This window comes from Acomys russatus, chromosome 24 (genome assembly GCF_903995435.1).
Source record: "Acomys russatus chromosome 24, mAcoRus1.1, whole genome shotgun sequence".
NCBI lineage: Eukaryota > Metazoa > Chordata > Mammalia > Rodentia > Muridae > Acomys > Acomys russatus.
Window position 1 is genome coordinate 43,997,870 of NC_067160.1, and position 144,179 is coordinate 44,142,048.

The window sequence follows — 144,179 nt, forward strand, 5'->3', positions numbered from 1 at the left end:
ATTTTCATCTTTTAACAGTGTGCTTGAGTTCTTGGATGTTTTGTGACACAATTTTTTTTGTTTTTTTAAATTATATTTTAATTAAACAGTTTTTATTTTTACATATACATTTATATTATTATACATATATACAATAGACTACCTATAGCAAGAAGAACCATGACACAATCAGAAATTGTATAAATGTTACAGTCTTTGTGATTTGGCTATCTGTACTTGACAGCCTTGAAGAAAACATCTTTCCTATCTTGGTGTGTCTAAAAATCTAAATCTTGGTGAGTCTAAATTTCTGAATGTAAATTAATCTCCATCACATCTCGTTATTATCAACTTAAAACATCTATCTAGACCTAAAAACATCTTAAACTCTAAACAACTAAGCTTCATTATAAAATTAAGCCACCTGGTCTTCAACCCCATAAGAGACTTGAGAAGGATTTGACTTGATTTCCTGAGTATGCTGGGAGTTCAGCTTAAGAGCTTCCCAAATGAGAAGATGACAGAGACAGTTTGCTACATGAATAGTCACCCAAAATTCTCTATAACATTGGATCATCTTCTTCAGCCTTCTGGCCCAATATATCTGACAGATATATTTGTGAAGCAGGAAATATTGAAGACTTATTTACGCTGTCTTGATAGAGTTTGACCATTAACTCTGCCTGAATCCAAGCTTACCCATTTTTATGCAGGGTTCTGTTTGTGGTAGAAATGAGGACATTTTTCTCAGTGGCTCTTTTGCCACATTTGAAGCCATTTCCATAAGAAGGTTCTTTGATGTTCATCATCCTCTTTGAGATAGGCTGGGTGTTGCCAGAACTTAACCTGTCTCATTGGCAGTGAATCTTTAAAATAATAAAAACATTTTAAATGCCATATTCTGTATGTACCTGGGGTTTTTGCAGACCTTATCTAACTATTTTACTTTATATTTCTATAAAAATCCTATCTATCTGTTGCAACTAGGATGTATATTCATGTGATAAAAGTAGACTAATAATTGATAGGACCATAATTTGATCAACTAACAAGTAACTTGTATAACTTATTTATTCTAAACAGCTTGCAATAGCACTTTTAAAATATTGAAAGTAAACCTTGTATTATAATTGAGTTATATGGGTACAATACCTCATATTAGAGTAGAAACACAGTGTGTGTGTGTGTGTGTGTGTGTGTGTGTGTGTGTGTGTGTGTGTGAAGAAGAATCCTACATTTGAATTCTATACCACTGTATCTAAAATTAAACTTATTTTGCATCTATATACAAAATTCTATGCCAGTCAATTAAAAAGAACCTTGTGATTAACATTTGAGGAATAAAGTTGAGGAGTAGATCCACTAATGTACTTTCTGTTCTATCTTCCCTATGTATTTCTATATTCCACCTTCTTTCTTTTCAACCCTTATCTCCAAACCTGAGTGTAACATAAAAGAAAAGAGAGACATCTCTTAGTCTAACCTTGTTTTTTCTCTAAATAAGACTAATAACTAGTAACCAACTCCCATTGATAGTAACCCTCTATTGCCCAAGAGAGCAACCAGAAACCTCTCTGTCTGCCCCTTAAAAGAAATGAGGGTTCAGTCATTCTCTTAAGTTTTCTTCTGCCTGATTTGGGATGAATAATACCTTAGGGGTCCAAATAAAATTGGAGAAATGGTTAAACAAGCTAGGAATAGCATTTGTAGTCCACTTTCTAAATGTTGAGAAATTGAAGGCTGAAGTAGAGTCCTATGTGGAACAGTCTGAAATGCTGGACTAATTGGGACTGGAAACTTTTTTTTTAAGTGTCCTGGGAGCTGTCTCGTTCTGATGAGGAACAACAATGAAATCACTTGGTGCTGGAACATCAAGGATATAGGATGTCAATGTTCACCATACTGAGAGGAATGAATCCTGTCGGATCTGATACAATAGTTGTGTCTGGTTCTTTTGTTCTAAAAGCATATAATTTCTCACAACCATTATAAAGTCCTAAAATTATAAGTTTATAAGGTGTGCATGATGCACAGAACAACTAAGGCTGTTTTTCTGCTCTTTGTATTAGGACACTGCTTCTGACTAGCAGGGAAACCAGGACTGCACAGCAACCTAAAGACCAAACTGAGAGCTAAAAAACACTGGTGCTACTGATTACCATTTGAGAGGGATCCACATTGTGTGGAGCATGGGTGGGTCCAACCCCTGGACACCCAGCTAACTCACAGAAAAATCCCAGAGGACAGGCCTCATTAGCCGCCATCTTGGGAAGGCCTGTGGGATGATATCCGTGGAGCTCCAGACTCTCACCACCTGTCTACTGCTTGTCATGTCAAAAATTTTAAAATATCTTCTTGAGAGATCTTTTAATTTTGCTCAATTGTAGCCTCTTACCCCCTGGATTCTCCCCTCTGGTGATACTTACCTCTATGATTCCTGATCTCTTCTCTAAATTTTCCATTCCATTTCCAGGGTTTTCTTGGTTTGTGCAGCTTGTATGTTGACATCTGTAGACACCAGCAAGGCTCCAGAAAGTGTGTGCTTAGAGGAAGGTGCAGCTCCTTAGGCTGAAATCACATTCACTAACTCCAGACACTGATAGATAAATGTGGCTGTTGTTTTGAACAGTCAGCATCTTAATACCTTATACAGAAAGAAGCAAAAGTTCAGAAATAATCTGTGTCCCTTTTCTCTGGTGAGAAGAGTATAGAAATTGGGACAGTTGGATATTGTCATTTGGGAATATACTGGGCCAGTGATACACAGAGGCAAAGAAAACTTTAAAATTTATGTCTGTTGGTAGAGGTAGAGGCACTTGCAGCTGTATAAACATTCTGCCCTAGGAATACAATACAGTCTTCTGGCCAGAGTCTGCCACATTACGTGAGAGTGATACTTCTTGACTGACAGGTTTATTGGATGACCTGTTTTTTAACATCTGACACATTCATCTTGAATTAATTATTCATAATAAATTTATTTATGAATATGTTCATTAATACTGACTTCTTTTTTCATGATTACTTACCCTCAGCATGTGATATACTCCAATTTTAAGCCTCTATACTTGATAAAAGCCCTAATTAACTTATGCTCTTGAGTATGAAGGGAGTTGCTTTTGAGCACATAGTGTGCATGGGTTGAAGATGTGGCACCATGTAATTAAAGTACAAAGAGAGGCCATGGCACAGTGGAGCTCGCTTTTTTTTTTTTGATGCTAGCATGAAGGAGCCTAAAATATGCAGATATCTATAAGTTTAGGGCCAGCTTGCTATACACACAAAGTTCTTGAACCGCTACAGCTACAAATTGCAACTCAAAAATAAAAAATAGTTCAAACACAGCTTTCGTGAAGAGTGAGAGTGTCCACCGTGGGATTTTCAGTGTCCCTCACACGCTAATGCATTTGCAAGGTATATCAGCAAAGAACTTTATTGGTAGGCGTAGGTCAATGACATTACTGGACGTTTTCCTGATTTTTTTCACCAAGATTGATGTATTGTAGTGGGATGTTGGAAACAATTTTGGAGGATTTAACACTGGCAGTAGGTTACCAGAATGGCAGGGCTAACCCCACCGAGGATAAAGGCCTAAAGAGATTTTTCCTCTTGTATTTAAGGATCTGGTACCTCTTCAAATTCTTAGTGGTATGTACTACCTTCTAGTGTAATATTATTGTTCTTTATGTTATGAAATATTCAATCTCCATCAGTCATCTCTAGATTAATGAGATATACATAAAATGGCATGTGCTATATTTGTGTGCTGGTCATTAGTAAGAACGGAAGACATTCTAGAATCTGAGGTTTGATACTTGTCTGAGTTGTCTGGTAGCATTTCTGTGATCTTCTGTAGGAGTTCTAGTTCTGTACTACAGTGTAAGGCAATTCAGACATTTTGTGTACAGCCTGGTGAGGCGAACCATTTTTGAGTTGTCTCTTCCTATCCCTTGCTGTTAGTGGTTGACAATATGTAGTCAGTAGTGCCTGTTTAATCTATAGCGCAGACAATATATTTCTACGCCAAATCATGGTAGTTAGGTGCTACACAGTTACCCGGATCCAAGAAAAGACTTGCTCCTTTGCATTTCATTTATATAGGAAGTAATCAACTACTAAGGCCATTGAGAGGTTTCGTTAAGCTAAGGCTTCAATGAAATTAGTGTGCAAAGCCTCTGCTGCTCTATTTTCTGTGGAGAGAGAGAGAGAGAGAGAGAGAGAGAGAGAGAGAGAGAGAGAGAGAGAGAGAGAGAGAGAGTGTGTTCTCCACCTGTGTGTGAGCATTTTCCTTGTTTCTATGAGGAGAGAAGAGAGCAAATATATTTCTCTCATGTTTGTTCTGCACGCCGAAGACAAAGTGGGCATAGTAGACCTCTGTGGAAAAATGAGTTTTGAAAACAAGTCTGAATCTCTGGATCTCATAAGGCAGTTGAGATATCGTGGAGAAATAGGGTGACTGAATGATCAGTTAAAGTTAATGACAGGAAGTACAGGAGCAAGTTGGACAGCATCCTCGTATGTTTGTGGATCTCGGGGTGCCAATGTGGCTGGGGAGGAACAAGTATGGTAGACAAGTGTAAGAACTGAGAAGCAGCTCGTGAGAAGAACAGATATGCCCTGTGAAGGCTATAAATGTGTCAGTCACATTTAAAGTCTAATAAGTAATGACACATAAATAAGAATAAAATTATTATGGTTGTGGAAATAGCAGTTGAAAAATTCCCAAATGAGAATGCAAAGGTTAGATTAGACATTGAAATTGCCTTCTTAGATTTGTAGACTAAGAAGTGTGGCTGTATACATTTATCTAAAAAATACGTATGTGAATAACATAACCATACTCCCGCACTTTCTCCTTGGGTGCATTTAAAGCAGGGAAACCAGCACCACACTGAGCAGTAAATAGAAATGAATCAACACAAAGAAAACCACTGAATTGAGGCATTTCTTAAGGTCACATTCAATATTATTTCTGAATATAAAATGCCCTTTAAAACTGTCTTTTTAATCCAAAGAAAACAAAAGTAAATATTTGAGTTTGTATTTTTAGTGGGCATTAACCTTCAAGGGACAGAATGAGGGCAGGCTGCAGAGATGCAGTTTATATGAAATTAAACTGATTTAGCCCGTTTTAAATTCCTCTTCTTCTTTAGAATACAGTCCAATATACCTTAAAATAATCTAGTAGAAAAACTTAGTGAATGTAGCGAGTGTATGTGTCCGACAGAATCATAAAATGATTATGAATTTGCTTCCTAAATATATGTTCTCCCCCCTCCAAGTTGGATTAATGAAAACACTCAAAGCTGCACAAATCATATAAAATCAATAACCTTGGCCTTGGCTGGTATCATCTAAAGTGATGTCAAACTTAGAGCTTCAAGAGAAATGCCCTCTCTAATTAAGTGTCTCATAGAGAAATGACTGCTTGCATCGGATATATTGTGCCTTTTCCAAGTTAGAAATGTGTTAAATGTCAATCCTATATAATGTAGCCTTTCTTTATAATCTACAGTTTCTATTGGCAGAATTTCTCCCAAGAACGTTGATATTTTTCCAAATGCTGAAAATGTGAGGATGGGAGCCAATGTGATGCTGCCCCTTTGCAACTGGTCCACTGCCTGTCAGCACTCCCTAAATATTAGACAGTGGGGTCACCTAAGAAATCCCATTTCAAAGTTCCTACATACAGCAACTAAGGAAAAATGGCAGGTATTGTACAGCGCTTCTCTACCAAGAAACAATTTTTTTTAAGGATTTAATATAAAAAAGGAATAGCCGGAGGTGGGCAATAACTTCCCGAGAAGGCAACCTGGGACTACTGTGTCCTCAATACCATGTTGTGTAACAATGATATATAACAATGCCGAAGCTTCTTTTACATAATTGTTGCTATAATGGGAGCATTGTTTTTTTGGGGGGGGAGAGGACATTGTTTTTTGGGGTGCATCGTTTAATAGATGAAAAACACTTGCATCTTTCCTTCCGTAGATTTATGTAGACAAAAGCCGTCCTAGGTCCTTTAGTCAGAAGAAGCCTGTTGAAATAAAAACCAAAATATCATAAAAAATTTTACCCAAAATGGAATCCTTTAAGGGAGTGGTCAGCCTCACATCTGGAAGGATTTTCAGTAATTTGAGAACAGAATCTATTGGTTTAGCATGAGAGCCTAGGAAAATACTTTGAAAATTCTTCTATAAAATTTATATGACCAAAGATACTATAAGTTTACTAAGTGAAAACTTTGTAATTGCATATATTTGTGTGTTTGTATGCCAGAATGCACATGGATGTGACCCTGCATGGGACGGAGCACATGTAGGGGTAAGAAGTCAACATGTGGGAATTGGTTCTTTTCTTCCACCGTGATTGTCTTGGGAATTGAACTCAGATCACTAGGCTTGAACAAAGGCACCTTTGTTCTCTGAGCCATTTTGTTGGCCCTACAAATTTCTTCTTTGATAATTTTCTGAGAATTATTACTTCAATTATAATATATAGAAATTTCAATGTTTCTTATGAAAAACAATCCTTTCTAGTGTCTGTGCAATTAACCAACTTCATATATCATCTCCCAGCATCTCAGACCTGAATACTGTTTCTTCCCACTTCAGTACTACTGTGTCTAGGTAGATCCCACATGCAAACATTATGCTTATTCTTATGCTAAAATGATCCTGATTTTGTTTTCCCAGGAGAAAAAAATCATTAAAATGGCAGCTGTCTGGTATCACAGATACATTCAAAGTCAACCACATAGAAATTTGATTTTTAATTTTTTTTCAAATCAGAAGTGCAATTCTCAACTGCATAAAAATGTTAAATATTACCACAAATTATAGCCTTATTTTATTATCACATTGCCTGAGTGCAGTTATGCATATAAAAGAAAGTCTGCAATTATTATAATTGCTTGTCATTGTCAGATGCTTTATAATCATTAGATGCTATGTGAATTACAAACATGTTGATGGACAGAATAGTCACCATTAATACTATGGTCAAGTTTCTCAGAGCAAATGATATTTGAAGAAAGGAAATTCAAAAATTCTTTAAATAACTTGCTTTTTATTGGCCTCTTAAATGTCTTATGAATTATGTTATTAGCCTAATGATAGCATTAGGCTGAAATAGGCAGTCTGAGCTCTGTCCACTTTAATCAGTTACCTGGGTGGCAGCACCTAATGACAGCTTGTAAAATGGTCTCTGCAGAAAATATTTTCTATGATTACATTGGTTTTCTTCAGTTCAACAGTACAGAAGAGGGAAAAATCACTCTGCTGTGAAATGAGCAAAATTGTTTGTAATTCTTCTCACAGTGATCCCATGCTGCCATACATGTTCTGTGATAAGCATAAAGCCAAGTGCAAATAGTCAGTAAAACCCTTACGAGGACGATTGTACCCTAAAGCCGCTAGTAGAGGACAGTTGCACTACTACACGCTAGGAACAACAGTAGACTGCTCGGCTGTGTACAAAAAGAAGATATCATATCCACTAGGAAGTGGAGGTGGGGTGTTATCTCTAACATAGACTCTGTTACATGCTTTTATTTATTTTTACTTTTTATTATTTTTATTTTTTAAATACATTTTGTTAATTTATTCATATTACATCTCAATTCTTATCCCATCCTTTGTATCCTCCCATTCCTCCCTCCCTCCCATTTTCCCCTTATTCCCTTCCCCTATGACTGTGACTGAGGGGGGCCTCCTCCCCCTGGATATGCTCATAGGGTATCAAGTCTCTTCTTGGTAGCTTGCTATCCTTCCTCTGAGTACCACCAGGCCTCCCTATCCAGGGGACATGGTCAAATATGTGGCACCAGAGTTTGTGTGAAAGTCAGACCCCACTCTCCACTCAGCTGTGAAGAATGTCCTGTCCATTGGGTAGATCTGGGTAGGGTTCGAAGTTTACTGCATGTATTGTCCTTGGCTGGTGCCATAGTTTGAGCAGGACCCCTGGGCCCACTTATATCTGGACACTAGCCCAAGAGATATGTCCCATGAATGTCTTCACTTACTAGGGAAGTGGTACAGAGTGGAGGACATCCTATTGGGACTCTAGGTGAGAGAAGAATGGAGGAATAGGGAAATATTTTTATTTTTTTGGAAAAAATTATGTTTCTTTTTTAACATATACATTTATATTATATCACATAAGTAAAATAAGCTACATACAGCAGGAAGAACCATGAGATAATCAGGAATTATATAAATGTTACATTCATAGTGATTTGACCATTTGTATTTGGCAACCTTAAAGTAAACATCTTTCTTATCTTCTTGGGTCTAAATTTCTGAATGGAGATTAATATCTATCATATCTCATCTCTATTAACTTAAAACATCTATTTTAATCTAAAAACATCTTAACCCCTAACCTACTAAGGTTAATTTAAAGACTAAACTATCTGGTCTTCAAACCTGCCTTTCAATCACTTTCCCTTGGTGAGGTTGCCTTGACAGGCTGAGGGAAGAAGCCTGTCTTCATGCTACTTGATGAGCTGGGGTTGGGTGGGTGGTTCTCTTTTCTAAGGAATAGGAGAAGGGAGATAGGAAAGGTAAGGTTGGACTGGGAGCAGAGGAGGGAGATACTATGACAGAGATGTAAAGTGAATAAATAAATACATTTTCTGAGAAAGCACCCGATTGATTTCTAAAGCGGTTGTACAAAAGGATTGCTATTCAGCTGTCAAAAGCAAGGAAATCTTGAAATCTGAAGGCAAATGGATGCAGCTAGAAAAGGTCATGCTGAGTTAGGTAACCTAGACCCAGAAAGACACACGTAGTCTATACTCACTTACAAGTGGATATTAGCCCAACATAGAAGTCCTCTGAGAAACTCCACTAGGCACTATGGGGGATTTTGGACAGATACTGGGACTTTCATCTAGACCTTGGGAGGAGAGCTGAGAGTTGGATGAAAGAGTTGTGAGGGGTGGGGGTGGGGGTGGGTGGGGAATGGAAGGACCCAGAGGGGTCAGGAGCTCTACAGGAAGACCACCAGGTCCAGTGGATCTGGATCCAGGGGACCTGCACAGACTTACACACCAACCAAGAACAAAGCACACAGGGTACCTGGACCCCCCTGTAGAGATGTAACTGATAGGCAGCTCACGCTCCATGTGTATGAGGAGGCGGGGAGAGAGGGACTGCCTCTGACATGAACTCGGATGCCTGCAATTTGATCACTTCCCCTTGCCAGGGTGGCATTAGGGGCACCTGAGTGAAGGGGATGCAGACAGACTACCCTGATGGAACCTGATAGACTGTGACCAAACAGTGGGGAAGGAGACTCGCCCATAGTGAGTCTGTGTGCAGGGGTTGGGGGAGGTGGGCAGATGGAAGAGGGACAGAGGATGAGAACTGGGGGATAAGAGCCAGGAAATAATAACTGGGGTGTAATGTGAATAAACTTTAATAACAAATTAAAGAAACCAATAAGAAAAGGAAAGAAAGAAGAGACAGTGAAGAACAGAAGACAACAGACTAAAGGGAAACACTAGTGTCTGAAGCCAGATGCCTTACTGGAACGCTGGGCAGCTGCTTGTTGGCAGCACTCACTTAAACATATCGCTTACTGACTATTTGTATGTTTCTTTTTTCTCTTTTCTTTTCTTTTTTTTTTTTTTTTTTTTTTTTTTTTTTTTTTTGGTTTTTTGAGACAAGGCTTCTCTGTGTGTCCTTGGCTGTTCTGGATTCACTTTGTAAACCAGGCTTGGCTTCGAACTCACTGTGATCTACCTGCCTCTGTCTCCCAAGTGCTGGGATTAAAAGCATGTGCCACCATGTCTGTCTATATTTATGTTTCTTAATCTGTAAAAAAAAAATATATAATTTACATCTATGCCTCATAGCTTAATAAATGTCGCATTTCTTGAGAGAAACCATGCATCCTCCAATTGTTTGTTTATATTTCCTGGATTTCTTTTAGGAGTTTATTCAGTTCCTCTTTAAGGGCCTCTATCAAGGTCATAAAATTGATTTCAAGGTCACTAATGATTATTTCCTTAATCGTACTTATTGGCTCAACCAACCTACTCGGCCTCCTCCCCCACACATTCACACCAACTACCCAACTTTCCATAAACCTTAGCATAGCCATCCCTCTGTGAGCAGGAGCAGTAATCATAGGCTTCTGCCACAAACTAAAAGACTCATTAGCCCATTTTTTACCCCAAGGTACCCCCATCACTCCCATCCCCATACTAATTATTATTGAAACAATTAGTCTTTTTATTCAACCCATAGCCCTAGCAGTTTGACTTACAGCCAACATTACTGCTGGACACCTACTCATGCATCTAATTGGAGGGGCTACATTAGTACTCATAAGCATCAGGCCCCCGACTGCCATAATTACATTCATTGTCCTCCTACTCTTGACCGTACTAGAGTTTGCTGTAGCTCTAATCCAAGCCTATGTATTTACCCTACTAGTAAGCCTCTACTTACACAACAACACATAATGAACCACCAAACCCACGCCTTCCACATAGTCAACTCTAGCCCATGGCCACTAACAGGAGCCCTATCAGCTCTTCTCCTCACATCCGGCATAGTAATATGGTTCCACTATGGTTCTACAGCGATACTGCTAACGGGCCTTACTAGTAAATCTATTAACAACATTCCAATGATGACGAGACGTAATTCGTCAAGGAACCTTTCAAGGCCATCACACCCCTATCGTACAAAAAGGCTTACGCTATGGAATAGTCTTATTTATTTATTGTATCAGAAATCTTCTTTTTCACCGGATTTTTCTGAGCCTTCTACCACTCAAGCCTAGTCCCAACACACGACCTAGGAGGATTCTGACCACCCGCAGGAATCTCACCCCTAAACCCCTTAGAAGTACCCCTCCTTAATACATCTGTCCTATTAGCCTCGGGAGTATCAATCACATGGGCCCACCATAGTCTAATAGAAAGAAAACGAGTACACATAAACCAGGCCCTATTTATTACAATTGCACTAGGACTTTACTTTACCATCCTACAGGCTTCCGAATACTTTGAAACCCCCTTTTCTATCTCAGATGGAATCTGTGGATCAACATTCTTTATAGCAACAGGTTTTCACGGACTCCATGTAATTATTGGCACAACCTTCTTAATTATCTGTCTGCTACGACAAATGAAATTTCACTTCACATCAAAGCACCGCTTTGGCTTTGAAGCCGCAGCATGATACTGACACTTCGTAGACGTAGTTTGATTATTCCTATACGTATCAATTTACTGATGAGGCTCATGCTTTCTTAGCATAATAAGTACAACTGACTTCCAATTAGTTAGATCTAGAATAAACTAGAAGAAAGTAATTAACATACTTGTAGCCATCACTGTCAACATCACCCTGTCACTCCTCCTAATTACAGTAGCCTTCTGAATCCCCCTAACTAATGTGTACACAGAAAAGGCAAACCCCTACGAATGCGGCTTTGACCCAATAGATTCAGCCTGCCTCCCATTTTCCATCACATTTCTTCTATTTGACCTAGAAATCGCACTATTATTACCCATCCCCTGAGCCATACAAACACCTAACGTCTACCACATAATACTATATGCATTCCTTCTAGTTTCAATCCTCTCTCTAGGCTTAGCCTACGAATGAGTACACAAAGGCCTAGAATGAACAGAATAAGTGGTAATTAGTTTAACTAAAATTAATAATTTCGACTCATTAGATTGTGGCCCCCACCATAATTACCAAGTGTCTCCTATCTATATTAACCTAACCCTAGCTTTCTCCCTATCACTCCTAGGCACTCTAATATTCCGATCACACCTCATATCTACACTACTATGCCTAGAAGGGATAATACTCTCCCTATTCATAATAGTATCCGTCTCCTCCCTAAATATCAACTCAATAGCCTTCTTCCCAATCCCCATTATTATTCTAGTATTTGCAACATGCGAAGCAGCCGTCGGACTAGCTCTACTAGTAAAAGTCTCAAATACATACGGAACAGAAAATCTGAATGCCCTACAATGCTAAAAATTATTATAGCTTCACCTATACTCCTCCCCTAACCTGACTATCAAAAAATAAATTTATGAATTAACGTAACATCACACAGCTTCATAATTAGCCTACTAAGCCTTACCCTCTTATGACAAAACGATAACTATTCAACCTTCTCTACCTCCCTATCCTCCGATTACATCTCCACCCCCCTAATCATCCTAACAACCTGACTCCTACCCCTAATACTTCTGGCTAGTCAAAACCACATAAAAGAAGAAAAACCAGAATACAAAAAACTATATATCTCTATACTTACCCTACTACAAATCCTAATCATTACATTCTCTGCAACCGAAATAATCAAATTTTACATTATATTTGAAGCCACCTTAATCCCCACACTTATTATCATTACACGATGGGGGAATCAAACGGAACGACTAAACGCAGGGTTATACTTTCTTTTCCACAACCTAGTAGGCTCTATTCCACTCCTCGTCGCCCTAATTATAACTCAAAATTCAATCGGAACCCTAAAATTCATTATCTTAACGCTCAGCAGTCAAACAATTCATATTACTTGATCAAATAACATTTTATGACTAGCATGTATATTAGCATTTCTAATTAAAATACCACTATACGGAGTCCATCTTTGACTCCCCAAAGCCCACGTAGAGGCCCCTATTGCAGGATCTATGGTACTAACAGCCATCCTACTAAAACTAGGAGGATACGGCATAATACGAATCTCCGTTACACCGGAACCCATTACAAAATCCATATCATACCCGTTCATTATTTTATCATTATGAGGAATAATCATAACTAGCTCAATCTGCCTACGACAAACAGACTTAAAATCCCTAATCGCTTACCCCTCAGTTAGCCACATAGCACTAGTTATTGCATCAATTATAATCCAAACACCATGAAGCTTTATAGGAGCAATAGCCCTAATAACTGCCCACGGGTTAACCTCATCACTTATATTCTGCTTAGCAAACTCAAACCACGAGCGAACCCGGAGTCGAACAATAATCTTAGCTCGCAGCCTCCAAACAATTTTTCCGCTTATAGCAGTTTGATGAATTCTAGCAAGTCTAGCAAACCTAGCCCTACCCCCCTCAATTAATCTCATCGGAGAACTACTAATCACCATATCACTACTCTCCTGATCCAATCTATCAAATAACCTTATAGGAACGAATATTATTGTCACAGCCCTATACTCACTTTATATAATTATCATAACCCAACGAGGAAAACTTAATTACCACATCAACAACCTACAACCCTCACACACTCGAGAACTTACTCTTACATCACTGCACAGCATACCACTAATTCTCCTAACTATAAAACCCGGACTAACTTTAGGGAACATGTGTAGATATAGTTTTTACAAACCTTAGACTGTGAATCTGACAATAGACGACCTAAACCCTTCTTACCTACCAAGAAAGAAGACAAGACTGCTAATTCATGCAACCATATCTAAACATATGGCTTTCTTACTTTTATAGGATAGTGGAAAGCCATTGGTCTTAGGAACCAAAAACTTGGTGCAACTCCAAATAAAAGTAATAAATTTTATTACACCCCTAGTTCTTCTAACCCTATTAACTCTTATATTGCCTACTTTATTATCCCTGACACACCTCACAAAATACATCAACTCCCCTGACTATGTAACTTCATCCATTAAACATGCTTTCTTGATTAGCCTAATACCCCTAACCATCCTACTTCACTATAATATTGAATCAATAATCTCCAGCTGACACTGAATGACCATCAATACAATCAATTTATCAATTAACTTTAAAATTGATTTCTTCTCTATCCTGTTTATATCAGTGGCCCTCTTTGTAACATGATCTATTACAGAATTCTCCTCCTGATACATGCACTCAGACCCCCATCTAAACTGCTTCATCAAATACCTCCTTCTATTCTTAATCACAATAATTATCCTAACCTCCGCTAACAACTTATTCCAACTATTCATTGGCTGAGAAGGTGTAGGTATCATATCATTTCTGCTTATTGGCTGATGATACAGCCGAACAGACGCAAACACTGCAGCACTACAAGCCATCTTATATAACCGTATTGGCGATATCGGGTTCATCGTGGCTATAACGTGATTCTGTCTTAATTCTAACTCATGAGACATTCAACAAATCTCTATACATGACAACTACAGCATTGTCCCACTTCTAGGCCTCCTACTAGCAGCAACTGGAAAATCAGCCCAATTTGGACTCCACCCATGACTCCCCTCAGCCATAGAAGGACCAACCCCCGTATCAGCCCTACTCCACTCAAGCACTATAGTAGTAGCAGGAATCTTCTTAATAATCCGATTCTTTCCCCTTACCTCAAACAACAATACTATCTTAACCCTCATACCATGTCTGGAGTCCATTACTACCCTATTTACAGCAATCTGCGCACTAACCCAAAACTACATTAAAAAAATTGTAGCATTCGCTACATCCAGCCAACTGGGCCTAATAATAGTCACCCTAGGTATTAATCAACCATACCTAGCTTTCCTTCATATTTGTATACACGCCTTCTTCAAAGCCATGCTATTCATATGCCCTGGCTCCATTATCCACAACCTAAATGACGAACAAGACATCCGAAAAATGGGAAATACAACCCCCACTCTCCCATTCACCACATCCTGCTTAACTATTGGTAGCCTAGCCTTAACTGGCGTATCATTCCTCACAGGGTTCTACTCCAAAGACCTTATCATCGAATCTATTAACACGTCGAATACCAACGCCTGAGCCCTTCTAATTACACTAATTGCAACCTCCCTAACAGCCGCCTACAGTATGTGAATCATTTACTTTGTCACAATAACAAAACCACGATACCCCCCTCTAATTACAATAAATGAAAACAACCCCAAACTCATAAACCCTATCAAACGTCTGGCACTAGGCAGCATCATCTCACACAACATTCCACCAATTAACACTCAAATTATAACTATACCCTGACAACTAAAGATAGAAGCTCTATTCGTCACAATTATGAGACTTTTAGTGTCCCTGGAATTAAATAACTTTACTTCAAACCTAACTCCCAACAAAACTTCTCCCTACTCCACATTCTCAACCCTACTGGGATACTTCCCCCTTATCACCCACCGACTCATCCCTATAAAAGTACTGAACTCAAGTATAAAAATCCCTATAAGCACCCTAGACCAGACCTGATTAGAAGCTACTATCCCTAAATCCACATCAAGTTTCCATATCCTTATATCCAAGCTAGTATCCAACCAAAAAGGTCTAATCAAAATCTACTTTCTCTCATTCCTAGTGTCACTAACCCTGACGCTACTATTATTCATACCTAGTTATCTCGGGTGATTTCAATAATAATAAACCCTCCAATAAACAAAGACCACCCAGCCACAATCATCAACCAACTAGCACAACTATAAATAGCTGCAATTACCAAGTGTCTCCTATCTGTATTAACCTACCCCTAGCTTTCTCCCTATCACTCCTAGGCACTCTAATATTCCGATCACACCTCATATCTACACTACTGTGCCTAGAAGGGATAATACTCTCCCTATTCATAATGGTATCTGTCTCCTCCCTAAATATCAACTCAATAGCCTTCTTCCCAATCCCCATTATTATTCTAGTATTTGCAACATGCGAAGCAGCCGTCGGACTAGCTCTACTAGTAAAAGTCTCAAATACATACGGAACAGAAAATCTGAATGCCCTACAATGCTAAAAATTATTATAGCTTCACCTATACTCCTCCCCTAACCTGACTATCAAAAAATAAATTTATGAATTAACGTAACATCACACAGCTTCATAATTAGCCTACTAAGCCTTACCCTCTTATGACAAAACGATAACTATTCAACCTTCTCTACCTCCCTATCCTCCGATTACATCTCCCACCCCCCTAATCATCCTAACAACCTGACTCCTACCCCTAATACTTCTGGCTAGTCAAAACCACATAAAAGAAGAAAAACCAGAATACAAATACTTTCTATTCGCCTATGCTATCTACGATCCATCCCCAACAAACTTGGGGGTGTATTAGCCCTAGTATTTTCTATTCTTATTCTGGCCTTATTACCCCTCACACACACTTCAAAACAGCAAAGCCTTATCTTCCGCCCAATTAGTCAAATCATGTTTTGAGTTCTAACAGCCAACCTCCTAATCCGAACTTGAGTTGGAGGACAACCAGTAGAACACCCTTTATTATCATTGGCCAAACAGCCTCAATTAGCTGCTTCTCTATTATTCTCATCCTCATACCAATCTCAGGGTTAATCGAAAATAAAATACTAAAATTAAAATGCCCCAATAGTATAACACATTACACATTGGCCTTGTAAACCAGAAATGAAGAATTAATCTCCTTGGGGCATCAAGAGAAGACCCTGTCTCCACCATCAACTCCCAAAGCTGATGTTCTACTTAAACTACCTCTTGAATTTTATTGTACATAATTTTATATTCCACCCACAACATTATATGTATATTTTACATTAAATTATTTTCCCCTAGCATATAAGCAAGTAAATAATATCAATGTTATATAGACTATAAAGATAAATCGACAATAAATATTAACCCCATGAATATTCACATTAACTATACATTAATGCTCAATTACACATCTCTGTGTTATTAGACATAAGCTATTGAGTCATAATGATTAAAGTCTCCACACTTGAGTAGAGAGTGGGATATGACTTTCTCACCTACCATGGTGCCTCACCTTTGACCATGTCCCCTGGAGGGGGAGACCTGGTGGCACCCAGAGGAAGGACAGCAGATTACCAAGAAGAGACTTGATACCCTATGAGCATATAGAGGGGGAGGTAATCCCCCTCAGGAACAGTCATAGGGGAGGGGAATAAGGGGAAAAGAGGAGGGAGAGAAGAATCGGAGGACACAAGGGATGGGATAACCATTGAGATGTAACAAGAATAAATTAATAATAAAAGATTTAAAAAACATTGTATGATATTGCTATTTTAAATGTTGAAAATATTGCTTAGTGTATTAAAATATTTAACACTAAACTATTATAAATATTTTAATCATACAGAAAATTACATAATTATATGTGAATCACTGATGTGCCTATCATCCTGGAATTCAAAACCTTACCATTTTGTTATACACTTTTTAGATGAAATCACTAAAAAAATAAATGTGGCACCGTTATGTGGGTGCCATATACTGTCACCTTTATAAAAGAAGTTGCCAACAAAATTTTTGTTGTCCCCTCTCCAGTACTCAGCCACATCACCTTAGCTTTTTTGAAGCTCTTCTAAGTATATTTGGAAAAAACATTCAAATTATTCCTCTCAGGTTTCCATTTACTATTTTCTCATTTTAATTATTTTTTATATTGAAGATCAGGTTGAAAGTAAGAGACAAAATAAAATATTAGTAATAACTAAAACTATTTTTAGGATTCAAACTTCTAATTTCTTAAAAATTTACTTATCCTTTCCTCATGTAGCTTTGAGTTATCATTCTGGAACCATAATAACTGGAGAGGTATTGATTCTGTTTATCTTTATACATCTGCAGGGCATTTCATGCTTAATCCATATCCCAGTGCTAGAAATGATTCAGGAATTATTACTTGCAGGAAAATCAAACTTCTCTGTACTTCAAAATCAAGTTGAATTAGGGATAAATGACACTAGTGTTGCATGTTCCAAATCTGTTTGTCACTGCTGCTCTTTTTTTTTTTTTTTAATTAGTGTAAAATATTCTCTACTGAGTGCCGCCATGCCTGGATTACATTGGGAGCCTCTAAAGTGAGGATAGCTTGAACATGTTTAGTAACCAGAACATTTGTTTAAGGAAATATATAAAAGATATTATATTAGCAATGAAATACTTTCTACCTTCCTAAAATCTCCTAGAGTCTTAGGAACAAGAATATGTACATCAACTTATGATGACATGAGTGGTAATTAGAAATTATAAAATATGAATAATTGTTGGAAACAAGAAATTTAGGGTTTACACTACTTTTAAAGTTTGCATTAAGATTAGCGTTTTTGTAGATACTTGGAAAGAAAAAAAAGAATCATACATTGTTGTATCTTACCTGTAAGGTTTAAAACAGGAGAAGAATGAGAAGAGCGAGCTCAAGAAGAGTAAACCCCGTAACTTCAGCAAACACAGGACACCAGAAACCAAGCAAAACTTCCATTTCTATTCATTTTGCAAGCACACACACACACGTATACACACATACACACACACACCACATACACACACACACACAACACCACACACCACACACATACATATGCACACACAATGTGCATGTGTGCATATACATACAAACACATGCAAACATGTATGCACATACATACACTCACACACTAATCTGTTGATGATATTGAAATCTTGAAAATACAACATGCCCTCACCCATGACTCCTGAACAACACCTATAATTTTCCCTTGGTTAATAAATATTCTTAGCACTCAATTTGTAGTTTTCATAAATAAATATTTATTCAGTGCCAAGAGGCCTGGGAAGATATGTGCTATTGAAAAAACAGTAACTTAACACATTAATCTATTCTAAGCCTTGTAAATTATAGGTCAGAAAAACACAGAAAAAAGTGGAGACATGATGAAATATTTTCCATCCAGTTTAAAACTAAGAAAGATCTTTATCCTCGCATATCATCTTGTAGGTAGGGTAAATTTTGAGTTCAAGTTTTTGTGGGTAGACTGGTGCTCCCCTTCCTCTACTAGGAGACTTGTCTAGTTAGAGGCTGCCCCCTTCAGTCTCTATGGGTCATGCTATTAGGACTTTCTCCTAGAGTACCTCTCATATCCCCCTGGGAGCCCAGACTGACTTTGGTCTCCAGCTTGTTACAGAGATGCCACTGCCCACAGTTTCTCTTTTTGCCAGAGGCCTTTTGCCCTCCAGGTCTAATATTCCCTTTCATGTCCCTCTGTGTTTCCTCTCCTACTTTGTTCCTTCTCTTCAACACTATCTCAGTCTATTCTATTCCCCTTTATGTAAGTGGTGCTTCACAAGAAGAACAAAAGAGCCAACTAACCAGGGCCCAGAAGAGCCTAATGAGACTGAAGCACCAACGAAGGACCTTGCATGGACTGGACCTAGGCCCCCTACAAAGACGTAGCTCGATGGGTACCTGGGGATTCACATGGATCCCCTAGTAAGGGAACTGAGACTCTCTCTGACATGGACTCTTTTGCCAGTTTTTCAATGACTTCACCACTAGCAGGCCACAGGAAAGATGGACTAAAGGACTAAACACCTTAGTCCTGATATGACTTGATGAGATGGGGTCTATGGAAAGAGGGGCTCCCCTCCTCTGAGTAATATGGTAGGGAGAGGGGGGACAGGGAGAGAGGGCTGAACTTAAAGGTGAAGATAGATGGGGCTAAACAAAAATATAAAGTAAATAAATAAATTTAAAATAAATAAATAAAACTAATAGAAGTTCATATTTGTAGCATATGGGAAGCCACTGTAGCATAGTGACATTAAATATAGTGACCCAGGGACGAGTTGATTTCTGGTAACTTGCTGCTAACACCACAGAATATACCCTTTGTGGTTCTAATAAGAGTTTTTAAAAGTTAGTAAGTGCAAGCAATAGAGGATAGAGAAATCACTCATAAAGGAACAAAACGGATTTTTTCCCTCTGTTTATGCATACGAACTAGCACAGGAATTTTTATCTCTATCAGGGGATTATAATTTTAGAAAAGCAACTATTAAGAACTCAAGAGGGTCCCTGAGCAAACACAGATGAAGGAACACAATAAATGAGTATAGAACAGTGAAGGACAGAGTTGTACCCAAGAGTGCACCATCAAGTTTGACTTCCTCAGTTAAAGCTGCCATCCATTTAGAGCTTGTACTTGCCTTGAGAGTAGAGCAACCCAACGTTACATATCACCACTGACTCCTCAGGGGCTGTGCTAAAAAGTTTGGAGATGCGCTATACGTGGAAAATTCCTTTACAACAATATTTACTATAGTCAAAGACGAGAACACTTTGGTCAGAAGAAACTTAAAAATGCAAATCAAGTCCATTTTTAATTTGAATATTTACAAAGTATCACTTTTCTCTTCTTATTTTATTTTTAATTTGTTGACTTTACATGCCTACTGTAGCCCCATCCACTATCACCTCCCAGTTTCATCCTCCGTCCCTCACGCCCTCCTCCTCAGAGACGGGAAGCCCTCCTCCCATATCACCTGACTTCAGCCTCCCAGGACTGCCTATATCCCCTTCCTCTGTGTATTACCAAGGCCACCTTGCCAGGAAAAAGTGATCAACAAGTGGGCACCAGAACCCATGACAGAAGGAGCCCCTACTCCCCATATTTTGGGACCCACAAGGAAATTGTTCTGCCTATCTACTACATCTGAGCATAAGGTCTAGGTACTTGGTTGGTGAATCGGTGTCTTCAGCACACCCTCCCAACCCTGCCCCCTGGCATGAATCTGTTGGGTCCATTGGTCTTTTGTGGGGTTCCTGTCTCCTCCTGGTCCTTTTATACCTTAATCCTTCCATTACACTCCCTGTGTTCAACCCTGAAGTTTGGTTGTGAGTCTCAGCCTTGGCTCCTGAATGGAGAATTTCAGAGGACCTTTACAGTAGGCTCCTGTCCTGTTCCTCTCTTCAACTGCTTCTGGGGTCTATTCTAGTAGCCCTTCTGGAGGAGAGTTAAGCATTATATCTAGGGTCCTTTTTGTTATTTAGCTTCTTTAGGTGTGTGTATTACAGTGTAGTTATGCTATATTATGTGGCTAATATTCCCTTCTAAGAGATTATGTCTTTCTGGATCTGGGTTACCTCATTCAATATGATCGTTTCTAGTTCCATCCATTTGCTTGCAAATTTCAAGATTTACTTGTTTTTAATAGCTGAGGAGTATTCCGTTGTGTAAATCTGCCATAGTTTCTTTATCCATTCTTCAGTTGAGGGACATATAGGTTATTTCCAGATTCTAGCTATTATGAGTCATGCAGCTGTGAGCATAGTTGAGAAAATGCCCTTGTTGTATGGTAGAACATCTTTAAGATATATTCCCAGGAGTTGTATCACTGGGTCTTGAGAGAGAGCTATTAGCAATTCTCTGAAAAAGCATCAGCTTAGTTTCCAAAGTGGTTGTACATATTTAAACTCCCATCAGCAATGAAAGATTATTCCCTTGTCTCCACATCCTTACCACCATGTGCTGTCACTTGAGTTTTTGCTCTTAGTCATTAAGATAGATGTAAGATGGAATATCTGAATTCTTTTGATTTACATTTCCTGATGACTAGGGACATTGTGCATTTCTTTAAGTGTTTCTGGGTCAGCTGTATTCCTTTGTACAGAGTTTTCTGTTTAGTTCTGTACATCATATTTAAATTGGATTATTTCATTTGGTGGTATTTAATTTCTTGAGTTCTTTATATATTTTGGATATTTGCCCTTTGTCAGATACAGGAGTGATGAAGATCTTTTCCCAGTCTGAAAGCTGTTGTTTTGTTCTGTTGACAGTGTCCTTTACCTTACAGAAGCTTTTCAGTTTCATGAGATCTCATTTATTGATTGTTCATCTTAGGACCTCAACTGTTGGCTTTCTACTATGCCAAGGAGCTCAAGACTCTTTTCAACTTTTTCTCCTAAGAGATTTAGTGTACCTGATTTTATGCTGAGATCTTTAATTCACTTGGGCTTCAGTTTGGTGCAGACCAATAAATAAGGGTATATTTGCCTTTTTTATTTTATCTGTAGACATCCAGTTAGACCAGAACCACTTGTTAGAGATGCTATCTTTTTTCCATTGTATGATTTTGACTTGTCAAAATTCAAATGTCCATAGTGGTGTGGCTTATTTTTCTGGGTCTTCAATTTGATTACATTGATCAAACAGCCTGTTTCTATGCCAATGCCATACTGTTTTTACTACTATTATGCCATAGTACAGCTTGAAGTCAGGCATGGAGATTGCTTTGGAAGATATTTTATTGTATAGGATTACCTTAGCTATTTAGGATGTTTGTATTTCCATATGAAGCTGATAATTATTTTTTCAAGTTCTTTAAAAAGTTGTGCTGGCATTTTGATGGGAATTGCATTGAATATATAGATTGCTTTTGGTAAGATGGCATCTTTACTATGTTAATCCTACTGATCCACGAACATAGGAGAACTTTCCATCTTCTGATATTTTCTTCAGTTACTTTCTTCTAAGGTTTTAACTTTTTTTTTTTCATACAAGTATTTCCCTTTCTTGGTTAGAGTTACACTAAGATACTTTATGGCTTTGTGGCTATTGTGAAGTGTGTTGGTTCCTTAATTTCTTTCTCATCCTTTTGTCTTTTGTATAAAGGAGGGCTACTGATTATTTTTTTAGTTGATTTTTTATCCATCCACCTTGCTGCAGGTGTTTATCAGCTGTAGGAGTTACTTGATAGAATTTTGGGAGACAAACACACACACACACATATGTGTGTGTGTGTATGTGTGTGTGTGTGTGTATATATATATGTATATATATATATACATATATATAATGTCATCATCTGCAAATAGTGATACTTTGACCTCTTCCTTTTCGATTTGTATTATTTGATTTCCTTTTGGTTTCTTGCTGCTGTAGCTAGGACTTCAAGTTCTGTATTTAAGAACTGTGGAGAGAGTGGACAGCCTTGTCCTGTCCCTGATTTTAGTGGAATTCATTTGTGTTTCTCTCCATTTAGGTTGATGATGACTATAGGTTTGCTGTATATTGCTGTATATATCCCTGATCTCTCTAAGACATTTAAAATGAATGGGTGTTGAATTTTGTCAAATGCTTTTTGGCACCTAAGGAGATGATGATGTGTTTTTTTTTCCTTTAAGTTTGTTTATGTGATGCATTACATTGATAGATTTCCATACACTGAGCCAACCCTGTATTCCTTGGATGAAGTATGTTTGGTCATGATGAATGATATTTTTGATGTCTTCTTGGATTTGGTTTGTGAATAATTTATTGAATAATTTTCCATCAATGTTTATAAGGGAAAGTGGTCTTCAATTCTCTTTCTTTGTTGAGTCTTTGTGTGGTTTAGGAATGAAAGGTGAACAATGAGTTTGGAAATTTTCCTTCTGTTTGTATTTTGTGTAATAGTTTGAAGAAAATTGGTGTCAGCTCCTCTTTGAAAGTCTGGTTGAATTCTGCACTGAAACCATCTGGCATGGAGATCTTTTTGGTTTGGAGACTTTTGATGAATGCTTCTAATTTCTTAGAGGATATAGGGTTATTTAATTTGTTTCCAGGATATTGATTCAATTTTGGTAATTTGTAACTGTCAAGAATATTGCCCATTTTATTTAGAATTTCTAATTTTGTGTCATATAGGCTTTTGAAGTAAGACCTAATGATTCTTTGGATTTCCTTGGTATCTGTCATTATGTCTTGCTTTTCTTTTCTGATTTTGTTAATTTTAATAATCTCCCTCTGTCTTTTAGTTAGTTTGGCTAAGGGTTTGTCTATCTTGTTGATTCTCTCAAAGAACCAGATCTTGGTTTCGTTGATATTTTGAATTGTTCTCTTAGTTTCAAGTTTATTGATTTCAGCCCTAAGCTTCATTACTTACTGCTTTTTATTTCTCTTGAGTTTGTCTGCTTCTTTTTCTTCTTGAGCTTTCAGGTGTGCTGTTGTTAAGTTGCTAGTATGGGATCTCTCAGTTTCTTTATGAATGTGCTTAGTGCTTTGAACTTTCCTCCTTGCGCTGCTTTCAGTGTGTCCCCAAACTTGGATATTTTGTACCTTCAGTTTCATTGAATTCTAGGAAGTCTTTAATTTATTTTTTTATTTTGTACCTGTACCAGAAGTAATTGAGTCGGGAGTGGTTCAGTTTCCATGTCTTTGTAGGTTTTCTGTTGTTTCTGTTGTTGAGTTCCAGCTTTAACTCGAAGTGGTCTGATAACATGCAAGGGATTATTTAATTCTTGTATCTGTTGAGATTTGCTTTGTCACCAAGTATATCTTCATTTTTGAGAAGGATTCGTGAGGTGCTAAGAAGGTGTATTCTCAAGTGTTTGCATGAAATGTTCTGTAGCTCTCTTTTAGGTACTTTGATTATTGAGGTCTGTTAGCTTCATAATTTCTCCATTTAGTTTCAGTCTTGATGATCAGTCTACTGGTAAGAGTGAGGTGTTGAAGTTTCCCACCATTAATATGTGGTATTCAGTGTGTGATTTAAGTGTTAGTATTGTTTATTTTATGAATGTGGGTGCTCCTGCACTTGGGGCATAGGAGTTCAGAATTGAGAAGTCATCTTGGTGCATTTTCCCTTTGTTGAATATGAAGAGTATGCCCTGATCTCTTTTAATTAATTTTGGTTGAAAGTTTCTTTTATTCGATACTAGAATGTATAGTCCAGCTTGATTTTTTGGGTCTGCTTGCTTGGAATACCTTTCCACAGCCCTTTATTCTGAAGTAATGTGTAACTTTATTGCTGAGGTATGTTTCTTGTAAGCAATAGAGTGATGGGTCCTGTTTTTGCACCCATTCTGTCAACCTGTGCATTTTTATTGGAGAGTTGAGGACACTGATGTTGAGAGGTTTTATTGACCAATGGTTGTTAATTCTTGTTTTGTTTATGTTGTTGGTAGTAGAGTGATGTGTTTCTTTTCTTTTAGTTTTGTGGATGTGGATTTCTTTATTTCCTGTGTATTCCTGGATGTAGTTATGCTCTTTGGGTGGGAGTTTCCTTCTAGTGTCTTCTGTAGGGCTGGATTTGTGGCTAGGAACTGTTTAAACTTGGTTTTGTCATGGAAAATCTTGTTTTCTCAATTTTTGATGATTGAGAGTTTTTCTGGGTATAGTAGTCTGGGCTGACATCTGTGGTCTCTTAGTATCTGCATGATATCTGTCCAGGCCCTTCTGAGCTTCATAGTCTCTGTTGAGAAGTTAGGTGTAATTCTGATGGGTTTGTCTTTATATATGACTTGGCCTTTTTCTCTTACAGCTTTTAATATTATTTCTTTGTTCTGTACATTTACTGTTTTGATTATTATGTGATGTGAGAATTTTTTTTTCTGGTCTAATCTATTTGGGGTTCTGTAGGCTTCTTGTATGTTTATTGGCATTTCACTCTTTAGGATGGAAGTTTTCTTTTATGATTTTGTTGAAGTTTTTTTTTCTGTACAATGGAACTTGGAGTCTTCTCCTTCTTCTAGTCCTGTCATTCTTAGATTTGGTCTTTATATAGTGTCCAAGATTTCTTATATGTTTTTGTCAGAGAATTTTTAGTTTTAACATTTCCTTTGACTGATATGTTAATTTCTTCAACCATATCTTCTATACTTGAGATTCTATCTGTCATCTCTTGTATTCTGTTTGTGTTACATGTATCTGCAAATTCCTGTTCTCTTCCCAAGGTTTTCCAACTCCAGGATTAATTGTTTCATGGTGTGTTTTCTTTGTAGCTTCTAGTTCCCTTTTTAGGTATTAAAACTTTTCATTTATTTCATTTTTTTCTCCAATTTGAGGATATTTTCCTGTAGTTCTTTATAGGATTTATTCAATTTCTTCATCTGTTTGAATGTATTTTCCTGTGGTTTTTTTCTTCTTCTTTAAGGCTTCTATCATTTTCCTTACATTAGATTTAAAATCTTTTTGCACTTCAGGTGTTTTAATATCTCCATATTTTTCTGTGGCAAGAGCTCTGGTTTCTGGTGGTGCCATATGGCTCTGAGTTTTGTTGCTTGTGTTCTTGTGCTGGCCTCTAGCTATCTGGTTGTCTCTGATGCTAGCAGGCCTAGAGATGCTAGATGGGCCCGGCAGGTCAGAGATAGGCAAAGAGATCTCCAAGCTGATAGCTGCTTGTTAAGGCTCTCCAGAGACTTCCTCTGGATAGAAGACAATGGGTATTGGAGCCTGCACCCAGCTCAGATTCACTTCACTGACTGTCTTGTCCTAGTTTGGTCAGGCAGGAGAAGAGCAAGCTGAAAGAACTCTAAGACGAAAGCTGCTCAGGGCCCCCCAGACCTTCTTGGCATGCTGGACAATGTGGTTTATGGCCAGTGCTAACTCACCTCTACTGGTTCGATGTCTGTAACCCACATGGGCCAGGCCATTGAGGAGTAGGTGGAAAGATATCCAAAATCAAAGCTGCTTGGGTTTTCCACAGGCATCCTCTGCTTGTTTGCTGGATGTGTCCTGGATGTGTCAGTCTGGTGATGGCAGGAAGAGAGAGAGATACAATCACAAAGCTGCTCAGTTGTCCCACAGGCCTCTTCTGAATATAATTCATGTCTTCTGGTTTGTTCTCTATGTCCCAAATGGGCCAGGCCAGAGAGTAGTGTGGGGAGAAAGAGAGAGAGAGAGAGAGAGAGAGAGAGAGAGAGAGAGAGAGAGAGAGAGAGAGAGAGAGAGAGAGAGAGAGAGACATAGACAGAGACAGAGACAGAGACAGAGACAGAGAGACAGAGAGAGAGACAGAGAGAGAGAGAGAGGGAGGGAGGGAGGGAAGGAGGGAGGGAGGGAGATCCAAGGCCAAGCCCAAAGCTGCACGGGTGTCCCAAGGGCCTCCTTTCCTGTTTCCTTGGCTGTGTCCCAGATGGACTAGGCTGAAGGGGAATAAGTGGAGAGAGTTCAATTCCCAAAGCTGCTAGGGTATCCCACAGTCCTTCTGGGGATGGCAGGTAATGTTTTGTGGTCTGTGCCCAACTCACCTTCACTGGCTCATTCTCTGTGCCCCAGATGGACCAAACCAGAGAGAAGCATGCAGAGAGATGTCCAATCCCAAAGCTGCTCAGGTTGAAGGACCTCTTCTGCTATTTCTTTTCCTGTGTCCCAAATGGGTCAGGCAGATGGGGCATGGACAGACAGAGATACAAGCCCAAAGCTGCTCCAGTGTCCCCTCCCCCCAAGTAGTTCTCATTGTAGAACATTGCTATGGGATTAGAAAGATTCATGGGGAAAAACTATCTTTGTCTTATATATTGTTTGTGGTTTTTCTATGCGACACAGATATATGAACTTCTTTTATCAATTGTATATTGTGAAACTATCGTCTGGCTCTCTTGAGTAAAATTTTGTGGGGATTTCTTTTTGGTTGCTGTTCATACTTAACTGTATTTAGAACAGTTATGACATGTTGGTAGTTCCATCTTTTATAAATAAGTATTTATTATTTTTTATTTATTTATTTTGAGATTATGATTTAATTATAACATTTCTCCTTCCCTTTCCTCACTCTAAACACTCCCATATGTTACTCCCTGGTCTTCTTCAAAATTATGACATTTTCATTAATTATTATTGCATGCATACATGTATAAACATATATATTCCTAAATACAATATGCCCCATTAATAGAAGTTAACTCTATTTATGTTTTCAGAGCTAAAGTATTGACTCTGGAACACAATGGGTGTGTTCATTCCTTAGAGAAGACCATCTCTCCTACAGTCTTCTCAGATTTCCTCAGTTGGCTATAGGTCTTTGTCTAGGGTTCAGGTTTAGTGGGCTTTTTTCCGCCCTGTTTTTTCATGTTCATAGTGTCACCCTTCTTCAGCTCGTGTTTGAACCCTATATATCAAACCATAATATTACTTAACAACTATCTGTGTAGATAATTTTATACCCACAAATAAGTGTAGTCTTCACCCATCATCAAGGAAATTTCCTTTTGTAATAGACAGAGAAAACTACCAATCAAAATTCAGATCCAAGTAATAATGAATACATCTATAAAATGTTTCTGTACCTAAGGCTCAAAGAACATTGCAGAAAAGGTATGCGTAGAATATAAGATCCAAATGAATAGGGAGTTTGCTGTAAGACTGTATCTCCTAATAATACCATAAATTATATACAAAACGTCTTATCATTTATCTTTTATTTCAGATATATAGGTTGTTCCAATTCAATGGTAACAAAGAAAGCATCAGATATGTTAATTTTATCTGCATCTCCTTTTGCTGGTAAAGAAGCTGTGCTACCTCTTCTGTGCCTAAAAATGTGGATGATGTGCTAAGACAAATATTAGTCACTTAGCCTAATGGGCTATTGTACATATTACGTGTTCCAAGTTATGCTTTTAAGTATGGATTGATTCAGAGGGGCATGTATCTGTGTTATTCATGAGGTTGGCCTGGTAGACAAACTAAATTTCCCTAGGGTATTCCTGAGAACATGGGGACATTATGGAAGGGAGAGTTTCTGAGGAACACACAAGCAGGGCCTAGAAGTGTAACTGAGCCATGAGCTAAGAATGGTTAGGAATTAACAGAGTGAAATCAGGGTGAAAAAATGAGATGAATGAAAAGGCAGTGCCTAAGAGTATCTGAAAATAGTGGAAATGGAACACAGAAGACAAACATTGAAAACAATAGATATAAAAAAAGAAAACAATAGATAATATTTATTGAATAATATAGTAGTTATTTTTTCTGTTACTAGGACAAAAATACATTATATAGGCAACTTGAGGAGGAAGGGGTTATTTTTGTTTGTTTGTTTGTTTGTTTGTTTAGTTTTTTGAGACAGGGGTTCTTTGTGTAATCTTGGCTGTCCTGGACTCGCTTTGTAGACCAGGCTGGCCTTGAACTCACAGCGATCCGCCTGCCTCTGCCTCCCGAGTGGAGGAAGGGGTTATTTTGGCTCATTATTTGAAGGTATAGTCTACCTTGGCATAGAAGGCAGAAGGAATATGAGGCACCTGTTCCCATGGCATTACTATCATTGAAGAGAAGGAGAGATGCATGATGCTGTTCAGTTTGCCTTTTTCTTAATTTTTTTTTCTTCAGTTGACAAACTAAGTCCATGTATTGGTACTATGTACATTCACTGGGAACTCTTCTAAATTAAAATAGCCTGAAAATACCCGTAAAAAATACAACCATTGTAATTGTATCTTCTAGATAATTCTACAGCTAGATACATTAAAAACAAAGAAGAACCATGACATTTAGTGAAACGATAATTTGCATCACCTATTGAGCTAAGTATCTTTATGTTTTCATTTCTTTAATGGCACAGAACTAAACATTTATAGTCATAATACCTCCTGTACATGTAGTAGTAATAAATACATCTATCAGAAATTGAGAGGTTTGCCCATAGTTTTATTGAATGGAGAATTCAAAATTAGAAACTACTGATAATAGTTTAAGAACAAAACTCAATTATGTGTAATTTATTTCTAGTATTAACACTTTCATTTGGTGACATAAGATGTCCAGGTGGTGCTATGTCTCCCCCTGTTGATTTCATTTAGATTTCCTTTATATATACATGGATTTAGGAAGATTCTACTCTATTACGTTTCCATAATAACCATCAAATGCTCCTTAATTGTAGCCATTTCTTCTCTATTCCCTTTTTCATTCCACTCTTTCTTCCCCATCTCCACTTGATCCCCCCATTTCCTACCTGTTATATTTTCATTTCCTCAACAGATCAATCTGCCTACTCATCATACCTCTGGTCCCTTGCTAAACTCTTGGGTTCTACATATTATACCTTGGTTATCACCAACTTAGCAGTTTATTTCCAGATATAGATAAATACATATACCTATCTTTCTGGGCCTGAGTTATCTCACTCTGGATGATTTTTTTTTTCTAGTGCCATCTATCTCCCTTTGCATCCAGAGATTTTTTAATGAATGAACAATATTCTATTCTTTATTCATTCAAATGTTGAAGGACATTTAGATTCTTTCCAAATTCTGATTGTGAATAGAGTAGGAATGGTTTCAACATAAGCTAAGAAAAGTGCTATTTAAAGTTTGTTCAGAAATGATTAGTTTAATTAAATTATTCCCACAAGTTAAAAAAAAAAAAAAAAAAAACGTGATTCGAACAGAACACTGGTTTTAGACAAGTTAAGTATCATGGAATTTTCCATTTGCAATGCAATGTTTGTTTCCTGTAGAAAGAAAAGAATAAAAATTCCAAAGTTGGTAAGGAATTATGGGAGGTTATAAAAAATCATGGTATGTTGCATTTTATGTGTTTATATCAGAAAGTAGATATTCAGCTTCATCCTGTATTTTGATTCTTATAAATGGTGAAATTTGAATGGTGAAATATAAAGTAATTGTAGCACATAAACTATGCATACCCAGGCTTCCCACAGTCCTGTCAAAGAGAAATGGGTGGTATGGTCAGAAACATAGCAAGCATCATTTCAATGGAGTTTTAAATGCTTATTTGAAAATCTTGCTCCTAAGGATTTGATGATTGGAAGAAATACTGTTGACATTTTACACACTAAATTGTACACATTTGCACTGATCCTTCTTTTATGAAATGGCAACTTCCTTAAGGCTGACTAATACCTAAAGCAGAAGTCAGAGAGGCCATACGAATCCAACAGGCTACAAGTATTCACTTCAGATTCTTTTTTTTTTTTTTCAACATAGTGAGGTCTGAGCCCCACGCCCACATGTTGCCTAGATTATGGACTTACTGAGAGAAAAATTTGTCTCAAGATATCTAGTTTGTCTTGAAAAATTAAGATTTCCTTTTTAAGCTTGTGTTTCATAACACAACATGCCTAAGAAATTGGGCACAGTAAACTTCACAGATAAGCATTATGTTTCATTGTAGGAGTGATTGATAAAGCATCTTCTTCATCCCCAAGAAGTTCATCAATGAGAGAAAAGAGAGGCACATGAGTGAATTCTGAAATTTTAACAGGCGACATGCCTTGATAACTGCTGCAACAATATAGTCAACATTGATAGTTGATGTGACAAGCCTCAGTTCTAAAAGTTTATTCTGCATTTTTTTTATTGTGTGTGTGTCTAGTGTACATGTGCACCATGGCTCAAGAGTGAAAGTCACAGGACAACTTGGAGTAAGAAGCTCTTTCTTTCCTCCATGTGCATTCTGGTGATTGAATTCAGTGTGTCAGGCTTGGCAGCAGCCACCTTTGTCACTGAATTTTCTTACTGGTTTACTGAAAGCCTAAATGCTTTCAGGCTTCTGCCATACAGGGGTGCCTTGACTGCCAGCAGTAATGTATTAGTACCACAAAATACTGGTAGGACTTCCTGGTACACAATTTTTAATTTGTGTCATCCTTTCTTCTCATGGATGCTCAAGAGTAGCAGAAACAGCAAGCATTCCTCATGAAACCTGCTCTACCTGGCATCAGTCACTGAAACAGTGAATACATTAAACACATTGTTCACATTAGACTTTCTTATTTTAATATATATATATCAAGAGATATTATGCAACTTCAGTTATTTTGCCATGAAATTAAGACAATATTAACTGGTTTTGCCTCATTGAAATTCCAAGATTCTCAACAAAGAAAACCTGCATTGCTCCAGGTAAACAGCTAGTCAAAGACTGAGATAAGAAAAATATTGTAGGGTTGGAGAGACGACTCAGTGGTTAAGAGCACTGTCTGCTCTTCCAGCAAACCCAGATTTAATTTCCAGCAACCACATGGCAGATTAAAACTGTCTGTAACTCCAGTTCCATGGGATATAATACCTTCACACAGATGCACATGCAGGCAAAATTCCAATTAGTGCACATTAAATAAAAATTATATTTTAGGAAGAAACTATTGTACAGCTCACTTCTTTCAGGAATGAGGATATTTTGCTATCTGTCTTCCATTGCCACAGGGGAAAAAAGAAAAAAAGCTGCCCTTTACTTAAATTTATGTGATATTTAAAATATACACCATCCAGGGATGATTGCATATTTTGAACACAGCTGTCTGTTTGTTTGTTTACCTGTTTTTTTTTTTTTTTTTTTTTTTTTTTTTTTTTTTTTTTACTGAGTATCCCAAATACCCCAACAGTAGTACATTTATACCTAAGATTCAATAACTGAAAATACATTTCTGTCCATAGAGAGTATATTCAATTGGTTGCAGAGGGGTTTCTTGAAGAAAACATAATAGTTCAATATTCTGAATCAACAGAAAGGAAACAAAGCAGCTATCATGTATCCCTCTGATGGCTATTGTTAAATGGTGTGGCACATATCACAGTTCTCTAAGATTGCTTTAGTAATTTTCTTCACTTGTGAATACAAAATATCAGTTTAGAGTTATACCAACTTTATATATGTGTGTTTTAATTAGTGAAATAAAAAAAAATTTTTATGCAATGGAGGTCACCTTCAGAAAGCAGAGAGCAAGTTACCAAACATTTGTGATGAACTTGATATTTCAGTGGAGTTAAGGAGGGGTTACATCACTTACATCCGTTCTTAATTCACTAAAGAAATATAAACACTGTATTGTGCACACAAAAGCCACAAGAAAGTGAACTGCAATTTCAGTGAGTAGTGCTACTTCAGAGATGGTCCGTCTCTGTGGTGTTGGACCAACTGAAGCAGAAGCATCTCTGAAGGGAGACCTTGTTGCTGTTTATCTCTGTTATAGCCTCAGCACAGTGCCAACCTAGGGCTTAGAGAAACGGAGAGAAGGAAAGAAGAACTGAGAGAGGGAAAGACACAGAGAGATTACCTTACTGTTGTGCTGGCTTTATTCCTATTCCTTGATGGTCGTGGGGGCTCAAGGATTTGTGGTCCCTAAAACTCATTTTATGAGACACTGAGGCAAAGATCTGGACAATGCATCAAAACATCATCATAAAACTCAATTTGTGAGCTGAGTAATTTGCTCTGTGTGTAATGTGTCTTCTATATATGCATGAAAACCTGAGTTCATATCCCCAGTACCCCTATAAGAGCTGGATGTGGTGATAAATATCTACTCCCAGCATGGGAGGACAAAGATTGACAGATCTCCAGGGATCACCTACCAAACACATTAACTGAAATGGTGAGTTATAGGTTTTGTATAGTTAGTTAGAATAAACCATTGAAAGCTTTCTCAGTGGAATTTATATGTTCTTTAAGAAACAAAACCTCGTGAAACTTAAAAGCTTCTGTAAAGTAAAGGATGCCATCAACAGGACAAAATGGCAGCTGAGAGAATGGGAAAATCCTTTCACTGAGTCCAAATATAACAGAGTGATAATATCCAAAATCTATAAACAACTCAAGAAACCAAACATCAAGAAACTAAATAATCTAATTTTTAAAATGGGGCTCAGATCGAAACAGAGGAATCTCAAATGGCCAAGAAGCAATGAAATGTTCAACATCCTTAGCCATCACCGAAATGTAAATCAAAAAGGCTTTGACATTCCCTTTTACACATGTTAAAATGACTGTGATCAAAAACACAAATGGCAGATCATTCTGGCAAGGATGTGTAGTGAAGGGAAGACTTTTCCACTGCTGATGGGAGTGCAAACTTGTGTAGCTACTTCAGAAATCCGCACGGTGGTTTCCCAGAAAAGTAGAAATCTACCTCAAGACCCAGTTCTATAACTCCTGGGAATATTCCCTATTGAAGTGACTTTTATTCACCTGATGTAATTGTCATCTTAGGGGCTTACAGCCTCTGTCTGGTAACCTAGGCTTACTTCCGGAAGCTTCTAGCTTCCATATAATCTAACCTAGACCTAGATTGTTTTCAACCTCTGAGACTAGACTTACTGCTGAATAAGATAACCATTTATAGTTATTTCTGAATTCTTGTTGGCTGGTTCATCTCAGATGCTCTGGCTCAAACTGTAGCTGACAGATTCAATCTGGCTTCTTTCTCCAGCCTTTGACTGAATTGCTCTGCTTGGCCTCATACTAATGTTAGCAATATCTTCTGGCTCCTTCCCATTCTCTAGATCATTCTGTCTTCACCAGTGTCTAGCTTGTTCTCTCTCTACAGTTGTCTATGTACAACTGTCCCAGTAAAACCACCTCCTCTCTCTCTCTCTCTCTCTCTCTCTCTCTCTCTCTCTCTCTCTCTCTCTCTCTCTCTCTCTCTTTGTGCTGCTTTCTCCTAAGCAGCTTCTCTCTCCTCTCTGTCAGAGTTGGGCCTCTCTTATTCTGTCTCATTGTGTCAAATCTTTCTCTAATGTGTCATTTTGTCTGCCCATCTTCATCCTGGTGAAGTAACTCAGACCCAGAAAGAAAATAATGATATTTTCACATCATGCTATTATACATAGGCCCAGCGAAGCTAAGTAAAAAGAAAGGTTTAAGGGGGGAGACAAGGATCTCCCTTGGTAAGTGAAAACTAGAATGTATTTCACAGGTGAACTGGGGGGGGCAGGTATTGGGAACAGGGGAGCATTAAATAGGAGAAAATGGCAGAGAAACAACTGCAATTCAGGGGCATTTTCAAGTCTAGGTAGAAACTAGTACAATGGAAATGCCACAGAATCTATAAAACTAACTCTAGCAAAGAGTCCTAGTAATGTGGGACACAAAGCAATAAATGGCCATCTTCTGTAACCAGGCAAGTCCTTAAGTGGAACAATTCAGACACTAACCCAGCCACAAAACTTTTCAAACTATAGTTTGTCCTGCCTGCAGAGCGTGCTGGAACTGGATCTTAGCACAATTATCAGTAAAGAGACTTAATCCAGAAACTGTTGGTAGTAAATACAGAGTACCACAACCAAACATTAGGCAGCCTCAGGGAGATGCGCAGGGGAGGGTGATGAAGGGTTAGAAGAATCAGAAGGGTCAGGGACATACCAGAACATGACCCACAGAATCAACTGACTAGGACTCATGGGAACTTGCAGAGATCAAGAAGCCTGTAATTGTCTGATCTACATCCTCTGCATATATGTTATGTCTTGATTTCCCTTGAAGAAATCATAACAGTGGATATGGGGGCTGTCCCTGAATCTTTTGCCTACTTGAAGGAGCCTTTTCCATTCTTGGGTTGCCTTCTCAGCCTTGATGTGACAGTGTATGCTGAGTCTTATTGTAGCTTGTTACATTGTGTTTGGTTGCTGCTCCTGTGAGGCCTGCTTTTTTCTGAGGGAAACTGCCACCATCAAAACAGTGGATCTGGGGGAGAGGAGGTAGAGTTGGGAAGGGAGGGATGGCTGTGCTTGGTATGTAATATATGAGAGAAGAATAAAAGGAAAAAAGAATATAGCATAGTCTCATTGATGTTTCCTAACAAATGACGTTACATATGCCAAGAAGGGAAGTCAGAGAGAAGTAGCAAAACAAAACAAAACAAAACAAAACAAACAAACAAAAACACTTCAGATTATGGATGGTAGGATTTAAATGAAAGTATATTATTTGCAACAACATTTTAAAGTTCTAATTCTTTGGTCTAAATATGTTAATTCAGACTCCCTGATTGTCTACTTGTACTGGTAACTCCCATTTATAAGCTGTATGGCTTTGGGGGACTCCAGTGGGGATGTTTTAATTTGTAGAAAAGTTACTCACCATTTTTTACTAAGTTTATTTTCCTCTGACATCATTTTCTGCTTACATTTTCTAGCCTTCTTCACTCCTGCCACATGAGCTCCCTGAGTGTGCAGGTGTCTGGTGTTGTCTGATATCTTTTGGTGAACCCAATTTCAATGCTGCTACATGGAATTATCTTCATTTCAGTAACATGGTCAGCTCACTTCTCTTGTGTGATGTGTTCCCATTCAAACATTATTACTCTCCTGAGTACTTGTTCACCAACTAACACATGCTATGAATTCATTATCTTACTCCCTTTTATATTTGAATATAAACTTTATGAGGTCAGAGATTTACTTTTTAATTACTTTTATTTACTGTCATACTTCCAGTTGCTAGAATATTGTCTACTCACAGTTAGGACTTAATAAATGTTTATTTTAATGAATATAGATGAACAAAAATGTACTTGCTAGATGCGTTCAGCATAATAATCACACCATAAATGGTAGCTATTATTACGAAGGTAATTTTTTCTACAAAAGCCAGATTGTAAATAAAACCAGGGATTCTTTGTAATATAGAGGCTCTACTTTATATGGTAGAATCAAAATTATATCTGAATTATTTTAATAGAACTTGGACAAGTTATTTCATTTCACTGAACATAAGTTTTACAAAGTAAAACTGTCATCAGCACGTAAGTGATTTTGTTCCCCAAGAAGTGAATGAAATGACAAGTTTAAAATGTCTATTTTAGTGTTTGGTCTGATTCAATACAACTTTATTTTCTGCCTGTTTCTTACCCATCATAGCTTAGTGTCCACTGGGACATATTCTGGATGTCTACCATGTGCCAATCACCATTATTGCCATTAAAAATCAAATGTAAGATTTAGTTCTTTCCATTCTTGAACTAGCAATCATTCTCTGCAGAGAATTATCAGCTACACATCAATAAAACAAGTCTAGAAATCAACACAAAAGAAGTTAAAATAACAGAACTACATAAAAATAGCTAAAGGAAGAATTTGTGGGAAGTGACAAGATGCTTCCTAAATTAGATTCTAAAAGGCTGACAATCACATGACCTCAGACATAAAATATTCTTTTCCTGGAGAGATTAGTGTAAGCCTGAACTCATGAGGGAACTCATGAGAAACACTGCATATAGTATGTAACGTAAAACTAGGAGTCACAAGAGATGAGAAAAGAGCATCTGGAAACCATGAGTAAATGGTGAACATGTTATACCCTGGATCTCAGATTCTTCTAATAGGAAGTATTGTGTGAGCAAAATTAAAAATGTAGCATAGTTTCATCTGTGATTTACAATGAATGACATCATGTATGCAAAAAAAAAAAAAAAAAAGGAAATCAATGAGAGGTAGTGAAACATAGGCGCTGTATTTTGGAAAGTGGGATTTGGATGAAAGGCTACTATTTCCAACAATCCCATTCTCCTATCTCTATTGATGTATTAATTCAGATCCCTGATTTTTCAGTTCTACTGGAAACTCAAATTTATATAGGCTGAATGGCTCTGGGGGATTCATTTATACATTTCAGCTTTCTTATCATCTGTGATATAGTTAAAACTTGTATTTTTTTCCACCAACTTGCAATTTTATTAAAGCAAGTACACATTGTAAATATATGTAACTTAATGTTTTCATTGAAATGTTTTATATTAATAAGAAATATAGGTCAATTATACAATGATTTTTTTTTTATTCTTTTAAGGCTAATAAAAGTGGGAATTTAGCAAGATGTTCTTGTTCTTCATCAGTGTCAGTGGAAGCATTGATGGTGGAAATATGTTCAGAAAGAATCATAAGCTACATTGAGATAGAGTGAAAGCAATAGTTAGAAAAATATGGAGGGAAAGAGAGAAAGCCTGCTGTACTCTATTCATTATCTGAAATAGATATTTTTAAGTTTACATTTAGCTGTAAACTGATAGTATCCAAAATTAGCTACTTCAGGCTTCATCTTGGTTTTTGATACAAAGTTAGTAATGAGCATAGAAGAATTGTAAATGCCTAGAATTTTTTTTTTTTTTTATCCAATAGGACTCCTAAGAAGAATATTGCACTCTAATTAGGTCCCTGGAAGAAAAATGGCACTTCTGTCTGAGATTCTTCTCATCTTTTCCGGTACTTCTATTATCCTCCATAAACAGTATCTTACAACAACCCATATCCTTTCTAATTCTGAGTAACCATCATTTGCATTGGGAACCAGAAAGTAGATACTAATTTTCATCAGTTACCATGCAAGCATATTCTACAGCATCTATCACGCTGTTTCAGAGGGAGAATAAGTGTGTGTGTGTGTGTGTGTGTGTGTGTGTGTGTGTATGTCTGTGTGTGTGTGTGTGTGTGTATGTCTGTGTGTGTGTGTGTGTGTATGTCTGTGTGTGTGTGTGTGTATGTCTGTGTGTGTGTGTGTGTGTATGTCTGTGTGTGTGTGTGTGTATGTCTGTGTGTGTGTGTGTGTGTGTGTATGTCTGTGTGCCCTTAAACTACAATGTTATTAAGAGAAAGGTGCAAGGTGTGTTTATTTTTGTAACCAAGGTGCATTACATAATGAATGGTATACTTCAAGTACCCAGTAGTGGCTCAATCTAATAAAATCATATAAGAGCCAGCCACTTCCACGGCCTTTGATTATCATTGGCTTTTAGAAGCCACTGCTTTATAGCGTTTTCATTGGCTATTATGACCCTTATTTTTCCTTCGTTTTTTTTCTGAAATGCTAGCTTTTCTGTGTGTTGTTCTAACTCTTCACATAAAGTTAGATAAAAGTCAGACTTCAGTGATCATGACATTAATTTCTGTTAAAAATTTATAACCTTAGGATCAAATGAGTTGCAATCTCAAAATTGAGATGGTCTTATAGAAAAAAAAAAAAAATAGGAATTGTCTTCTGGGAATCCTCCTTTAACTACATTGCTTTCTGAAAGGTTAACCCAAATGTTAATGACATAAAGCACTGCTCTATCATCTGACTGTTTCTATGCCTCAGGAATCAGGGTACAATTTTCCTAGTCCCTGAACCCCAGAGTGTTTGCAGGCAGTCTTTGAGGTATTGTCAGAAATTGTCATCATGCAAATCTCTTCTGTTTGAGACAACACTTTCAAAATCAGGCACATGATGGCTACCAGTATTCAGCATTGTCTGCATTGTTGGGTCAAGAAGAGCTCAGTTCCCAACTGGCTAGACCAAAAAATATCAAGAAAAAGCAGAAAACTTTCTAAGGCAGGATGTAAGAAAATCGAGGAAAAAAAGTATGTGAGCACAATAAAATCTATGGTCTTTCCTGCCTCATATTAGACTTGATAGCCTTTGTGCAATGTTCTACTCAGTCTTGCTCAAGTGAAGTGGGTTATAAAATATGTAGATGCCAGGATTTGGACTTCACGGAGGATCTACCAAATTCAACAAACATCCTGATTTTGTTCTTTCAACCTTTTAATGACAATATGCTTTTAAAATATATTCATTTGATTATGTATTTTACGTATATGGGCACTTTGTTTGCATATACATCTGTACACCAGGAGAAAGTATCAGATCCCATTAGAGATGTTGTATTTCACCATGTGGTGGCTGGATTTGAACTTGGAACCTGTTGAACATCAGTCCATCTTCTTATCCACTGAGACATCTCTCCATTCCCTGACAATCTATTTTTTATTAACCCACAATCTTTTTTTCTAGTATCAGCCTTTGTGCAGGCACATATCAAATCTGTAACAAATGTTTTCCTTTCTTGTTCTGTTTGCTACAGAGTTATTCTACTTCTGGTCTTTTTTTTTCCCCCTTCTGCATTCATACTATCCTGTAATATTGCTAATAATACCTTTATCAATCTAATGTTTATTTAAGTACCTACCATGTATCTAAAATTGTACTGGTGTTTTCAATCCATAAAATGAATAAGGCCACAAAGGCAGCCTTTAATCTTTAGCAATTTCACTGCAGATTCAATTATGTTCATTTTATAGTAGAAACACTGTTTTAAATCTTAATCCTACAATAATGATCTTATAAAAATTAATATTTTTATAGTGTATATTTTAAGAATCATGATATTTACTAGTCATGTGTTGGAGTTTTTAGAACATGTCAAAATAAAATAGCTTCTTGGAAATGCATTGCTTCTAATTTTGTTGTCCCTATTAATTTTTTGTTTATATCATAAAACTGGCTGCAATGATTTAGCTCCCCGTTTATAATAATGGGCGAATCTAGACATTTATAGTAGCCACATTAAAATCAACTAGATTAGTATATAGCCAACCAATGCATCTCCTCTCTCTTTCAATATTCCTGATATATTGTGTTAAATGCAAGTGTGTATTAAATATAATGGTGTAGTCCTTTTGAAAATTATTTTTCCTTTACTGTCAAATACGTTACAAATTAATTTTAAGACTAGTAGACACAGAGCAATAGATGCAAACCAACTGCTTTAACACAGACCAAACTTTACATGAGGTTCCTACTTATCTACCAATTTGAACTCTGCTACTTAGCCTAGGGCACTTGACACAGTTACTACTAATTAGCAGAAAAAGCATGATGTTATCAATCAAGATGTCAACCTTATATTTTTCAGATTATAGGTCAAAACTGGGTTACTATTTTAATATTAAAAATAATTTAAAATGGACTACATTAGAGAAATTATCTCCTGTCTTCTAGCATATGCAAAATTGTTACTTTGTTTTAGTGTGGATTAGAGACTGTCAAAATTTTTTAAAATGTCTGAAGACATTATTTGCCGCTGCACCTAGAGAGGTGTTTCTACCATTTAGAGTGAATGCTTTATTGCATTTTGAGATGGTTGTGAGCCTATGGGCTTGGAGGCAAAGTGGTACAATTGAATATGAAATGACACCCACAGGCTCATATATTTTAACATTTAGTCCCCTGATTGTAGCAGTGTCTGGGGAGGTTGTGGAAGTTTTAAGAGGCAAGACCTGGCTAGTAGCAGTAACTAGTTAGACATCCATGGCTACAGTTGTGACCGTGGTTCAGGCAGGAGCCTCCCTTTGTTTCCACAGATATTTAACAATACACACCTTGATCTATCTTTGCCATGCCAGAAGCCCCTGTTAATGTATCTCCATAGCTATGAAAGTGCAAAGTGAAATAAACTGATTGTCCCCCAAGTTTTTCTCCTTGGGTGTTTGTTCCAGAGATGATTTCTATTTGGGTAAAGAGGAGGGATGCTATTAAACTCTTTTGGTCAATTGCATTGAACAGGCCAAACAACCAGAAGTGTTAAGGGTGGCATAATGAAGTACCTGCTTCCTAGACACTGAAGGAATTGTAGACCGTGGATTGGAACCAAGGCCGAGAGGACAGCCTATAAAGACTCAATATGAAAAGAGGGTAATCCTGTCTCAGATGAGTGCAAAAGTTCTGACTCTACGTGGAGAGCTTAGGAGGACCATAGTACACACCAAGTTTGGTACAAGGTCCATACAAAGGCACAGGCTTTAATTGAGCAGTTATTTGAGAAATATACAGAGGAAATGAATAGATCCTTTCAAGAATTACATCAAAAAACAAACAAACAAATAGAGGCTATCAAGGACAAATAGGAAATCACAAACAGACAAGTGAAATGATTAAAGCTATTCAGTACATAAAAAATGGAATTGGAATCAATTAAGAAAACACAAACTGAGACACCCCCAAGATAAGTAGACAGTGGAAATAATCAAACTCAGAGCTGAAATCAATAAATCAGAAACAAAGAAAACAATTCAAAGAATCAAAAAATCAAGAGCTGGCTCTTTGAGAAGATAAATAAGATAGACAAACTCTTAGCCAAACTAATTATAATGCAAATGGAGAGTACCTAAATTAACAAAATCAGAAATGAAAAGGGAGACATAATGACAGATACTGAGGAAATCCAAAGAATCATTAGGCATTACTTCAAAAGCCTGTATGCTATAAAATTTGAAAATCTAAATGACATGGACAATTTTCTTTATAAGTTCCACTTACAAAATTGAATCAAGATCAGACAAACAAAGAGTCCTATATCTCTTAAGAAAATTTCTGACCACGTCCCCTGGATGGGGAGGCCTGGTGACACTCAGAGGAAGGATAGCAGGTTACCAAGAAGAGGCTTGATACCCTAAGAGCATATATAGGGGGAGGAGACCCCCCTCAGTCACAGACATAGGGGAGAGGAGTAGGGGGGAAGCAGGAGGGAGGGAGGAATAGGATACAAAGGTTGGGCTAACAATTGAGATGTAATATGAATAAATTAATAAAAAAAAGAAAATAGAAGCAGTCATCAAAAGTATCCCAACCACAAAAAGCCCAGAGCCAGACGGATTTAATGCAGAATTCTACCAGATCTTCAAAGTAGAGCTAATACAAATACTTTTCAAACTATTCCACAAAATAGAAATGGATGGCACAATTCCAAATTCATTCTATGCAGCTACAGTCACCTTGACACCTAAACCACAGAAAGATTCAACAAAGAAAGAACATTTTAGCTAATTACTCATATGAATAGTGTTGCAAAAAATACTCAGTAAAGTAGTCACAAACCAAGTCCAAGGACACATAAAAGATGGGCTTCATGCTAGGCATGGAGGAATGGTTTAATAAATGCTAATCCATCAATATAATCCACCAGTAAACAAATTGAAAAAAAAAACTCACATGATCATCTGCTTAGATGATGGAAAAGCATTTGACTAAATCCAACACCAATTCATATTTAAAGTCTTGGAGAGATCAGGGATACAAGGCACATGCCTAAACATAATAAAGGCCATATATAGAAAATCAGTAGCCAATATAAAATTAAATGGAGAGATCCCAAAAATACTCCACTAAAATCAGGGACCAGACAAGGCTGCCCACTCTCTCCAAAGCTCTTCAATATAGTACTTAAAGTTCTAGCTAAAGCAATAAGACAAAAAATGGAGATCAAGGGGATCCACACTGGAAAAGAGTAAGTCAAAGTATAGCTATTTCCACATGATATGATAGAGTACATAAGTGACTTCCAAAATTCCACCAGAGAATTTGTACATCTGATAAACACCATTTAAAAAGTGGTTGCATACAAAATCCACTAAAAATCAGTAGTCCTCCTGTATAAAAATAAATACGCTGAAAAAGAAATTATGGAAACTACACCCTTCACAATAGCCACAAATACAATGTATTTTGGTTTAAGTCTAACCAAGCAAGTGAAAGGTTTATATGAGAAAACTTAAAGTCTCTGAAGAAAGAAATTGAAGAAGATATCAGAATATGGAAAGATATCCCATGCTCATGGATCAAGAGAATCAATGGAGTAAAAAACAACATTTTCCCAAAAGCAAACTACAGATTCAATGCAATCCATATAAAAACACCTACAAAATTCTTTACAGACATTGGTAAGTCAATTTTCAAATTCATATAGAAAAAAAAAACCAGAATAGCTAAAACAATCTTCTACAATAAAAAGATCTTCTGGGGAAATCTCTAGACCTGATTTCAAGTTGTAGTTTTATTACTGATCCAACAGTAATGTTTGGTCAACAGAATAAAATTGAAGACCCAGAAATAAAGCCACATGCCTATGGACACTTGATTTTTTGACAAAGCAAACAAAATCAAATAATAGAAAAAAGATAGTCTTCAAGAAATAGTGCTGGCAACTAGATGTTTACATGTAGGAAGAGTGCAAAAGGTCCATAATTATCACTCTGCACAAAACTAAAGTCCAAGTGAATTAAAGACCTCAACATAAATCTAAACACACTAAAAATTGTTAGAAGAAAAAGTGGGGAAGATCTTAGAACACACTGGCACAGGAGACAACTTCCTGAACAGCACACTGACAGCTCAGGCTCTGAGATCAACAATTAATAAACGGGACCTCATGAAACTGAAAAGCTTCTATAAGGCAAAGGATACTGTCAAGAGAACAAAACAACAGCCTACAGACTGAGAAAAGATCTTCACCAACCCTACATCCAACAAGGAGCTAGTATCCAAAATATAAAGTACTCAAGAAATTAAACACCATCAAACCAAATAATTCAATTAAAAATAAAGCACGGGGCCAAACAGAGATTTCTCAACAGAGGCACATCAAATGGCAGAAGTAGAGTTAAAGAGATGCCCAAAGTATCTACTTATCTGGGAAGTACAAGTTAAAAGGTCTCTGAGAATCCATCTTACACTTACCAGAATGGCTAAGATTAAAAATACAAGTGACAGCACATGCAGAAGACAAAAGGGAACACTCCTCCATCACTGATGGGAGTGCAAACTTGTATAACCACATTGGAAATCAACCTGGTACTTTCTCAGAAAATTGCAAATAGTGCTACCACAATACCCAGCTATACCACTCCTGGGCATATACACAAAAGATGTTCCATCACACAATAAGGGTATTTGCTCAACTATGTTCATAGCAACTTTATTCATAATAGCCAGAATCTGGAAGCAACCTAGGTGTCCCTCAACCAAAAAGTGAATAAAGAATCTTTGGTTCATCTACACAATGGAATACTATTCAGCTATTAACAACAAGGAAATCCTGAAATTTGCAAACAAATAGTTGGAACTAGAAAAGGCCATCCTGAAGAGGTATCCAGACCCCGAAAAACACACATGGTATATATTCACTTATAAGTGGATATTAGCCCAACATAGATGTCCTTTGAGAGTCCCCACCCAGGGCAGGAATGGGAGAGTTGCTGGGACTAGCAGCTGGACTCTGGGTGGAGTCCTTAGAGTGATATAGAAGAGTATGGGGATGGAAGTGCCCAGAAAGACCAACAGTCCCACAAGTAGACCATCAAGGCTGGTGTACCTGGACCCAAAGGGGCCTGCACAAACCTTTGCATCAATATAAGACAGTGCATGCAGTGAACATAGTCCCAGTGTTCAGATGTAGCCAATGGACAGCTCATCTCCACAGTTGTGGTGACTGCAGGGACTGCCTCTGTTTGGTTTTGTTTTTGCTTTTTGAGACAGGGTTTCTCTGTGTAGCTTTGGATGTCCTGTACTCACTTTATAGATCAATCTGGCCTCAAACTCAGAGAGATTTGCTTGCTCTTGCATCTATGAGTGTTGAGATGTGTGCCACCATGTTCCACTTCTCTTAATGTTTCTTAACATGGCTTTTATATTAATAGAATTGTTTGAGTCATGTACATTTACATGGAAATATGTTAAACTATCCTTTATTTACCTGCCTAATTTTCATCTTGGAAGCTTACTGCTTTCATCTACTAATCTAGGCCTAGAATGTTTTCAGCCTCTGTGTCTTACTGATGAATAAGCTCACCCTTTATAGCTATTTCTGAACTCTCATGGATGGTTCAATTCAGCTGTTCTGTCTCAAATTGCTCTCCAAGCTGACTGATTCAAACTGGCTTCTCTCAGCTTCTGACTGAACTGCTCTGAATGGCCTTCAACTATCTCTATTCTAATATTCTGGCTCCTTCTCATTCTCTGGCTTGTCTGTCTTCACTTGTGTTTAGCTTGTTCTCTCTCCAACTTCTCTCCGTAAAATGTTCCCAGTAAAACTGCCTCCTCCTGTCACTCCTTAAATCCCATCTCATTCTTCTCTCTCCTCTGGAGAGTTGGGTGTATCCTATCTCTGACTACCAAATAATTCCCTAATATGTCACTTTGTCTACCTCTCAATTATACATCACTTTCAATATTAGGTGTGTGCTTATAAAAACTAACTTTAACTTCATTGTTTGTCATTGCACATGTGTATTAAGGGCATGTCTGTGTTCCAGCCAGAAGAAACAAAGCTGTGCACTAAGGATATGTATGTATTCCAGCCAGAGTTAAATTCCTCTACAGAAATATCTGGAGAAAGAACTGTTTCTTTCTCCTAAATGATTGGTAAACCTCAGGTCTCCATGGGTGCTGAGTTATCTATCTAAAAGTCTCATTTCTCTACTTACAAAAGGAGAAGATACTTGTGACACTAATGATAAAGGCAATATAAACCCTTAAATCCTCCGCAATTTAGGATTATTGAAAAAAACTTACCCAGTACTTACAATTTTTTCTGGAACATGCTTTACTTCTGCCTCAATAGGTTGCTATATTCATAATGTAAAATATTAGAATCAAAATGTCAAATAGAAAAGAAAATATTATTTCTTCAGAAAGGAGACCACATGAGGGGATATAAATATCACACACATAGTTCTCATTTTAATAGGTTGATGAGACGTGATATGTATCCCCAACTGCAAACATATGTCCATATGTATCTCCCCAAAACGTCCAACCTAAACCCACACACACACATCTAAATTGCATAAATGTATACCAATATGCCCCACAAACAGTATTACACATCTGAGGCTGTTCTGCATTGGTAAAGTATATATAAGAAGCAAATAGATTAGAGCATACAAATTTGCATAAATGTTTATATAGACAAATATGTGTGTGTATGCAAAAACAGAGAGATAGAAGAAAATAAAGAGAAAGAAACAAAGACAGAAAAAAGGAAGGCACAATGAAAGACAAAGGAATGATTGATGTTAATAATCTTTGTCTCCTTACTTTTCCTTACAATTTACTTCCATTGTTCAGGTGACAAATAAACATTGCAAATAACATACCTGAGTTCATTATTTGACTTAAACAAGTAAAAATAATTTACACCTTCTGGTTTGAAAATATAGTTCACTACTTTTGTTTTTCTTGGTGTATTAGAATCAGATTCCAGATTTCTTTTGGTTTGGACTATAAATGTTGTTGTCTCTACATGTTACTTAAGAAGAGTGCTACAGTAAAAATAAAAGCTGGCAACTTGACACATCTGATCATAAAGTTAGAATAATGCACTCAATAGTCAGTAGTAACCTAATTATTTATGGGTTTTGAGATCTTCCAAAGGCCTAGAAGCAGCAACTGCTACAAACTGATTGTCATTTCTGTAGAACTCTGGACATTAGAGATAAGACAGAGAGAAGCCCAGTCTTGATGAAAAAAAAATCTCTAGGCTGTGAGTCTCATCATCTGCTTTGATTTCTGCTGGGAGGAGTCATTCAGGTGGCATCTACTGTAGGCTCCCATCCTGTTCCCTCTCTTTAATAGCTTCTGGAGTCTATTCTATTTGCCCTTCTGAATGAGGGAATTAAGCATTCTCCTTATAGGCCTCCTTGTTACTTGGGTTCTTTAGGTCTATGAATTGTAGCATGGTTGTTCTGTATTATAGAGGTCAGGGTGTCTTATGAAGAATTGGGGGAATAGAAGGGCCCAGAGGGGACAGTAGCTTCACAAGAAGATGAAGAGGGCCAACAAATCTGGGTCCGGATGGGCCTGTAGAGACTGATGCACCAACAAAAGACTGTGCAGGGAGAGAACCGAGGATCCCTGCCCAGATGTAGCCAATGGATGACTCAGTTTTCATGTATGATACCTAGTAAGGGGACCAAGGCCTATCTCTGCCATGGATTCTGTTGCCTGCTCTTTGATCACTTCCTCCTGGCAGGACAGCCTTCCCAGGCAACAGAAGATGCTTGATAGATTGACATCAGCTGGTAAGGGAAGAGGGCTCTCCTTTATGAGGACCAGGAGAGGAGGATAGGGGCAAGAGGGAAGGAGAGTGGGACCAGGAACAGATGAGGGAAAGGCACTACAATTGGGATGTAAGTAATAATAAAATATTTTTAAAATATAAAAGACAAGACAGGAGCCTATCAGAGTTGTCCTTTGAGATGCTCCATCCAGCAGTAGTTTGAAACAGATGCTAAGACTCACAATCAAACATTGGATGAAGCATACTGAGTCCAGTGGGAAAGTGGAGGGAAGCATAAAAGGACCTGGAAGGGACAAGAGCTCCACAAGATTAACAGAGCCAATTAATTAGAGCCCAGAGTGGCCTATGGAGTCTGAAGCACCAACCAAGGACCATGCACGGACTGGACCTAGGTCTTCTATATAGATGTAGCCAATGGACTGTACAGGCTTCTCATGGGTCCACTAGTGAGGGGGGAATGGGGCCAGTTTGACATGGACTTTGTTTCCTTCTTTTCTATCACTTCCGGCTGATGGGACTGTCTTTCCAGGTTACAGGGGAAATGAATAAACTCAGTCTTGATGCAACTTGATGAGCTGGGGTGAGTGGGTAAGGGGATGCCTGTCTCCAAGGAGTAGCAGAGTAGGAAGAAGAAAGCAACACTGAGAATGGAAGGAGAGGAAGGAGAGCTACAACCGGGATGTAAAATAAACTAATAAATTAATTAATTAATTAAACAAAATCTCTGTGCCTTCATCGTTATAATCCTTCAAAGATAGACTCATAGCACCTTTCTTTTCCTGTATTCCAAGATCACAGAGGCTTCCGTTCAGTCTTTCTCTGCCAACTGAATACATTAGTATGTTAATCTTGATGACTTTCTCCATGTACCTCCTGGTCTCCTCCCACAGTAAGGCAGCTGGCAATTCAAAATCCACACAACAACAACAACAAAAACAACAAACAACAACAGCAACAGCAACAGCAGCAGCAGCAAAAGAGAGACATATCAGTGCTTATATTTGACTAGCTTTCCCCTGGTGTTCTGTGTGGGACTCCAGCTGGTGGAATATTTGTTTTGAGTCTTCTAACTTCACTGGCCTCAGGCTGAGAACTCACAGGAAGAGGCTGAGGGAGTTGTCTCCTAGGTGATTTCAGACAATGTACAGCTTGACAACCAAAATTAACCACTGCATTATCACTTCTCTCTGCAACTTTCCATTCCCTCCAAAGGGCACACGCTTCTTTTCTTTTTCTTTTAAATTTTATTGAAAAAAAAAATTCTTCTCTCATACAATACATACCAAACACAAGTACCTCCACTTCTCCAAGCTTCTCCACATCTCCAGTCTCCCCCACATCCACTACCCTGCACCTTGTCCTCGGCACAGTTTTCAAATCATTAAAGCCATGTAAATAAACCTTGCTGAATTGGGAGGGAGCAGTTTCTAATGGCAGAGGAAGACCTGGAGTTTTATTAAGAATGCAAAGCCAACAACATCTCACCAGCTTCAAACTCCTGACAGTACAGCTTCTAGCCACTCCTGCTTCGTGCTTTCTGTGCCGGGAGGACTGTACCCTCAAACTGTAAACCAACATGAGACTTTTCTCGCTTAAGTTGATGATTGCCGAGTACTTGATCACAGCGATGAAAAAGTGATTAACACAGTAGACTGACAATGGACAGTAGAGTCATTGTTAACACACATCTGAACATGAGCTTCATGACCTTTAGAATTAGTGTGTGGGAAGGAAAATTAAAGTGTTTGGAGACAGAGGATAGAGAAGCCCTAGATTACTATAACTTAATTTATAATTCTTGTAGAGGGGTGAAGACTATAATGGAAATGCAAACATTGAAGACTGTCCATGGATTTTTGTGGCATAACAAGAGGACTTTTGGGATTTGGACTACAGGGCATTGGTACTATGTTTTACCCAAGAATCTGGCTGTATTTAGACCATGTACTGAATTTTGAGTGAAGCCGAATTAAAAATAATTGGGCCAATTCATTTGTTGGTAGACTCTCAAGATGTCATAAAAGATAGATTATAAGATATTTATTGCTCGTTGCATCTATCCAGATTCACAATGAGACAAATTGGAAAATAAAGCAGAAAGATATGAATATGAAGTTTAGCAAACATGAAATTTGAACAAAGTTGAAGGTGAAAAGTGGCTGAGACTAACATTAGTGATAAGGGTGATTGCACAATAGGAAATGGGCCATGATGGCCAGACTCTACTCACTGAGAGCTTCAGAATGGAAAAAAATGAATACTAAATGAAGAAAAAAAAGTATCAAATAAAAGATTTTAATCCTCATTGAAAGATTCTAATTTTTGGAAGTGTGTTTCCAGGCTCAACCTTGAGTTTCTACAAGGAACCCTAGCTCTGGTTCAAACACATAAGCCTATGTCTATTCCAATTGCCATTGGAATGTGATGGCAATATCTACATAGTGCTGAAAGGGTAGGCATATAATATTCAGATTTCAGAATGTCAGGGAAACTTGCACTAAGGAAGCTTTTTAGGTTAACCAATGTATACTAGGTTCAATGAATACACAACATAACACACACACACACATACATATATATTTTAACAAAATAGATGCCAAAACAGAAACCGTCCTTCTACTGAATCTATAAAATATACCTTACCATCAAAGATAGCCATTTCATCAGGTTAAGAGTTGGAAAAAGATATTTTAAGACAACAGACCTAAGAAGCAAGCTGTTAGTGTAACAATTTTAGTCTCTGAGAAAATAGACTTCAAACTTAAAATAATCATAAGGAATAAGGAAAGACACTACATGCTCATCAAAGGAAAACTTGATGAAGATGACATTTCAATTATTAACAATCCTGCCATAAACACAAGGACATCCTAAGCAGAGAAGGAAACTGTGTAATACAGATCTCTGAGTGGAATGTCTCCATGAAGTGCCTCACTTCAGACCTCAGAGAATCCCACATTAGAAGAGACAGAAAGATTGTAAGAGTCAGAAGGATAGAAGACACCGGGAAAGCAAGGCGCTCTAAATCAACTAAACAAAAGTCACATGAAATCACAAAGTCTGGAGGAGCAGTAACATTCCCACCACAAATCTAGACCAGGTCCTCTGCATATTATAGATCTCAGTTTAGTATTTATATGTAATTCCTGAATGAGGAAAGTAGCGAGTCTCTGGCTCTTGTGCCTTCCCTTTGGGCTCTTTTCCTTCTGTTGGTACTCCTTGTCCAACTTCTATTTGATGTTTTTCTTTTATCATATTCTATGCTATTCTTAGTTGTTCTGTTTAGTTGTTTTTAAAAGCAACATGATAAAATTTTAGACAAATGGGTAGAAACAGAAAAAAAAACATCATGATTGAAGTAATCCAAACATAGGAAGATAAATGTGGTATGTATTTGCTTGTATATGAATATTAGCCACTAAGTAAATGACAAACAAGCTACAATCCATAGACCCAGAGAGGTTAGGTACAGAGAATGGGACTCGAGGGGACAGATGGGTCTCAATGAGAGGAGGGAATATTATATGATATTTTTCCCCTCAGAGGAAGGGATGAGATGAGAGTCACACATAAACTTTACTAAAACATGGCTTGGGATGAACCTAGAGTGTTTCTATCTTTGTTCTAACTATCCTTATGCCTAAGCCTGCAAGTTTCTAGGCTCTGGAAAGTGATCTGTAAACCCAGACTGAAGGCTTCACTCTCCAACTTCCATTTCCTAAACTAGGCCTAGAATGTTTTCAGCATTCTTAGACTTACTTCTGAATAAGCTACTCTTTCTGAACTCTGGGTGGCTGGTGTAAACTCAGCTGTTCTGGCTCAAACTCTGACTGATTCACTTTTGCTTCTCAAAGCTTCTAACTGAATTGCTCTGCTATTAAAAACTGTCTCTGAATTATACGAACTGAATAGCACAGACTGCATGAAATGAGTGGAACTGAGTGGAACTCCATAAACTTGACTTAAGTCAACTGCATTCAACTTAACATCGCCAAACTCAATTCTTAACTTTCTCCCTCCACTGCTCATTAGTAGACTCTACTTCCTGTTTGTACTTGTGAGAGTCGGGTGTATCCTATCTCTGAATCATTCTGTCAAATCTTTCTCTGATTCATCATTTTGTCTGCCTCTCAATTAGACATCATGTTTGGGGATTAAAATTCTATACTGTGTGTGTATATAGTGCAGCCTGAGAAACTGAAGATATGTGACATATCTGCATTCCACTCTGATCACAGAGCCTCATAAGATCTTTGGATATGATCACTTTCCAGAACAACCAGGTTGCTGGATTTAAATTCCTCTACAGATATAGGTTTTATGGGTGGACTTGGGCAGGAGTAAAGAGAACAGGTGGATTAGTTTGGGAGGTGGAGAGGAAATGGAGTTAAGTGGAGGAATCTGGGGTGAGTCAGATAGAATCGAAGGATATTTGAGGGGTGGTATAGAAACCAAGTACAGTGGACACTATTAAAATATATTAAGGTGTCACTAATGAATTCTCTAAATAATGGGGGGGAGATGGAACCCCAACTAGCATTCACTTGACACATAACAAAGCATCCTGAACTTGGTCTAGGTTGTTGGTTAAAAGGGCCCCATATAAATTCAACAACCCAGACTATAGCTTTCTTTCTACAAACTCACCAAAATGACCCATTGTTGAAGGAATATGCACAGAACACATTGAAAATGAAGAGGTCAAGCTGGTACCTATATAGAACCTCACCCCTACATTAGTGTCTTTGGTATGGGAAGACATTATGCGTGCTATAAAAGAGAAATGTAAATACCAACACATAAACAAACTTTTTGATCTAGAATGTGTTTCTTCCTGCAAATTATTCTAAGGCAATGGTGTCACAAAGCTTGTGGGAGTAACTAACCAATATGTAAGGTCTCTTCTACTAGATGGAGCCCATACCTAATGCTGCTTATGTAACAAAGAATCTGAGAATAGATAGCCCAGAGACCTAGGGGAAAACAAAATACTACTGTTACAAATATTTTTAATATAATAATAAAATGAGTATTAATGATGATGTACTATGCTCATACATTAACCATCATCAGAAAATGTTCTTCCTGCATCAGATGAGAACAGATCCAAAGATCTGAGAGAGGGTGTTGCAAAGTGCTTTACTGCTTTTTACCCAGAGGGAATTTTTTGGGTTTTTTTTTTTTTTTTTTTTTGGTCTTTTTAATGTATAACTTTTTTTAAAAAAGATTGGAAGAGACACTGATAAGATATGAAAACTGAAAAGGCCAGTAAAGTCTATTGTTCTGGAAAGGATTTCAGAGTTGACAATACAACTAGAGAATTTGAGGCTAGAGGTTGAAACAATTGTTTAAAAAAAAAAAAAAGGCACCACTGATAAAGAAAAAAAAAAAAAAAACATGGTAACCGAGAGCCAGTGTTTCCCACAATTGCTGCCTTGCCCTGCCCCATGGGCCAGGTGGTCAGAGCACAAGTGTGTGGAAGGTAAAAGAGAAAAACAGGAAGTGGGAGAGGCTGCAAAGAAACTAAAGGAACAGGAGAGCAGACAAAGGGTCTTTGCAGAAAAGTGTTCCAATAGAGGAATCATCCAAAGTCACACACACACAGTAACCATCAGCTTTTCCAGTTTTGATAAGTCATGTGCCTGCTCAAAATGGTGTTGAGAGTTATGATGAAATGGCATGGAGTCCAATAAATATATTAGATTTTAAATGTTTTAAAGAATCTATTATCAGGTATGAAATACATTTGACCTTCATCAAACAAATGTTAAATAACTGGGCTATGCAGCACAGACCTGTTCCCCAAGATCAGAAAAGTTTGGTTTCAGCAGTGCTAGAAGCAGCAAACCAATTAGAATGCTTATCATGGTGGCAATGTAAGGCAGAGAGAATAGAAGAAAATAGGAGAGGGGAAATAGATCTTGGTAAAGATAATTGCTTGGTGAACGGTGATATAATAACTTAAGAAAAGTCCCATGTGATGACACAAGTCCAGTATGATGATACAGTGATTGAACAATGTTGTGTTGCAGCTTTAAGAGCTTGGGACATGGTGGAGGAACCTGGTAAGATAACTGTTCCCTTTACTAAGATATTTCAAGGACCTGAGGAATCATTCACAGAATTTTTGCGGAGATTGTGATCAGCACTAGATAGAGCAATATCACATTCTGACACCAAACAGGAACCAAAACTGACCATGGCATATGAGAATGCTAACAGTGAACTTAAGAGGGCAATTAGACCCTTAAAGGAAAGAGGAGCTCCATTAGATGAATGGGTGAGAGAAACAGTTAATATTAGCTCTCCAGAACTTCAAAACAATATTGTAGGACAAGCTATACCCAGAGGTCCCAGATATCATAACACCCAGTGCTTTAATTGTGGCAGAATTGGTCATGTACAAAGCAATTGTAATGGTAAAAGTTACAGACAACAAAATAACAGGTGCACTCACTTTGGAGTAAATGGTACTCATAGGACATAGCAAGGAGTTTCTGGTCATGATGGTTATGAGGTGGCTACACTTCCAGGGTACTGTAGCCACTGTGAGAAAGGAAAACATCAGTCTAGGGGTCGCCAATCTGAAAGAGATATACAAGGTAATATCTTGCTGTTGGGAAACATTAGGAGGGGCCCTTCAGCTTGAGGCCCCACCAACAATATGAGCCAGATTTCTCTGGCCAGTCCAGAAATAATGGACTCACAGGAAAATGGAAATTAGGTATTGGTGACCTAATGCATGTACTGAAGGCAGTGCAGCCTTAGATCTGGCCTCAGATATATCTATTACATTATCTACACAGCTTGAATGTATAAATTATGTATTGGTGCTCATGGCTCTTTGGCTTCAGAGACAGTGGGAATATTTCTGGGAAGAAGTGGATTGACTTTTCAAGCTCATATTGTACATCCTGGTATTATAGATGGGGATTATAAAGGAGTAATCAAAATTATGGGATGTGTAAAGAAAGAGATGGAAATTAATGCAGGGGATAGAATTGCTCAGCTGTTATTGTTTCCTTGCATTGAGAGCAAATCTGCTCCAGTAGAAAGAACAAGTACATTCGGAAGTATAGGGAAATGTGTGTTCTGGCAAACAATGGATAATGATAAGAGACCCAAATTAATAATACAAATGAATGATGCTTAATTACAAGGTCTGGTCAATACTGATGCAGACATCACAGTTATTTCAAACAAGTATTGGAATCCAAATTGGCCGCTTCAGAAGGTTTATACAGAAGTTATAAGAATTGGTAAATTATCTCAAATAAAACAAAGCGTACGGTGGTTTAAGTATGTGGGACGAGAAGGGCATACAGGAAAGCTGAGACTCCACCTGACTGACATACTCATAAATCTACAGGGAAGGGATACTGCAATTACAGAGATAAACAGTGAGGAATCTAGGTGTGTAATGGTACATGCTTCTGGGGAAGATATTAAAGTAAATGATTAACAGTGACTGAAAGCTATGCCCATTGTCCAAACTCAGACAACTTTTGAGTTTCCAAATTTATAAGAGTGGCCATAGCTGGTGCACCAACAGCCTTGCCCCTAAAATAGATATCAAACAACCCTGTGTGGGCAGAGCAGTGGCCCATAACAAGAAAAATGCAGGCATTTCACCATTTAGTACAAGAGCAGTGGGAAGTTCAGCATATAGAAGAGTCTACCAGCCCTTGGAATTCCCCAGTGTTTGTTGTAAAAAAGAAGCCAGGCAGCTGGAGGATAATAACAAATTTGAGAGCAGTGAATAAAGTAATCCAACCAATAGGTCACTTACAGCCTGGAATTCCTTTACCTTCCTTGTTACCTAAGTCATGACCTATAATAGTAATTGATTTAAGATTTTTTTTTGCAATACCTTTGCATGAGAAGGATAGGGAAATGTTGGCTTTCTTAATACCTAGTCTGAACAGTAGTGGTCCAAGGAAGTGATACCATTAGAAGGCACTTCCACAGGGAATGCTGAATAGCCCCACATTATGCCAAAATTTTGTTCAACAACCATTAGAGATAATTTGTAGGCAGTTTCCTCAATTTATTATTTATCATTACATAGATGGTATTCTGTTGGCTGGTTCTGATTTGGAGACTTTAGAAAAAATGTTTAAAGAAACACAAAGAATTCTGCCATCCTGGAAATTACAGATTGCTGTAGAAAAAAATGCAAAGAGGAGATTCAATTGCCTATTTAGGCTATAAAATAACTGAAAAAAATCGACCACAAAAGATACAGATCTGTAGAGATCAGTTGAAAACTCTAAATTACTTTCAAAAATTAATGGGTCATATTAACTGGTTAAGGCCTACAATTGGACTAGCTACCTATGAGTTAAGTAACTTGTTTCAAATGTTACAAGTGGGTTTAGATTTAAACAGTTCAAGGTGTCTAACAGCTGAAGCAGAAAAGCAGTTAATTCCGGTAGAGTAAAAACTACAAAGGGCATGTGTGGATAGAATTGATCCTAAACTTAGTTATTTTGCCTTTAAAACGTTCTCCTACTGGGCTCCTTATGCAAAGGGAAGATAGAATCATGGAATGGATTTCTTAGCAGATAAATAAAGTAAAAAATTGAAGACATATGTAGAAAATTTTCTGAATTGATTACAAAGGGAAGAATAAGATTCTGTCAACTGTCTGGGAGAGTCCTGGGAGAAATTGTAGTGTCTCTTACCAATTCTGAGATTATGTCACTATGGGCAATTAACAAATATTGGAAGAGGGCTTGTAGTAACTATTTGGGAGAAATTAATAACAAATATCTGGAAAGCAAACATATACAGTTTATAAAAAAAAAAAAACTAACTGAATCCTTCCAAATATTGTGAGGAGGACACCAATACCAGGGGTATCCACCTTCTATACTGAGGTATATAAAATTGTCTTTAGGGTACTATCTGAAAAATTCATGGGTTCTCTTAGCAGACATGTCCCTACATTGTTTATGCAAGCCAAGGGGTCATTAAAATGCATGTCACAGAAATCTTCTCAATGGAAGCTGCTCTCCTAAATTTGTCTCTGCTGTAAATGAATCATGCTATTCACAATTATTTCCACAAAGATGTCATTTTAAGATGCTAGCAGCATAGGAAACTTAGCCTACTCTACCCTAATGAGAAGCAATGAAGCCAAACTACAAAGAGGAAGAGAAGGATGGTGTTAGAAAGAGTTAGATACCTCAGTGTTACATGAGAAGCCTTTTGCTGTCATTTTTGTTGTTGTTGTTGTTATTCATGGTAATAGAAGTTTTCTAAGGGTATGTAAAGATGGGACATGAAATTAATAATATTATAATGTATTTCTAAACTTAAAGGTAAGGACAATTTAACAGTGAAAGTATTCTCCCAAGGCCAAATCGTAATACATTTGGCAAATGCGAAGGTCCACTCCTTTGTGCTCTGTTATTTTTAAAATCAGTCTTTCCTGGGCTGCCAGAATGCCGGAGGAGTTGCCAAAATGGAGATGACTCAAATTCAGGTTAAGAGCTATTCTAAGAGAGTGAATTGGATATATACTTAATTAGAAAGGCAAACCACAACACCCTCCAAACATTAGTGCATGCAATTAACTCTTACATTTCATAATTCAATGAACAGACAGGAAGGGGAGGGGAAGGAAAGGAACAGAAGAAAAATAGCAGGACAGGGTTAAGGAGGGAGAGTAAATGACGGGCTGACACCAATTAACTGATATCTGATAATAAGCAGTTAGAATTCATATTTTCCATATTAAACTCGACAAACCTTTATCATCTTTAAATAACTCATACCAGGAATCGTGGGGCAAACAAAGCTGCATGAAGAAAGATGAGACTCAGGACAGAGTGTCCAAGGGGCCTGGTGGCAGGAATTGGCTTAAATATCAAGACCACTGGAAATGAGACTGCAAATCCAATGTCACTTTTGCATTACCGTTTGTCCTTAGTTAACTACTGTGAAACTTGCAGCCAAGCAAATCCGAACGGGTTTGGACTGAGATGAAATGTCTCCTGTAATTCTTCCACAAAAACAGTAAAGAAAAACCAGAGAAGTTCCTTTCCACATGAGACACAGAGGAAATATAACCCCATGTACAGATTCAAGGTGAAAATGAGTGTTTTCCTGGCTGTTGTTTCTTGCTATCATGTCTATAGAGTATAGGGACTCAAGCACATTATTCATGACAGAAAATCTCACTGTTGTGCAACATAAAATTGTTAATTATAGCTTTTATTCTTGTAAAATTTGCAAAGTAGAGCTGAGATGATTGCTATAGTTTAGTGTTGATAAGAACTGGACTATAATACAAAGGAAATGCAGTGGGGAGCTGAGCAAGGACATCTGAAAATGCTGTCACAGACATGATTTTGTTACGTATTTTTTTGTTTGAAGAGCATATTCAGGGGGAGGTTATCCCCCTCAGCAACAGTCATAGGGGAGGGGAATAAGGGGAAAATGGGGGGAGGGAAGAATGGGAGGATACAAGGAATGGGATAAACATTGAGATGTAACAAGTATAAATTAATAATAAAATAGAAATGGAAAAAAATTATAGTAGTCTGCAAGCAGTCACAGACGAAAGAGCAGATAAAATAGGTGGACTGAATAGTGAAGATGAGGAACAAAAAATATCTATTTAGAGTTAAAAACGGGCCGAGTGTTTTCTTTTGCAGCAAGAAGAGAAACAGACCATGGAAGGCAACAGATGGACAGGAGCACTGTCAGCAGCACTTGCTCTTCCAGCAGGTCGCACTTCCTCTACAGCTGATATCTATGGTCTCGCTGTGGGGGTTCTTTCACAGGGGTCTTTCAGAGGATGTCTACAGCTAATGTGAGGAACGCCTTTTCCATGTTTATATTTGATTTTGCACTAGTCACAAGACAAAAACAAACAAACAAACAAAAACAAAGAACAACAACAACAAAGAAACCTAATACCTTCCTCTCTTGCAATCTGTTCTCCTCTCCCTTTAGGTACAACTCTCGTATCAGACATCACTTCATTCCCGGTAACACTCTTTCTGCATCCTCACTGGCATACTTAGCTATGTTTGTAAGCCACTTGCTGATGTTTTTAAAACTTTTAGCACTGGTGATGCCATACACTAACATGATCCCCGCTGTATCTCAGCAGTAGGAGGTTGTGATGGTGTAAAATCGTTCCTGGCCTGCTGTGTCCCGTATCTGTAGCTTGATCCTCTTTCCTTGTAGTGTAACGGGTTTGATCTTAAAGTCGGCTTCTATCGTGGATATAAAGGTGGTATTGAAGGTATCTTTGGAAAAACGAAAAAGGACACGAATCTTGCCCATTCCGGAGTCCCTGATGAAGGGAGCTTCAAAAAAGCTCATAGGACTTCTTTGCCATTGGAAGGAGAAGCTCTGGCGCTCCTCCCCGGTGGCTTGAAGGTTTCAGTCTTGCTCACTATGGTCAACTCCTCACCATGGATTTCTGGGGTCGAAGACTCAGGGAAGTGTGTGCAAGGAACAAAGCAGCTCTCAAAGACAGAGCAGGAGACCCTGCAAAAAACCTTAGTGAGTAAGCCCAGACAGTGGACCTCCTAGAGGCCAGAGTCTCTGCAATCCTAGCCACACAGCCTGGATCCTGGTACTTGATCGGGATCATCTTCCAATCAAAATTTAAATCTAGTATTATATTCACTCAATTCTATATTTATTCTCCTTTAGTCTTCTATTATTATTCTTCAACTTAAGTGAATAAGAACTGGAATATAAGATTAATATTACACTCCACAGGTAAAGAGAGTGTATGGCTCTTGCAGAGGACCTCAGTTCAGATCCCAACTTGCACATTAAGCAGTCACGATCATTTATAACTCCAGCTCCAACTCCAGGGGATCTGTTGTTCTTATGTCACTTCCTCTCAACATGTACACACAAACACACACACACACACACACACACACACACACACACACACGGATATTTCAGTTTTCTCACAAATCCTTCCTTAGAATTGTGTATCTAGAGTTGTACCTGGTTACACCCGGTTGATTTCTAAATTAACCATAAAAGAAGATCACTGGTCAGAATAGTGTATCCTAGCAAATGCTGGTGTTGTTGGATTGGTATATGTTTTAGTGTCTATATTCTTGTTGGTATTTATTTAATTGATTATATTAGCTTTAAGTTTTACTAAAATTAGACCTCAAAGGGTGAAGTAAATATGTCAAGGATGTAATATGTGGAAAGACCCCATTCAGATTCCCAGCTGAAGAAGTTTACTGATATTTCCAGTGCACTGAACAGAAAAGCTGGAGCATAGTTGTAATTTGCCACGAGCATTGGAACTGTTAGTTCTCTTAAATGACTGAACCTAAAAAACAAATTAAGTGAAATTATTATCTTCTTCCCTAGTTGTCAAGAGCGCCCAAGTGTTCATTTCCAATGACACTTAGTGGAATGTCATTCCACCCTTTTCAAAATAAAGTCCAAATTCTATTGAAATGCTAATAAAACTAATTAAGTTGTATCTTTTTTGAGCTTCTATGTTTTTGTCTTTAAGTTCTTTGTATTTGAGGTGCTGATAACATTTTATTTATTTATTTTTAACTTTATAGATCCCTTTTCCTGAGGGATGAAAATAATGATGAGCAAGGAGAAAAATAAAAAGACAAAAGAGAAATTATTTCAGTTCCTATCATTTAAAAAATAATGAATCTTTTTTAAATGTTCATTCCACATGGATGGTATAATTTTGTGTGCATTAAAATGTGAAGAACTGAATAACAAAAGGAATATAAGAGGATTATCAGTTCAAAGCTAGACAAGTAGATTCCACGTCCTACAGATTCTGGGAAAACAGTGAAATCTTGCTTATAATTAGGCACTAAACCTCACAAGTAACCAGAATGGAGCCTTGGATGAAGGACAACTTTCTGGTTTCATGGGATCTTGCTCACTTCATTCCTCAATTATTTTCCTTAATTCATTTTAATACAGAGGTAGTATCTACATATGAGAGTAAGATCGTCGAGTATCCTCAGTATATGAACTATGTCAAAAACTTTAATTAACATTTTGCAATCATAAATTTTTATCAAACTCAGAGCTGGAATTCAGGATATGTCCCAAAGCTAAAGTCTGAGCAGTGACTCTAGTAGGCAGAAATCAGAGTCAAGCACAGTAACTGACGTTAGGTAAGGAATGGTCACACCCTGGTATACATTTCTAAAATAACAAAGTGCTTTATGGGTACTCCAAGAAAAGTGCTAAGAGTGCAAACAAAGAGAAATAGGAACCAATCTTTCAAAAATGGATGTCTAGAAAAAAACTAACTGCATGGTTCCATGAGTTTTTATTTTCAACACTGGAAATTCTATATAAAATGTATTCTTTCAAAAGACATGTGGCTATCATATTGTTCTACTTGTAGATTTCTAGGACCCTCTGTATCCTTTTATTTTGCTGTTCTCCCATGCGTCTCTCATTTAGAGTCCCAATAGGATGCCTTTCCCTCTGTCCCAGTTTCCTGGTAAGTGAAGGTTTTCGTGGGACATGCCCCTTGGGCTAGTATGCAGATATAAGTGAGTATATACCATTTGGTCCCACTCAAACTAAGGCACCAGCCAAGGACAATACAGGAGGTAAACTTTAAACCCCTTCCCAGATCTAGCCAATGGTCAGAATATTCTCCACAGTTGAGTGGAGAGTGTGATATGACTTTCTCACATACTCTGGTGCCTCACATTTGACCATGTCCCCTGGAGGGGGAGACCTGGTGGCACTCAGAGGAAGGACAGCAGGTAGCCAAGAAGAGACTTGATACCCTATGAGAATATACAGGGGGAGGTAATCCCCCCCAGGAACAGTCATAGGGGAGGGGAATAATGGGAAAATGGGGGGGGGGGAGGAATGGGAGGATGCAAGGGATGGGATAAACATTGAGATGTAACAAGAATAAATAAATTAAAAAAAAAAAAAAAAGACATGTGGCTTATGAAGAGAGGGATGTTGAACAGCTGTGCCTGTCCAGAATGCTAAACCCTACACACCTCTCCCTCAACAAACCAACAATCCCTAGGTTCAGTTTTCTATTGTCAACAGATAAATTGCAGCTCATCTTTGGGTTCTAAGTCTAATTAAGAAACGAATTTAAAAGCCGGGCATGGTGGTACATGCCTGTAATCCCAGCACTCAGGAGGCAGAGGCAGGTGGATTGCTGTGAGTTCAAAGCCAGCCTGGTCTACAAAGTAAGTCCAGGACAGCCAAGATAACATAGAGAAAGCCTGTCTCGAATACCCTGCCCCAACCCCCCAAAAAAAGAAATAAATTTAACAACAAGCGCATAAAGTTCAAAAACAATTTTAGCAACATTTAAGAGGAAAACATCAGGACAGACAAGTTGTAAAAATAGTTAACTGCCAGAAGGAGAGAGAAAAGAAGAGAGAATGTCTTGAATCGGGCATTAAGGTTAGCAATAAAATTCAGACAAGCAGCCATAAATTCAGAGGAAGAGTAAGACAGCCAGATCAGATTAAAAGGGATAAAATTGGGTGGTTTGGAAGTGTCCAGAGAAAGAGAGTAAGGGAAGGGAGGGGCTGGGGAGTAGGCGGGTTGGGGGTCCTTTTCTGAGGTAAGACTCAGAAAAGAAAGTAGAACAGAGAGGCAGAGATTCCGAGAAGAAAAAAAGTCCATTATCACATTTAAGGGATATTTACTCTTATCTCTTTAGCTTAACTTTTGGTGAATCAGTCTTCCTGGAGTTTGCTCTCCTTGGCCAGGTGATTGACAGCTCTTGCTGTGATTTTGTGTAAGTTGGAACACTAGTTCTTAACCCAGAGCTGGACACCAAATCATCCTTGAAGAGCCTCAACATGATCCAGATACCTACAACTATTCATACCATAATTTAAATTCTAATGAGTGGATAATATTTTCATTTCTACTGTTGCTTGGGAAACAAGATTTGTGGGACAAAGACAAAATAGGCTACTGCGACACTGCCCTATGAATTCCACTGTATCAATTAAGGGGGGCAAATTTGAGTTCCATTTTGTCACCGGATTTCCTTGCTGATTAAACACAATAGAACATATACATTTTTGGATTCTGGGATGATGGTGGGGCAGTCAGACTTTTCTCAGCACTCTGGTGTATTAGTTACTTTTCTTATTGTTGTTATTTAATATTGGTTAGAAACAATGACCTAAGGAAATAAGAATTACTCTGGCTAAAGATTTAATAACAAATGAAGTCCATCATGACAAGCAGAAATGGCAATGAGGGCACTGAGAACATAAGGCAAGTGATCATATTATGTCTACAGTCTGAAAGCAAGAGGAAATGAGCATTAGTGGTCAGTTGACTTTCTCTCTTTTCTCTTTATTTGGTTTGGACTTCAGTACATGTAAAGATTTCACTCACAGTCATGGTGTGTCCTTCCTACTCAGTTGAACCTCTCTAGAAACCCCCTTGTCTCAAAGATGGTTTCAAATCAAGCCAGATTAGTAATTATGGTTAAAAGCTGCATATGACTATTCACCTATATTCAATGCACACTGCTTGCGTTTTTTTATTAATTTATTCTTGTTACATCTCAATGTTTATCCCATCCCTTGTATCCTCCCATTCTTCCCTCCCCCCCTCCATTTTCCCATTATTCCCCTCCCCTATGACTGTTCCTGAGGGGGATTACCTCCCCCTGTATATGCTCATAGGGTATCAAGTCTCTTCTTGGCAACTTGCTGTCCTTTTTATTTTATGTTAGTTTAATATGTTTCCTACAATATATTTAAATCATATTCTTCCCTTTTCTGCAGCTTACACCAGATACTTCCCAGTTTTTTTCAACTAGAACTTTATGTTTTTTTCTCAGAAAAAAAGAAAAGAAAAGAAGCAATTAAACTCCAAAATAAAAGCAATTAAACAAACAAACAAAAAAAACAGAATACAAAATAAAATACAAAACACAATCACACACACACACACACAAGAGACAGACAGACACACACACACACACACACACACACACACAGAAACATGGAGTCCATCTTGTACTGCACATTGCCCAGCTGTGCATCTCAGTTATATCTATTCTCTATTGTAAGAGGAAGATTCTTTGATAAGGACTGAGCTATGCACTGACCCATGGGTATTACAATATGTCATTGAGAGTCATTCTATTGTTATGCTCATTTAGAAAAATAAAGGTAGTAGGTTTTCCCCTAAGGCCTATGACCTCTGTGGTCTCAGGTTCATGGACTTATTAAGAGGGTCAGAACAGGTTCTTGTGAACAAGTTCCAGCAGCAAACAAATGTTCCTCTTTTCCCATATTCATTCCAACATTTGTCATTATCTGATCTTTGAATCACAGCCATTTGACTGGGGTAAGATGAAATAATTTGCTTTGCATTTCCCTGATATCTAAGGATGCTGGTTTGCTCTTGTAAATAAAAGTATAATATATCTCACTTTAAAAATCATGCTCTGTGATATATGAATTTTAATTCATCCAGTTCTCTGGGAGAACCATAAACACAGGCTTAACACACCTTGGATGCCTGTATAAAATTTTAAACTAAGGTCATTAAACCAAGAAAATCTGTGTAGGAGGTCTAGGACCAGTCCAAATAAAGCCATGGTTGATGCTTCAGACACTGCAAGCCCTTATGGACTGTGGTTATTTGGCTCTATTTGTCTTCTTATGGAGCTCCAGTCACCTGCAGGGCCTTCTATTCTTCCCCTCACTTTTCCACAAGACTCCTTATAATTCACCCAAAGTTTGGCTGTGAATCTCAGCATCTATTTCAATCTGATGCTGGGTGGAGCCTCTCAGAAGACATCTACGCAAGGCTCCCATCTGCAAGCATAGCAGATTATCATTAATAGTGTCAGGGGTTGACTCTCTTCCAAGCGGTGAGGTCCAGCTTAGGCCAGGTTCCCTCAATCTCTGCTCTTTCTTTATCCCTGCACATCTTATAGGCAGGGTAAATTTTGGCTCAAAGCTTTTGTGGGTGGGTTGGTGTACCAATGGGCAGCTCAGGCTTCATGTGAGTCCTCTAGTAAGGGGACCTAGGGGGCTGTCTCTGAGATGGACTTTGTTGTCTGTCTTTTGATCATTTTCCCCTGGCAGGGCTGCCTAGCCAGGCCACAGGGGAAGAGGATGCACTCATCCTGCCCTGATGTAACTTGATGTGTTGGGATGGGTTGTTTGGGGGAGGCTCCCATTTTCTGAGGAGTAGGGGGAGGGCCATATGGGAAAGAAGGAGAAAAGAGAAGGAATGGGGATAAATCAGGTTGTAAAGTGAATAAATAAATAAATAAATGAATGTATAAAAAATACAAGAAAAACTATCATTTCCAGAGATGCCCCAATATTCTTATATCATTTCAGTAAAAAATTGGAACAATGAACCTTTAATTTTCTATTTTCATTTTATCTATTTAAATATTTTTGAGTCATGTTATGCATATTTCTATGAAGGGAAGAAGTGAATAAAAATAGCTAGTTACCACAAAAAGATGTCTACTTGAGAAAGTTTTTAAATGCTATTTTTTGCTCTCAAGATCTAGTGTATAGAATACCTAACACACTGTATTATTTAATGAAACTACTAAAAAATAGACTAATGTTTATCATTCAGAAACAACAAAAATAGACTTTGCTAACCATTCCCTCTCCTGGATTGCTCAAGAAAAAGTTGTGTTATTTTCCAAGTTTGAGTATTATCACAACAATGAAATAACAATTATTAAGTGGCAGTGAGCCACTATTGCTGATGTCTAAATACCTTTATCTTTACCATATTTCTGTAGTTTCCTGATACCTTATTATGCTCAATGGCAAAAATCAATGCTTTTGAAGGTATTGTTTGCTTTATTTGTTTTTATCACCTGAACTTCCTGGCTTCTTTGGATACTTGGGGCTATACACTCATTTTTTAATAAAAATGCCCCACATAGCACATGTATTTCTATACTTGGTCCTTGGCTGGTACTGCTGTTTAGTGAGAAATGTGGAGGTAAGGGTCTTGTTCAAGGAATTATGTAAGTGGGGGCAAGGTTCGAGATATCAAGGCCTAACACTAGTTTCTGTATGTTCTCTCTGCTTGATTCTAGCTGTTGAGGTGAGAGTTCTCAGCTCTCAACTGCTGTTCTTGTTGCCATGTTTTCTTTCTTCTTCTTTGTCTACACAATCTGAACATTAACCCTCTAGAACTGTAAGTCAAAATAACTTCTAGCTTATGTAAGTTTCCTTAGATGTGATGTTCTCTTATAGTGACAGAAAAACAACTAGGGCAATATTCAAATCTAAAGATTCAGAACTAGCATCCAAACATAAACAAATAAGCAACATTTGTGTTACTGGCTTAGAGTTACTTCACTCAGTATAAAATTTCTCACTTTCATCCATTTATCTGCAAACTACATCAACCTCCCATTTTTAGGGCCATATAGAATTTGTATATATGTACCATATTGTTATTCTCCATTAATCAGTTGAAAAGCATGTAGATTGTTAGCTTTTTATGGCTAATGGGAATAGGTAGCAAAATATGTGGTAGAAAAACAATCTCTGAAATTGTAAAATTTGGGTAACTCCCAAGGAGTTATAGCTGAGTCTTATATTAAAAAGGTAGGAGTAAAGCTTCTAGTTGAGGACCACCTTATTTTCTCCATGCTGGATGCCATAAACAAGTTGTGTCTTCAGCAATGGAGCTTTACAGTCATATGCTGGAGAACAATTAATAACCTTGGTGAAAGCCAAGATTTTATTAGCCCAGTGAGGAACACTTTTAAGTCTTTACTTAGAAGACAACCAGAGCTGGGAGTGGTGGCTCACGCCTTTAATCCCAGCACTCGGGAGGCAGGTGGATCGACCTGAGTTCGAGGCCAGCCTGGTCTACAAAGGGAGTCCAGGATAGCCAAATCTACACAGAGAAACCCTGTCGTCTCAAAAAACAAACAAACAAAAAAAGACAACCAGAAGAAATTTAAAATCTTGAGCTTGTGACTGTGATAATAGTAGTCAGTGCTTACCAAAGCTAGATTAATAGCTTATTAGAACTCCATCGCTTAATGTTAAAGCTCTAAATTTTTGAAGTATTAATATAACCGTAGCAGAGAAAGAGAGAAAGAAATCTGAGACATTTTTCATATATATATATACATATATATGAAATAGGATATATATATATCCTAAATTATTTTCTTCTACTTTTACAAATGGCATTTATACACCTTATGACACTTTATTAGACCTTTATAACTTGCATTTACATATCTTAAATCATGTTCTTAAACCTTTATAACTTAAGCTGTTGTATCCTTAGACCTTACATAAATTTTACACATTTTTCTATCCAATCATTTGCCATGAGACACAGGTCCTTCACTGATTACTGAGACTAGTCCTTGTAAAGTGAGTTCCTTTAAATAAGAGAATAGTAAAAAATTGTACTAAAAATGTTTTGTGAGTTCATTTTTTTAGAGTCTGGTAGCATGACAACATGTGTCTAGACCTAGTAGTACCTCTAGGAGAGTGAGCCCTGAAGCCCTACTTTTACATAGGAAGAGAATTGAGAAAGCATAGAAAGCCTTTGTTACTGCTGTTAAACTGACAAATCTATCACTAACCTTTTCATCAACACTATCAGAGATCAGAGAAGGATAAATTTACTGGAGTAAGCAGGAAGTACAGACTAAGCACCTTCCTAATCTATTAAAAGTTACAGAGACTTATCTGCAACTTGGATAATTACCCCAGGTTCATTTATGGTGAACGGGGTCAGAGGTTCAAGCACAGTGTCAATCTTTGGTTTCCAAGGCCAGAAGACCTGTCAGACTTTCCTGTGATGTAGAAATTTGGGCAACTGGCCTACTATATCTGGGCAAAGCAGTGCAGTCAACTCTCCAGAGTCCTGCTCCTGCACAGTTTGCACAGGGTCCTGGCAGTGGATGAGGTGAAGGACAGTTTTACATTTAGTGGCCAGTCCTGCAATACTTAAAGAAAGTTCCAGGTGGCATTTTTCTGTGCCTCATCATCCTTTCAGGAGATTTTAGGCATGTGTCCAGGAGCTTGCACTTCTCTATCATGAAACGTTTTTTTCACTAAACATTTTAAATGCCGTATTCAGCAGATTTCTGAAGAGTTTGTAGACAATTTATCTATTAAGTGTAGCTTGTTTCTATTTAATTGTTTTATGATTAACTTTGAAAACATATACTGGAGGCTTAATAAAACTTATTTCTGTAATTTGTTACATTAGTTTTTAGTAAAGACACAAGTACAGTTATAAACACATTAAAGAACTTGATCATTTATAAGGTAACTATTATCTTGCATGTCTTAATCATCTTTAACAGTTCACAATAAATTAATCACATTTATAAGATTAGGGTAAATAAATCATAGATGCAGTTTATAAGGAGACTGGCAGGTTTACTGATTCTTTTATAGAACACCATTATAGAATATTGCTGTTTTTTTTAATATGGCTTAGTTTATTCAGATAGGTAAAGCTTAAAGTGAGTAAAGACAAAGAGGCTAGACAAATATTACTATGAAGCCGAGTAGGCCACAGAAATTTCCTGATTATGAAATATACCTTATTTATCAACCATATATTGTTACTTATCTAAATTTCCTATTAGCTATATGTTAAACAGTTAGCAAAGACCTAACTTGTTAGATGTAAATCTTAAATCACATTTTGTAAATCTGAGTATACTTTTATAACCTTAAAATTTTATCATCATATACAGTATATTTTAATCCAGAGTTGAACCACATGTATAGTGTGTTGTAGAAAAAGTGAGCTTATATTTTTATCATCATACAAAAATCCATACCAATCCAAAATAATCTGGAGACTTCTTGTTGCTTCCATAGTCTAAAAAGAAATACAATGAGAGAGAGCTCATTAGGACTAAAAAAATTTACAATTGTTCTATGACACATTGTCTTCTGAAGATGGTGGTTAAATCACATGGCATGTACACATTAACCTTAGTAAAGATGGCTGCAAGATTTGTTGCTGCTTGTATCTTTATGAGATCATCTGCCAAAATGGAGGAGAGACACATGGTTATTACTTAAAAGCCTCTGTTTTCCTAGTAGATCTATTTCTTTAAATGAATGAGAGTTGAATCCAAGTTACACAAACAAATACACACACACACCCTACCTATTAATTACATGTACATATAATATACAATTATATAACACATATGAATATATATTATTTATGTGAATATATATTTTATATAATTATATAGTTAAATAAATACATAATACATATTATCTATGCTATAATATATAACACATAACTATTATATACTATGATTATATTTATTGTATATTGTTATAATTTTTATATTTCAATATTTAATAACATGATTATTTACATATAATTTTATATGTATAGTTTACAGGACAGTCTTAGATTATTTTGAGGAGTAGAAGATAGAGAAATAGTAGTAGAAATCAAAGATTGTTAAGATTAGAAAGTAGAGAAAGTTTAGATGTAAGATGTTTGGGGATCATTTGGGCAGTAGCAGTTATTATGATTTGTAAGAGATCTGGAAATCAAGTTTGCTAATTTGTGGGACTTTGGTCTGTACTGATGCCAAGCTGTTGTTATAAAATCTGAGTCCATGAAGGACAAGAGGAGTTGCAAAACAAAATTCCACTAGAGGGAAGTCCTTTTTTTTTTTTTTTTTTTTAATTTGGAGGGAAGTTCTATATGTTATTCAGGGACAACTGAATGAGAGGCAAGGAAACTCAAAACATAAAGGCCAAGGAAGGCCAAAAGAAAGAGCAGGTAGCACAGTGTGGGAGGGAAAAAGGATATGTCCACTTGAGTGTGGTAGGCCAGAGGCATAGCTGGCGGAGTAGCCAGAGAAAGGTGCCACATGGAGGGCATAGCAGGTAGATAGAAGCAGTGCCTGAAGAACTGGACTCTAAAAGTTAGGTCAAATAAATGACCAGAAATAAATGATCCTTACATTTCTTAGGAGAGTTGAATCAGTAGCTTGGGTTGGAGCAGACATTGCAGGCAAGATTTGTATGTGCTAGGTTCTGTGCAGCCTGCAGCCTGATTATTCCTTTGCTTCCTGTTAGGTCCTGCTATAGGTAGCACTTTACAAGAAACTTACACATCCACCAGTGGTAACTTAAATACAATGTAAGGGTGACTAGAAAAACAAACAGAGCTTGGTACAGAGAAAGAAAAATGAAATGGAGGGTCTCTTTTTCCCTCCCCCTAGATCACTTACAGTATTTGTAAATGTCCCAGATAATAATGGGATCTAGTGTGCTGTTTTGGATTGATTATCTACAGAATAATGAGGCTTGATTTGGTTGCAAAAGAAAATAAAGTTGGAGCCCTTCAGGATGGGTGGCAAATGGAGAGACTGGGGGTTTTCAAAGGATGATGCCTTTCCCATGGGTGAAGAGGAGAAGAATGTTTTAAGACTGAAATCCAAAGCATTACCAGGATTCAGGCAGAATTGAACTGGAAGACACAAGCTAGTCCAGTTGATCACTGAATGGGGTTCAAGGGCTAGAACCCTGCAGAGAATTGGTGCCTAGTTCCAGGGCTTCTGAGCTTTTGAGGGGGGCCAAAAGGCAGCAATAACAAACAAAAAAACAAAGTCTCCAATAAAATAAAAACAAACAAATAAAACTCAAGCTCAAAACTGAAAAAAATGAAGCATCACAGAAAGGAAAGGATCAGTGTGGTTACATCCTCTGCCTCCAAGAGTAACAGAGACTCATGGAAGTATCTATAGCAGCTAAGAAGGATCACTTATCAATTGCTGGTGATGGATAGAGGACTAAGTGATAAATGGATCAGAAGGTGGATTTGATATGGATGGAGCGAAAGGATAGCATCCTAGTGCAATTTAGATCCCTGAGACTGGAGCACAGGCACCAGGACATCCTACCGTGTCTAGGCACCAATCTTAGGGTTTCCTGGCAGAAGAGCACTCTGGAAGCTCAGGTAAGGCCAAAGAATGCTGCAAAGATCTCATTGCAAAACAGACTTCATGCAAGAGATTCATTTGGCAGTGGTGGGGGGGGAATCTGGAGGGAAAGAGGGGAAGAAAGACAAAGGAGGGGGGTGTGAGCTGTGAATCTACTCCTTAACCTAATGTCACTTAACCTAATTGTCACTCACAGGGTTATTTTAATTCACTGGTATTGAAATTTATATAGACACAAAATAAGTCTAATTTTAGAGACAGTGGTATAGAATTCAAATTTAAGATTATTCTTCACACACATTATGTATTATATATATATATATACAACCACTCTAATATGTGGTATTATACCCATATCACTCATTTATAACACAAGGTTTACTTCCAATACTTCAAAAGTGTTATTGCAGGCTGTTTAGGATAAATAAGTTATACAGGTTAATTGTTAGTTGATCAAATAATCGTTATATCAATTACTGGTCTATTTTTATTACAAGGATATACATCTTAGGTGCAACAGATAGATATGGTTCTATAGAAATATAAAATCTCAGAGACATACAGAATATGGCATTTAAAATGTTTTTATTATTTTCAAGACTCACTGACAATGGGATAGGTTAACTCCTGGCAACGCCCAGCCTACCTCAAGGAGGATGATGAGCATCAAAGAACCTCCTTATGGAAATGGCTCCCTGGACTCCTTGGGCAGTGTCAGTCATGGGTTCCATCTTGTGAAGTGGACCTTAAATCCAACCAGAGAATGGGTGTTTATTTCCACAGTGTTTGTTCTGCTATTGCACCAGCATACCCTACAGGCAGGGCACTGCGATAGACTGTAGGGTTTGTAGCTGCTTTGATGGCTACCCTTCTCCACTAGTAGCATGCTGGATATTTTATAGTGCTATGAACACTAGTCAACAGAGGAGAAAGATCTAGTTAAACACTATCTTGGCTTATCTATGTTCAATGAGATATTTAGGTATTTTCTTCAGCAAGAGGAACTTACCACCAGTTTGTTGAAAGAAACCAAGAGCTTTGTCAATAACCTCAGATATTTGGAGGTTTCCACATGGCTTGTCTCTCTAGCCTACAACCGAACTAGATGTAACTCATTCAAAGAACTGCAAATATCATTTGGTCGCAAAAGATGTCTGTTGGAGCACCATCTCCCCCATTATTTAGTGATATGATTAAATTATCTATTTAAATTTTTTTATATTATATATTTTAATCATATTCTTCCTCTTCCTTGAGGTCTACTCAGATCTTCTCCACCTCTTTATCCACCCAACCTCATTCTTTTCTATCAAAAGAAAGAGAGGAGAAAGAAAAAAGAAAGAAAGAAAGGAGGAAGGAAACTCAGTGGTGGTTTTAATGAGAATGTGCTCCATAGCCTCATATATTTTAATGCTTAGTCCCCAGTTGATTAATGGTTTGGGAAGGATTAGGAGACATCACCTTATTGTTATTTTTACCGTGTCATATATTATACTATCTATCTTGTATATATCATCCACCCTGCACCATTCCCTTGACTGCAATCCCCCCAGGACCCTGCATCACATATTCTTTCCAATATAATTTCCTCCGTGTGTGTGTGTGTGTGTGTGTGTGTGTGTGTGTGTGTGTGTGTGTGTGTGTGTGTGCGCGCGCGCGCGCATGTGTGCATGTGCGCATGGGAATGTGTATATATGTATTTATGTACGTATGTATGTGTGTAACTCAGTGAGTCTAATTAGTGCTGCCTATATGTGCATAAGCATGGGATCATCATTGGGATTTAGAGAACCTACCAGTGTATATACTCCTAAAGGAAACTGAATTTCCCTCTCCAACAACCATGATTTACCGGTAGCTCCCCAACTAGGGTTGAAACCTGAGAAAACCATTTCCAGTTTGTGCTATCATTTTTAACTGCTCTGATTTTATGCACATATTCTGTGGGTAACCAATGCCACTCTGGGTTTACTTCTTAACAGCCATGTCTTGTACAGATGACAGAAATTCACAGCACTCTTTCACTTTCTTTCTAACATATTTTCTAACCCCTCCTCTGAAATGTTTCCTAGGCCTTGAGGCAGTTGACAGATGTCTGATCATACATGAGCGCTGAAATTGATTTATTTTGGATTTGTCATTATTCAAATTTGACTCTAATGAATTTGTCATCATTTCTTTAATAAACTGCTACATCTAAAATAAATCACACAGGTCAGAGCCAATCCATGTTGGATATCTCATTGTTAATACTTTTGAATATCAATTCCTTTGTAAGTAAATTTCAGCTCTCAATTTTGTCTTTAGGTTTGTTTTAATGATGTTTCTATGTTGTTGTTTTGTTCTTTGTTTAGAAAATAATAGAAATGACCACCTACTTGAGTTTGAGTTGGTTTACAAAAAATTGAGCTCAATCAACTTTACTTTTAAAATTACTCATAAAATAGGAGCCTCCAGGTTTATCCATTCAATCAATCTAAACACTTTTAATGGAATTGTATTTTGGATAAAAATAAATGGAAATAATTGTGTAAATTTAAGAAGTCACAGTCAAAAATACAAATACCTCATTTTCTTCTATATAAAAAACATTAATTTATAATTTTATACGTGTGTGTGTGTGTGTGTGTGTGTGAAGCCTTAAAACACTAAAGAGCTATAAAACAGGGAGAAAAAAGAGAAGGTAATGTTTTTGCAGGATATTTGATCCTATTGTAAATTGTAAAACAAAAAACAAACAACAACAACAAGAAAACAACAACAACAACAACAACAAAACACACCTCTTTCTTGCTTGGTGTGGCTCAGTCCTAACACATCCCTTTGATCCAAGAACTTTCTGATTAATGTAAACAAATGATTACGGTGTGGCTCAAATCTATCACACACCTTTATTTTAAGAGCTTTCTGTACACATGATTTAATAAACTTTAACCCTAGGTCAATCGAGAGGTGGACCAAGAAACCAATGCACAGAGATTAAGTGGACTAGAGGGACTTTTAGAGAAGGCTACGTAAGAGAGTGTGGAGGAGAAGAAGAAGCCCCTTAGTTCTTTAGCTTTTAGCTTCTTACATTTTCTTCCTGTGCTGTAACACAATCTATCAGGGTTTTTCCTCCTTGGCTGTCAGCTGAGCTAGCTAGCCTTTGGCCTTGGACTTTGGGATTTTTGACTTTTTTTTTTTTTAAATCAAGTTGTGAGGTGAGTAGAAAGGTCTTCTGGATGCTTTCTTGGGCTCTCTGAGCTAGTAGGTTTTCACTCCAGCATCTGGCCTCCTGATTCTTCATTTATAAAGTATAACATAGGGATGAGATAAGATAGATATTAATCTCTGTTCGGAAATTTAGACCCAAAAAGATAGGAAAGATGTTTACTTCAAGTTTGCCAATACAAATAGCCAAATCACTATGAATGTAACATTTATATAACTCCTGAATGTCTGGTGGTTCTTTCTGCTGTATGTAGTTTATTTTACTCATGTGTAATAATATTAATGTATATATTTAAAAGAAACATAATAAAAATATTAAAAAATAAAGTCTAACAGTTTAGGATTTTCTTTCCTTATAACAGTATAATGTGGTTTACATGACATGAATTTTGAGGGATATTTGACATGGGAAAAAAAGAATAAGCAGAAAGAGGGCAGAGAGTACTTAGGAAGACAGGAATACAGATAACAACCATGTATAATAACATACATGTACAAAATGTCACAGTTAATCAATTTATTTTGAATACTGACTTAAAAACTAATTTTTTTAAAATAGAGAAAGTATTTTTCTTTTATTAAGATACTGAATTTAATGGAATATTTGACATTAAAGCATTATCAGCAGCTATGAGATAGACTTCTTAATCATGAATACTCAGCTTTTCTCCAACTTATTTAAAATGTTTTTTCTCACATAATATGTCCTGATAATGGTTTCCACTTCCTCTATTTATACCAGTTCTTCACCCCTTGCTCTTCCATCCAGATCATATCTGCTTCTGTCTCTGTTTAGAAAACGAAAGGCTTTTAAGTGATTAATACAATATAATAGTATATATTGTAACAAGGTAAAAGTGCTGGCATAATGTTCTTGCTGACTATGTACAGTCTACCCTTGTTTATTCAAATGCTGATTTCTCTACCTTGCTATGTGGATTCACTCAGCACATTGCATGGTGATATTTATTCTAGGTATCTCCTGTCTCAAGTTTGTGCAAATATGTCACCATTTCTTCTCTGTATTGCTAATAAAAACCAACTATCCAGTGCTGAGCAATAACAGAGACTAGGGTGGGGCATCCTGGTGAGTGAGGAGAGGAGAAAGAGCAAGAAGGAGAGGAGGGATGCAAGAGGAGACGACCGCAAAGCACCGAGGAGACTAAGCCAGGTCTAGGACATGAGTAAAATGCAAGTATAATATAGGAAATCTGAATGGGAGGAAACTATACTTGTTTGGAGGTTTAGGATGAAATAATTATTGCTCAATATTGTGCTCTAGGATAATTAAATATATCTTAGTTTCTCTGTTTTTTTTTTTTTTTTTTTTGGGTAAAAAGCTGTTTAAAGTGTCACCACTGATTATATTAAAATTATAAATCAATACTAAATATTAATAACCATTTCAACAAAGCTATAATATTAGAATTTGACAAAAAAAAATAGCAGAAGGAAAAGAGCCCAAAGTGGGGGCAAAAGCATCAGAGAACCCATCATTCAGGTGTTACAACACCCTATAAAAATCTAAAATGGAAACCACAATATTATACTCAAAGGACCTGGCACTGGTATGGGTGTATACTAATAGAGGCTCTGTGCATGCTGTCTCAGTATCTGTGAGGTCATATGTTTTTATCTTCATAATGATTTAGAGGGCCTTGTTTTCTTTGTGTCCTCCAGTCCCTTTGGATTCTTCTACTTTTTCCATCTTCAGGGTTCCCCGAGCCCTAAGGGAAGGATTTTGACAGAGAGCTCACATTGAGTGCTAAATGTCACAAGGTCACTTACTCTTTGTGTAATGTCTGGCTAGCAGTCTCTGTATTTGTTACTGTCCGCTACAGGAGGAAGTATTTTATGAAGGGTTAGGAAAGCATTAATCTATTAGTATAATATAATGTCATTATCAGTCATTTTTTTGCTACTGTGTTTGGTTTTGCTTGTTTCTTTAGAACAGTAGTATTTGGTCTCATCCTAAGTTAAGGGGCCTATCTATTCTTAGGTTCCTGGTCAATCACACCATGCTTGTGTATGGGGTCCATCTCATAGAATGGGTCCATAGTCAAATTAGATCTAGCTTTGTTCCCTGATTAAATTAGCATATCTTTCAGGTAGGACTCCCTTGACTAGCTGAGGTTTCAGCTGGCTTGATGTTTATGTTTCCTTTTGGGTAGCATAAAGAGTACCTTCCTGTAATGAAGATGCTAGAATGTAGGGGTGAAGGTTCCATATAGGCAACATATTGACTTCTCCATAATCAGTGAGTTGTGTGGGTATTACCTTCATCAGTGGGACCTTGCTGTCAGTTTATACAGAGCAATGTATAGTCTTGGCAACAAACTGTTTTCTTTGGGGAAGCCCATGGAACCCTTTTGGCCAATTAGATGTAACTTAACCATATCATTCTAAGCTTCATTTGGTAACAAGAGATTTCCAGTTGGGATTCTATATCTCCCAGTATATGACAATTTCTGACATATCATATTCATATATTCATATATAAAGACGTTTTTACTGAATTAGGTTTCCACACTACCCCTAAAATTTCCCTTAATATTAACAATCTCTTACCATATTCTGTCTCTCATCCTCCTCTTCCATGACCATCTCCACCTGATCATTCCAGGCCCCCTCCAAACATCTATCCATTAATATCTATTCTATTTCTTTTTTCTAACAATATCTACCTGTAATCTGCCTGCACTAGTCTCTTAACCATATACCAAACTTCTGTGGTTGTATAAATTATAGCATAGATATCATTGATGTAAAACCTAATATCCACATATAACTGAGTATATACCATATTTGTGTTTCTGGGTCTGGGAGACCTCACTCTGGATGATTTTTTTTCCTAGTTGCCTCTACTTACCTGTGAATTTCATGATGTTATTTTTATAATGCCTCAGTAATACTCAACTGTGAAAAATATACCACATCTTCTCTATCCAGTGTTAATTGAGAGACATGCTAGTTGTTTCCAGTTACAGCTATTATGAATACAGGAGCAACGAACATGATTGAGCAAGTGTCTCTCTCATAGTATGAAGCCTGCTTTAGTCAGATGCCCAAGAGTGATACAGGCAGATTATGAAATAGATCAATTCAATCTTCCTGAGCAACTATCACACTGATTTCTATAGTGACTCTATGTATGTCAACTCTCACTAATAATGAATGAGTGTTATGGTCGTACACATTCTTTACATTCTTAACAGGGTGAATTTCCACTTATTTATATTGTTCTCAGCCATTTTAATGGTTGTGAGATGAATTCTCAAGGAGTTTTGATTTGCATGACCCTTGATGTATGCGAGAACGTTGAAGATTTATTCAAGTGTTTCTCAGTCATTTGAGTTTCCTCTTTAGATAATTGTGTTTAGATCATTACCTCATTTTAATTGGTTTTTGTTATGATATTTAGGGTTCTTTAGTTATATGTTTTGGATATTACTCCTCTATCATATATGTATCAAGTAAAAATCATTTCCAATTATATTGTCTGGATGATGATGTCCTTTGCCATACAAAAATCTTTTAGTTTCACGGAGTCTCATTTCTTTATTTTGATTTTCATGCCTGCTAAAGGTATTCTGTCCTTTCCTCTGCCAGTGAATTCAATGCTACTCCCACTTTCTCTTCTTTAAGGCTGAATATATCTAGTTTTATGTTGAGCTCTTTGATCCATTTCAAGATGTGTTGTGTAGAGTAATAAATACACATCTTATTTTGGGGGTCTTCAATTCAATTCCTTTGATCAATGTGTCTGCATTTATGTCAACACCATGTTGCTTTTATTACTATAGTCCTGTAGTACCATTTGAAAATGAAGATGACAATACCTCAAGAAAATTTTTATATGATTGTTTTAGTTGTCCTGGTTATTTTGTCTTTCTATGTGAAGCAGAAAATCGTCAAGATCTGAGTAGAATTGTACTGGAATCTTTATGGGGATGGCATGGTATCTGTAGATTGGTGTGGTAGAATGATGATTTTTACCATATTAATTTTACCAGTTTAGGAGCATGGGATATCTTTTCACCTTCTGATATTAACTTAAAATTTTCTTCAACTACTTGAAGTCTTTATCAAACATAATTTACTTCCTTGGTTAGAGATTTCCCAAGATAATTTATATTATTTGTGACCTTTGAGAAAGGTGTTGTTCCCCTAAAGTTTTTCTCAGTTCATACTAATTTTTATAAATTAAATTTTTTCCAGTAATTTTGCTAAAAGTGCTTATGTGCTGTACTACTTTCCCCATGGAATTTTTAGGGTCACTTAAGTCTATGGGCATAACTTTTTAAAGTAAAGATATATTGTCTTCTTCCTTCACAATCTGTATCCTCTTGGTCTACTTGGATTGTTTTATATTCTAGCTAAGAATTCAAGTACTATATTGGCTAGTATTTCTGAGAGATCAGAAAATTGTCTTGTTACTGACATTAGTTAGCTTTTCTCCATTAAGTTGGTGTTTACTCTGGGTTTATTGTAAACTGCCTTTATTATGTTGATGTATGTCCATTTTTTCCCATAATTTCTCAATATGTTTATCAAAGATATTTTCTTCATCATATGGTTATTTCTTTTAGGATTTTCAAATGGTGAATTACATTTACAAATCTATGTTTATTGGAGCATTCTTGTATCTCTGAGATAAAGCCTACTTGATCATGGTGAATAATTTTTCATGAGTTCCTGAATTAGGTTTGCAAGTGCTTTATTGACAATTTTTGCATCTATGTTCATGAGGAAAATTGCTCTGTAAATGTCTTTAGTTGTTGGGTCTTTATGTGGTTTGGTATCACAATAGCTGTGGCCCCACAAAATGATTTGGGGAATGTTTCTCTGTTTCTAATTCATAGAATAATATAAGGAGTACTAGCATTAATTTTTCTTTGAAAGTCTGATACTATGCTGTGATAACACAAATCATCTGGCCCTGGGCTTATTTTGTTGTGAAGAGTTTTAATGACAGCTTCTAGTTTATGGCATTTATGTATCTATATGGACTATGTGATCCTCACTTAACTCTGGTAAATTCTATGTATTGAGGATATTAGCCATGTCTTTTAGATTTTCCAATTTGGTAGAATACAAGTTTTGAAAATATGTTTTTACCTTCATTCCAACCAACTTCAACGAACTCTTCATTTCATTGATTATTTGTAACTTTTTCTATTTCTATTTTATTGATTTCAGATCTTATTTAGTTATTTCTTGCTGTCTATTCCATTTAGGTGTAATTTTATTTTCTTCTAGAGCTTTCAGTTGTGTTGTTGAGTTACTAATAGAATCTCAGCTCTGTGTGCATGTGTGTGTGTTTGAGTGTGTGTGTGTGTATGAGTGTGTGTGTGAGTGTGTGTATGTGTGTGTAGACACTTAGTGCTGTGAGCTTGCCTTAGAACTCTCTTTATTCTTCCCTATTAGTTTTAGAATGTTATATATTCGTTTAATTCAATTATCGTGTCTTTCATTCATTTTTAACTTCTCTTTTGACCCACTTTTCATTCAGTAGAAAAAAATTCAGTTTCCGTAGTTTGTTATCTTTCTGTTGTTTTTGTCTTTTTCCTAATATTCAATGATAGAGGGGATTCAGGTTCTAATTTCAAATTGCATGTACCTGTTGAGAAATGCTTAGTATTCATGTATGTTACAAATTTTGGAGAAATTTCCACACAATAATAAGAATCTATGTTATTTTTTTGTTTGGTTGAAATGTTCTGTAAATATCTCTTGGGTCCATTAGATTTATATTTTCCATTTGCTCCAAAACTCTGTTGTCTAGTTTTTACCTGGATGACCTAGAAAAATACCTACACAATTTTTTAAAGACATTGAAAGTTCAACTCTCAACTTCATATGGAAAAACAAAACAAAACAAAACAAAAAACCAGAATAGCTAAAACAATCTTGTACAATAAAAGATCATCTGGAGGAATCTCCACACCTGATCTCCAGCTGTACTATAAAGCAACAGTAATTAAAACAGCATGGTACTGGCACAGCAATAGGCTGGTTGATCAGTGCAATCGAATCGAAGACCCAGATATGAATCCACACACATATGATCACTTTATTTTTTAAAAAGAAGCCAAATCTGTTCAATGGAAAAAAGGATAGCATCTTCAACTAATGTTGCTGGTATAACTGGATGTCTACATATAGAAAAATTCAATTAGACCCATACTTGTCACCATGCACAAAACTCAAGTCCAAGTGGATTAAAGATCTCAACATAGAGCCAGAGTCACTAAATCAGTTAGACGAAAAAGTATGGAAGAGCCTGGAACACATTGGAGCAGGAGACAACTTCCTGAACAGAACTCCAACAGCCCAGGCCTTAAGGTCAGCCATTAATAAATGGGACTTCATGAGGCTGAGAAGCTTCTGTAAGACAGGAGACACTGTCAACAGAACAAAGTGACAGCCTATACCCTGGGAAAAGATCTTTATCAACTCTATATCTGACAAAGGTCTAATATGCAAATTATATAAAGAACTCAAGAAATTAAACACCACCAAACCAAATAACCCAATTGAGAAATGGGGCTTAAAACTAAACTGAGAATTTCCAACAGAGGAATATTGAATGGCTGAGAAACACTTAAAGAAATGCTCAACCTCCTTAGTCATCAGGGAAATGCAAATCAAAATGACTCTGAGATTCCATATTACACCCATATAACCTCCATTATATGGGACTCCTCATTTACACACACACACACACACACACACACTCACACACACACACAAATATATATATATATATATATATATATATATATATATATATATATATATATATATAGTACAAAAGTCTAGAAAGGAAACTGAGAAAAAAGTATTATCTTCAATGTTGAGAAAAGATGACTGGATGCACAGAACACATGGTACATAGAGAAATAATTTTAGGTGCGAGCTACATTGAGGAAGATAGGCATATAATGAGGGAGAAGAAAAGTACCACAAAACCACATTTGTTTCATAAATCTCATAATGATATATAAAATATTATCTGATGGTTTTAAAAGATAAATAGGTATTTTAAAATTACAAAGCCCATTTTATAAGCAAAATGCTTTACATTTCCTATAGACAGAAAATGAAGAATTATATATCTTATCTAAATACACAGGTTGTAATACAGTGATGGACTATTACTTGAGTTTCACCATACTTGTCATTTGGGAGATAAAAATCTCATAAAATAAATGATGAGATTTAAAAATGCCTTTTTCTTTTCAGTTTTAAAGAGTTTCCTAGATTTAATTTTAGTTTTGAATAATTTTCTTGCCACTAACTTAAATAATATTATTTAAACTCCACTTATTTCTCAGTAGATTTTATATAAGAAAATATTTTTTCTGTTGGTTTATTTTTTATTTCAAGTGTTATATTAAAGCCAAATTATGATACAAAACTTGAAAGATAAATAGACTAGGATCACTTTCATATATTGTAGAAAGCTTCCATTATGCTAAGTTTTGCTACAGCCATTCAAATGTCCCTTAATTCTGCTGGTTTTGCCTCCATTGCCTTCCTCAATCCTATCTGTTTTTCCCCTCCCCACCTCACCTGATCTTATTGCTCCTGCCCCTCCTCATCCTCTGGCCTCAGTCTACTCATAAAATATGTTCCATTTGGTTTTCTGTGGAGATCTACGTGTTCCCATCTAGTTCCTTCCTCTATCCCTTCACTCTCCAGATTATATAATGGTTATCATTTATTTAATGGATAATACCCACATTTAAGTGAATACATAGCATGTTTATCTTTCTGTATCTGGATTACCATACTCAGGATGGATGATTTTTTTTCTAGTTTCATCTCTTTACCTGCAAATTTCATGGTCTCATTTTTTAAAGAGTTGAAGAATACTTCATTGTATAAATGTATCCAAGATGGCGGCGAGCAGTGTGGACCGTGTTTGGAGGCTCCAGTGAGCAATTCAGGGTATCACATTTTCTTTATCCAGCTTTCTTTTAAGGGACATCTAGGTTGTTTTCAGTTTCTGGCTATTATATAGAGGTCAACAATGAAGATGGTTGATCAAGTGTCCCTGTGGTAGGACAATAAAATGTCCTTTGGGTATACCTAGTTGTTTATCTGAACCTTGATGTTGTTAGATTCAAAACTTTCTGAACAACCACCATATTAGTTTCCATAGTGTGTTTACAAATTTGCATTGCCAACAGCAATGAATGTGTGTTCTTCTTTATTCTATACCCTAGTCAGCATGACCTATCACCTGTGTATTGATTTCAACCCATTCTGATAGGGATGAGTTGGAATCACAAAGTAGGTTTTGATTTCCATTTCCATGATGGCTAAGAAAGTTGAGTATTTCTTTGAGTTTCAGAGAAAATGCTAGCTACTGAAAGGCAATAGTCTAAGAAGCCTGAATAGTCAGTTCTTATTGCTTCCCTCTTCCATCTGTACAAGGATTAAGAGACACGTTTTGCTAGCTTTACCAACTCACATTAAATATTCTCACATTTCCAACAGCCCTTGATCAATATATCAAACTGTGACACAAACATCACCTCCAAGCTTCTGCTAGTCTTCTTTCCCTGACTGACCATGGTCCATGAAGATTATTTTCCTCCCCTTATTAATAAAATAACCAAATTAATCTGAAGAAAGAATAAAGAAAACAGTGAAACCAATTAAAAACATATAGTTCTGAACAGATGATAAACAAATGGCTGTGAAACATTTTTAAATGTTCAACATCTTTAGCTATCAAGGGAAACACAAATTAAAACTATTTTGATATTTTACTTTGCCCCAGTCACATTTGGTGAGAAGACACCACCACCACAACAACAACAAACCCTGGCATGGATGTGGAAGTTCAGACTGATACAGCCCCTATGGACAATAACGTAGAGGTTCATAAAATGTATAGAAATAGAACTTGCATATAATCATGCCACATTCCTCTTAGATTCCAAAATACATTTATTCCTACTGTATAGATACTTACTTATCCAAGTTCATTGCTGCCTTATTCATAATAGCCAGAAATTTTTGGACATGGTGTTAAAACTGATTTCTACTAATATACACATAGACCATTGCATCTCAACCATCTCAACCTCTTCATTCAGTAGAAAATGATTGACAAATAGATCCACAACTGGTTAAAGTCAAAAGAATAAAAACATAAAAATTTTCAGCACTAGGTGGGATACCTGTATAACATTTCCTCCTTTCAAGGCTCAGGGATCATTGCAGAAGAGAGGGCAGAAATATGATAAGATCAAAATGTGATACATAACTATGAGAAAACAGTGTTTTCTTAATGCAGTAGGGCTGTTGCATATGCAAACTCACAGTGTTTGTGACAGCATGCATAATATCTTAGAAGGCTCATCCCTAACATAATACTAGCGTGGAAAGGGGAGATAGGCATACAGTCCCTTCCCTAGCTGAAAGCTACTGGTAGATCTTAGGAGAAGGAGAGAAAGGCTTTATGCATATGGGCCCTGGTTGGTCAACCACTTTCCTTTGGAAAACTATACATCTATGGATATATGGGCAGGGCAGATTGAAATAATTTTTTATTTAAAAAATAACATAAAAACACAATTTGTGTGTGTGTGGGGAAGTGGTGGGATTCTGGGATGAGTTGTCATAGAGTGGATAATATAATCAAATTACATGCTATTAAATTTTCAAAACACTAATTTTGAAAAATAAAAAGAAAATACAATTTTAGATATCTGATTATCTATGAAGAAGTTTGAAACATTCATGCAAGGCTTTCAAATATTACATGGCAAGAAATACAATGTCTGAATTCATTATATAAATAAAATTCACTGGTAAAAGAAAATGGCAAAATTTCCCTGGGAATAATATTCTGCTGTGTTTTATTTATATTGTGTGTTTACTGGATTTCCCACTCATCAACATTCTTGAAACAACTGACCTACAGAAGTTCTCAGGTTGTCAAATGATATCGCTCTCTCTAAAAGGATTGCAAATTAAACAAAAGATCAGCTTAACTGATTCCCAGGCTTAGTTACAGCATAAGCAGTGATGCAGTTTAAAAGTGTAAAGAATTTAATCATTAAGCTTGCTCCAGAGAGAAATATTTCACAGGTTTCACCATATCAGCATGACATCTAATTAACCCTTGGAATACATGTTTCTTGGGCAGGATGCAAGTTTCCAAGGTAATCTTCTTACTGTAAGTTACCTTTGTAATTGTTCTGTTGCACTACAAAGCTCCTCTAGACGGTTTAAAGGAAGCACAGAGTACCAGATGAAGAAGAGATTTTCAAATATAATGGCCAAATGAGAGTAGGACCTTGCCGCTCATCAGGCAAAGTATACAGAAAAAATACGGAACAAGAAATTTTAATAGAGACAAAATATTCAAGCGGTCTTAGCAATTACCTTCACAGAGATATAAATTTTAATATTATAGGAGATGGAAAGACAAAGAACAATAAGTTAAAGGTAGAATATGTGTCTTTGCAAAAACTGGACTGAACAAAAATCAAGCATATAGGAAGTGATATTGATAGTGGGCAAGATATTTCTATGTTCTGTTGCTAAGTGAAGAATGAAATTTAAGTCCAGATAGACTGCAAAGTATAAAGCAATTTTTATTTTTAAAAAGCAATAGAAAAGATCAGAAAATACTTCAGGTTAGTGAAGACACTTATGGGTCACAATTACTTTTAGCGGTTTTGGCCATAATTATGTTAGGGAAGTTTTTATTGGCCTTAAGGGAAGAAATGTAGCTGCATAGATGCTTCTCAATTTTCACCAACAGCCTTAGATTATGCAAGGCCTAATTCACTACACATGTCTCTCTCAATACTGCTTCTCAGTTTAGTCATATGAACACCTGAATATGCATGAGTATAAGATAGTGAATCAAAGATTCTCCCTAAAAGTTCATTGTGAAGATGCAGTTTGTGTTACTGTATGTATGTGTGTGTATACACACACACACACACACACACACACACACACATATATATATATACATATATATTAGCTACAGTCTAGCTAATTCAACAATAGATGGCTTTGTACTAAAAGTCCAAAAGTCCAGTAGTTGCTTAGTCCACAATGTTGATGTCACTGTTGGCCTTAAGTATATGCTTTAATCCCAAAGAAATAGACTCTAATGCCTGTGAAGGAATAGATATGCTAGTACAGAGAAGGCAAGCAATGAGAAAAAGCTTCATTCTTCCATGTGCTTATACAGGAAAAGTATGGTCCAGACTAAAGATGTGTCTTCCTACCTCAAGATCCAATCAAAGGTGTGTGTCTTCCTACCTCATGGGTCCAGATTAGAAATTGATTCAGTTATTTCAAACCAAGCAAAAAGAATCTCTCAAGGGTGTGCCATACATTTTGGGGTTGTAGTTCATCCAAAATGCACTCAAGTTGCCAACAAGAACAGGCGTCACAGAGAATGATGCACATGCAAATGTATGCAGATCAGGGTACTAAGCAGTGAGATTCGTTTTTGGATGAGGAATCTGTAGTACCTAGGTTACCAAATGTACTGTGAAAAAACTTGTGTTTATAGGAAAGCAAACAGAACTATGGTCCTAAGCTCTTGAGGTCCAATTCAGTTAGGTCTCACAGAGTTGCAAGCTTGGTTATTTAAGTGCATATATATTAAGTATATATGTGTTTGTGTATATCTATATAGTTTTATGATAAGTGTATATATAATTAGAATTATGTATGCATATCTTGTTTTAATTATGTTACTCCACATGGGTAGATGATGATACCTTATGCCAAGAGCCATAGAATGTTTAACAAAAACCGTAGTACAAGCCAGGGTAAACCTCCATTTGAGTTGTTGGTCAGTAGAGTCCAAAGGGTTGAAAAATATAGGCTAATTTTGTTGCCTTTAGTTGCCTCCCAGAACTCGAAGGTAAAACACCATTGCAGAACACACCACATGCTTCAGACATAGGGATGGAAGGAATAACGCTTGACCTGACCTGGAATTGTTATTTCTAAGTACTAGATCTCATAGCACCTGTGTTGGGTCCTTTCCTATTGCTGTTGTAAAAAACCATGGCCTAATAAACTGATAGAAAAAGAGCTATTTGGCCTGGGAACTCTAATGGATGAGAGTCTATAGCAATAGCAAGCAAGTAAAGCTGGGAGCTCACAACTTGCATTGAAATCAAGAAGCACAGAGAAAGAGAGAGAGAGAGAGAGAGAGAGAGAGAGAAAGAGAGAGAGAGAGAGAGAGGAGACAGAGACACAGAAAGACACAGAGACAGAGAGACACAGACAGAGACAGACAGAGAGACAAAGAGAGACAGAGGGAAGGATACAGAAAGACAGACACAGAGAGACAGAGAGAGACATCTTGAAATGGCCTAAGTCTTTTAAATCTCAAGTTCCATCTCCAGTGACATACTTCATCTGACAAGGCCATGGTTATGATTTTAAAAAATAAGAAAAGAAGATGTTAAGATAATAAGATGCCAGGCAAAAGATATTATATTATATGAGATTTATTAACTGAACATGGGGAAAGAAGAAACGGGGGATGAGAGAGACAGAGACAGAGACAGAGGAAGAGAGGGGAGAGAGAGAGGAAGAGGAAGAGAGAGTAGAGAGAGACTTGTATAGGGACTGTTCTTTTCTATGGCCCTGGGCAGGGCCATGACCCTATGGCAGGTAAGCAATGACATTATAGGTATGTGGGCTGAAGCAAATCCTAACAGCCATATTTCCTAGATGTATCCAAAGAGCTCTACCTGCTAAGCGCTAAGTATTTAAACATCCCAGCTCATTCAGAACATCACACTATCCAAAGAGCCCATCCGTAAATCCTACAAATCACAAGAATCTTACAAGTATCCTAAGATACCCCAAGTATGGAATAGTAGCACATCTTGGTGTAGTCAACAGCTGTTTAGCTGGGCTTTAGGGCCCTCCAATAGAGGGACTACATGACTGTTACTGTAAATATAACCAAACTATCACAGCTGTGGCTGGTTTTATGATGAGGTCTTTGATCCACTTGGACTTTAGTTTTAAGCGGGAATGTAGACATAGATCTATTTGCAGAGAAAGTGAAAAAGAGCCTAGAACTCATTGTCATAGGAGACAACTCTCTGAACATAACACCAACAGCTCAGGCACTAAGATCAACAATTGATAAACGTGACTTCTTGAAATTTAAAAGCATCTGGAAGGGTTTGATCTTAGTGATTCTGATAGGTGTAAGAGACAGAATCTCAGTTTACTTTCATTTCCCTGCTGACTCAAGATGGTGAGCATTTCTTTAAGTGCTTCTTTGCCAGCTTTGTGCTCCTTTTTTAAAATTTGGTTATTTTGTTTGTTGGTGTTTAGTGTTTTGAATTCTTTATAAATTTTGGATGTTAGACCTTTGTCAAGTGTAAGATCCTTGATTCTTTCTTACTCCTAAAAATCTTCAGATGACCCCTCTCTCTTCCCTGAGTAGCCTCCCTGAGTTACAAAGGGAGGAACTCAATGAAGACCTCTGATTTAAACTCTCTCTGTCTCTCTGCATAATCCGTTTTTGTGTCTCTGCACCTACTTGCATCTTTTCTATGAAGAATACTCTCTGCTCTCTGATGTTGATTGGACAAGGCACCAGTCTATCCAGTCTACGACTATAGAAAATATTAATAGTTATTTATTTATTTATTTATTTATTATTAATGTTGGGTCAGGCCTGTGTAGTTCTACTCTAGGATTCTGGGCTTTCCAGTCTCTGATTCCTAGCCATACAGGCTGTGTAGGGTCCCTCTCATGGCATGATCCCAAAGTTAAACCAGGCAACAGTTGGCCACTCCCGTTAGCTTTCACCCACCATTGCCTCAGCATATCTTCCAGGAAGGAGGGACTATAGTCAATGGTTTTATGGTTGGGTTGGTGACAAGGTTTTTCTTTTAGTAGCCTGCAGAATACCCTTCCATACCTAAGTGTCTAGAATGTAGAAGTGAATGTTCCATGCAAGCACCACCTCAACCTCGCTGTTCAATGAGCTGTGTGGATGCTGTTGTCAGCAATAAAGGCCCTCTTGTCAGTTTTCAGAGAGTTACTCTTTGCCCTAGCTTGAGCTTGGTTTGTTTTGGGATTTCTATTAGATATATTCAGCCAACAGCTCTTATCTAATATATTTCTGGTCCACCACTGGAAACCTTGCCTGGCTTTCAAAGACCCCACATCCTGCATTATTAGCAGTCCTAACTAGAGTTAACCTAATATATTCCAGGAAGTTTCAGCTACATTAGGTTTCCACAGCACCTCAATACTGTACCCAAATTCTATCCTTCTTTCCCCCATCTCTCTCCCTCCATCTACTCTCATAAGTGCATCAGTCCACCTCCACAATCTATTCAATTTCTCTGTCTCAGGGAGATCTATGTGACCCTAACCCCTACCTAGAGTCTTTCTCTTCAGGTAACCTCTCTGGGTCTGTGGACAGTAGCTTGATTATCATTACTTAAAATCTAATATACAATTATGAGAGTACATACATATTTGTCTTTCTGGGCCTGGGTTACTTCATTCAGAATGACTTTTCTTTCTAGTTATATGCACTTCCTTTCAAATTTCATGATGATATTTTAACAGCTTAGTGATACTCCATTGTGTAAATTTACCATATTTTCTTTATTCATTCTTTGGTTAAGGTACATCTAAGTTATTTCCTGTTTCTGCCATTTTGAATAAAACTGCAATGAACATAGATGAGGAAGTGTCCTTCTAGAAGTATGGAGTATCTTTTCCATGTACCGAAGAGTGACATAGATGCTGGTTCTTGAGGTAGATGGATTTCCAGTTTTCTGAGAAACTACCATATTGACTTCCATATTGGTTGTACAAATATGCACTCCTACCAGCAGTGTTCCTTTTGCTATCCATCCTCACCAGCATGAGCTGTCATTTATTATTAATCATAGCAATTTTGACAGGGTATAAGGTGAAATATCAAAGAAGTTTTAATTTGCACTTACTTAATGGCTAAGGATGTTAAAATTTATTTAGGCTTTTCTCAACCATTTGAAATGCCTTTACTGAGAATTCTGTTTACATTTATAGCATGTTTTCAAATTGGATTATTTTTTAACATCTACTTTTTTGAGTTGTTTATATATTTTGACTATATTGGTCTTCTTTTGGGTGTGACGTTGGTGAAAATCTTTTCCCATAATGTAGGCTGCAATTTTGTCTTTTTGATGCTATCCTTTGTCTCTCAGAATCTCTTAGGTTTTACAAAGACCCATCTATTAATTTTTGAAATTAGTTCCTGCACTGTGTTTTGTTCATAAAGTTGTCTTCCGTGCTAATGTGTTCAATATTATTCTTAACCTTCTCTTCTACCATGTTCGGTGTGCCTAGTTTTATGGTAAGGTCTTTGAACCATTTGGACTTGAGTCTTACACAGGGTAATAAATATGGATCTCTTTGAATGCTTGTACAAGAAGACATCCTTTTGACCAGCACAATTATTGAGGATGCTGTTCTTTTTCCAGGGTGTGTGTGTGTGTGTGTGTGTGTGTGTGTGTGTGTGTGTGTGTGTGTGTATTTACTGATTTTTAAAAATTTTAATCTTATATATAGCCACATTGTTGAAAATTGTTATCAATTGTAGGAGTTCCATAGATTCACTTATGTATACTATCATATCATTTGTAAATAATAATACTTTGACTTATTCCTTTCCAATTATTATCTTCTTGATCTCCTTCAACTGTCTTATCATCCTAGCTAAACCTTCAAGTACTATACTGAATAGAAATGGAGAGGGTGGACAATGTTCCCTTCTTACTTCTTTTACTAAAATAACTTAAGCTCCTTTCCCCTTAATTTGATTTTGGCTTGCAGTAAATTAACCTCATTACAAATTTGGTTCTTCCTTGTATTCTTATTCTCCCCAGTACTTTATCATGAAGTTGAATTTTGCAAAAGGCTTTTTTTTTTTTTTTTTTTTTTTTTTTTTTTGACATCTAATAAGATGATCATGTGATATGTTTTTTTTTAAATTTTGGCATGGTAGATTATATTTACTGATTTTCATATATTGAATTATCCCCTCATGCAAAGGATGAAGGTTGCTTAATCATGATGTATGATAATTTTATGTATTCTTGGATTTACTTTGCAAGTATTTTATTGAGTATATTTGCATGTGTGTTAACAAGGGAAAATGGACTGCAATGGTCCTTCTTTGTTGAGTTATTATGTGGTATAGGTATCATAGTAAGTGTGGCCTCATAAAATGAATTTCACAGTCTTTGCCCTGTTTGGTTTTTTGTGGAATAATTTGAGGAGTATTGACATTAACTCTTCTTTTAACATCTAGCATAATTCTGTGCAAAATTCTCTAGGCCCAGGCTTTTTTCTTCATGGTGGAGGAGAGACATTTATCACTTCTTTTTCTCTAAGGGTCATAGACCTAACAAAAATAACCAACAGCTCCTCAGCTCGGGGTAGAACTTGGTGCCATGCAGGTATTAAGCTTACAGAGGTCTTGAGTATAGTGTCATGATGACTGTAAGTTCATAGGTGTATCTTCCCTGCTGTGTTGAGAAGACAATATTTCTTGTCATTAACCACATCCAGATATTAATTAAACCCCTTTGATCAGACTTCCACTGTGATCCCTTAGGCTTTGAAAGTGAGGGTGCCATATATATGTTTTGTTTATGATAAAAATCCTGCAATCTCTTATCATATTTTCCTTGGACACTTATGATTCTCTGTGTTGGTCATCATTTGCAAAAACAGACCATTCTTTGAAGGTTAAAAGATGCCTTTATCTATAGGTCTTGTGTTATGTCAAAAGGTGCTAGCTTACTATTACAATAATTTAGCATAATAATAGAAGTAGAATATATGACATGAGATCTTGGTCAGGTATGAATTGAATTCTGTTGAGTGGGCTTTAAGTCAAACCATAAAATAGTTCATTATTCTCACATTTGTGTCAATATTCCAATGAGTATGCCTTATCAATCGAGTCATTTTTGTAGTTAGCAAGGCTGGTAGTTGGGTATAACCATTAATTGCTTTTCTCCTCTGGTAGCTTGTATATAACCTTCCATTGATAAAACAGCTAGTCAATAAGGACGAAGCTTCCAAGTAGGTACCAGCTTAATTTCTCCATGTTCTTTGGCTCAGGGATATGATATTTTCAGGTATAATGTCTGAACTACCAGTATTGGAGGGAAATCAAGATCATTGGCAATAGCCAGTTGGGTTTTTGAATAATAATTGCTTCGATGGACTCATATATCTGCCTGTTTGGTTATCAGGTAGTGGTACTACTTGACAGAGATTAGAAAATATGGCCTGGTTGGAGTAAATGTTGCTTTACTGGAGGAAGTGTGTCCTGGGGGCAGTATTTGGAGCATCAAAAGTCCAAGCCAGTCCCACTCTCTCTTTCTGATGTACGGGGATCCAAAAGTGGAACAGTCAGCTACTTCTCCAGCACCATACCTATCTGCATGACACTATGCTACCAATCATAATGACAATGGTCTAAACTCTGACACTATACATAATCTTCAATAAGAGGATCCTTTATAAGAGTTTTTGTGGTCATGGAGTCTCTTTATATCAATAGAACATTGACCAAGACACTCTATAATATTTGTTGCTCTTTAAGTCCTCATTACACAATTACACAACAACTCTAAAGGAAGGAAGTAACCCATTTCTGTCACATTATTTATTATTATTATTATTATTATTATTATTATTATTATTATTATTATTATATTCTGATGTTTAAAAAGGTATTGTTGCCAGTGTAGTATAAATAAAATTTGATTCTTTTTATATATATGTACAGATATATTTTAGGAAACTAGTAAAGTAGTAGGTTTCTGTGTGTTTAATATTTTACTGTTATTCATTCTACCCAGTGTGCCAATTCTATTCTGCCCTTCCCTCTTCCATCATGATTGGTCACTTCTATTTCTCAAATTGCCTCTTAGCCTTTTATTTCAGTGGAAGAAATTTGTATACAAGTATATTTAAAGAGGCTGGTTTAGGAAGAAAGTATCATTTCCCATTTGAAAAAAGAAATCTTTAGAATTTATTGTTATTTTCTTAAACAATAATTTACAGCTACAGCAGATATATAGGACTTTCAATTTAATTAATTAACATTATTTATGTATTATAACAAGTTTCCATTTTAATGAGAGCAACATGAGGTAAGGAATAACCTTAAATCTCCTCTTCAGAAAAATTTCCCAAATTCTTATCTGCTAGCTCTGATAATTTACTGGTAAATAAATCCTTATAACAGATTTGGGCAATTATCTACTTGTATCTGTCTTTTTCAGAGAAGAATGCAAGCATACTGAAACAAACAAACAGAAAAAGAGTAGCTGCACCTTTATTGTGATTCACTTCTTTGCTATTCAACTTTAAATGACTACATTACATTATTTCATTTGAAAACTGTTGATATTCAAAGCAGATATATACTTGATTCATGAGACAGTTTTAATTTCAACATATTGAATAACAAAGATCATGACATAGAAATCACTTAACTCTTCTACTTGTTTCTATTGATGATTCCCCACCCCCATTTTGTTGTACTTTAAAATCTTGTAGCTAACTACTTTCTAACCAAGACCTTGCTTAGATTTCTTAGAACACTCAGCTTGTAAGCAATAAGGACTCTCTTAATTTAAGTGAATATTCAAATATTCACATATGTTCTTGTATTTTTAATGCTGCCAAACTTCTAAGAGAGACCTAAAATGGGCATTACTAAGACAGTGACAATACTGAATTAAGTTTAGTTGTATTTGTAACCTTATAGTTTTCCCTAACTTCAAGCTATACTACAGAACAATAGTAATAAAACTGCATGGTACAGAAGTAGAAGACCCAGATATAAACTCATAAGCCTATGGACAGTTGCTTTTTGAAAAAGGAGCCAAAACCATACAATGGAAAAATGAAAGAATCTTCAACAAATGGTTCTGATCTATCTGAATGTCTACATGTAGAAAATGCAAATAGATCTGTATTTATCATCCTGCACAAAACTCATGTGCAAGTGGATGAGCAACCTCAACATAAAACCAGAGACACTAAATCTATTAGAAGAGAAAATGGAGAAAAGCCTTGAGCTCATTGGCGTAGGAGTCAACTCCATGAACAGAACACCAACAGCTCAAGCTCTAAGATAAAAATTTAATAAGTGGGACCTCATGAACATGCAAAGGCTCTGTAATACAAAGGACACTGTCAATAGAATTATATGGCAGTCTACAGACTGGGAAAAGATCTTCATCAATCCTATATCCAACAAAGGGAAAGTATCCAAAAATATATTTAAAAACTCAAGAAATTGAATATAAACAAAACAAAACAAATCAATTAAAAAAGGGCACACAGTTAAATAGAGAACTCTCAACAGAGAACTCTTGAATGGATGAGAAGCACTTAAAGAAATGCTCAACATCCTTAATCATCAGGGAAATGAAAATTAAAATGACTCTGCGATTCCATCTTATCGCAGTCAGAATGGCTAAGATAAAAACAGGAGACATCACATGCTGGCAAGGATGTGGGAAAATGGGAACACTTCTCCATTTCTGGTGGGAGTGGAAACTTGTATAACCACTTTTGAAATCATTCTGGTATTTTCTCAGAAACTGGGGTGAGCTCTACCTAAAGACTCAACTATACAACTCCTGGGCATATACCTGAAAGATTCTCCACCAAACAACAAGGATAGTTGCCCAACTATGTTCATAGCAGCTTTACTCATAATAGACAGAATCTGGAAATGACCTAGATGTCCCTTAAGCAAAGAATGGATAAAGGAATTGTGGTACATTTACACAATGGAATGCTACTCAACTAATTAAAACAAAGACATCATGAAATTTTCAGAAAAATTTATGTAACTAGAAAAAAATCATCCTGAGTGAGGTAACCAAGAAATAGAAAGACACATGTGGTGTGTACTCACTTATAAGTGGATATTAGCCATAGTCCCAAAGAAGATAAGTAATAAATAGGACCCAAGGGCAGATGCTTAAATCTCACTCAGAAGGGGAAATAGAATAGACACCAGAAGTGGCTGAAGAGATAGAATAAGATAGGAGAGGGAAGACAGAAAGAAATGAGAGTGGAGGTCATACCTGGACAAAGTGATAGTGGGAGGGCAGAGGGCCTACAGAGGGAAGAAACTGTGAGTAGAGGCATCTCTATGATAAGCTGGAAACCTAAGACAGGCTAAGCTTCTGAGAGGATATGGAGGTGACTCTAGCTGAGACTCCTATTAGCAGGAGTCATGGAGACGGAAGCAGATACCTTCTAACAAGTCAGGACTCCTAATGGAGGATGGGAAACACCAACCTACCCACAACGTTTCCCATTTTTAAAAGATGCAACTTATTATTTTCTTCTTTTGACCTTTTACTTGCAAAATATATTAGTATAACCCCCAACATTAAGAATATATTTTTTCATGTATATTTCATTATTAATTGTATACAATCTTCAAATGAGTTGCTTATTTGAATTTTTATTGCTGCAAATGAAATTTAGTTTTCTTCTTTTTAAATGCATCAAATCAAGTGAACAAATAACAAAAAAAAAGAGAAAAAAATACATCAAATCCTTTTTTTCAGTAGTATACTGTTTCATAAATGAGTCTGGGAAGTGAGTATGAAAGTTTCTATTTGTGCTTGTCATGTGATTTATGAAGTCAGCTGTAAACCCACACGGTATTAATCTAAGTCAACTACTGAAGATTCACTTTCTTCCAGAACCTTTTAACCAACTAATAGTTTTGAAAAAACTGTTTGGGAGTATGTTGTTCTTTTCATGTTTCAATTTGGCCATATGCCTTACTAAAAGTAGAAACAAAGTTCACTTTTAACATAAAATAGATTCTGAGTGACATTTTCAGAAAGAAGGAATAATTTTAAAGAATTTTGCTCATGTGACATCCATCTTAACTTCATTTCCTGAAGAAAAAAAAAAGTTCCTCAGATGTCTTACCATATAGGTGAAAAATGTCAGAAAAATGTTGTTTTAGGCGAATGACTAAGGAATAATAATGTGTTCTTCCTTTGAACTCTACATTGAAAGAACTTCTCTTTCTTCTGAACTATCAAAAGTTAAATACATATTGACAGAAAACTTCACATCACATTTCTTATTTTTAGTGAAGACATTGAACGTGACTTTCTTACAATGATTTCAGGCACTTATGCTGGGATTCTCTAACTGCACACCCAAACCAACCTCTTGTAGGCATAAAGTTATTGTGTAGTTTAAATTCTGATTTCCTGTCTCAATGCTGTGCAAACATAGGAAGGAATAGGGCTGGACTTCCTGACAGCCAGGGGAATAGGAACCAGGAGAAGTAGGGAATTGAGCTAGGGGAGAAGTCCAAGGAAGTTCAGGAGTAAGGAGTTGGAGCCCAGAAAAGCTACCAAGTGCAAGTAGAGCTAGAATATTTGCTGAGAGTGAGAAAAAATAGCATAGAGAGTTGGGAATAGACTTGAATTGCTCAGATTTTGTTGCGAAGCCTTGTAGTATAAAAGATTCTCAATAATTAGTGTGATAGCAGGGTTAAGAAATAAGCTAAGGAAAATAAAAACTGTTTTATAAAAATTACTTCAACAACTTCTAATGTATGTATTATAAAAGAAGTATTTTGGTCCAGTTGTATTAGCCATGCAAAGCATCCAGTACCCTCTCTATATACAATTATTCCCTGGGCTCAACTAGAGATTGCTATGGATATTATTTGAATGTTAATTTTATCATGATGCTCATGATAAATAACCTTATAATAATGAAAGTTAATGTTTTCATTTAATCATGTTAAACTAACCCATCCCACAATAAGTATGGACATGACTGAATTCTCTGAGAAGTCTATAGAGAACATGAGACACATGTCTTTCTTGAACTGAGTTTACTTATTCAATATAACACTTTTCGGTTTCATCCACTTACCTGCAAAACTGATTGTTTCATTTTATTTATGACTCAACAATGTCTCATAGTCAATTTCCATCATTCATTTCATCCACTCAGAAGTTCAAGATTGTTTCCAGTTCTCCTTTACTATAAATAAAGTGTCAATGAACATGGCTGAGCAAAAATGGGTGGGAAAAGATGTTTAGAAATTTGGTATATGCCAAGGAATAATATAGCTCCATCATATAGTAATTTTATCTTTAGCTTTTTGAAAATTCTCCACATTGAGTTCCAGAGTGCCTGGAAAGTTTTCAATCACATCAATAGTGAATGAATGTTCTTTATCATTCATTAGTTGTCCTCTAGTATTTACTGTCAGTTATCTGTTGATCTTTTCATTCTGTGTTGGATAAGATGAAAGAAAACTCAAAGTTTTTTTGACTTGAATTTTTCTAACTACTAATAATGATAAATGCACTTTGGGGTTTTTTAGCCATGTTTTCTTCTTTAAAGAACTCTCTTTTCGGGGCTGGAGAAATGGCTCAGGGGTTAAGGGCACTGACTGCTCCTCCAGAGGTCCTGAGTTCAATTCCCAGCAACCACATGGTGGCTCACAACCATCTATAATGTGATCTCATGTCCTCTTCTGGCCTGCAGGTGTACATGTAGGCAGAGCACTGTATCGTTATAAATAAATGAATAAATAACTCTCTTTTCAGTTCTCAAGCCCATTTTTAATGAATCATTCATTTTGTTAATTTTTTTCTTTTTGAGTAGTTTATATATTCTGAATCTTAATCACTTGTCATATAAGGACCAGGCAAACATTCCCTCACATTCTTGAAGAAGACATAAATAGTCCTGCTCAAGTTGATGTATATTTTTTTTTTGATGAACATACTTTCAGAGAAATTATCTTTTATTTAAATTTATTTTTATTTTATTTTATTTTTAATGTATTTTATTAATTTATTCATATTATATCTCAATATTATCCCATCCTTTGTATCTTCCCAATCCTCCCTCCATCCAATTTTTCCCCTTACTCCTCTCCCCTATGACTGTGACTGAGGTGTCAAGTTTCTTCTTGGTAGCCTGCTATCCTCCTACTGAGTGCTACCAGGCCTCTCCATACAAGGGATGTGGTCAAATATGGGGCACCAGAATTCGTGTGAAAATCAGACCCCACTCTCCACTCAATTGTTCAAGACCTGAAGATAAAAAAGGAAACAATGATAAAGGCACAGGTGAAAGAAAAACAGGAATGAGAGAACTTAGAGAAGAAAGCCATCACTACAGAGGTAAGCTTCTCTAACAGAATTCAAGAGATGGAGGAATGAATTGTGGGACTAGAATATAAAAATCATAGAACTTGAAGCAACTATCAAAGAAATGCTAAATCTGAAAAATTCTTGACACAAAACATCCAAGAAATCAAGGACACTATCAAAGATGAAACTTGAGAATAATAGGCATTGAGGAAAGAGAAGATGCCTGACTCCAAGGCCCAGAAATATTTTCAACAAAATCATAGAAGAAAATTTTCCTAATTTAAAGAAAGAGATGCATATAAACATATAAGAGGCCTACAGAACAAAAATAGAATAGACCAGAAAATAAAATATTTCCACCACATAATAATCAAAACACAAAATATACAGAAAAATGAAAAATATTAAAAGCAGCAAGAGAAAAGGGCCAGTAACATATAATGGCAAACTTATCAGAATTACACCTGACTTCTCAGCAGACACTAGAAAAGCCAGAAGGGCCTGGAGGTCCTACAAACCTTAATAGATAACAGATACCAGACCAGACAGTGAAACTATCAATAGATATTGATGGAGAAAACAAGATATTCCATGACAAAAACAAATTCAAACAGTACTTATCCACAAATCTGGCCCTACACAAGTTACTAGAAGGAAAACTTCAACCCAATGTGACAAGCCACAACCAAAATTACATGAGAAATGGGTAACTACATGTGGTAAAAACATAACCACACAGTCTACTGTGAAAAACATCAAAATCAAGTGAGTTAACAATCACTGCTCATTAATATCTCTCAACATCAATGGTCTCAATTCTCCTATAAAAAGACACAGACTAGTTGAATGGACGAACAAAATGATCCAACATTCTTCTCATTCAAGAAACTAAGGCAACAGCCAAGGACAATAAAGACAGTAAACTTTAAACCCCTACCCAGATCTAGCCAATGGTCAGAACATTCTCCACAGTTGAGTGGAGAGTGGGATATGACTTTCTCACATACTCTGGTACCTCACATTTGACCATGTCCCCTGGAGGGGGAGACCTGGTGGCACTCAGAGGAAGGACAGCAGGTTACCGAGAAGAGACTTGATACCCTATGAGCATATACAGGGGGAAGTAATCCCCCTCAGGAACAGTCATAGGGGAGGGGAATAAGGGGAAAATGGGAGGGAGGGAAGAATGGGAGGATACAAGGGATGGGATAACCATTGAGATGTAACAAGAATAAATTAAAAAAAAAAATAAGTAGGAAAAAAAAAAAAAAAGAAACACACCTAAGCTACAAGGATAGACATTACCTCAAGGTAAAAGGTTTGAAAAAGGTATTCCAGGCATGTGGACACAGGAAGCAAGCTGATGTGGCAATTTTAATATCTAATGAAATAGACTTCCAACCAAAATTAATAAAAAAGAGATGAAGAAGGTCACTTCATACTTATCAAAGGTAAAGTCAACCAGGATGACATTATAATTCTGAACATCTACCCTCCCAAAACAAGGGCACCCACACTTGTAAAAGAACTATTAGCAAAGCTGAAGCCACACATCAATCCCCAGACATTAATGGTGGGAGACTTCAACATCCCACTTTCACCAAAGGATAGGTCATTGAGACAGAAACTAAGCTGAGAAATAATGAAACTAAGCAATGTCATGAATCAAATAGATCTAACAGATATCTAGAGAACTTTCACCCAAACACAAAGGATTATACCTTCTTCTCAGCACTCCATGAACCTTCTCCAAAACTGATCATATAGTAGGTCACAAAGCAAGCCTCAACAGATAAAAAAAAGATAGAAATAATATCTTGTATACTATCATATCACCATGGTCTAAAGCTGGACTTCAACAACAACAGAAATAACAAAAAGCCTACACATACATGAAAACTAAACAACGCTCTACTTAATAACACTTGCCTGAAGGAAAATATAAAGGACTTCCTGAAATTCAATGAAAATGAAGGAACAACATACCCAAATTTGTGGCACATGTGGAAAGCAGTGCTAAGAGGAAAATTCACAGCATTAAGTGACTTTATAAAGAAATTGGAAACATCCCACATAAGCAACTTAATGACACATCTGGAAGACCTAGGGGAAAAATAGCAGAAACACCCCAGAGGAGTAGACATCTGGAAATAATCAAACTCAGAACTGAAATAAATAAAATAGAAACAAAGAGAACAATTCAAAGAATCAACAAAACCAAGAGCTGGTTCTTTGAGAAAATCAACAAGATAGACAAACCATTAGCCAAATTAACTAAAAGGCAGAGAGACACTACCCAAATCAACAAAATCAGAAATGAAAATGGAGTCATAACAACATACATTGAAGAAATACAAAGAATCATAAGATCCTACTTCAAAGGCATATGTGCCACAAAATTTGTAAGTTTAAGGGAAATAAACAATTTTCTTGATTGATTCCACTGGCCAAAACTGAATCCAGATCAGATAAACAAATTAAATAGTGCTATTCTCTCACAGAAATAGAAGCAGTCATTAAAAGTGTCCCAAGCAAAAAAGCCCAGAGCCAGGTAGTTTCAGTGCAGAATTCTACCAGACTTTCAAAGATGATCTAACACTGAGACTGTTCAAGCTACTCCAAAAGATCGAAATGGATGGAACATTACGAAACTCATTCTATGGGGCCACAGTCACTTTGATACCTAAACCTCAGAAAAAAAGACCGAACAAAAAAAGAGAATTTCAGACCAATTTCACTTATGAACATTGATGCAAAAATAATAAAATACTCACAGACCAAATAAAAGAACACATCAAAGATATTATTCATCATGACCACATATGTTTCATTCCAGGCATGCAGGGATGGTTTAATATATGGAAATCCATCAATATAACCCACCATATAAACAAACTTAAAGGAAAAAACACATGCTTATCCCCTTACATGCAGAAAAAGCATTTGGCAAAATCCAACACCCATTCATATTTGAATTTTTGTAGAGATCGGAGTAAAAGGCACATACTTAAATATAATAAAGGCTATATAGAACAAACCAATAGCCAACCTCAAATTAAATGGAGAGGTACACTAGGAAATTCCTCTAAAATCTGGGACCAGGCAAGGCTGCGAACTTTCTCCATATCTCTTCAACATAGTCCTTGAAGTTCTAGCTAGAGCAATAAGAAAATAAAAGGAGATCAAGGGGATCCAAACAAGAAAGGAGGTCTTTACAAAGTCTAGGTTCAGATACAATCATTTCTATATTTTTAACCTTAATAGATATAGTTAATTTTCTCATCAATAATTGGGCAATATGTTTATTCTAATATATCTACTAGACTGAGACTTTTAATAAGAAAGACAACCTCAAAGGTTCCCACTGTCTGGCAAGGTTGCATTCGTTTCCTTCTTTCCAATGAAGTTATTACATGGTGAAATTATGTATGAAAAGACAATTTTCAGCTCCTTTGATCAAAGTTTGAGGAAAGGTTATGATTATCATAACTCCATTTTCAAAATATTATTGCCCTATAATCAGCCCAATATCACTTCCTTCCTTATTCTCATGGAGTACTGAACCCTCAAACTTCCACAGTAGATTTAAATTGCCTGTAATCTTCTTTGTGTTCCTTCACTGATTATGTGGGAAAATTAAGCTCATATGACTGCAGTTATTTGATGATCACTCACTGCTATAGCATGGATGGTTATACCGACAGGTCTGTGTGTTGTATACTGAGTGGCCAGTCCTGAGAACTAGTGAGAGGTCTCTGAACTTTTTGCAGATGGAGCCTAATGAGAAGTCTTTAGGTAATTATGATATATACTTGAGTGTATTGTAGCATCTTGTTTCTCTGGGTATGAAGTAAGTAGATTGGCCCTACTTCATACCTCCATAAAACAGGCTGCTTTGTCCCAATTCCAAAGATATGGGCTAACTAGTCATTGACTGAAGTCTGCCAAAGTACAATTTAAAAACTAATCTTTATAGTTTGATACCTCAAAAAATTTGTTACAGTAATTGGAAACTGATTTAGTGTTTTGTTATGTTTTCCCTAAGAATATCTCCTCCAGCAACATAGATTATTAATGTGGATCTTAGTTATCTATAAGGAGTTGAGAATGGGCCTTTTGCTAGTGGAAGGGCAAACTTGTACAACCACTTTGGAAATCAATCTGGTGCTTTCTCGGGAAATTAGGAATAACTCTACCTCAGAACAAAGCCATACAACTCCTAGGAGTATACCTGAAAGATGCTCCACCATACAACAAGGACATTTGCTCAACTATGTTCATAGCAGCTTTATTCATAATAGTCAGAATCTGGAAACAACCAAGATGCCACTCAACAAATATGTCTGTTTGATATATGGGGCCAGAAGACTGAGGATGATATTCCAATGTTGTATATCATTTTGGGTGACTTTTCAGGCAGCAAACTGTCTCTGTCATCTTCTTATTTTGGAATCTGCTAACCTGCACTCCATGTCTACTCAGATAATTAATTTTATTGCTTCTCCGGTCTCATATGAGGTCGAAGACCAGATAGCTTAGTTTTACAATTAAGCTCAGTTGTTTATGGCTTAAGATATTTTTAGGTCTAGATTGATGTTTAAGTTGATAATGATGAGATATGATAGATATTGATTTGTATTAAGATGTTAGATGCACTAAGATAAGAAAGAAGTTTTCTTCAAGGCTACCAAATACAAATAGTCAAAACACTATGAATGTAGCATTTATACAGTTCCCCATTGTTTCATAGTTCTTCTTGCTGAGGGTGGTTTATTGTATAATAACTGTATTGTTTATTATACAATCAAAATATTGTATAAAAATATAAATGTACATGTAAGAATAAAATTATTTAATAAAAAGGAAAACCTAGAATTCTTAATTAAGTTAGATTTTCTATAAGTATTTTTGTGTGTATTGTTTAAAATTAGAAAAATATTAAATATTAACTCATACAGGGAATAAAAATGAGCAATGGAAGATACTTTATCACAGATATGATTTGTGCATGATCCCTGAATTAGGTGGTGGAAATTCAATTTTCCATAAAATTATGTTGGGATATGAAACCTAACATCTTCCACATCAGGAATACTCATTGAAAAATGTCATACATTTATGAGTGCCAAACCTGCTCTTTTTCTATATGATGCTATTCTCCCACCCTGGGATTTTACCTACCAATAACTGCTAACTAATGTTTATAAACCTCTCAGCTGTTGGTTTTAGGTCACAGTGTTACAAAATACAGTAAGAACACCACCATAGAGTGGTGGCATCTGGTGAAGTTAGAGGCATTATGTAGCAAAGAATAGATGAAAGACAAGAAAAGAAAATATGCAACCTCGATTAGGCTTTTCCTCCAAGCTCAGTGGCTTTAAGGATTAGGGTCTCCAAACATGCCTTCTGGAAAGATATTCAAACTATACTTGTGGCCATTTATCAGTTCTTACAAGTCTTATTTATGCCATTTACTCTTTAAATTTTTAATATAACATTATAAGAGGTAGGACTATTCTATTTTTTGTATATTTTGTTTTTTAGTTAATTTTATATCTTTTTTTATAATTTATTCACATTACAATGCAATCATTACCCTCTCCCTCATATCTTCTGGTTCCCACTCTGCCTCTCCTGTCCTATTCCCCTCCCAGAATCTTCTGATAAGGCGAGTCCTCCTCCTCCCATCCCACCACAGTCTATCAGGTCTTATCAGGATTGGCTGTATCCCCGTCCTCTGTGTGCCCACAATGCAGCCCGCCAAGGGGAAATGACCAAATCAGGTGCACCAGATTTCATGTTAATGGCACTCATGCCTCCCTCGACCTTTGTGGAGAATGAGCTGTCCATTGGCTACATCTGAACAGGGGGTCTAGGTTCTCTGCCTGCATTGTCCTTGCTTGGTACATCCCTTTGTGCACTCTGCCTGGGTCCAGATTTACCTGTTTTGATGGTATCCTTGTAGAGCTCCTGACAATTGGCTGCAAGTCTCAGCCTCTGTCCTGAGTCCCAGCTGGGTAGAGTCTCTCAGAGGACAAGGAAGTTGAGCTAATATCCACTTATAAATGAGTATATACCTTGTGTGTATTTCTGGGTCTGGGTTACCATACTTGGAATGATCATTTCTAGTTCATCCATTTCACTGCAATTTTCATGATTTCCTTGTTTTTGATAACTGAGTGGTATTCCCATCGTGCAAATGGACAACAATTTCTATATCCATTCTTCAGTTGAGGGACTTTACAGACCTTGAAAGATCAATTTTCAATATCCTATTGAAAAAAACACAACAACAACAACAACAAAAACAGAATTGCTAAAAACAATCCTGTCAGGCAGCATACTGTCTCTGTCATCGTCTCATTTGGGAAGCTGCTAATCAGCACTCCCGGTATACTCAGGTAATTAATTTTATTCCTTCTCAAATCTCTGATGGAGTTGAAGACGAGATAGCTCAGGTTTATAATTAAACTTACATGTTTATGGGCTATAATGTTTCTAGATCTAGATAGAAGTTTTAAGTTGATTATGATGAGATATGATAGATATTGATTTACATTTAGAATTTTAGACTCACAAGGATAGGAAAGATGTTTTCTTCAAGGCTACCAAATACAAACAGCCAAAATACTTTGAATGTAATACACATATAATTCCTGATTATTTCATGGTTCTTCATGCTATAGGTGGTTTATTGTATATATGTATAAAATTATAAATATATGTGTAAAAATATTTAATTAAAAATTAATTCTGGAGGTATTTCCATCTCTGACTTCAAGCTGTACTATACAGCAACAATTATAAAATTAGAATGATACTGGCATAAAGATAGTCTGGTTGACAATGGAATTGAATTGAAGACCCAGAATTAAACTTACAAACCTATAGACACTTGAGTTTGACAAAACAGCCAAAACCATACATTAGAAAAAACATCTTCACAAAATGGTCCTGGTCTAACTGGATGTCTACATGTAGAAGAATGAAGGTAGATCGATATTTACCAGCTTCACAAAACTAAACTCCAAGTGAATTAAAGACCCAAACATAGAACCCGACACACTAAATCAGTCAGAAGAAAAAGAAAGGGAGAGCTTTGAATTCATCGGCGTATGAGACAACTTCCTGAACAGAACAATGATATTCTTAATGCCACCTCATATGTGCATAGCACATACAAGGTCTTCCTCAACATGTCAGGAATTTGAAAGGTGTATAGTCACCTTTCTCTTTTTGATAATTTTTGTAAAGGTTAAACAGATGCTGATGCTACAGTGAGAGGAGTTCCTCATATAAAATGGTATTGCCTTGCTTTTAGAGGCAAATTAGGAAAAGCAAAAGTTAAGTCAATAAAGGGTTCAGACTCACTGATTAATAAGAAAGGCCAAGGCCATACTTCCATTCTCAGGAAGCATTGTCCATAAGGATAATGGCTGACTTCTTTCTTCTTGGATAAAAGTTATGGTGTGGAATACTTTTTTTGTTTTTCTTCTTTCAGTTTCGTATGTTATAGGATTACAGGTATGTGCCACCACGACAACCATGGTATAACTAATAAAATTAGAGAGAGAAAGTACATGATCTTCTACAGCAGAAAACTTGCAAAAATAACCTTTTTTTCCCAAGTGAACATGTCTTTTTTATTTTATTTTGCTTGTATTTATTCTGTCCCTCTCTTCCTCCCTACTCTATCCCTCCCTCCCTCCTGTCCTGTCCCTTCCCCATCCATGTCTGCTATATATGTGGAAACATATACAATAAGAAGGAAGAATAGAACATATTCCACCATGAAAATTCATTAAGAAATTGTAGACAGAAAACGTGTCCAGAACGTGTATATATATATATGGGAAAATAATAAAAATGTCATAATGATAGAAAGGCTATGAACAATGACTCTGAATATCAGTGACAGCCTTAGCTCATGAAAAATAAAGGCCATTTCTAACACCATTTTCCCTGAAACTTCAGACTGAGGTTCTGTCTTCATATTTTATCTTTCTGGCTGTAATGTCAGTGAGATCATGGCCCTGTAGATCATTTTTAGATTAAGAAGACTGCATTGAATCTATAGATTGCTTTTGATAGAGTGGCCATTATTTCTATGTTAGTCATATCTATCCAGAAGCATGTGAGAACTTTCCAGATTCTAATATCTACTACAATTTCTTTTTTCTAAGACCTGACATTTTTATTATATAAGTCTTTCACTTCCTTGAGTAGAGTCATACTGAGATACTTTATATTATTTGGGACTATTATAAAAGGTGTTATTTCTGTGATTCTATGCTCAATCTGCTTGTCATTTTTATTCAGGATATCTGATAATTTTTTTGTGTTAATCTTGTCTCCTGCTACTTTGCTGAAAGAGTTTATCAACTCTAGGAATTCAATTGTTTAGTTTTTAGGGTCACTGATTTATAATACCATATCATCTGTAAATCATGATACTTTGCTTCCCTTCCAATTTGTATCCCTTAATTTCATTCAGTTACCACATTGTTGTAGGTAAGATTTCAAGTGGAAATAGAACAAGCAGAAGAAGTGGTTAAAAGAAGGGAACATGATACGAGAGGGAGCTCAGAGAGAAATGAGGGTCAATATCAAACCTGGGAATTATAACAGCACTAGGAGAGAGGGCTTGCACATGGAAGAGAAACCTTGGATGACGGCTTCTCTGTGACAAGCTGGAGACCTATAACAGGGTACACTCTTGGGAGAATATGAGGTTAACTCTGAGACTCCTAGTAGCAGGGGTCATGGAGACAGAAAAGGCCACCCTTTCTAGCAAGACATGCTTCATAATGGAAGGTGGGGAACATCAACTTATCCACTAAAACTTTGACCCAAAACCAATAGGCAGGCCAGTCCTGATATGGGTCCCCCAGTAAGGGTAATAGGGGCCAATTCCGGCATGGAATTTGTTGCCTGCTTTTCTATCACCTCCCCCTGGCAAGGCTATCTCACTAGGCCACTGGATAAAAGGATGCCTCTCAGTCATGATGTGACTTGATATGTTGGGGTGGGTGGGGTTCTCCCCTTGTTAAAGGAGTAGAGAAGGAAGGACAGGAGAAAACAGGAGGGAGGGGGGGACCAGAAGGAGAAGAGAGATGGAGTTATTATAGAGTTAAAAATGAATAATTAATAAAGAAAAAAATAAAAGATTTCAAATATTAAGTTGTATACAATGGATCTCCTTCATTTGTCTTGTTGCTGTAGCTAAGAATTCATGTCTATATTGTATAAGTTCGTAGAGAGTAGACAACCATGTCTTCTCTGCGATTTTTGTACATTTTTAAAAAAGTTTCTCTCTGTTTAAGATATTGCTGGCTATAGGTTTGCTGTAAACTGCCTTTATCATGTTTATATATGTCCTTTGTATCCCTAATCTCTCCAGGACTTTTATAATGAAGGGGTGTCAGATTTTGTCATAGATATTTTTTTGCATCTAGTGAGATAAGCATGTGGAAGTTTTTGCTGTTGTTTTGTTTTTTACTTTCAGTTTATTTATATGGTCGATTAACTGTACTGTTTTTCATACGTTGAAGAATCCTCAAGTCTCTGAAATAAAGTCTCCTATATCATGGTACATGATCTTTTTGATGTATTCTTGGATTTAGCTTACAAGTATTTTATTGAGAATTTTTGCATCCAAGTTATTATTTATTTTTAATTTTTAATTTTTATTTATTTATTTATTTTTTATTCTCCCCCCCCCTTTTTTTTTTATTAATTTATTCTTGTTACATCTCAATGTTTATCCCATCCCTTGTATCCTCCCATGATAGGCAGATTTGGGCCCAGGGGTCCCGCTCAAACTAAGGCACCAGCCAAGGACAATACAGGAGGTAAACTTTAAACCCCTTCCCAGATCTAGCCAATGGTCAGAATATTCTCCACAATTGAGTGGAGAGTGTGATACGACTTAATTTTTAATTTTTAATTTGTTCACTTTATATCCCGATTGTAGCCCCCTCATCATCCCTAAGATCCCACTTTTGCTCCCTCATGCCCTCTCCCTCCCTCCCTCCCATAGGGACTCTCATACCATCTTATCTCAGCCTCTCAGGTCTCGTCTGAACTGCTTGTATCCTCTTCCTCTCCTGCCTGTTGGCCGCCTCACTCAGATCAATCTCTGGGGGCCAGAGTTCATGAAGAAGTAGTCTCTTCATCTCTGGCCCCCATATTATGGGACCCACAAGGAGACTGTGCTGCCTATCTGAGCACAGAGTCCTAGCTACATCTGAGCAGAGAGTCTAGATGCTCACTATGCATGGTCCTTTGTTGGTGTATCAGTCTCTGCAGCAACCTGTCTCCTCTGCCCAGATCTGTTGGCCCCATTGGTCTCCTTGTGGAGCTCCTGACACTTTCAAATCCCTCTATTCCCTAGCTCTTACATAATACTTCCTGCCCTCCACCCTGCCTGGAATTTGGCTGTGTGTCTTAGTATCTGCTTGGATCTCTTGCTGGGTGGAGTCTTCCAGAGGACCTCTATGGTAGGTAGGCTCCCTTCCTGTACCTTCTCTTCAACTTCTTCTGGTGTCTACTCTATTTGTCCTTCTGAATAAGAATAAAGCACTCTTTCTAGGGTCCTCCTTGTTCTTTAGTTTCTTTAGATCCATGTATCATAGTATGGTTATCCTGTACTACTTGTCCAATACCCACTTATAAGTGAGTATATACCATGTGTCTCTTTCTGGGTCTTGGTTACCTCACTGAGGATGATCTTTTCTGGTTCCATCCATTTCCCTGAAAATTTAAAGATTGCCTTGTTTTTAATGTCTGAGTAGTATTCCATTGTGTAATAGTACCACCAAACCAGATAATCCAATTAAAATAGTGGGGTATGGAACTAAACAGTATTCTGAAAAAAGGAATATCAAGTGGCAAGAAGAACTTAAATGTTCAATGTCCCTAGTCATCAGCAAAATGCAAATCAAAAAAATGACTCTGATATTCCATCTCACACCAATCAGAATGGCTTATGATAGAAAATTCAAGTGACAGCACATGCTGATGAGGATGTGGAGAAAGGAATACACATGCTGGTGGGAGTGCAAACTTTTACAATCACTTTAGAAATCAATCTGGTGCTTTCTCAGAAAATTGGGACTAGTTCTACCTCAAGTCCCAGCTATTCCACTTCTTGGAATACAACATGAAAGATGCTCCATTATACAACAAGGAAATTTGATTAACTATGTATATAGCAGATTTATTTGTAATTGCCAGAATCTGGAAACAACCTGGATGACCTTCAACTGAAGAATTGATAAAGAAACTGTATCTAAGTTCTTAAGGAAATTTGTTCTGTAGTTCTTTTTCTTTGTAGGGTCTTTATCTTGTTTGGGATCACAGTAACTGTGGCCTCATAAAATTGATTGATGGATATTCCTTCTATTTTTATTTTGTGGGAGACTAAGAGAAATATCGGCATTACATCTTCCTTGAAAGTCTGGTAGAATTCTTCACTAAAAATGCCTGGCCCTGTAATTTTTTGGTTGGAAGATTGTAATGGCTGCTTTTATTTCATTACTCAAATTGCTAATCAAATAATAGCTTAATCTTAGTAAGTTTTTTGGAGTATGTTTTTTAAGTATGTCCTTAGGATTCTCTTGATTTCCTTGGTGTAGGTTGTTAGAACTCCCATTTTTTGTTTTTAATATTGGATATTCTTTATCTGCCTCTCAGTTTGAATAAGGATTTATTTATCCTGTTCAGTTTCTTGAAGCACCAATTCTTTGTTTCATTCACTCTTTGTAATGTTCTGTTTTCTTTTCTTTATTGATTTCAGAGCTGAACCATTTACACATCTTGAGTATTATCTTAAGGTTTTACTGCTGTGAAGAGACACCATGACTAAGGAAACTCTTGTAATGAAAAACACTTAATTGAGACTGGTCTTAATTTTGAAGCTCTTTTAATATAGTTCTTTATGTTGTGGTGACCTCCTAACCATAACATTATTTTGTTTCCACCTCAGAACTGTAATTTTGCTGTTGTTATATACTATTGCATGAATTGTAACATAAATACCTGATAAGTAGAGTACATGCCATGTAACCCCTGTAGCAGTTGTAACCCACAGGTTGAGAGTCACTGAACTAGAGGCACTAAATAAAATAAGCAAGGAATACTAAAATATGAAAAACACAGTTATGGGACATACAGAAATGGTGGACATCATGAAAACAAAACAAAAAAAGCAAAACTTCAAATCATAGGCATGGAAAAGGAGAACCACTTCAAGTCAAAGATGTAGACCAGATCTTGAATAAGTGCATAGAGAAAATTATCTCATGCTAAGAAATATATGTCCATAGAGATACAAGAAGCACACAGAGCACCTAATAAGAAAAATACCAGAAAAGGACCCAGAACTCTGGCATATTAAATTAAAATACTAAGTTGAAGAACAAAGAAAGAGTATTGGAAGCAGAAAAAGAAGATATCAGAATAAATAAGTAAAACTCATAAAAATAATACCTGATTTCTCAATGTAATTTTAAAGCCATAAAATGTATCAGAGCAGTCAAAGAATGGATAAACAGAGGCACATTCAAACTATGGAATACTACTCAGCTATTAGAGACTTGGTACCCTATGATCATATAGAGGGGGAGGAGGTCCCCCTCAGTCATGGATATAGGGGAGGGGAATAGGGTGAAAGCAGGAAGAAGGGAGGAAAGGGAAGATGCAAGGGATAGGATAACAATTGAGATGTAATATGAATAAATTAAATTGAAGAAACAAAACCAAAACAAAAAAATCTTGAAATTTTCAAGCAAATGGATGGAACTAGAAATGATCATCATGAGTGAGTTAACCCAGACCAGAAAGACACACATTGTATACCCTCATTTATACTTGGATATTAGCCCAAAATGGATGTCTTTTGAAGTTTATTTTCTTTCTCAATGTTTTAATCTATTTATGTATATATTTTACACAGTTAGGTATTTGTTTATATATAGAATTTAATATTATGTGAAATTATGTATATAATATTACATTAAAAATTAAGAAAACAGGCTGCCATTACTACTAAAATATTCATATTTTTAAAATTTTTAAATGCAGTTTTAGCACTTTGAAAAACAGATCAAATAAATACATTTTGACAATTGACAGCAGTAGTCATCAACCTTCCTAATGCTGCAACTTCTTAATACAGTTGCTCATGTTGTGCTATAACCCAACCATAATATTATTTTTATTGCTACTTTATAACTGTAATTTTGCTACTGTTATGAATTTTAATGCAAAAATATATACAGGAAATCTAATAGATGCCCCCTGTGAAACTGTCTCTCAATCTCCAAAGGTACTGTGACCCACACCTTGAGAACCAATTTACAGACTATGTCCACTGCAGGGGTCCTGCCCCAGGATGAGAGAAGGACTTGAAGAGGATAGATGCAAAAGGATAGATGCATGGAAAGGATCAGACACAGGGCACCACTGAGTTTTGTTTCATGAGAGAAGGACAAAGAGGAAGCATATCTAAAGTTGGCTTAACCTGCTCTGACAACATGTGTCTCTTGCAAGCTTTATTGATACACAAAGACATTCCTCAGAAACTTTAGGTTTTTCTTGGTTATATAAGTATATAGGAACAAAAGAAACAAAGCAACCAAAGACTACACTTTTTAAAAACTAAAATTTAGCTGGGTGTGGTGGCGCACGCCTTTACTCCCAGCACTTGGGAGGCAGAGGCAGGCAGATTGCTGTGAGTTCGAGGCCAGCCTGGACTACAAAGTGAGTCCAGGATGGCCAAGGCTACACAGAGAAATCCTGTCTCGAAAAACCAAAAAAAAAAAAAAAAAAAAAGAAAAAGAAAAAAAAAAAAGAACTAAAATTTAACATTATAATAAAACCAGTTTTCTTTTAACTCTAATTTTCTTCCTTAAGATTGGTGTCATAAAGGCTTTCTTTTCTTCCTCTAATTTTCTTTTATTCTTCTTCTTTGATTCTTAAAATATTGTGCAGCTCCTAGTTTAAGCAAAGGTGGTCCACTCTTTATTTTTCTACAATACCAATCAAGTCTTGGTCTGAAAAGTCTGTTTGGGAAAGCAGGCAGTTCACTGGCTTCCTGTTTCAGTACGATTTCCATCTTTATTACCATCCTGTAAAGGATGGAAGAACATCAGGTTTCCTAAAGCCATTTGCTTTGCCTTCAGGAAGGTACTACAGTCTGCCGACAAGAGCTTGATTAAAATCTATTCCCGCCCATGCTAGTTTTCTATTTCTCAAGCTGAACATGAAGGCCTAGTGATTCAATTGCAAGTTTGTCAGCTTCTGTAATTCCCTAAATTCTTCTTCTTTAATATTGTTTCTCAAATCCTGCATCACTAATATGATTTATTAATAATCTAAAAATAAAGACTCAATTTTCTGCATAGCTTTATTTTCCCAGGGAACTTTCATTAGTTTTATTATCTTTTATTAACACCAGCTTTTGTTACATTATTCCAATTCTAACCTTTGGAGAGAGGGCTTTTAATAGAAAGAAATTTCCATCAAGGGTGGTAAAGGGTCAATCCAAGAAGTCCAGGCACTGGAACTTTGTCAAACAGTGCCATTAGGACACCTGGTTGATGGAGAACTGGAATTTTGCCAAACAATGTCTCCAGAACTATTGGCCTCACCAGACCATTAAGAACCAAATGTTTTTTTCCTGGGTATGTGTTTTCTGTGTACATTTTTCATCAAATAACAGCTTATAGGGAGCATCCTCTTGTCTAGGTTTGATTAATTACTTCCTAATAGAGTCTTCAATAGCCTTTCTATGATTTATTTGTAATACAAAGACATTTCTCATGCATCCTACAAAAGGTTTTGATTTAATTTTCTAGGAAATTATATACTATTATTAATACTGAAAGCCAAATAGAAAAGGTATGTTCAGATAACTTACTTTTTCACTTATTTTTGCTGTGTGCCTCTCACTCTCTTAAAGCTAAATAGCTCTTTTAATATTTTGTTTGTTACAGTGTTTTGAGTATTTTCTTTCCTTACAAAGATCAGAAAAAGACACATTTACTCTTTTTTATAACACCTAACCTTTAAACCTGGAAATCTATTCTGTAATGGTTTGTATAGATGTCACTCAGTTTTTATGACTAAATATTATATTGTAGTTACAGCTTGTTTGTCTAGTTTCTGACATATGAATATTTAGAGAATTTTCATAACATTAAAAATACAAAGTATCAATTAATAACTTTGAACATACCACTTTTATCCCTAAAATCATAACCTTACATTATATTTTACCATTTCCAATGTGCTAGGTACCAGGTCCTCTGTATACTTTTAGTATATTTTACATTTTGTGGAAGAAGTAACAGGTTTTCAGACATGGCAAGTGTCTTTTAGTGCTTCTTTAAAGTAATATTCAACCAATATAAATATCTGTTTTTTCTTTGTTCATTAAACAGCCATATCCCATTTGTATAAATATAATACAAGCAGGAAATTTTGCTTGTTTCGCTCAAGACAAATAAAATATATACAGAATTTCCAAAAATGTACTATTATATTTTAACAAGTATTAATTATAGACTTATACATAGTTCAAAATAACTGTTACTCGTATTCATTGTAATGTTAATTTTAAAGATGTTTCCTTGCATTTTATTTTTTAAACCGTGTCAAATCTTCCCACATTTTAGGCCCTTACACCATTTGTCATGCAGCAGTGGAGGCAGAGTAGCTGACCCATGGCCCACTATCGTCACATTAATTCACATAGACAAAATCACACAGAACCACACGTGTCTCCTTTTATAATTTGCCAGCTGAATTTACAGTTCTGTCCCTGTGTGGTGACTGGAAGCAGCTTATCTCAGCGTCACCCTCAGTTCATGTTTATTGAACAGCAACAGAGCTCTATATCAGAACAGACTGTGAATGCATTTCTCCAAGAGCAAAACAGAAGTAATTATACTCAGCACAGGAAGGAAGAAAATATTCATGAGGTTGTACCCATAAATTATTTATTTAAGAACCTGTGTGGAAATGTTTAAACCACATATTCATAATTCTTCAAAACATAAAGAGAAAGGTTTCGCAGAGGAATATTTTATATTTTGTTACCTTTTATATATTATGAATTATAACATTCTGTTATGCTCTTCAAAATCTAGTATGTTGATTTTGTACTTCCCTACTTTTTCATTATCTTTTGCACTGAACATTTTGTTTTATGCCTTTCTTTGTATTTTCTATAACTGTTTAGTCTTTTGGTGAACTATATTATCTTCAAAAAACAACATAACATGCTTCTATATTCATATTAGTAAAAAGTTTATTTCTAATGTAACTTGATGTTTTGTGAAAGAAAATGGCTTCTTTGTATTTTATGCTTTGTAATGTACCATGTTTATAGTACATAACAATAATAATTGTTGTGAAATGTTAATTTTCAGCATTTATTTATATTAAATTAAGCAAATGACAACATTAGGCTGAAAATTTTGATTGCACAGCTAGTCACCATGAGGTGGAGGTAATCTTACAATTTTTAAAGAAGGAAATCAGTTATAACTAGAAAGCCACTGCATTTGATGCATTAGTCAAAGACTACTTATGCAACACTGTTCCAGGAGGTACCATATTTTATGAAAACATCAAGCTTAGTTTGCATATTATTTTTCAAAAATATATTCAAAAATATACTTACTTGTGATTTGTAAATATCACATAATGATGTGTGTGTGTTGTTAGACAGAAACTATTCTTATGGTACTGTAAGGATCTTTTATTTTCATGGATTAATCAGTTCTAAGAAACCTAATCCTATTTTTAGTGTCAGTTTATTAAAATCAGCCATACCTGTTGCCTAGGGCATCATCATTTTTTCAGACAGCCATAGTAGGGGAAGAAATTTTTTTCTCCTTCTTACCTAATTAAAATAAAACAAATGAGCTATAATAGAAAGCAAAAGTCACCATAGAATATTTCCTTGGGCTATCAGCTCCCCCAGATGGTCATTAATACATAGATTATAGCACATAACAATTCACATTAGTTCTTGCTATGTGCTACATCTTGAAAACAGGCACATTAAATATTTTTAAACTGACTAATATAAAGAATCACACAAAATAATGACTCATAACTGTCTTAAGGATTTATTATTTAGAATGGAATTATCTCTGAAACCTAAACAAACAAGCAAACAAACAAAATATAAAAAGAAAGAAGGAAACAGGAAAAATTTTGATGGTTTTGCAAAAGGTAAAGGTGTAGTCATTCAAATAAATAAGAACTGACTACACTTAGTGGACCTTTAGTGATTTTTACTTTTGCAGATATCAGAGAGGGGGATTATAACTCAATTCAAATGAATGCATAGTATATGCATACATATGCAACAAAATGAAAGTGGTTATAAGTGCCAAGTATATAGTACTGAGTACCAAAAAACAAAAGAAGGAAAACTGGAGAGATCTCATACTAGCAACTTAACAGCAAAAGAGAAAACTCTAGAACAAAAAGAAGCAATCACACTGAAAAGAAATAGACAAAAAGAAATAAACTCAGGGCTGAAAAATAAAATAGAAACAAAAAGAACAATGCAAAGAATCACTGAAACAAAGTTTTTTTTTCCTCTGAAAAACTCAACAGGATTTGACACATCCTTATTCAAATTAACTAAAGCAGAGAGAGAGAGAGAGAGAGAGAGAGAGAGAGAGAGAGAGAGAGAGGGAGAATCAGAAGCAAAAAAGGGACATAAAAACCTACACCAAAGAAACCCAGAGAATCATAAAGACACACTTGAAAAAATTCTATCACACCAAATTAGAAAATCTAAAAGAAATGGATAACTTCCTTGATAGCACTTACCAAAGTTAAGTCAAGATTAGATAAACAATTTAAACAGATCTGTAACCCATAGTGAAATTGAAGTATTCATTAAAAGACTCTCAGCCAAAAATGTCCAGGGCCATATGGTTTTAGTGGAAAGTTCTACCACACTTTCAAAGAGTTAATGTTAATACTCCTCAAATTCTTCGACAAAACAAACAGAAGTAACATTGACCAATTGGTTTCATGAGTCTATGCTTAACTGTGACACCCAAACAAAATAAAGACCCAACAAAGAGAGAGTATTACAAACCCAATTTTCCTCATGAACAAGATTCAAAAAACAATCAAACAAACAAAAACTTAGTAAAATATTTGTATCCAAGAACACATCAAAAGGATCATATACATTATCTTCCTTCCAGAAATACAGGGATAATTCAACATAAAAAAAATCATCAAAACTAATTGACCATAAAAATAAACTGGGAGTATCCTATCTTATTAGATGAAAAAAAGGTCTTTCCTACAGCTTGAATATTACAGCTCAAACAGATGTACGTGATTGATGGCTTACACTGCTCGAAATCCCCTTGTAATGTTTGAAATAAGTTACTTAACTCATAGATAGCTAGTTCAATTGTAGGCCTTAACCAGTTAATGCCTCCCATTAATTTTTGAAAGTCATTTGTGTTTGTAATTGATTTCTATGCATCTGTACCTTTCGTGGTCTAATTTTTGTTCAGTTATCTTATAGCTTAAATAAGCAATTGAATCTCCTTTTTGTTTTTTTGTTTTTGTTTTTGTTTTTGTTTTTGTTTTGTTTTGTTTTGTTTTGTTTTGTTTTCTCTACAGGAATCTGCAATCTCCAGTATGGCAGAATTCGTTGTGTTTTTTTAAAGATTTGTTCTAAAGTCTCTGAATCAGAATCAGCCAACAGAATTTCTTTCATGTAATGATAAATGATAGACTGAAGAAGCTGTCTGTGAATTGTTTCTAATGATCATTGCATGAAATTTTGGCATAAAGTGGGGCTATTCAACATTACCCCTGGAAGTACCTTCCAATGGTATCTCTTCATTGGACCACTACTATTCAGAGTAGGTATGGAAAAAGCAAACCTTTCCCTATCCTTCTCATGTAAATGTACCATAAAAAACAGCCCTGAAGTCTCCCACTAAACTTCAAACCCCTACCCAGATCTAGCCGATGGACAGGACATTCTCCACAGTTGAGTGGAGAGTGGGGTATCATTTTCACATGTACTCTGGTGCCTCATATTTGACCATGTCCCCTGGAGGGGGAGACCTGGTGGCACTCAGAGGAAGGACAGCAGGTAGCCAAGAAGAGACTTGATACCCTATGAGCATATACAGGGGGAGGTAATCCCCCTCAGGAACAGTCATAGGGGAGGAGAATAAGGGGAAAAGGGGAGGGAGGGAAGAATGGGAGGATACAAGGGATGGGATAACCATTGAGATGTAACAAGAATAAATTAATAAAAAAATACTATTATATAAAAAATTATATTAAAATCCCAATAAACAATTTTTTTAAAAAGAAAAAAAAAAGTCTTTGAATTCAATTAATATTATAGGCCAAGACTTAGGTAACAGGGAATGTTAAGGAATTCCAGGCCATAAATGACCCATTGGTTAGATTACCTTATTTACTGCTCTCAAATCTGTTATCCTCCAGCTGCTTGACTTCTTTTTTACCAAACACAGGGGAATTCCAAGGGCTAGTAGATTCTTCTATATGCTTAGCCTCCAGCTGCTCTTGTACTAAATGATGAAGTGCCTGCATTTTTTTCTTTTGTTAGGTGCCACTGCTCTTGCCACACAGGGCTGTTTGAAATCCATTTTAGGGGCAAAGCTGTTGGTATCTCAGCAGTGGGCCCTCTTATGAATTTGGAAACTCAATACCTGTCTGAGTTTGGACAGTGGGCATAGCTTGCAGTTGCTCCTTATTATTCATCTTAATATCTCCCCCCAGAAGCATGTGCCATTTCACCCCTAGCTTCTTCATTATTTATCTCTGTAATTGCAGGAGTATTCATCAGAGTGCCCCATTGTTGTATGAGATCCCTTCCCCATAGATTTATGGGTATGTCAGCCACGTAGGGTCTCAGCTTCCATGTCTGCCCTTCTGGTCCCACACACTTAAACCACTGTATGCTTTGTTGTATTTGGGATAATTACCAATTCCTATCATTTCTGTATAACCTTCTGAAGTGGCCAATATGGATTCCAATGCTTGTTTGTGATAATTGTGATGTCAGCATCGGTATCAACTAGACTTTGTAATTCAACACCATTCATTTGTATAATTAATTTAGATCTCAGATTACTAACCATTGTTTTCCAGAACACACATTTCCTTGTACTTCGAAATGGACCTGTTCATTCTGCCAGAGCAGCTCTGCCCTTAACGTAAGCAAACAGTAACAGCTGAGCAATTCTATCCCCTGCATTAATTTGCATTTCCTTTTTTATTTTGATTTTGATTACTCCCGTACAAGCCCCATCTATAATACCGAGACGCACAATAAGACCCTGAGAAATCAATCCATTTCTTCCCAAAATTATTCCCACTGTCCCTGGAGGCAAAGGGCCGTAAACCCCAGTACTTAATTTGTAACACTCAACCTGTGGAGATAAAGTAATAGATATATTTGAGGCCAGAACCAAGGCTGTGCTGCCTTCAGTAGCATGCATTAGAGCAGTAATACCTAATTCTCATTTTCCTGTGACTCTGTTACTTCTAGACTGGCCAGGGAAAACTGGCTGGTATTGTTGGTGTGGCCCCAAGCTGATGGGCCCCTCCTGCCATTTCTCGCCGGTAAGATATTACTTGCACATCACTTTAGATTGACAATCCCTAGCCCAATAATTTTCCTTTCCTACATCAGCTACAGTACCCGGGAAGTCTTGGCACCTCATAGCCATCATGGCCAGATGCTCCTTGTTCTTCCCTATGAGTACCAATTACTCCAAATTCAGCATCTGTTATTCTGATGTCTGAAACTTTTAAACTTACAGTTTCTTTATACATGACGAATTCTGTCACAATTAAAGGACCAGGTGTTATGATATCTAGGACCTCTGGCTATAGCTTGTCCAACAATGTTATTTTGGTGTTCTGGAAAGCTAATATTAACGGTTTCTCTCACCCATTCATCTAATAGAGCTCCTCTTTCTTTTAAGGGTCTAATTGCCCTCTTACATTCCATGTTAGCATTCTCATATGTCATAATGAGTTTCAATGCCTGTTTGGTGTGGGAATCTGTTATTGCTCTATCTAGCACTGATCTGCAAAAATTCTGTGAATGCTTCCTCAGGCCCTTGAAATATCTTAGTGAAGGGGAGGTTACCTTACCAGGTTCCTCTACCATGCCCCATGCTTTTAAGGCTGCAGCATCACATTGTTCAATCACTGTATCATCCTATTGGACTTGTTGTCTTAGGTCAGTATATGGCCCGTCACCAAGCAATTACTCTTTACTAACATTTATGTCCCTTCTCCTATTTTTTTGTTCTATTCTCTCTGCCTCCCATCGCCACCATGATAACCACTGCAGTTGTTATGCAGATTCTAATGCTGCTGAAACCAAACTTTTCCAATCTTGGGGAACAAGTCAATGCTACGTGGTCCAGTTACTCAGCATTTGTTTAATGAAAGTGGAATGTAATCCATACCTGATGACAGATTCCTTAAAAATGTTTTAAATCTAGCATATCTACTGGACTCCGTGCTATTTCATCATAAACCTCAGCACCATTTTGAGTAGCAATGTGTCTTACAACACTGGAAAGGCTCATGGTGACTGAGTGACTTTGGAGGGTTCTTCTGTGGGAACATTTTCCTCCAAAGACCATTTTGTTTATCTGCTGTCCTATCCCTCTAGTTTATTTACAGTCTTTCTAGCTTCCCATTTCTCTCTGCCCCCTTCCACATGCTGATGTTCTGAGCACCTGGTCCATGGAACAGGGTGGGGTGGCATTAGTGGGAAACACTCGTTTTCAGTTACCATGTTTTTTTTCCTTTATCAACAGCACCATTTGTTTTCTATTTGTTTCAATCTCCACCTTCAAATTTTCTAGTTGTACTGCCTACTCTGCAATCTTTTCCAGAACAATATAATTTATTGACCCTTTCAGTTTTCTCATCCTATCAGTCTCTCTTCCAATCTTTTTAAAAATGTAATACAGTAAAAGGACCAAGAACAAACAAAAAATCCCCCTGGGTATAAAGCACAAAAGCACTTTTGGACAGCAGCTGGGATTTTGGTAACACCCTGAAAGAGCATTGCTATATCTTGAAAACCTGTATCTTGCTCTGCAACATTAGAAGTTAAGTTACCCATGATGTCCAAAGCACATTGGGTGCCACCTGTTATTTTGAGATAAGACAGTAAGTCCAATAAGACAACTGAAGGAGATCAATTTATGACAATTGGAAAGAAATAAAAATATTTTAATTTTCCAATGATATGATAGTATGCATAAGTGACCCTAAATTTCCATTACATAGCTACTACATCTGATGTACACTTTCTGAAAAATAGGTAGAAACAAGCTAACTTAAAAAATCAGTAGTTCTCATATTAAAAAATGACAAACAGGCTTAGAAAGAAATCAAGTAAACAACACATTACTTAGAAGAAGAGACAGCGGAACATATAGCTCCCCTCAGAGCTCAGAGAGCACCATGGAAAAGGAAACAGAAAAAGTGTAAGACCTAAAGTGGATTGAGTATACCAGTAGAACAATGCCCTGTGAATCAACTGAGCAAAGTTCCTGTAGCTTTACAGAGACTGAAGCAGCAAGAATAGAGCCTGCAATGGATGCACCAGATCCTGGGGTGTGTGTGTGTGTGAGCTTTCAGCTTAGACATTTTGTGGAATTCCTAAGTGTGTGAATGATTGGGATTCTCATTCTTGTGTCTGCTCTTTGGGCTCTTTTCACTCTGTTGGGTTGTTTTGTTCAGCATTGATGTAGTGGGATTTTGTAATGTCTTATTTTATTTTGTCAAAAAAAGAGGAAAAAAACAAATAAAGTGTGGACTTCAGTTAAGAAAAGTATATAGATATTTTCTCAAAATTAAAGCAACATTTCATACACAAAACGCTATGGAAACAATTGATTGTGTGTTATTGAATTCCCTGTAGGATCTTCCCAAGTTTTCTATAAATTTAAAACTATTCTGAAGTATAATTTTGTTTTATAAAAGCCAGAATCACAACATCAAATAGAACTGCTGCTGCCCATGTCTGCTTTTCCCCTTGGGGTATCCAGGCATGGTGTACACCAGGCTGGACTGGAAGGAATGAAGCTTAGCCAGGGCAGGTGAGTTAGTCAGCATCTTGGTTGGCATGAGTGCTGGAGAAGCACCTTTCTCTGGAGACAGTTTTCAGTGAGACAGCTCTCTTTTTTTTTTTTTTTTTTTTCAGGAGAGAGAGTAAAAGCTATATAAATGTAGGTGAGTGGGTAGGAATTTTCTGAATTAGTGTATGTCATTGTCTAGGGCCAAGGATCTGGAAATGCTCCATTGGCATGGGATGGCATTCCAGGTGCTTGAGGGACATGTTCTTATAAGAAGAGAGGAAATTTAATCTGAAACCTGGCCAACAGGCTATGTGACTACTTCAAGAATGGCCAAGGTAGAGATCACATGGCTATGTGCACCAGGACATGCAGGCCCAGAGCAGGGAGGAAGCAGTCCTACTCCTCAGTCTCAGGATAGCATTTGGAGGTTTGGACACACCTCCACCTCACTCTTACTCTGGACTGGCTACCTTGATTACATGGCTTTTGAGCCCCACAAACATCCACCAAACCATTCTCTTATCTTATTTTTGTACTTCCAGATGGTGTTTTTTACTTGTATTCCAAAGCAAAGTTTCTAGGTGAATTTTACTTTTAAAAGGTAACAGCAAAACCATATCTGGCGGAGGTAAGTGACTGAAATTTTGTATTTTCAACACCAGCACAGCCCTTTACATCTAGATACATATGTAACACAAAGCACGATGAGTGAGTAAACTCAGTATGACATAATTCTCAATGATCAATTTGCTGTGCCTGGTCAACAGAAATTTGGTAGCTTCCTGAAGAAAATCATCCAAATGATTCTTATGAGACAAATACAATTCTCTTTGAAGCAGGTTTCAACACTTCAGAATGGGGGACTACAGGTTCTGATGAGGCAAATTTTCTTTTTTGAAGCCATAATTTTATTTACCCTCCACTTCCCTCCCCTCCATTTAGCAGCTGACAGTAGTTTCTCTTGTGGAGAGCATTAAACAGAATATGAAGCTGCTCAGTACCAGGTTGTTAGTTTTCTACCCATCTTCACTACTTTGATGGACTAATTTTGCTCCTTTATTTTTTCCTCAGAAAATTAAAATCTATCCCTAAGATTTGCAGTGCATCTAGAACTGTATGAGGGCTTTAAGTACATTAGTTAGCTTGTAATTCTTTCTTAAAGTAAGTACCCTTCTCTTGGGCACTCGATTATGCTTCTGAACAAAAACACTGAGAAAGTTAAATTTACCTGTTGGCTGAGCAATGGCCTGAGCCCAGGTAAATGGATCCATTGTCCTTTTGTAGTTTGTATGTGAGCTTCTTCTTATTGAAACATCCCTTTCTTGGTGGAGAAGTGATATTCAAGAGACCCAAGAAGTGAAGTGCATCTCACAAGCCTGATGAAGTCTGAAAGTAACGCATTCAAAAAGTCCCCTTCTCAAATGTGCTGTAGTAGTAAGTAAATGTGGAGAGAGGCGAGTCTGATGTTGACCTTCCCAATTGCCTGCAAATCAGGCAGAGGTCATGGGGGCTGCAGCTGCATGAGTGGTCACCCATGTCCAGATGGAAAGTTTTGGTGATGCAGGTAACTTTGAGTAGCCCATTCCTTTATCAATAATCCTTCACCTATACTTCTATAAGTCACTCCATTAAAGGCAGCAAATCACCAATGTAGACTTTAGTAGCCTTAATTTTTGTTGCCTATTGTAAAATCTAAGATTAATAAAGACTCAAGCCATTCCTAGTATTCTTTCTGACTCCTGCTTATGGAAGATGTGATTTCTGGTTGCTTCTACAACCGTATATTTTCAAGCTTTTTCTCCGCCATCATAGACTCTGTAACCACAACAAAATTACATTCTTTCTTACATAAGTTGCCTTGGTCATGGTGTCTGCTCACTGTAATATAAAGAAAACAAACACAATCAATGTCTATTCAATAAAAGTGTGTGTGTGTGTGTGTGTGTGTGTGTGTGTGTGTGTGTGTGTGTGTGTGTGCCTGTCTTGAAGCATTGAAAGCTATACTACATAATTAAAACTTTGTTGGTCTAATTACTCCAGTGAGATGCCACTAGTATCTTATGCTTTTATTCTTTATTATTACTTAGATAAAAGGTCAAAGGAACCAAGCAGAAGTTTGAAATTGAGCTGTTTATACAATGAACTAATCAGTCACAATTCTTATTTTCGAGTTGTACAGCATTAGATGTTGAAATAATACTATCTAGAGAAAGCATTTCATGAATAATGTTCAACACAGGATTATTTGCATAGCTAGCAGGGCAATGTGATTGCATTCAGTAGAAAATCTCATTCTGAAGCAGCCTGGTACATCCACAAAAAATAAAACATGGCTTTCTGTGACACATATAGCTGCCCAATAATGTTCTGTCTACCTGGCTCAGGTTGGCATCCACATGTTCATCTGTCCTGGAACTTGCTGATCATTTTCTCTGTGCTATAATAACTCTCTTAAGAAAGAAGATTACATGTCTTTGATGACAGAAAGATGCCAGAGGATGGATGAAGCAGATGCTTCAATGTCTTCCAATAGCAGCAATTGATTCAAGATTTTTTTCCATCAGTTCATGCATTCTGAAATGATGGAGACTAAGAAGTGATATTTTTTTAACATTGTGGACATTCTTTTAGCATTATGAAGGAGGATCATCACTAAATAGCTTACTACTTACATCAAGGTAGTACCTCAGATAATGCCATGCTTCAGCAATCAAAGAAAGTTAAAAAATGTGGTAAATTACACGATTTTAAAATATCATACCACCATGAATCTAGATTAGTGTCCAATGTTAAAAAAGAACATCAGTAGGAAAGGAGAAACAGTTAATTAGAGAGAATAAAATAAATAAAACTGTATTTCTTTTAGAGAACTATATAATAGATTGTTATGTATTGAATGTCCAAGCCTAGTTTTGGTGGAGAATACTAGTTTGTATAAAAACAGACCACATTCTTTCTAACATGCAAGACAGAGGCCCTCTTGCTTCTTCTAGTTTCTTGTACTTGACGTATGTATAGTCCTCTTCTGTAGATGGAGCACTCAAGGAGACCTCCACTGTTCCATGCTGTCCTGTGACTCTCCATGTCAACTTTGCTCTTTATACATTGATGTTCAAATTTTCCTTTTTAAAAAGACATAAGCCTTACTGTTTTAGTGTCCCCCTCAATGATTAATAGCATCTGTCATGATACCATTTCCAAATAAGATTACATTATGAGGTCATAGGGATTAAGACTTCATTTCATCTTCTAAAATCATAATCTTCTCTGCCTGGATTTGGGCACACCTTCACTGATTTCAGAAACCTGTTTCATCACTAAACTTGGAAGATATCTCTGTACTGAGGGCAGAAAGTTGTTACATAATATTTTATTCCAGTGTGATCCCTGAGATTATGAACTGTAAAAATCTGTCTTTTGTTTTGTGCACCTTTAATCCAAGAGCTACCTATACATAGGATTTAATAAAGTTAACACTACATCAAGAGGCAGAGCATAAACCATCTGACAGGGATTAAAGAGTAGGAAGGACTTTGAGTTGAGGGGTATTTAAGACAACATGTGGATGTAGAAGGGCTCTTTAGCTCTCTTTAGCTCCTTAGCTTTTAGCTCTTTGGCTCTTATCTCTCTAGCTCTTGAGTTCCTCATCTTCTTGGCCTTTGACTTTTTGGGCCCTATTTAGTGCTACTCCATATGGCCTAAAAATAGAAGCAATAAAGGAAAAGTTAAATAACCTAAATAAAATAGGCTCAATACCAGTGATGATTACTACCATTTTGTTATTTTATATTGTATTCTTAATAGCCATAACAGCTTTCTGTAACCCATTTGAAGGAAAAGAAAATTAGAGATAAAGGAAGAAGGATAATACGAAAAGTTGATACAAGCCTTGCAAGGAAAGTCAGAGAGACTTATAGATGAGAATAAGAATTTACAAACACAGACAAAGGGATTTAGACAAGCCTTAGAAAGAGTTATAAATGAGAATAGGAAATTTCTCAGACACAAGGAGAGGATTTTAGACAAGAGCCTAGCCTGCCACCACATAAAGAAACTGAAAGGGAGCAGTCTAAGGTTGTTAGAAAACCATCCTTAGTATATCCAGTTACTATACCAGAAAGACCAGGAGATGACAGATAGGCACCCAAAGGTGATAATACAGTTTAATGCCATCATATAGACATATTAGATTTTAGGATATTTAAAGAGACAGTCATCTCCGATGGTATTCATTCATCCTATGTTATGCAGATGTTAAATGTATGGTCAACTCAGAACAGGATTATTCCCCAAGACTGGAAAGAGTTGGCAACAGCAATATTGGGACCTGGTCCTCAGTTATAATGGCAATCATGGCGAAATGATGAGGCAAAGGCCATAGAACAATGAACTCAGGCCAGAGGTGTTGATATTTCCCAGGATCAGATGCTAGATGAAGGTCAAAATGTGGATTAACAAAGACAGTTGGAACTTGATGATCACACCTTGACACTATGTTGTCAAGAAGCTACTTGTGATCAGACATTTACATTGTAGTCATGGGCCACAGTCCACTTTAACATCCATGTTATATTGATTATAATCCTCTGCATTAGGTTATAAAATAAATCATATGCATATAGGTAATCCATCTGCTTATATTCCTGTCATTTACTTTTTTTTTTCACTTCAATATACATAGCTTCAAGATACTAAATATCTCTAAACGTTATTCATTTGAGTATTATTTGAAATTGTTTAAACACCTTTTTTTTTCTGACTTAACAGCAATCATCTTTGTGAACCAGTGGTACAATTACTCTCTGATACCAGTTCTTCAAAACCTCTATGTGTGTATGGTGGTGGTGGATCATGACATTAATCCTAGAACCCAGGAGGAAGAGCCAGGTTGGTCTCTGTGAGTGTGATGCCAGCATGGTGTACAAAGCAAGTTCCAGAACAGCCAGAGCTATACAGAGAAATACTGAAATAAAGAGAGAAAGAGAAAGAGGGAGAGAGAGAGAGAGAGAGAGAGAGAGAGAGAGAGAGAGAGAGAGAGAGAGAGAGAGAGAGATGAAGGAAGGAAGGAAGGAAGAAAGAAAGAAAGAAAGAAAGAAAGAAAGAAAAGAAAAGAAAAGAAATAGAGGGATCTCTATGTGGTAAGAATTACATATTTGGTACTGATATGAATGCTAGCAATGCATGCATACTCTGATGTCCAGAATTATTCCATAAATGAAATATGAAAAGATAATAAGGCACTATGCTGTTATACAGTGAAACATGCTTTAGATGATGGGCTTAGAAATATACACCAGAGAATAATAAAGAAGGCTTCCAGAAAAAAAAAAGGGGTAGAAAGCCTCAGAAATAAAGGATCTTTGGAACTTTCCATATTTTGTTAACCTGCACTACTGTATATACAAGTGACTATTCCTGCTGCCCCTCTTCCATTGAAACCAACTATCAATCTTCCTTTCTTATTCTTCCTTGTATATTTTACTCTGAATGTCTATCAGTTTTAGTTTCTGTTTTACTTGGCTCTGTCTTAATGAGGTGGCATTTCAATTTTCTAGCACAATCTGTGGTCAAAATTGCCAGTCTGGAGTTAATGAAAAGTTTCTATCTTGTTCTTAAAATATGGGGGTAGTGTATTTGGGTTTTTTGGGTGGATACCACCCACTTTCAAGATGCATATCAAAGTTGTCATAATCTGAATAGAACACTGGGGGCTTTGGGCAATGATTCTTAGACCACATGAGAGGAGTCTTCCTAGAATAGTTCAGGACTTACTAAAATCTGCAGTGTAACCTCACTCAACCTTCCAGCCTCTCAGTTTCCTGGATGAGAAAATGAAAATACATATACACACTAACAAAAATAATGAATGTATACTGCTTGTCTATATATAAAATATTTGCACCACTATTTTTGTATAGGTTAGAAGTGTAAAGCATTTTCATTCTTAAAAATATAGACAATATTCTGTTGCATATTATTGTAAACTCCAAAACATTTATAACATTACTCTGATAGACTATATTATATTTAAATTTTTTACACTAGTTGAATCTAGCATCCTAACTGCTTGCCATTAACTAGTCCACAGTCAGATCAGGGTAGAGAACCCATAAATTATCAGTGATTCAGTATTCTCTAATAACTTTTTGTAGTATGTTGCCAAATTTCTTGGGCTGGTAGGCAAAGTGCCATTTGAGGAGCCAGTTTGCAGACCTAGAACCCTTGAATGAAAAGATGGCCTGGTTTTCCTGATTTAAGACTCTGATAAAGTACCTAAAATTTTTACAGTTAGGATTTCCCAATATTTCTCCTGAGAGACCTATGGTCTTTTTACAAGGGTAGATGTACACTGGTAGAAATGAAGCAATCAGTCTTTCTGGGCTATATTTGATACTTACTCTGCATTGACGCCATATCCAGGATATCCTAAGAAACATTGCGGTCCTCTATTTAAAGAAGGTGCTTATGGAGGTCAGGTGATTAATGGAGTTTTGGCTGATATCCAACTCACCGTAGGTCCAACTGGTTCCTGAATTCATCTTGTTGTTCTTTTCCCAGTTCCAAAATATAGAATCAGGATATATAGACTTAGAGTTGGCAGCATACTAACATTGGTTCCCTGACCTGTGGAGTGAGGGATATATGGTTGGAAAGGCTAAACAGAGTCACCTCTGCCAAAGAAAGTGTGATTTTAAAACTGTGGCATTCCTGGAGGCATTGCAGAAATTAGTGCCATCATCAAGGACTTGAAAGATGCAGTGTTAGGTGATTCACACCACATATTCCTTTAACTCTCCTATTTTTCCAGTGCAGAAAACAGATGGATCACGGAGGACTACTAAAACCACTCTCAGGTAGTGACTTTGATTGCTGCTGCTCTATTGGTATCCTTACTTGAGCTGATTAACACACGTTTTGATACATGGTATATAGATATTAATCTAGCAAATGCTTCTTTTCAGGACATGTTCATAAGGCCCACCAGAGACAATTTCCTTTCAGTTGGCCAAGATCTGGCAATATACTTTGATAGTTTTACCTCAAGGATATCTGAATTCTCCAGCTCTGTGTCATGACTTAGTGAGAGGGGAGATGAGTCATCTGTCTTCCATAAACTGTCATATTAGTGAGCTATATTGATGACACTATGCTGACCGGACCAAGTAAGGAAAAGATAGTAACCACTTTGAACACATTAGTAACACATGCACATCAGGGGATGTGGAATAAATCCAACGAAAAACCAAGTGCCTTCTACCTCAGTGAAATTCTTAAACGTCTATTCGTGTGGGACATGCAGATATAAAATAAAGAACAAATTATTACACCTAGTCCTCACCCTCAAGATAAAGTGCAGTGTTTAATTGGCCTATTTTGAAACTGAAAACAGTAAATTTTCTGTTTGGTATAGTCAGGTCTACATACTAGTGACTTGGAAAGCTGTTAGTTTTGTGTGGGGCCTGGACAGAAAAAAAGACTCTTCAATAGGTCCAGGCTTCTTTGCCAGCTTCTCTATCACTTGGACAATATGATCCAAAAGACACAATGGTACTTGAGGTGTCAGTGGCAGACAGAGATTCTGTTTGTATCCTTTGTTAGTGCCCAATATGTAAATCACAGAACAGTCCTTTGGGATTTTGGAGCAAGGCTCTACCATTGTGGGCAGACAACTATTCTCCCTTTGACAGTCAGCTCTTGAGAAGCTATTGGGCCTGAGTAGAAACTAAACTTTCAACAGTGGATCATGAAGTTACTGCGTAACCTGAGCCTTCCATAATGAAATGTATGTTGTTAGCTGCACCAGCTCATAAAGTAGGCTGTGCATGGTAGCCATAGATTATCAAATAGAAGTGGTATATACTTGATTTGGCTTAGAATGCCCAAGGAAGGTACATGAAGAATGCCCAAATGTCCATGGTTTCTACTCCTGGTACAATGTTGTTGGTTATCAAGCATGCACTTATAGCCTTATGGTGCCCTCTGTGACCTGCTAATTAAGGGAGAGGAAACTGGAGCCTCGTTTATGGATGGTTCTGCACATTATGCAGGCACCAAGCAGAAGTAGACAGCTGAAGCATTGCAACCCTTTGCTGGGACAACCAGCAAAGACCCTAGAAAAGTAAAATCTTCATGATGAGTACAGGTTAAGGCAGTCACTCATTTTGTTTGAAAAGAGAAATAGATTCATGTATGGTTGTTTGCTGATTCATGGGCTATGGCTGGTCAATTGGTTGGATGGTCAGGGGCTTGTGAAGCACATGATTAGAAAATTATTGAGAAGTACATCTGGGGAAGACCAAGGTGGATATATTTCTCCAAATAGGTTATGCATTTGAGTATACATATGTCCCATGTAAACACCTATCAAAAGCAAACTTCATCTGAGGAGGAAGTCAGTAATCAGGCATCTATAATGACACAGTCTTTGAACAGACAACCTCTTTCCCAGCCCTTTCCTGTCATTGTCCAATGTGCACATGAACACAGCGGTCATCATTGCAGTGATGGAGGTTATGCATATGTTCAACAACGAACACTTCCACTTATCAAGTCTGACCTGGCTACAGCTCCTGCTGAATGCCAAATCTGTCAGTAGCAGAGACCAACACTGAGCCCCAGATATGACCCCATCCCTTGGGACGACTAATCAGTGACTTTTTAAGTTTTCTTTTGTTTCTCTTGTTGTTGTTGTTGTCCAGCTTTAATGTTAGTCTGATGGCATGCAAAGAGTTACTTCAATTCTCTGCCAGATCTAACTGGTTCTTAAGGACTGTTAGCTCCAGCATTTCTCTGTCTGGGTTTATTTTTTCAGGATGACCTGTCTATTCATGAGCACGGGGTACTGAAATCTTCTAATATCAGTGCATGAGGGTCATCGTGTCATGTAAGCTGTAGTAATGTTTCTTTTACAAATGTGGATGTTAAGAGATGAAATGTCATCTTTGTGAATTTTTCCTTTGATGATTATGACTTGTTTCCATGTCTCGTCTTACTAGTTTTGATTTGAGATACCAAATAGTTTGCAGTTTTAATGAGATTCTTCAGTGTGTTAAATGAGTAGATATCTGGTTCTTTTGTCTTCTCCTGTGCTCTTGCTATTTCTGTTGGTTTGGTTTGTACAACTTCAATGTAATATTTTTTGATTTATCTCATTACATTTTATTTTGTTACAGTTTTTAAAAATGAATAAATAAGTGTAAACACAGCCACTCAGGTAATGGTTATCAACTTGAACTGACTGTCACATCTTTTGAGAGATGGAAATATATATATATATATATATATATAAAATAAAGAGACACTGAAATACACACACATTTTACACACACACACATATGATAGATCTATTAGAATTCCACTGAGTATAAAGAAAAAAAATAAACATTCAATAAAGTAAAGACAGTCAATGAAATATGACAAAAATCAGGAAAAATGTTTTTTATCTGTGAGACACTGTAGTAAAAGTTTGTACACATAGGAGAGACACTGATTAACAGTTTGTGTTAACTTTTTTTAACCTGGGTTATTGCTAGCTCTTAAGAACAGCAATTAAGAAGGACAAAAAGTAGTGACCTAGTTATCTTTACATTATAGCTGGGAAGACAGATAACATAAAATAAAGAAATTGAAGAAATGGAGAATTACAACAAAATAGGGCATTATTTGTGTGGATACTTTTATCAGTAGACATCATTTAGATGGCTTTATACCTAAGGGAACTAATGTTGGGGGCAAGGGATATGTCGGGAAAGAGCTTCTCCCATAGAAGGAAACATCAGGGCAAAAATCCCTAAAGAAAGCTCACCCAGAGTATGCTGAAGATAGTTTTCCTTACAGTGATGGGAGTGGGTGGAGTGAGAAGAAACAGGGCTTCAGGGAGAACAAAGATGAAGAGAAGAATTGGTCTTGACAATCTTTGAAAAATACAGGAACACTTGGGATAATTGTGGAAAGCTGAAGAGCTGTGGAAAACTCTAAGCCATGTCACCCTACTCATAAGAAGAGTTACTCTAGTGGATTTTTTAGGATAGACTATAGAGCAAAATAGAGGCAAAGACAGAAGGCTCTTGCAAAAGTCATGGTAATATTTTATCAGAGAAGTAGGAAGAGAGGGGATGAGGTACACACTCTAAGGCTGACTGGAGGGCCCCATTGTAAAGGATACTTGGATCTTGAGTGCAACAAAACTTCAAATCCAAGACAGAATAAATGGTGATCTATATTGAAACAGAGGGCTGGGGAAACATTTCTTTTTTTTTTTTTTTTTTTTTTAATTTTTCACTTTTATGATACTTTCTCTTCTCACATTGCAATCTACTTCTTCTCGCCATGAAAAACCATTATTAATATGGAGTGAAGATACAAATCACTATACACTCTCGGAAGATATGCTAGTGCCACAGAGCACTGCCTTATTCCTGATGCTAACAGCAAGATGCAGAACACATCATCTATTGCGAGTCTTCCATAAATACACATAAAATGTAAGAGGATAGAGCTATTAAAACAACAACATAGTGGAAAACAATTTTACAGAGATTAAAGTTTTTTTAAGATAGATTTTTTCCTCCATGAACAGATTGCATTTCTGATTAGAGATGGGAGACAATGTTCATTAAAATACTCATTTCAATAGTGATGACTTGAGAAACACATGGTGATCAAGCATTTGTATGACGTATATAACTATTTTTCTACACTTTGTAGCCACGTTTCTTTGAAAATGAACAATTCTGATGCCAATTATAACCAATTTTCAGTTGAATATCTTGAATAAATTTCTATTCAGCAATGAACAAATGGCTATAAGAAATAGTTTGCATACAACTGTGTTGATTCTTGAATTGACTAGAACACAATTCATTTACATGTACTGATTATTCTAAATGTTTTCAGTGTGATGGAAGGGCACCTGCTTCATCTGAGACCTCTAGCTTATAAGTTTTATGTTCAGATCCTTCAATTTGTATTTTCTCTTTGTTTGTGTTTGGAGGGCAACATGCACTTGCCACAACATTCATGTGGAGCTCACAGGACAATTATCCAAAGTGGGTTCTCACCTGCCACCTTGTGGTAACCCTGGGTTGTCAATTTTGCACTCAAGCACCTCTACCTTATCTAGTAAGCCCCATGCTCACATTTTTTTTTTTAAATAATGGAAAGGAAGACAATCTATGGACACTAGTGTCCAGAGGTTAATATACTATTATGATAGACCATATTACTGTAATTCATATCCTCAATCATTTCTTAAGCCACTTACATTACACTCACTTTTCATTGATTAAATCATTGAATACACTTACTATTATTAATCTCAACACACTAATACTTATAGTAACTAATATGGCAATAAAATAGTTATCAATATTTACTTTTCCTAATGCTTCTCTATTTAATTTGGACAGTTTAATTTATGAGCCATATATTCTTCCTTCTTTTAATACAGTTAGTAAGTCAGATCTGTTAGTGAAAAATTTGGTTACTATTTCTGATAAATAGTTTATTTCTTCTTAACTATTAAAGGATATTTTCTTTGGATATGGGTGATTTTTCTCCCTTTATCATATCAATAGTTCATTTTATATTTTTATGACATAAAACATTTATTCTCATTCAGTTAATTATTATTTGTACTCTTATATACAATTTTCCAATTTTAAATGCATTTTAAATTACATATTCTCTTATGTTTCTCCCAAACTCTCTAATACCATTGAATATAAATTCAATGAAATATACATTAAATATATATTAAATGAAACACACACACACATACACATATTAAGATGACTTCACTTGTTTATTTCACAACCTAATTTTCTTTAAACACTTTTTGCCATTTTTTTACTTTAAGGTAGAGTCAATTTCAAAACTTAGATGGATTTCTTGTATGCAACAAAACATGGATTTCTTCAGTAGTCTGTATTTTGATAGAGTGCTGAGGACATCAATATATAGAGTTATTTTTGAAAATATGGTATATATTGCTTTCATTTTGTTGTTGCCTATCGTGTTTTATGTTCTTACTCTTATATTTTATTAATTATAATGCTCATTCCTGAAATGTTCCACCCTAGTTGCTCCTCCTGGGGTAAAAAAGACTATCTTTATGTTCTATGCTAAATAGATTGATATTTTTAAGCAATTGCCTTTCTTCTGAAGTGGTCCATCCATGTTATCTGCAATCCCTAGGCTTGTACTGTTTCCCTCTTTACTCCAAGTAAAGGCTACAACTGTAGGGTAGACTCCTCATCTGACATTTCTCTGGGCCAAGTCTAGTATATGGAACAGAGAATTAAATGTGCTGGAAAAATCATACTGTGAGTATAGTTGAGGTAAAAATTATAGGCCCAGAACCTGGAAATATCACACACTAAGTGTAGTATGTTCTTCTCCTAGTAAATAAAGGTCTGGGTGTGCCACAGAATTCCCAGTCCTTCAGGACTCAGAGTGAGGTTATTCCCAGGAGACTTTTAGGTCCACATGTCTTCATGAAGCTGTACACAGTCAATATTTTGGGTGGTTAGTGGGTCTGTTTGATTGCACAACAGTTGGTTTTCCTACTAGAGAATTTTCTGTGTCCTACAGTGATGTGGAAGAGAGTTCTTGGAACAATGTTGAAAGTTACAGTGTAACTTACCTAGATCATCAGGTTCAGGAACCCTACATTCAGATAATCCAGACTGAGGCTGAACCTTACAATCTATGTATCATTCCTAGACAGGGGTAATGCACATAAGAATTTAACAAATTTGACACAGATTTCTATCAGGGAAGTACTGAAAATCTTGTTGGTTATCGAGCCAAGATGAGAAAGTATTCCTGGGAAATATTCCGTTTCATATAGGTTCAAAATGGTGTTTGTTTGGTTCCTTTGTTTGTTTGTTTTTGTTTTTGTTTTGTGTGTGTGTGTGTGTGTGTGTGTATTGCATGCTGGTGTATGTTCATATAGGTGTGTAAATGGGACTTGAGGAAGATGACAAGTGTCCTTCTCTATGACTGTCATTCATATTCCATTGAGACTCAGCCTCTTACTGAATTTAGAGCTAGGCTGTTAGCCACTAAGCCCTAAAATTCCTCCTGCATTTCCCACTGCAGTATGTTTATATGTATGAATGACCAAGCTAGGTTTTCTTATATTTGCATCTTTGAACACAGACCCCATGCTGTATGAAGTAAATGCCCTTAACACTGGGCATCTTCCTAGTCCCTGTTTTATTAAATTTATCATAAGTTTTATATTGCATGAGTTATTTGAACAGAGATATGGAAGAAAAATCAAACATGATATCATATTCAGTCTTTCTCTTTTTCTTTCCTTCTTATTTCTTTCTCAATACTTGTGAAGATTAATCTTAGTAGGCAGGAAATCTGATCAATGACCCCCACCCCTCAATTATATTCTTTCGTCTTTAGAGGGAGGTAAGAAACCTTTAATGATTACATTTAAGAAATTGTGTATGTTGGTTATAGAATGGGGAACCAACGTTATTCTATATCTCACTGGCACGCACACCCAAATAGTCAGGATCTACCTGAACTGAAAATATGTAAACTTAAGCTTTGACAGTCTAATCTCCATTAGCTCCAAGGTCTGGCTGACTCAGACTACAGCAGAGGGCATAACACATATCAACATCATTGGATAGTTTTTCAGTGAAGAAGAAGTAAAAGAATGTCCCTACTTTCTAGACATGAGGAAGATAGACCACTGCAACACTTAACCTGAGCCTGTAGGTATGAGGAGTTTTTTCTGTACCAGATCTCCAAGACTGGACTAGTAGAAGCATCTACTAGTAGGAAGACTGAATCCAGACCTGCCTTTGAGTCTTCATGGTGCAGCCATAGGTGGAAGTTCATTCCTGTACTAGAGGTTGGTGTAGTATTTTCTCCCCTCCAAAACTTACTGGTTCTGAAAGATTTTTCTCAACACACACTTGGTCCAGAACAACCTGATCACAGTTGGTGTCTGGAAGATGACATTAAGTCTTAGAGTTGTGACATAAGCTAAAATCTATAGGTTGATTTCCAGAAAGCAAGACAAGTTAGATCTTTTGGTTTTTGCTTTCGTTTGTGTTGTCAACCCAGAATGGTGACACTCTATCATATTTCAGTTAATGTTCTCTGTTTAGCCTGTGCTGTCTGCCCACTTCATAACTGAAAGGACAAAGCAAGAAGTTGGGATAATTCACTGTTTCAGTGTCAAACTCTCATGTATGTACTTCAAGTTCAGCAAAATGTATTCAATAAATATGTATTTCCACAAGTCAATAAGGTTTTGATACAACTGAAATTAAATATAATAAAAACACGAGCAGTAAAGTGCTACAGAGTGTACTCATGCATTATTTGAAATCATAAGCTCTTCAGAAAAATGTGTTTATTCCTCCAGTTGATGTTTCAAGATGGACGGAATATGGGTACACTGTAAAGGGAGCAGAATAAAGATGCAATTCTGAGTCCAGATCCATTCTTGAATTCAGTTGCCTCTGTTTACTGCTCCTGTGGTGTTGCAAAGCTGACTTTTTCAAATATGCCTTTTTCCTGAGGCTTCATATGCTTATTTCTGAAGGCTTATATCACTGAGTTGTTGTACAAAAGTATATATCTCTGTGTCCTAGAAATTTGCCTACATTGCTTCTCTGTGGGCTTTCTGAACATCCTTAATTACTCTCCATGGGTGGAGTAAACAATTTCTAAAAGAAAGAGTTATGTTGAAAACTTTCAGCAGAAAATATGCAGAATAATTAAACTTTGAATGAATTTCTGTGATTAAACTCAGTTGCTAGAAGGCACTTAGAAATTTAACATGAGGTAGCTTCAGAACTCTACATCAATGAGCACTGAATGATAATGATTAGCATGTGGAATGTTTTCTAGGTAATGTAAAACTTACTTCTAAAACTGTAGTAGGACCCTGATGATGTGCTAGCCACAAAAATAAAGGCTCTCAACTAGCTCATCTAAATTAACTAACCATCCAGCCTCATCCCATCACACAACTAGTTACACTTTCCCAGATCATAGTCATGTCTGTTTTTTCTCATTTCTTCTGGCAAAAAGACCCTACTCTTTCTTCTTCCCAGAGTTCCTTTCTCCCTACGAGGAAGTATTGCCTTTCACTTCCTGCCCAGATATTGTCTGTCAGAGTTTTATTAAAGCCAATCAAATAATTTTTTTATAGGTAAAAAAGGATAGAGACACATCTTCACACAGTGTGCCCCAAGATCTCCCCCTTTTAGTCCAATAAATAGCTTTTTCTTTAACATTTACAATAATCCACCCTGTTCTTGCTCTTACAAATATATAATATTCCACCCAGTTTTGTCCTATTATCCCTTATTTTTCTTTCCATTTTTTCCTTTTTTTTTTTTTTAAATCCTCTAACAATAGGTAGGAAAGAAAGACATATGGGGGGTGGAGAAAGAAAGAATGTCCTGATTCTAATCTCTTTTTCTTTACTTTCTTCTTGACCATTCACCATCACCAACCAGCAACCTACTCTCCTAGTTGACAATAAACATCCACAACTCACCAAAGGACCAAAAACCACCCACCTCTCAGGAATAAGAGTCTCATTTTCTTTAGATTGATTCCTATGGTTTGGTGGTGATGCCATCTTTGGGGAACCCTAAGAATATTGGGATGCTAGCAAATCCTGTGAGAGATAGTTGTTTCTAATACTTTTCAGACTCTGTGTGACAGGAAAATTCAGGCCTTAGCTGAATTCCTGGCTGAAGGAATCTATGAGGTTTCTTTTTTTAAAAAGTGAGCTTTGCTATATTGCTAATGCCAAACACGTATTTTTTTAAAATTCTGTCAAATGGTATCATGTATGTGGGAAGAATCTATTTTTAATAAAAATAATAATAAATACATAAACACACAAATCTTTAGAAGAAAATCATTTTCTGGATTGCTGTACCATAGGATACCCCCAGTAATATTGGTAATAATTCATACATACTTTTACTAATTTGAAGGTATGCTTTTTACAAATTTTATATGGAATTTGATAGCATTACTCTTTAATGCCCTTGAGTATTTTATCATTGTAGATAATTTATATGCCAAAGTGATAGCAGTTTTTCTCAAGAAAAACACATATTATAGATATTTGAACAGTAGGAAATTCTGTTTGAGGAGGAAGAATTTAGGACTGATTTTCTGAGAGAAGTAAAATGAATGCTTTATACACACACACACACACACACACACACACACACACACACACTCAACTGAGCTGAGACACAACCTACTTTTGGCTTTAGTTCGATTTTGTGATTTCACATACATTCCAAACATCCTTTGTGGCTGTAATAATCCATTTACATTACTTTTTTAGTGACTTTTATTATTCCTTGTGCGGATGTCTCAGAATTTATATGAATTTATTTCCAAAGTGACTCCCTCCAGAAGTAGATTTATTGCTCCTTTGTAGAAATACTGGAGTAAGGACATTTATTAAAATGTGTCAATAAAAGTTAGGGAAATTTATCATCTTGTCATTTTAATTGCGAGGAGACTGGTAACTTGCAGATTCACTGCTCATTTGTAGTTCATGAATTTACTTCATGAATCACTTGCTTGTGTTTTTATAGAATTTAAATTTTTTTAAATTTATTTCTTTTATCATTTTAGGTGTTTATGTGTTTGGGCTGCATGTATGTATGTGCACCACATGAATCCATGACTGGAGTTACTGAACATTGTAAACTTCCATGTAGATGCTGAGATGGAAGCTGGGTCCTCTGAAAGGTCACCAAATGCTGTTAACCACTGGTCCAACTGTCTAGCCTCCAAGTTTGGAAATTTGTATTAATTTATAAAATTATTGTTACCATTTCTTCCATTTTGTGATATATTTTTATGTGATATTTAAAAATTGCATAGGCAAGTGGTGATGGTGCACACGTTTAGTCCTAGCACTCGGGAAGAGGGGAGGAACTCTATTTATCACGGCCAGTCTGATCTACAGAGTGAGCTCCAGGACATCCAGGGATACAAATAGAAACTCTCTCAAATAAAAAAAAAAAACAAAGAAATCTAAAATTGCATATATTTCAGTTTCTCTCATTGCAAGAGTACATTAACTATGTGAATGATAATTTATTCATTTATATTTCATCCCAACTATCAAGCATTTTTACAATAAATCTATATAATCTGAAATTTATTTAATGAATATTATTGTTATCATTTATCAAAATAGATTTTCAAATATTAAACCACTTCATTAGTAACTCATGATTTCTCAAACTAAAGCGGGGTGCTTATGATATATAGATGTATATACTTGGGCTTAGTTCTAGGCTTCTGTTGTTATATTTCATTTGTCAGTGTTATTTTCTTCTCTGTTTTTGTATGCTTTTTTCAAATTTTTCTCTATAATTATGAAACAACTCTTTTCACAGAAAACTCAAAAGTAATCAATTTAAAACAAAATCCCATTTAAAGCTTTACTGACATGCAGTCGATCTTTAGTTTGAGTTTAGGGGAAGTGTGCACAATTAATCTCATCTTTGTAGACATTTCTCAATATCTCGTGGTAATATTACACACAAGAGAATATAGAATCAAATCACTGTAAGGTACTCACTTAAAGGTTGTGGCTGTCTCTGTGATTCACAACGTGCTCCTATCCTTCCCCAAGACTCAAATAAGGGACTTTGCACAGCAATCCTGACCTGACTCAAGGAAGCGAATGACACACAGAAGAAGTGAGCAAGTGTGTACACACACACGTGCATTTGTATGGGCATGTAACCCAAGCTTTTCTGCTTTTGTTGCTTTAATATGTTGTTTCTGTCCTATTGTACTGGTACAAAGTTCACATGATTGGTGAAAGAAACTGTGGACCAAGGAAAAGTCTAGATATGCCCCACAGAACTTCACAGTTAGCTGACACTCTGCTGCTATTTTTGTTCCCTTAAGGCGGTGACTAAGAAATCCGTGCTACACTCTGGCAAGGAAAATGAAGTAATAAGTATGCTGATAACTTTCCTGTCACAATAAATTGGTAATGTAGAGATGCTTCAGCATTCAAGAGCACTTGGTACTCTTATAGAGGGTACAAATTAGGTTCCCAGCACCCGTATCAGGCAGCTCACAACTGCATGTAATTCCAATTCCAGAGGGTTCTGATGCGGTCTTCTGGCCTACTCAAGCACATATTCACATACACATACTCACACAGAGATATATACATACTTGTGATTACAAATATATTAACCATTTTTTAAACTACAGTAAGAAAAAATGTAAAATATAATTGAAGAAAGAAAATTATAAAATGAATCCATGAATGCCCATCCTTATTATTGAAACAGAGATACCACTAACTTAGGTTGGGGTCTGGTAGTGCATTGCCTCATAGCAGTTTATCTATGAAAAGATGAGGAACATAAGTAATTAACAAGTTACATATAGGTCATTAGAAAGAGATGCCCATGCAAACTCATTTGCGGTCTTATTTTCTGTTGTGCATTGCTTAAGTAGACCTAGATAGAGTGCCAGTGACAATGCTACGTTTGTCCCTCTCCTTCTCTATTCAGCACATGAAATGACTGGTGGTAAATTGATTCTGTTGCAGAGAAAATAAGTTGGTAATGAAGAGAGTTAAGACACACTAAGTATAGTTATGTAAAAGCAGCTGAGGAGAGTACGAACATTTTTTTTCCCTTGGAGGAGATTGAATAAGACAGCTGTGTGCAAATATTTGAAGCATTGTCATGTGGCTATATGGCCCAAAGGATGCAAACTAGGGCCAATTTTCTGAGAGAGTATAGGGACTTGAATTTTATCATAAAATAAGGGATAAAGCCAGAACTATTTGAACATGAGGCAAGTACTCTCAGAAAGTAATTTGTAGCTGTCACTAGAACAATTCAAGTGTAGGCAGGGGACAGCCACTTCAGCACTGAAATTGTAGAGAAGACTCAAGCAGAAAAAAAAAAGTTGAATGAGATTATGGTTAATTTTTTTTTTTTGCATTCTATGTCAGAAAGTCTATAATTCTATTACCTAGAGAGTGTGCTAAAATTCAAAGTTGTGATTTAAAATGAAATTTTTTATATAGAAACAAAAACTCTAGCTTTCAGAGGGGAAGAAAATGGATGTAATGGTTGCACTGGGATTTGTTTAAGCTAGATCACAATAATTGAATGAATTTGAAATCTGTAGGATAAATTGATGCTAAATGGGAAGGAAGAGTTATGAAATAATAAACTAATGTAAAATGATTTTATGTTTTCACAAATGTAAGAGCTCTGTGTGAAAAAAGCATGTTAATTGTATAACACTGAACATTTCAGAAAAGGAGATTATAATCATTATACTCACCAAAGGAACATATGATACATTTCACAATATGATACCTCATAGAGAAGAATGTCTCATGTTTGTGTGGACTTAGCTATTAAAGTCATAACAAAGAGATAAACAGGCAAGGGTAGATTATCTTCATCATATTAACAAAGCTCTAGGTTTGAGCCTTATTGCACGTGTGCACAGGCACACACACACGCACACACACACACACACATACACACACAGAGGAGAGACAGACAGACCGACAGACAGACAGACAGAGAGAATTACTAAATCAGAATAAATAGATTTTAGCCTTGCCCTCTGTGAATTCACACGTTCTGAAGTCATTTAACACAGGCACAGCTGATTTTCTATCTGCAGCACTAAACCTGTTCTTGTGCAAACTTGTCTTTGTTATCTTCCCCTAAGATATTTCTATCTTTCCTTTATGTGCAATATCAGCGATGACCATTACATTGTCTCAAAGTCTGAGATGCCCAGAGGTCCATTGCATTTTATATCATCTTGACTCGGAGATCTTTGAACTCTGTTAGCTAGTCTAAGGAAAGCTGTTTTGAAACTTGAAAGTGACTCAAACTAATTTGCAGTGTCCTTGGGGAACCTCATGTGAAAGACATCCAGGTAAAGTACAATACTTAAAAACGGGACTCAAAAACAGTGTTTTCACATGATGTGACCTCTAAGCATAATGTTTTGAACAGTATCTTTTATCACAGTTGGAGAGAGAAAGAAGAGAATGAAAATATATCAGAAGGGAATCAAGCACAGTCAGCTGCTAAGCGATACTAAGATTCGCATAGAATATCAAAGTACTGCTGCAAGGAGAAGGGCAGAAGGAGAGGGGGCAGGAGAAAGAGAAGGGTATTTGGGTAAACATTGTTAAGGTACACGATATTTTTGAAGGAAAATGTCTCTGTGAAATCTTTAACTATGTACAATGAATATATTCCAAAGTATAGCCTTAAAGCCTGGTCCAGGAGTTCATGTGTACTCTCAGAGATGTTGTTATGCTTTGCAGCCACTTTCAGAACTCACAGCCATGTTACATTTTAGGATTTTAATAGTTGTTCACCCTGAAAGAAGCATGAAATGTGATTATTTAAAAGCACAAAACAGATGCAAGCCTTCTCTCTGTTTCTCTGTATCTTTTTTCCTTCTTCCATCTCTCATTTATTGTTTTTTTGTTTTGTTTTGTTTTGTGTTTTATAAGAGGAAGAGATTCACAGATTTTTAACTATTCCAGTTAGATTCCAATACTGGGATAGTTGATATTTGTGGCAAAGTTGATAGGATATAGAATCTCTGAAGAAACAAACATTTAGATATATTTATGAGGTATTTTCTAGAGTAGGCTGAGAGAGCTAGGGATGTGCAGTCTAACTGTGGGAAGCACTATGTCATGGCTAAAGCCCTAAGTGTCTATAAAGAGAAGAGCACCTTGAACACCAGTGACCAACATTCATTACTCTATACCTCCTAAGTGCAGAGAAAACATAACTGCTTGTCTCATGTTCTTGCTATAATGACTTTACAACTATGATATACTAGACATCTCTTTTCAGAAGTGGATTTTGGCAAGTATATTTTAAAACTATGAAAGAAGCATGGGTGTCACCAGATGGTGACAACATGTGTCTTTATTCCCAGGTTTTAGTTGGCAGTGGCAGGCAGATCTCTGTGAGATCAAGACTGGCCTGGTCTACAGAGCTAGGTCCAGGACAGCCAGGGCTACAAACATACATACACACACACACACACACACGCACATGCACACGCACACACACACACATACACAGTCTTGAAAAAACAAACAAACAAAAACCTATGAGAGAAGTAACTGATAGAGAAATTGATACCAAAAAGTAGTACTGTTGCTGTGATGAGCCTGACCCTGTGCTTCCAATGTTTTTGGTACTAGTGTGAAGTAGGAATGTAGGGGTTGTGGGAGAGTTTAGAAAGCCCTAAAATGCTGTAAGAAAAATTTAAGTGTGCATTTGGAAAACCATAAGATCAAAAGAAGTAAACAATACAAATGAAGCTTCTGAAGTTTCATAGAGGAACAAAGACTCATCAATTACCGGCCCTGGGCCATTCATGTGAAATTCTAACAATTACCTGAATTCAGCAGTTCTCCAAAACTTGGAGAGTCTAACACCATAAGTAAAGCATAGGTACATTTGGGATGAGAAATATCAAAATGAGCTAGTACCTGGCTGTGTCAAGTCAAGTTCATGTCTTATGACTAAGCAGAGACGGTGGGGGAGGGGAGGGAAGGAGGGATATAACAAAAAGATATGACGTATATATAGTTTGGTGGAACAAGGAAAACATTTAAAGTTTCAGAGAAGCATAGTCTGAGAGAGCAGAGGTAATTGTTTCAAAAGATTAGCACCATTAAAATAGAAATTCTCTACACTGGAACATTAGAAAAATTGCAATGATGGAAAGATCTCCAAACAAGTAAGTTTCCATCTTGGAAAGTTCAGCTGCATTTGTCATGAGATTTTAAACCAACAGCTTAGGGAAATAGTTTGTTATGATCAACTCTCCAGGCACACAGAAGGCAAACTACTTTAGGTCCCAGAGTGCCTGGCTCCAGGTTGCTGACAAAAGGAGTTGGCAGCACTGTCTATATGGTGCTCGGTTTAGAGTTATGATAAATAAGAGTTCAAGGATCCATGGAGATTGCCCCAAGATGCAATAGTGCTCCTGAGGGTTAACAATGTGTGACAGGAGAATTGTCTGTGTTGAGTCCTTGAGAGATTGTTACATGAATCTGTGGAGATGGTTTTATTTCCTTGGAAACCATATGATACTAAAAATGTGAGGACTGTAGGGCGCCCTCCAAACGAAGCTGCACACATGGAGTGATGCTCGCTCAGATTAGAGAGCAGAGGGAAAGGCCTGAGATTCCCTGAGATTTTAGAGCTCAGATGAGCCAATCATGAACTCCAGGTACCTAGCAAGGGACATGGGGTTTAGTGTTTCTCTGTTAATTTTAAGTACTGCTTCTGTGCAGTCTCTTCTAGCATGCCTACCATTCTAGTTTTGAAAACAGAAGTATTTACCCTGTGCTGTTATACCTCAAAAATATGTAAACTATATTATATTTTATGGGTTCATATTTCACAATGTCCCCACACCTGTGCATGCTCGTGTACATAAAAGAATACCACAGTATGAATGTTGAAATGTAAGGAAAATCTGCAGATGTCATTTTTCTCATGGATCATGAGATAACCTTGTCACCAGATTCAAGGACATCAACCAGGCATGGCAGCAAGCATCTTTACTCACTAAGCTATGTCACTAGCCCTGCACTTATACTTTTGAAAAGAGTTTGAATAGTTTAAACACGGAGAATTTTGAAATCTGACTGAGTATGTTTTGTATCATGAGATGTCTATGAGCCTATGTGGGTAAGGGTGGGGTGTTATGGGTTAAAAGTGGTATGCTTGCATGGTAAGTTGGCAGGAATGGACTTGTGATGGTTCACAGTGATTTAGAACTGTCCTGCGGAAAGCTATGGGATATATCTGTTAACAATTTTCTATATCAAGCCATGGAAGTGGAAAGACCTGCTCTGATTATGGGTGGCCTGATTTCATTGGCTAGAATTCTGGACTGAAGAACAGGAAATATGGGAGTTGAGATTCAGAAGTGACTCCTGGCATACTCTGCCTTCAGTTGCCCTGCCTTCAATGCTGTGATTGGTGTACCCTAAACTCAGAGCCAAAATAATTTTTTGTATCTCTTTCCTTTGTCATGTATTTTTCACCACAATAAAAAAGTAACTAATACAAAGGCCTCATACTCTTCTAAGAACTAAACATGGTGAAATTAATAGTAGAAATTGTCCTTTTCATACACCTGGAGAACTTGTCATTCATAAAATTCCTGGAGAAACAGCCATGTATCGCAGCAAAAATTAAATAGAATGTAGCATCAGTGAATATTAAAAGTGACATTGTTTTTACTTGAAATATAAATTGCTGAATTAAAGCAAAAACCTTTGGAAATAGTGTACAAATTAAATACAATATTTTCATTGAAACTTTTGAGATTGTAAGTTTTCCTTTGAAGAAGAAAGCCAGAAGATGGACTGGATAGGCAGATTTGGGCCCAGGGGTCCCGCTCCAACTAAGGCACCAGCCAAGAACAATACAGGCGGTAAACATTAAGCCCCTACCCAGATCTAGCCAATGGTCAGAACATTCTCCACAGTTGAGTGGAGAATGGGATATGACTTTCTCATGTACTCTGGTGCCTCACATTTGACCATGTCCCCTGGAGGGGGAGACCTGGTGGCACTCAGAGGAAGGACAGCAGGCTGCCAAGAAGAGACTTGATACCCTATGAGCATATACAGGGGGAGGTAATCCCCCTCAGGAACAGTCATAGGGGAGGGGAATAAGGGGAAAATGGGATGGAGGGAAGAATGGGAGGATACAAGGGATGGGATAACCATTGAGATGTAACAAGAATAAATTAATTAAAAAATTTAAAAAATAAAAAATAAAAATGAAATTAGAGGAGACAAGCCATTCTATGAAGAAGTGATCTAAAGTCATTAGACAGTTTTGTGAAATCCTAGGACTAATATTACAGAAAGATGTCAGAAATGACCACTCAAAGCCATCCATATTGTCTGCACAGTAGATAGAGAAACGCCCACAATGCAGATCTGTGCATCATTCTAAGTAGTAATAAAATTATGTTTAACCACGTATTATTTGAATACTTCAAAGGCACATAATTATGTTACAAAAATAGAGAAATTACTTTGTGCAAAATGACAGGTGACAAGCAAGATTATATTTTACTGGCTTAAGATGTGAAGTTGAATATTATTCTGTCATGAAATTTTTGAAGTGAGTTGAAGTACATTGAATATATTTAAATGCATTATTTACTGTACATGAGAAGCTACACACTTTATTTGCAGAGATTGCCGGGGGAGGTTCTAGGGTTCCTTCAGGAATAGAGCAGAACAATCATGGTGACGGTGATCAGAGGAGGCTAAGGTATTAGCCTTTTTCCAAATAGATAAAGCAAAGGTCATCGGGAAGATACAGGAAGACACATAGAAGAATAAGGGGTCTGACTTTCACATGAACTCTGGTGCCCCATATTTGACCACATCCCCTGGATGAGGAGGGCCTGGTGGCACTCAGAGGAAGGATAGCAGGCTATCAGGAAGAGACTTAATACCCTATGAGCATATACAGGGAAAGGAGGTCCCCCTCAGTCACAGACATAGGGGAGGGGAGTAAGGGGAAAATGGGAGAGAGGGAGGAATGGGAGGATAGAAGGGATGGGATAACAATTGAGATGTAATATGAATAAATTAATAAAATAAAAATGGTTCAGGTTTTTCTCAATAAATATGAAAGAAAACAACAATTAACCAAATTATAAATGGAGTTTAGACAGTAGTATCAGTAAATTCAAATTTATTTCAGTTTTTCTTCTCATAAAATAGGGTACACAGAGGTATCTGAATTTATTTCTGTGTTTTTACTCAATAGAGATGAGCAAAA

The 144,179-nt window shown here is 36.7% G+C and overlaps 1 pseudogene; it reads right to left on the bottom strand.

The window, feature by feature from the left end:
• Positions 1-57,604: 57,604 nt before the first annotated feature.
• On the bottom strand, positions 57,605-58,144 carry LOC127206982 (ras-related protein Rab-10-like; annotated as a pseudogene).
• Positions 58,145-144,179: the final 86,035 nt, after the last annotated feature.